At 45.4% G+C, this 142,617-nt stretch overlaps 3 protein-coding genes across 5 annotated transcripts in view; 2 read left to right on the top strand and 1 right to left on the bottom strand.

Annotated features, from left to right (window-relative positions):
• CBFA2T2 (CBFA2/RUNX1 partner transcriptional co-repressor 2) overlaps positions 1-9,576 on the bottom strand; it is a 153,889-nt gene extending 144,313 nt beyond the window's left edge. For both annotated transcript variants that reach the window (XM_036079487.2, XM_036079486.2), the window contains exon 1: positions 9,391-9,576. In XM_036079487.2, coding sequence (XP_035935380.1) covers positions 9,391-9,424 — 34 coding nt within the window. In that variant the 5' untranslated portion in view covers positions 9,425-9,576. The remainder of the gene's footprint in view (positions 1-9,390) is intronic.
• A 51,686-nt stretch (positions 9,577-61,262) lies between these two features.
• SNTA1 (syntrophin alpha 1) lies at positions 61,263-89,630 on the top strand. The gene is made up of 8 exons (XM_036079481.2): positions 61,263-61,697; positions 64,701-64,886; positions 81,119-81,323; positions 84,629-84,836; positions 84,980-85,110; positions 87,785-87,981; positions 88,735-88,922; positions 89,006-89,630. Exons 1-8 carry the CDS (start codon positions 61,388-61,390, stop codon positions 89,096-89,098), a joined length of 1,518 nt encoding a protein of 505 aa, XP_035935374.1. The 5' UTR covers positions 61,263-61,387; the 3' UTR covers positions 89,099-89,630.
• Positions 89,631-96,449: 6,819 nt separating this feature from the next.
• Positions 96,450-133,381, top strand: CDK5RAP1 (CDK5RAP1 mitochondrial tRNA methylthiotransferase). Of its 2 annotated transcripts, XM_078057089.1 has the most exons (15): positions 96,468-96,581; positions 97,354-97,426; positions 99,398-99,712; positions 103,459-103,562; positions 104,052-104,086; positions 105,066-105,166; positions 107,151-107,361; positions 108,751-108,871; positions 112,681-112,911; positions 114,693-114,790; positions 116,802-116,857; positions 118,859-118,989; positions 121,819-121,968; positions 127,818-127,958; positions 133,099-133,381. In XM_078057089.1, the coding sequence occupies exons 3-15, from the start codon at positions 99,421-99,423 to the stop codon at positions 133,177-133,179; spliced, it is 1,752 nt and encodes a 583-aa protein (XP_077913215.1). In that variant the 5' UTR covers positions 96,468-96,581; positions 97,354-97,426; positions 99,398-99,420; the 3' UTR covers positions 133,180-133,381. The 2 variants fall into 2 exon arrangements, with proteins under 2 accessions (XP_077913214.1, XP_077913215.1); XM_078057088.1 differs by lacking the exon at positions 97,354-97,426 and having other exon boundaries at positions 96,450-96,581.
• The last annotated feature ends 9,236 nt before the right edge of the window (positions 133,382-142,617 follow it).

Raw genomic sequence — 142,617 nt, 5'->3', positions numbered from 1 at the left:
ACCAAAAAACCTTGGCACATTTTTGGGGAGAAATGTTACTAGTATTTAAGATTTTATAGAGAGGGGACGCAAAGGGCAGGTAGTGGTAAGGATATAAACTAGCTAAAAAATACATGGGAGGGATGCCTGGGTGGCTCAGTCAGTTAAGCGTCTGTCTTTGGCTCAGGTCATGATCCCAGGGTTCTGGGATTGAGTCCCGCACCGGGCTCCTTGCTCAACAGGGAGCCTGCTTCTCCCTCTGCCTGCCACTCCCCCTGCTTGTGCTCGCTCGCTCTCTTGCTCGCACTCTATCTCTGGCAAATAAATAAAATCTTAAAAAAAAATAAAACTAGAAAATAAAAAAATACATGGGAGTTAGAGATAACTGTATGATTAGTGTAGATCTAGGGATATAAGGTAAAAATGAATAAATCTGTGCTGTTCAATGTCTGTTCTCATGTGGATTCAAAAAATTAAAAGCAGGCATGACCTCTGCATGGAGATGGCTAAGTTAACAAAGGAATAAGGGAAACATTTGTAAGAGAGGAAAAGGTCAAAGTAGTGTGTCAAGGGAGCTGTGCTATGTCTGGTATTAACATTTCACTAGAGCTGCTGAAGAGGTCAGATTACATATTTGTCACCATCAGCTAATTTAATTGAAAGGTCTAGCCAACTCCAAAGCTATAAATTCAGACAGAAAGATACCTAGCTCTGGGTTATTCTAAATTTTACTTTGATATCTGCATTTAATTATGGAATACAAAACAGAAAAGTAGAATCAAATCTTCAAGAGCCACATTCCAAACTAAAGGTTCACTTTGTAAGTCCATATACTATATTGGATGAACCATATTTGACAGCTCCTCACAGGGCCATGCAAAATATGGACATTTCCTGGGCTTTTGATGTTCACTGCCATCATCTGTTTCACTGCTAAGATCAGGAAACATATGGGATGAATTGGTAAAGGATGCTGAGAGTGGGGCGCCTGGGTGGCTCAGTCGTTAAGCGTCTGCCTTCGGCTCAGGTCATGATCCCAGGGTCCTGGGACTGAGCCCCGCATCGGGCTCCCTGCTCTACGGGAAGCCTGCTTCTCCCTCTCCCACTTCCCCTGCTTGTGTTCCCTCTCTCGCTGTGTCTCTCTCTGTCAAATAAATAAATAAAATCTTAAAAAAAAAAAAAAAAAAGGATGCTGAGAGTTTCTGTTGCCTTTTTTTTTTAATTCATCTCTAAGGCTAATTCAAGATACCTCTGAACAAGACGGGAACACTGGGGTCCAAGGAACACAGGTCTAAAAACCTCCAGTCCAGTCAGTAAAAAGAAGAAGCCATGTGATAGTAAAAAACAGTGGGTTTTGGACTTAGGTCTCAATGGAAAATGAATGAACTCAACACCAGGACTGAACTAAGTCTGAATAGTGCATCTGCTACTGATTAACTGTGTGACCTTGGGCAATTTAAGTGCTCTGAGCCTTACCTCCTCATCAAACAGAGATACTAACTCCCTCCAAGGTTGTTCCAAGAATTACATGAGATGACATACATGAAAAACGCCCAGCAGAAAACCTAGCGAAGAATTTTATTTTAAATAATTAAAGAATTCAACTGGACTTAAAATCTGATTCAGTTGACACATCTGCAATGGATTCATTTCACTAGTTTAATTTATGGTACCCCAGCCCCTATAATTTCAGATAGCCTCAAGGCCTTCAAGGGGCCAGAGACAGAAACCAGAGACAAGGCAAAAAGCTACTTAACCAGCCATAATACAACCCAGAGACAGGATCTGTCACATGTACATATACTAGCTCATATTGCACATGGGGTCAGTCAGTACAGCAAGAGTGTGGCCCCTCTTCTTGGTAATCTTACCAAAGCAGAAACAATAACCAGGAAGAGACTGTCCCTCATTAAACCTTCAAGCTTTCACAAATTTGAAGTAAATCTTTACAATTCAGTGACTGCTTTCTATAATATGAGGTTCAAAACAATACTCTAAAACTAAGGAGTGAGGATAAAACTGACAGGTGAGAAATCTTTTTTCCACATCTCTTTCCTCCCAGTTTTTCCTTATCCTAGAAGAGGTATGAACTTAGTGAATTAACTCATCTTGATCCTAGTGCTGTATTCATCTATTGTACACTATCTTTTAAATGATCTTTTCTCCCTAAAAGCGTTCACTAAATTCAAATAACTAACCATAAAGTCTAGATCTGCATGTTCCACAACAGGCTTAACACTCAAGAACAAGCTTAAAGTCAATTTATATATAGGAAAGCCATTGGGTTCCAAACCAGCACAAATGCATTCAACAGTCAAAGATGAAGACAAAAATCATTACAAGTATCCAAAATGTGATTCAATTTAGTAAGTCCCGAGTCAATAACCCTCAAAACAACTAAAATCAAAGGATAACTTTGTTTTTTAAAGTTTTTACTCATTCATTTGACAGAGAGAGAGAGAGCGAGAGAGGGAACACAAGCAGGGGGAGTGGGAGAGGGAAAAGCAGGCTTCCTGTGGAGCAGGGAGCCTGATGCGGGGCTCAATCCCAGGACCCCAGGATCATGACCTGAGCCGAAGGCAGACACCTAACAACTGAGCCACCCAGGTGCCCCTGTTTTGTTTTGTTTAAAGTGGGCTCCATGCCCAACGTGGGGCTTGAATTCAGGACCCTGCGATTAAGGGTCGCACACTCTAGTGACTAAGCCAGCCAGGTGTCCGGATAACTTTGTTACTAATAGGAAAACTTATACCCAATTCTACACAAGGACTCACTGAAGTATCAACTCTAAATTAACATGCAGATAGCAAGTGACTGAGTAGTTTTGTAGCAATATTGTTACTCTCAAAGCCCTCAGCTCACTTCACACTTCTCTGCCATGGAGTAGAGGTGGGAGATGAGGTGGGGTATATACAACATGAGGCAACAAAGGTTCTGAACATCTCCCTCTAAGAGGGGAGAAACAACCAGAAAAAGTTCTGTAGTGCAGTAATATTTAGATATCTGTAAGAACTGCTTCCCTTCCCTTATAAATGCTATATTCTGAGAACTTAGATGACCTTTCAAATATAGGAACTTCATAGTATTAGAGTATAGAAATGAGGGTTTGAGGGGCGCCTGGGTGGCTCAGTCGTTAAGCGTCTGCCTTCGGCTCAGGTCATGATTCCAGGTCCTGGGATCGAGCCCCGCATCGGGCTCCCTGCTCCGCGGGAAGCCTGCTTCTCCCTCTCCCACTCCCCCTGCTTGTGTTCCCTCTCTCACTGTGTCTCTCTCTCTGTCAAATAAATAAATAAATAAATAAATCTTTAAAAAAGAAATGAGGGTTTGATTTTCCCATTCATTGATGGTCAAAACATTTTTTTTAAAGATTTTATTTATTTGTCAGAGAGAGCGAGAGAGCACAAGCAGGGGGAGCGGCAGGCAGAGGGAGAAGCAGGTTCGCCGCCCAGCAAGGAGCCCGATGCAGGACTCAATCCCAGGACCCTGGGATCATGACCTGAGCCGAAGGCAGCCGCTTAACTGACTGAGCCACCCAGGCATCCCGGTCAACACTTTTTCAGGTAATCTCTCTGCCCAAAGGTCACCTTCTGCCCAAAGGTCACAATCTCTGAGGGTCACCTTCAGAACTCACTAACAAGGTAAATGGGAAGTCCTTAAACATGGAGAAATGTATATGCCAGTGGCCCTTCAAAGAATTCTGAACAGTTACAAGTAAAATGGTAAATGACCATACTTACTAGTGAACAGCTGGATTACAGATATGGTAGATAGGCCCTGTGCACTACTATTCAAAACGGGTGAGGATTGGGGTGCCTGGGTGGCTCAGTTGGTTAAGCGACTGCCTTTGGCTTGGGTCATGATCCCAGAGTCCTGGGATTGAGTCCCACATGGAGTCCCACATCAGGCGCCTGGCTCAGCGGGGAGCCTGCTGAGGTAATCTCAGGTAATCTCTATGCCCAAAGTGGAGCTCAAACTCAACACCCTGAGATCAAGTCACATGCTCTGCCAACTGAGCCAGCCAGGTGCCCCGAAGGTCAACATTTTTAAGATTTTTTTTTTAAGTAATCTCTATACCCAACATGGGGCTCAAACCTACAACCCTGAGATCAAGAGTCACATGCTCCACCAACCAAGCCAGCCAGGTGCCCCAGTCAACACATTTTAAATAACAGCTACCTCAATGTTAAAGAGCTCAGGCTCTGCTGTTAGAAAGATCTAGATTTTAATCTGGGCTTCGTCATTTATTAGTTCTATAACATCTGAGTCAATTTCATAATTTATAAAATCAGGATATATACCTACCTAAAAGACTGGAGGATTAAAAGGCAAAAGGTAAATGCATGATATCTAGCCCAAAATAAACATTCACTATTAGTTATTATTAGGCAGGAATTATCCTCATTTATAGATTAAACAAACTGAGTCTCAGAAGTTGAAAAACTTCCCAGAACTGGGCCTCAAACCCAAAGTCCACCTGCAAATTCTTTTTCCATTGTGATCAACAACCTGCCTCATAGGTATCTCTGCTGCCTTTTTAAATAGGCTATTAACTGCAATTTAACTGGCCTTGAATGTGTGGTCACAGATTATGGTGCTTCCCGGGGTTTTTTTTCTTATCCAATAGTCTGGGGGGAAATGACTAAATGCATCAGTATGGCATAGTAAGTAAGGACCAAAGAAAGGATGACACCCTGTCTCTCATTGTCAGTATGCTTACCTAGGGTAGCCTTCCTCCTCTCCATCTGATTTGCTTTTAAAATCTGCTTATGAGGGAGTGCCTGGCTGCCTCAGTCAGAAGTCATGAGTCTGAGACCCATGATGGATGTAGAGATTAAATAAATAAATAAACTTTAAAATCTGCTTATGAGCTGGGCTGAGACATGTATCTTTGAAGGATATACGGAACATGAGTGAGCTCTCAGGGAAAGTTTGAGGTGTTACCCTATTAACAGGGTATACAAGCTTCAATCATAGTCATGGACCTAGCAGGAAAGACAGCATACTCCAGAGTAAGGATAATTCAAGGAGGGTTTAATAATAGGACTATAAAGGTGATCATCACAAGGGAGAGTAGTATCCTGGGATTAGAGAGAACACTTCTAAGCTGGAGGAGCAAAGGAAATAAAAACTTTCCAAATCCAGGAGTGACTCGTACAGAGAACCTCCTTTAGAGGAATAGCAATCTTCAATCAAGGGAGACAACCAGCCAGAGGCAATACCCACAGGAAGGGAGCAGGGAAATTAAAATTCCCTAACCTTAGATGGGAAGGAAGCTCTTGATGTAGTTCATATAGGTAAGTCCGCCTCCCAGGGCAGAGAACAGGCAATAGATGGAGAGTAGACCTAGAGGAGCAAATGGAAGGTACCTAATTCAACCTCCAGGAAGTCTCTCTGGTACACATTCACATCTCTTCTTTCATGCTAATGGGCAAATGCCAGATAAGGAAAGAATTACTGAACATGACAATCCTCACCCCAGATTATATTTATTTGAGAGACAGAGAGAGTGAAAAACAGCATGAGAGGGGAGAGGGTCAGAGGGAGAAGCAGGCTCCCCGCTGAGCCAGGCGCCTGATGTGGGACTCCATGTGGGACTCGATCCCAGGACTCTGGGATCATGACCCAAGCCAAAGGCAGTCGCTTAACCAACTGGGCCACCCAGGCACCCCAATCCTCACCCGTTTTGAATAGTAGTGCACAGGGCCTATCTACCATATCTGTAATCCAGCTGTTCACTAGTAAGTATGGTCATTTACCATTTTACTTGTAACTGTTCAGAATTCTTTGAAGGGCCACTGGCATATACATTTCTCCATGTTTAAGGACTTCCCATTTACCTTGTTAGGCAAAGTAAGATCAAAACATGCAGATACTGTAACTCTTAAGGAGCTTACATTTAGGAGTTTTATATTCCTAGATAACTAAGAAGGCAGAATGAGGTAAGTGTCATCAAAGACAAAAGAGCTGCAGTGCTGTGAAACGTTCTGGAATAGGCTTCCTTGCCATCTGGCCCCTGCCAGGAACAACTCCAGCCAGAACTCACTAACAAGGTATACAAGCTTTAATCAGGTTCCCTGCAGGTCCAGATCTGGAGAACTACACACTAAGCCCTCAAGAGAATCCATGTATGTATCTGCTCGGTACCTAAAGAGGTCCACCATTCCTCCTCCTGGAAAAAGCCCCTCTCCCTCTTAGGTCTGGTTCAAATGTCACCTCCTTTCCTAAACCTTACTTGGACCTTCAAAGAACAATTAGTTATTCTTACCCTGTATTCCCAAAAGACTTTGCTTCCAGCACTTAAAGCACTTTATTATTATCTATGCAAGTGTGCAGGGCCCCTACTACACTGTGAGATCCTAGTCTTCCTTGTATTCTCCGGCACAAAATAGGGGGTCAAGCACGGTATAAGTACTCTACATATATTATCATATACATTACCATATACATATTATCAATCATCACAAAACTGTAAATGGGGCAGGAACTCTCATCAACTCAATTTTAACAGATGAGGAAAATAAAGTGCACAGAAAGGTTAAATAATGTGCCCAAAGTCTCAAAGTTAATAGGACTGGACCCCAAGATTTCAACCTAGGCACAACTCCAGAAGTGAATCTCAATAGACCTCGTGGGTTGAGAAGGTCCCACTAAAAGTAAATGGTCCTCACCCCCACGATGCAGTTATTATTCACACCAGGGTATGAAAAGACAATATTGGAACTTCTACTTATATTTGTTTTAGTTCATCCTTTGCAAAATGCCCATTTTTGCATGTGTTATAAAATGTACATAACATACTGCAGTTACCATTGTAATGGTAACTTAAAACATTCACATGTGTGCACACTCAACCCTATCTACTGTTCTTTCTAAAACACTAAAAACATTTGAAGCCAATGCTCTAGATGACTTCCCCCAAGGACTCTGAGCTCCTCCATTCTCTGCCCAGCACTTCAGTTAAACACATTAACCAATCAAGACTATAGGTAAGCTTCAAGAGGCAAGAATCTGCTTTATTCATCATTGTAAGCCCTACAATAGCACAGGGCCTGGTGCTTAGCAGATGGTCAATGCTGAATCTAACTGTATCGTGGAAACGTCACTGAAAAAAATCCTCTCAATATTTTAATGCAACTTACTACATATGCCTCCAGATTAAAAGAAAAAGTGTACTGAGCATGCTAAAAATGTAATATAGAATTCTATTAGGAACACCAAAATAAATAAATAAATAAATCTTCGTTACATAACAGAACCAAAAACTGTACTTTGGGGGTATATTTTAAACCAAAAATTGCATAAAACTGATTTGGACATAAAAAACTTGAGTTTAGGGCGCCTGGGTGGCTCAGTTGGTTAAGCAACTGCCTTCGGCTCAGGTCATGATCCTGGAGTCCTGGGATCTAGTCCCGCATCGGGCTCCCTGCTCAGCGGGGAGTCTGCTTCTCCCTCTGACCCTCCCCCCTCTCATTCTATCTCATTCTCTCTCACAAATAAATAAATAAAATCTTTAAAAAAAAAAAAAAAAAAACTTGAGTTTAAAAGTCCTTTCTTGGGGAGCCTGGGTGGCTCAGTCGTTAAGCGTCTGCCTTTGGCTCAGGTCATGATCCCGGGGTCCTGGGATCGAGCCCCCGCATCGGGCTCCCTGCTCCGCGGGAAGCCTGCTTCTCCCTCTCCCACTCCCCCTGCTTGTGTTCCCTCTCTTGCTGTGTCTCTGTCAAATAAGTAAATAAAATCTTTAAAAAATAAATAAAAAATAAATAAAAGTCCTTTCTTTTGGGGCGCCTGGGTGGCTCAGTCGTTTAGCGTCTGCCTTCTGCCCAGGTCATGATCCCAGGGTCCTGGGATCGAGCCCCGCATCGGGCTCCCCACTATGCGGGAAGCCTGCTTCTCCCTCTCCCACTCCTCCTGCCTGTGTTCCCTCTCTCGCTGTGTCTCTGTCAAATAAATAAATAAAATCTTTAAAAAAAAAAAAAAAATCCTTTCTTTTACAGAGATGGTGCATCGTAGACCTGAAGGGTTACCCCTGCCTCTCTTTTGTTATAAGCTCCAAGAGGAAAGGCTCAAACTATCAAAAGCAGCAACTGCAGGCTTGATATGAAGAGGCATTGTTGGATGCACCTACTTTGCATTTCTTCAATCCAACTTTTAATGAGTGTCAAAGAAGAGAGGCCATGTAAAGCCTCCCTTTTATATGAAGGACTGAGGGCTCTGAGGCTAGATCACATTGTTCCTCAGTTTCATCTGCTGCAAAATGGGCATATTCAAATACTTAACTCTTATGTACATATCACCAGGATTAAATGAAGAGAAAACAAGCAAAATGGTCTTATATTTCCTCATTTACCTTGTCTTCCCCCCCTCCCCAAACCAAACTCAAAAACTGAGTTTGGTCTATCCATTTTTTTGGCTATATCTCTAGGGCTGAGAATGGTACCTTTTACTTAACAAATGATTTAATAAATACTGAATGAATGGAATGCAAAATGCCTGCTGCTCAAAAAATGTTGACTATGACTGCTATTGTAACAAGAAACAATTAAAATTTTATTGTTGTTATTAAGAGGTACCACCCCTCCCCAAAGGATCTCAAAATTCTAGGAGGAACACTAGACAAATGCGGGAATAGAGAAATGGAGGTAAGAAAAACTGGATCATAAAGCAGGGCTAACCAAAGACAACATATTAAATACACAACCAGGGCCCAATTTCGGGCTTTTCCGAGGGAGGTTCACCCTGGATGAGGTTTATCAGCGACTCCAGTAATAACAGTTTTAACGCTTGTGTAGGTCCCAGGCTGTGCCAAGCATTCTACTGGCCCCACAAAACCCAAAAACCCTGGCCGGGGGTATGGGGGTGGAAATGCTCTTCACACCCCCATTTTACAGAAGGAGGAACTGAGGCTCGGAAAGACCCAAGGTCACATCCCCTAAGCGGGGGAGCCAGAATATGAACCCAGGCAGTCTGACCCCTAAGCCTGCACTCAACAGCCCCCTCAAAGAGGCCAACCTCGCCTCCGCCACCATCCACTACACACCCCTTTAAATTGGGCGTGTGTAATACTTCCCCAGGAGCCGGACTTAGTGACCCCAGCGCCGGGAGAACAAAACAATCCTTGTCCGCCGGTAAGTCGGATGGACGCCGGCCGGGCCTGGACTCCCAGGCCGCGGTCCCCACAGCTTCGCTCACATCGCTAGCCCCGAGCCTTCCGGGGGGCGCAGAAAGCGGCCGGACGGTCTCGAGAACCCGGGAAGGCCCGGCCCGCCGCGTGACCTTGGATCCGCCGCCCTGCTTCAGGCCTCAGTTTCCCCAACCCCGCCTCGCGCCGGGGGCCTCTCGGGAGCTCACGCCTGTGGAGCAGAAGGCCCCTCACACGCCCCCCTCAGCCTCCCGCCTTCCCGCCCTGCTTACCCTGGAAGGCGGCCGCTCCAGGGACGCCCACCATCGCCAAGCGCCTCCACCGTGCGCCTCCCGCCTCCACCCGCGTCCCCGGTTGCTCGCAGGCGCCGCCGCGGGACTTGAAGCCGCGACGCTCGACAGCCCCAATACCGCCGCTGCAGCCGCCGCCAACGCCGCCGTTAGGCCGCGCGCCGACCCGCCCCCCGGTTGGCTCCGCCCCGCCCGCCGGGCACGCCCCCGCCGCGCGCCCTCGCCCGCCGGACAAACGCACGCGGAAGCCCGGCCCCAAGGCCAGCTCCAGCTAAGCCCCGCCCCCTGACCTGCCCCGCCCCTTCCGCGCGAACCTGACGCCCTATCCCGGCGCATCCAGCTTCTCAGACCCGCCCCTCCTGTGTCACGCGCGCCCATCACGCGCCAGGCCCACGCGTCTGGCCCTGGGCTTCCGGATGTGGCCAGGGCAGAGACCCAGGCCTGGAGGAGGAGGTGAGGCCCTAGGGGGTGGAGCTTAGGAGGGGAGGGGACAGCGCCGCACCTGAGTTCTCCAGGTTAAGGCCTAGTCGCCCAAACCATGTCGTTGGGTAAGTCACTTCCCCCTTTTAGCCTACCCTGTGCCAAATGTCTAAAATGTCGTCATCATGGTATTAATAAGAGTTATCATTTCTATTACTGAGGTCTTTATCATCTTCAGGTGTTTCCATACACTCATCCATTTAATCCTCACAATGAGGGTGAGAGGTATTATGTTCCCTTTTTTACATGCAGAAAGAGTTTTCCCACCAACCAGCTTGCCCACTGCTTAATGTTAGCATGAAGCAGAGATGGGATTGGAACCTAGAAACTTCAGACTTCAGACCGAGTACTTTGAGCTACTGTGAACTATTCTGCCACCGGAAGACTCAAAAACAAGAATTAAAATTAAAACGAGATTAAGAATTACAAACTTCAGGGCATTTGGCTGGCTCAGTTGGTAGAGCATGCACCCTTGATCTCAGGGTGGTGAGTCCAAGCGCCATATTGGGCATGGAGCCTATTTTAAAAATAAATACATAAATAAAAATAAATTTTAAAAAAATTCCAAGCTCCGCTATATACAAAAACACAATAAACAAAGTTCTTTTAACTTTGCTTTCTTTTATAAGCAGAAGACAGGGATAAAATATCTGCAACATATTCAACAAAGGATCAATATTCACAATAAATGGGGCGCCTGGGTGGCTCAGTGGGTTGGGCGTCTGCCTTCGGCTGGGGTCATGATCCCGGGGTCCTGGGATGGAGCCCTGCATCGGGCTCCCTGCTCCAACGGGGAGCCTGCTTCTCCCTCTCCCTCTGTTACTCCTCCTGCTTCTTCTCTCTCTCTCTCTCTAATAAATAATAAAAATCTAAAAATATATATATTCAAAATAAATAAAGAACGCCTATAAACGAGTAAGAAAAAATAATTTAATGGAAAATGAATGGAGGGGGCGCCTGGGTGGCTCAGTTGGTTGAGCGACTGCCTTCAGCCCAGATCATGATCCCGGTTCCAGGATCCAGTCTGGCATCAGCTCTCTGCTCAGCGGGGAGTCTGCTTCTCCCTCTGACCCTCCCCCTTCTCATGCTCTCTTTCTCTCTGTCTCTCACTCTCTCTCTCTCTCTCAAATAAATAAAATCTTAAAAAAAAAGAAAGAAAGAAAGAAAATGAATGGGGGCACCTGGCTGGCTCAGTCAATACAGCATACAACTCTTGATCTCAGGATCGTGAGTTTGAACCCCACGTTGGGCATAGAGATTACTTAAAAATAAAATTAAAAAAGAAAAACGGACAGGGGCCCCTGGGTGGCTCAGTTGGTTAGGTGTCTGCTTTTGACTCAGGTCATGATCCCAGGGTCCTGGGATGGAGCCCCGTATCGGGCTCCCTGCTCAATGGGGAGCCTGCTTCTCCCCCTCCCTCTGCCTGCCACCCCCCTGCTTGTGCTCTCTCTCCCCCTAATAAAAAAATAAAAATCTTAAAAAAAAATAGACAAAGAGGATGAATAGACAATATACAGAAAAGAAAATCTGTATGGCTAATAAACATTAAAAATAGATGCTCAACCTGTCTCATAATCAAGAAAACAAGCAATGAGTTGCCATATTTCATGCATTCGATTGGAAATTCCACTTGTGGGTCTCCATCCCAAAGAAATACGTGCTCATGTGTACAAAAAGATGCATTGGAAGGAAGATTACATAAGAATCGTAAAAGAACAAAAATCAAAATTGGCTTGAATGCCCTACACGGAGAACTAGTGAAATAAACTGTAGAAAATAATATACAATTTTTGAAAAGTAGGTAGATCTACTTGTGTTAATAAGAAAAGGTTGCCAGGGGGGGCGCCTGGGTGGCTCAGTTGGTTAAGCGACTGCCTTCGGCTCAGGTCATGATCCTGGAGTCCCGGGATCGAGTCCCACATCGGGCTCCCTGCTCGGCAGGGAGTCTGCTTCTCCCTCTGACCCTCCTCCCTCTCCTCCCTCTCATGCTCTCTGTCTCTCATTCTCTCTCTCGCAAATAAATAAAATCTTAAAAAAAAAAAAAAAAAGAAAAGGTTGCCAGGGGCGCCTGGGTGGCTCAGTTGGTTAAGTGACTGCCTTCTGCTCAGGTCATGATCCCAGGGTCCTGGGATCGAGCCCTGCATCGGGCTCTCTGCTTCTCCCTCTCCCACTCCCCCTGCCTGTGTTCCCTCTCTCGTTGTCTTTCCCTCTGTCAAATAAATAAATAAAATCTTAAAAAAAAAAAAAAAGAGGGCACCTGGGTGGCTTAGTTAGTTAAGCGACTGCCTTCCGCTCAGGTCATGATCCTAGAGTCCTAGGATTGAGTCCCGCATCGGACTCCCTGCTCGGCGGGGAGTCCGCTTCTCCCTCTGACCATCCCCCTCTCATGCTCTGTCTCATTCTTTCTTTCTCAAATAAATAAAATCTTTAAAGAAAAAGAAAATGTTGCCAATACATATTGTGAACTGGAAAAGCAAATTGGAGTTCCATGAAGCTATTCTTTTGCTTTACTTCCAAGTTTTGGATAATTGGATATTTTTCAACACCTACATAATATGTACACTCTAAAATGGTGTTAAATCCAAGAGCCCACACACCAGAGCTAGACAGGCTGGATATACATCATGGCTTCACATTTACCAGCTATATAGTCTCAGACAAGTCATTTCATCTTTCTGAGGCTCAGCAAATGGCTCACGATAGGATCTAGCACACAAGATTGTTGCATGAAAAACACAGTACTGCTACATTTTTTTTAAAGGCTTAATTTACTGGGGTGCCTGGGTGGCTCAGTCGTTAAGCGTCTGCCTTTGGCTCCCGTCATGATCCCAGGGTCCTGGGATCGAGCCCTGCATCACGCTCCCTGCTCAGCGGGAAGCCTGCTTCTCCCTCTCCCACGCCCCCTGCTTGTGTTCCTTCTCTTGCTTTGTCTCTCTCTGTCAAATAAATAAATAAATTCTTTAAAAAAAAAATAATAAAGTCTTATTTATTTATTTGAGAGAGAGCATGGGATAGAGGGTGGGGGGAAAATCTCAAGCAGACTCCCTGCTAAATGCGAGTGGGAGCCCAAAATGTGGCTTGATCTCAAGACCCTGAGATCATGGCCTGAGCCAAAACCAAGAGTCAGATACTCAACCGACTCAGCCACCCAGGTGCCCCCCTGCTATGTTTTATAAATGTTGCAATTATTATTATATGCACTTCCTTTTGTTTTTCTAATTTCTATTCCTACTCACTATCCCCCCAGCCTCTACCCTTCCTGCCTAGAAGTTGCTAGTACATAGTAGGCGCTCAAAAAAATTCCATTGTTGGGGTGCCTGACTGACTTAGTCAGTAGAGCATGTGACTCTTAATCTTAGGGTCCTGAGTTCAAGCCCTACATTGTGTGTGGAGCCTACTTAAAAAAAAAAGGTTTTTTTTTCATTTATAAAATTCCATTGCATTTGAATCCTGCTCTATACTGCCTTGCTACTGGGATATAATACTGCAACATTTTATTTTTTTTTTTTTTAATATTTTATTTATTTATTAGAGAGAGAGAGCACCTGTGAGAGAGAGCGAGAGAAGGAGCAGGGACAGAGGCAGAGGGAGAAACCAACTCCCTGAAGATGCTTAACTGCTGAAGATGCTTAACTGCTTAACCGACTGAGCCACCCAGGTGCCCCAACTGCAACATTTTAAATATTTTTATGATACAGACATTTAAGAAATGCTTGCTGAGGAGAACCTGGCTGGCTTAGTCAGTGGAGCACGTGACTCTTGATCTTGGGGTCATGAGTTTGGGCCCCACGTTAGACGTAGAGATTACTTTAAAATAAAAAGTCTTGAAAAAAGCCGGGCTCAGTTGGTTAGGCATCCTACTCTTGATTTTGTCTCAGGTCCTGATCTTGGGGTTGTGAGTTTGAGTCCAGAGTCGGGCTCCACTCCCTGGAGGCTGGCTTGGGATTATCTCCCTCTCCCTCTGCCCCTCCCCCCCCAAAAGTCATGGGGCCCCTGGCTGGCTCAGTCATAACAACATGCAACTCTTGATGTCAGGATTGTGAGTTCAAGCCCCACGTTGAGTGTACAGATTACTTTTTAAAAAAGTAAATTTAAGGGGTGCCTGGATGGCTCAGGTGGTTAAGCGTCTAATTTTTGGTTTCAGCTCAGGTCATGATCTCAGGGTCCTGGGATTGAGACCCAAGTCGGGCTCTGAGCTTGGGTGCAGAGTTGGCTTGAGACTCTCTCTCTCTCTCTCCCCCTCCCCTCCCCCTTCCCTCTGCCCCTCCTCCTGCTTGGGCATGGTCGCTTGCTCACTCGCTTTCTCTAAAATAAATAAATAAAATCTTGGGACTCCTGGGTGGTTCAGTTGGTTAAGCGTCTGCCTTCAGCTCAGGTCATGATCCCAGGGTCCTGGGATCAAGTCCCACATGGGGCTCCTTGCTCAGCGGGAAGTCTGCTGCTCCCCCTGCTTTTGCTCTATCTCTCTCTCAATCTCTAACAAATAAATAAAATCTTTAAAAAGAAATAAATTTAAAAAGAATAATAATAAAAAAATTAAAAATCTAAAAAAGAGAGAGAAAGAAATGCTTGCTGATTTAAGTTTGGGAGAAAGCCAGGAAGAAGGGAAGATAATTAACTACCTGAGATCATATACTGTAAATTGGTTGCCCAGCCAAAGAGGCTGCACAAAAATGTTTTGCCACCATGTTCAGCCCAACAAGCATGAATTCATTCATCAAACACTTAGTGAGAAACTAGCCCCGAATTCAGTGGTTCTCAAAATCATTTGAAGCAAGAAACTGATTTAGAAACTCATACTTGGGCGCCTGAGTGGCTCAGTCGGTTAAGCTGTTAAGTGTCTGCCTTTGACTCAGGTCATAATCTCAGGGTCCTGGAATCAAGCCCCACATCCAGCTCTCTTCTCAGCGGGGAGCCTGCTTCTCCCTCTCCCTCTGCCTGTGCTCTGCCTGCTTTTGCACAGTCTCTCTCTCTCTGTCAAATGAATAAATAAAATCTTAAAAAAAAAAAAATAGAAACTAATACTCACAGACCCTGCTGATCAGGAACATCCCAGGCCTAGAACCACAAATGGGCTGCCCTCTGGAGGTGGAAGAAAAGAAAAATGCCTTCACTTATCCTACCTTGCCTAATCAGACCTGTCTTACTTCTGTGGCCACATCCCCCATCACCCTCATGCTGACCAGAGAGGCCTCTTGAGTCCCAATGTATGCCAGAGCTCTGGCCTCAACTGTGGGAGCCATGTTCTTCCTTCCACACAATCACCCCCCACTTCACTCCTATATACTCTTCAGGTATCAGCTCATCGGGTACTTCCTCAGGGAAGCCCTCTCCAACCCTCCAGACTTGTCAGAACTCCTTACATCCACTCCTATAATACCATGCACCTCTTCTTCATGGCATATAACCTATTTGTCATTTGGCATTTATTTTCCCCACTTCTGGATTACCATTCATCTTTCTCTGTAGGGCAGGAGCTCCAGAAAAGCTTTCTGGTTTTCACCATTGTATCTCCAGTGCCTGGGACAGAGTTGGTACTCCATAAACATCTGTTAAATAAGTAAGGGAAGTATTAAAGTAGAGGTAGACACAAGGGGCTATGGGAATGCAAATAACAGTCTTCATATATATATTTTTTTAATATCTGGGGATAGTATTTAGGCATCAGTTGTTTTTATTTTATTTTATTTATTTATTTGCAGAGAGAGAGCACAAGCAGGGGGAGCAGCAGAAGCTGAGCAGGGAGCCTGATGCAGGGCTCAATCCCAGGACCCTGGGATCATGACCTGAGCCAAAGGCAGACGCCCAACCAACTGAGCCACCCAGGCGCCCCAAATAACAGTCTTTCTAGTCTCCCCTTGACCCCTCCCATCACATTACCTGGGAGTTATAGAAGTATATTTAGGAAAGGAGAGAATTAATTCATTCATTGAACAAATATTTATTAAGCACCTATCTTGTGCCAACCCTTGTGCTAGGATAAAGTAGTCAGTAAGATAATGTTGCTACCCACATGTAGCTTAGTCTAAGGAAACAGACAAGTGGAAGTGTAACTTAATGTAAGAAACAGAATAAGGGAGGGAGAAATGGTTCAAGAGGTATGAGGATTATCATTTTACAGCGGTAGCCAGGAAGTCTGCTCTGAAATGATATATAAACTGAGACCATAGTGAAATGAGGTGTCAGACCATGGGAATATCTGAGGGGATTGTGTTCTAGGCAGGCAGAACAGCAAGTGCAAAGGCCCTGAGTAGGAAATAAACTTCCTGAACATAAGGCACAAGGCAATCAGTACGATTGGAGATTTGTGGTTAAGAGGAAGAATAGTACGAAATGAGGTCAGGAGGGGAGACAGAACCAGATATTGCGGGGCTCTGGTGCCCACTGAAAGTATGGGAATTTTATTGAAAACATTTTGAAAATATCCTTCTACCTACTGTGGGGAGAATAGATAATAGGGTTGGGAGGCTCAAGGTTAATATGCCCAGTTGTGGGTTTCCTGGCTGGCTCAGTCAGTAGAGCATACAACTCATTATCTCGGAGTCATAAATTTGAGCCCCAAGTTGTAAATTAGAGCCCCACACTGGGTGTAGAGATTACTTTAAAAAATAAAATCTTAAAAACAAACACAACACTGTTCCAATCTGCAGGCAGTATAATATGGACATCGTCATCCCTGGAACCTGTGAATAGGTTACCTTACAAAGCAAAAGGGACTTCACATACATGACTGAGTTAAGGACAATGAGATGGGAAGATTATCTTGGATTACCCATGTAGGCGCAGTATAATCACAAGAACCTTCAAAAGAGTCAGAGAGGGGCACCTTGGGTGGCTCAGCCGGTTAGGCTTGACTTCGGCTCAGGCCGTGATCTCAGGGTCGCAAGATTGAGCAATTTTGGCTCCACACTCAGCACAGAGTCAGCGTGTCCCTCTCCCTCTACTCCTGTCCGTGCTCCTACTCTCTCTCTCTTGCTCTCTCTCAAACAAACAAATAAATATATCCTTAAAAAAACTTATGTGAGCCACCCGCGGGAAGCCTGCTTCTCCCTCTCCCTCTGCTTGTGTTCCCTCTCTCGCTGTCTCTCTCTGTCAAATAAATAAATAAAATCTTTAAAAAACAAAAAAAACAGAAACGAGAAACTTATGTGATACAGCCAAAGCAATAGGGAAATTTATAACATTAAGTGCTTCTATTACACAAAAGGAAAGGTTTCAAATCAATGATTTCACCTTCTGTTTTAGAAAACTAGAAAAAGGGCACCTGGTGGCTCAGTCGGTTAAGTGTCTGCCTTCAGCTCAGGTCATGATCCCAGGCTCCTGGGATCGAGTCCCGCATCCGGCTCCTTGCAGCAGGGAGCCTGCTTCTCCCTCTGCCTCTCTCTCTCTCTGTCTCTCGTGAATAAATAAATAAAATCTTAAAAAAAAAAAAAAAGAAAACTAGAAAAAGAAAGCAAATGAAATCTAAGGCAAACCGCTGATAAATAATGATAGGGGCGCCTGGGTGGCTCAGTCCTTAAGCGTCCGCTTTCGGCTCAGGTCATGATCCCAGGGTCCTGGGATTGAGCCCTGCATCAGGCTCCCTGCTCAGTGGGAAGCCTGCTTCTCCCTCTCCCACTCCCCCTGCTGTGTTCCTGCTCTCGCTGTCTCTCTCTCTGTCAAATAAATAAATAAAATCTTTAAAAAAAAATAAAATCTCTTTAAAAAAATAATGATAAAAGCAGAACTCAATTGAAGTGAGAATAGAGAAAATAAATGAAACCAAAAGTTTCCAGTTTTTTTTCAAAAGTTGCTAGTTCTCTGAAAAGATTGATAAAATTGATAAACTTTTAACAAGACTAACAATAAAAAGAGAGGACACAATATATCAATATTAAGAATAAAAGAGGGAGGGATACCTGGGTGGCTCAGTCTGTTAAGCTCCTGGCTCTTTATTTTTTTTTTTTTAAAGATTTTACTTATTCATTTGACAGAGAGAGAGAGCACAAGTACGCAGAGTGGCGGGCAGAGGGAGAGGGAGAAGCAGGCTCTCTGCTGAGCAGGGAGTGGGACTCGGGACTTGATTCCAGGACCCCAGAATCATAACCTGAGCCGAAGGCAGCCTCTTAACTGACTGAGCCACCCAGACACCCCTGGTTTCCAGCTCTTGATTTCAGCTCAGGTCATGATCTCAGCGTCCTTAGATAGAGCCCAACGTTGGGCTCTGCACTCAGCGGGAAGTCAGCTGGAGATTCTCTCTCTCCCTCTCCCTTTCTATCCTGTCCTCACTCTCTCTCTCTCTCAAATAAATAAATAAAACTTAAAAAAAAGAATTCTTTTAGCCAAGAGAACCCCAGAGCCAAAAGGCTTCAATTGCTAGTTCTACCAAATATTTAAGAAGAAATAATATCAATTTCACAGTCTCTTACAGAAAATAAAAGAGGAGGAAACATTTCCAACTCATTTTTTTTTAAAGATTTTATTTATTTTTTTGACAGAGACAGACACAGCGAGAGAGGGAACATAAGCAGGGGGAGTGGGAGAGGGAGAAGCAGGCTTCCCGCTGAGCAGAGAGCCCAATGTGGGGCTTGATCCCAGGACCCTGGGATCAGGACCTGAGCCCAAGGCAGATGCTTAACGACTGAGCTACCCAGGTGCCCCTTCAACTCATTTTATGAAGCCAAGATCACCCTCATTGCAACACCACACTAGTTATTACAAGAAAAGAAGAGACCAATATGTCTGATGAAGACATACACAAGCAAAAATCTTCAATAAAATATTAACAAATTGAGGGGCGTCTGGGTGGCTCAGTCATTGGGCATCTGCCTTCAGCTCAGGTCATGATCCCGGGGTCCTGGGATCGAGCCCCGCATTGGACTCCCTGCTCTGCGGGAAGCCTGCTTCTCCCTCTCCCACTCCCCCTGCTTGTGTTCCCTCTCTCGCTGTGTCTCTCCCTCTGTCAAATAAATAAATAAAATCTTAAAAAAAAAAATTAACAAATTGAGTTAAACAATACATAAAAAATATAGTACATCATGGTCAAATTGGAATTATCCTGGGAATGCAAGGCTGGTTTAAAAACTTATGTTTGTTTGTTTTAAATATTTTATTTTTAAGTAATCTCTATCCCCAACATGCGGCTTGAATTTACAACTCTGAAATCAAGAGTTGCATGCTCCGGCGCCTGGGTGGCTCAGTCGTTAAGCGTCCGCCTTCAGCTCAGGTCATGATCCCAGGATCCTGGGATCGAGCCCCTCATTAGGCTCCCTGCTCTGCGGGAAGCCTGCTTCTCCCTCTCCCACTCCCTCTGCTTGTGTTCCCTCTCTCACTGTGTCTCTGTCAAATAAATAAATAAAATCTTTAAAAAAAAAGAGTTTCATGCTCTACCGACTGAATGAGCCAGGTGCCCCTAAAAATTTATGTTTACACGAAAACCTATATTGATTTTATAGCAGCTTTATTCAAAATTACCAAAAACTGGCAATAATCTAAATGTCCCTCAACTGATGAATGGATAAATAAACTGTGGTATGTTCATCATATAAATAAACAATGTTTAGCGATAAAAAGGAACAAATTTGGGGTGCCTAGGTGGCTCAGTCAGTCCATGATCCCGGAGTCCCGGGATTGAGCTCTGCCCACATTGGTCTCCCTGCTCAGCAGGGAGTCTGTTTCTCCCTGTGCTTCCCCTGCCCACCCCCAGCTCCTATTCTCTCTCTCTCTCTCACTCTTCTCTCTCAAATAAATAAATAAATTTCTAAAAAAAAAAAAAAAAGGGAACAAATTTCTTTCTTTTTTTTTAAGATTTATTTATTTTAGAGAGAGAGAGTGCATGCACACATGTGAGCAGGGGAGGCTGGGCAGGGGGAGAGGGAGAGAAGCAGACTTCCTGCTGAGCCAGACTTGGAGCTCAGATCTCATGACCCAAGCCGAAATCAAGGGCACCCCTAAGGAACAAATTTCTGATACTCAAAATAATATGGATGAATTTCAAAAAAGCCAGACCTGGGGCACCTGACTGGCTCAGTTGCTGGAACATGTGACTGTTGATCTTGGGGTTGTGAGTTCGAGCTCCATGTTGGGTTACTTTAGATTACTTAAAAAATTAAGATAAAATAAAATAAAACAAAGAAGCCAGGCTCAAAGGGTTACATATTCTATGATTCCATTTATGGGATTTTTTTTTAAAGATTCATTTAGGGGCACCTGGGTGGCTTGGTCATTAAGCGTCTGCCTTCGGCTCAGGTCATGATCCTAGGGTCCTGGGATCGAGCCCCACATTGGGCTTCTTGCTCAGAGGGAAGCCTGCTTCTCCCTCTCCCTCTGCCTGCCATTGCCCCTGCTTTTGCTCTCTCTGACAAGTAAATAAATAAAATCTTTAAAAAAAAAACAAAAATAAAAGAAGAAAAATAAATAAAGATTCTTTTATTGGGCTGCCTGGGTGGCTCAGTTGGTTAAGCTTCTGCCTTCAGCTCAGGTCATGATCCCAGGGTCCTGGGATCAAGCCCCATGTCAGGCTCTCTGCTGCATGAGGAGCCTGGTTCTCCCTCAACTGCTCCCCCTGCTTATACTCTCTCGCTTGTTTTCTCCCTTTCTCTCTCAAATAAATAAATAAAATCTTTTTTTATATAAATAAAATCCTAAGGAAAAATAAAGATTCATTTATTTCTTTCAGAGGGGGAGAGAGAGAAAGAGAGATAGAGCAGGGGGAGGGGCAGAGGAAGAGAGAATCTCAAGCAGACTCCCCACTGAGTGTGGAGCCGAACATTGGGCTCCATCTAATGACACAGGAGATCATGACCTGAGTCAAAATAAAGAATCAGACACTTGGGACCCCTGGGTGGCTCAGTTGGTTAGGTGTCTGCCTTTGGCTCAGGTCATGATCCCAGAGTCCTGGGATCAAGCCCCACATTGGGCTCCCAGCTCAGTGGGAAGTCTTCCTCTTCCTCTCCATCTGCCTTCCCTCACCTCCCTGCTCATGATCTCTCTCACTAGCTCTCTCTCTCTCTCAGATAAATAAAAATCTTAAAGAAAGAAAGAAAAGGAAGGAAGGAAGGAAGGGAGGAAGAAAAAAAAAGAAAAGAAAGAAAGACAAGGCAGGGTCCACTTGTCACCTGGGCTCCCTTGGCTGTGTCCCCTCTCATTTAAAAAAAAAAAAAGAGTGAGACACTTAACCAACTGAGCCACCCAGACACATGGGATTTTTTTTTAAAGACAAAATTACAGGAACAGAAAACAGATCTGTGTCATCGGATACTCATGGTAGGGGTAAAGTATGACTATAAAAGGGCACAGGGAATATAAAAGGCCACAGGGAAATTTAGGCTGACGGAAATGTTCTACATCTTGTTTATCAAGATGGTTATATGATTTTTTTTTTTAAGATTTTATTTACTGGGGCGCCTGGGTGGCTCAGTCGTTAAGCGTCTGCCTTCGGCTCAGGTCATGGTCCCAGGGTCCTGGGATCGAGCTGTCTCTCTGTTGCTGTCAAATAAATAAATAAAATCTTTAAAAAAAAGATTTTATTTATTTATTTGACAGAGAGAGACATGGCGAGAGAGGGAACACAAGCAGGGGGAGTGGGAGAGGGAGAAGCAGGCTTCCCGCGGAGCAGGGAGCCCGATGCAGGGCTCGATCCCAGGACCCTGGGACCATGACCTGAGCCGAAGGCAGACGCTTATCAACTGAGCCACCCAGGCTCCCGGTTATATGATTTTTTTTTTTTTTAAGATTATTTATTTATTTATTTGTCAGAGAGAGAAAGCACAAGCAGGGGGAGTGGCAGGCAGAGGGAAAAGCAGGCTCCCTGCTGAGCAAGGAGCCTGATGTGGGACTTGATCCCAGGGCCCTGGCATCATGACCTGAGCCAAAGGCAGAGGCTTAACCAACTAAGCCACTCAGGCATCCCATGATGGTTATATGATTGTATGCATTTGTCAAAACTCAAAGAACTGGACAATTTAAAAGTTCCAAGTTATTTTATGTAAATTTTTCTAAAGCAAATTCAAAGGTGAAAAATTGAGGGGTGCCTGGCTGACTTAGTAGAGTACACAACTCTTGATCTCTGGGTCATAAGTCTGAGCCCCACACTGGGGAAAGAGTTTATTTAAAAAAAATAAATAAAATCTTTAAAAATAAATAAACAAAAATTTAAAAAACAAAATTGAAAACTTGAAGTATAATGCGTATATATGGCAAGATGCACACATCTCACACATAGAGTTCAAAGAATTGTTTCAGGCTTAACACCTAAAACTACCACTTACATCATTTCACCACACTAGAAGGCTCCCTGATATCCCTTTCCAGTCAATACCCTATCCAAAGGTTACCTACTACTATTCTGACTTCTATCACTATACAGTTGGTTTTTGTTTAACAGCTTTATTGAGATATGACTCACATACCACACATTCGCCCATTTAAAGTGTACAATTCGGTGGTTTTTAGCATATTCACAGAGCTGTGCAACCAGCACCAGAATCTAACTTTAGAACATTTTTATCACCCCAAAAAGAACCCCCATGCTCATTGGCAGTAACTCTCCATTCTGTCCTTCCCCACCTGTTGTAATTGCTTTTTAATTTTTTCTAAGCTTATTTATTTATTTATTTTTAGTAATCCATACACTCAATGTGGGGCTCAAACTCACAACCCCCAGATCAAGAGTCCTACACTCTACCTATTGAATCAGCCAGGCGCGCGCATGCACACACACCCATGCACGCACACACACACCCCATTGCTTTTTTAAAAACTTTGTTGACACAGACCTGTACCCCTGAAACAAATAATACATTATATGTTAATAAAAAAAAAAAAACTTTATTGAGGGGCGCCTGGCTGGCTCAGTCCATAGAGCATGTGACTCATGATCTCAGGGTCGTGAATTCCAGCCTACTGGAATTGGTTGTAGAACCTACTTAAAAAAAGAAAAAGGGGCACCTGGGTGGCTCAGTCGTTGGGCGTCTGCCTTTGGCTCAGGTCATGATCCCAGGGTCCTGGGATCGAGCCCCACATCAGGCTCCGTGCTCAGCGGGAAGCCTGCTTCTCCCTCTCCCACTCCCCCTGCTTGTGTTCCCTCTCTCTCTGTCTCTCTGTCAAAAAATAAATAAAATCTTAGAAAAGAAAAAAGAAACTAAAAACTTTATTGAAGTGTACCATTTATGTACAAGGAGCCACAGTGATTTAAAGGGCTCAATTTGATGAAATTTGACGGTTGTCTATACCTGTGAAATCACCAGCTCTATTAAGATAAAGAACATTTCCATCACCCCTATAAGATTTCTCGTGTTCCTTTGTAATCCATCCTTCCATCCTCACCTGGACCCAGGGAACCACTGATCTCCTTTCTTTCTCTCTTTTTTTTTTTTTAGATTTTATTTGTTTATTTCAGAGAGAGCTAGAGAAAGACCATGAGCAGGGGGAGGGGAAGAGGGAGAGAAAGAATTTCAAGCAGACTCTGTTCTTTTTTTTTTTTTTTTTTTTTTTATTTGCGAGAGAGAGAATGAGAGACAGAGAGCATGAGAGGGAGGAGGGTCAGAGGGAGAAGCAGACTCCCCGCTGAGCAGGGAGCCCGATGTGGGACTCGATCCCGGGACTCCAGGATCATGACCTGAGCTGAAGGCAGTCGCTTAACCAACTGAGCCAGCCAGGCGCCCTGTTGTTTTTTTTTTTTAAGATTTTATTTATTTATTTGACAGAGAGATACACAGTGAGAGAGGGAACACAAGCAGGGGGAGTGGGAGAGGGAGAAGCAGGCTCCACGCGGAGCAGGGAGCCCGACGCGGGGCTCGATCCCAGGACCCTGGGACCATGACCTGAGCCGAAGGCAGACGCTTAATGACTGAGCCACCCAGGCGCCCCAAGCAGACTCTGTTTTGAGCCTGGAGCCTGTTTTGGGGCTTGATCTTAGGATCCTGAGATCATGACCTGAGTGGCAATCAAGAGTTGGACACTTAACCTACTGAGCCACCCAGGCACTCCTACTTTCTATCACTATGCATTGGTTTGCATTTTCTAGAATTGCATGTAAATGGACTCACACAGCATGCATTCTTCCTTTTTTTTTTAAGAAGTCATTTATTTATTTGACAGAGCCAGAGAGCACAAATGTGTGTGGGGGGGGTGCAGAATGGCAGAGGGAGAAGGAGAAGCAGGAACCCCACCAAGCAGGGAGCCCGATGTGGGGCTCGATCCCAGGACCCTGGGATCATGACCTGAGCTGAAGGCAGACACTTAACCGACTGAGCCACCAGGTGCCCTAGCATGTACTCTCTTACCTGGCTTCTTTCATCTGGCATAATGATTTTGAAATTCATCTGTGTTGTATCCATCAATAGTTTGCCTACCTTCCTTTTTATTGCCAGGTAGTATTCCATTGTTTGGATATACCACATTCCACTGTTTTTGAAAATAAATCTTTCTTCCTGAAGTCCTGGGCAGCCCTGGCTTCAACCCTGTAACTTTTTCAAGTTTGTTTGGTTTCAGATGTAGAGAAAATAAATTGGTCTCCACAGGTTCACTACCTTTTCTTTTCTTCATCATTCTTGCTTAAGAAATGGTGGTGGTGGTGGTGTGTGTGTGTTGAAGGTGGGGAAGAGAGGTCCTCTGAAAATAGATCAGCGCCATGGAGCATCAGCCTGTGGTTGATTGGTTTCCTAATGCCTAGAGGCTCAGGGACACTAACATTTAAGGGGCAGAGTCACGCCTGGGTGCCTTATAAACTTAATTTGATTTTACCTTTGCAGCAGCTCCATTTTCCAGCCAAAGGATCTGAGGCTCAAAGAAGTTAAGAGACTTACCAAAAAATTTGCCTGAGTCAGAAGCTGAGTCTCAGGTGACAAAATTGAATTCTGACATTCTCGGGGCACCTTGGCCGGCTCAGTTGGTGGAGTGTGCGAGTCTTGATCTCAGGGTTGTGAGTTTGAGCCCCACGTTAGGTGTAGAGATTAGTTTAAAAAAAAAAAAAAAAAGGCTAAAATTAAAAAATAAAAAAAGAGGGCATCTGGGTGGCTCAGTTGGTTAAGTGTCTGCGTTCTGCTCAGGTCATGATCCCGGGGTCCTGGAATTGAGCCCCACATTGGGCTCCTTGCTCAGCAGGGAGCCTGCTTCTCCCTTTGCCCCCTCCCCCTGCCCCTCGCACCCCCAGTGTGCTCCCACTATCTCAAATAAATAAATAAAATCTTTATTTTTAAAAAAGATTTTTTATTTATTTGAGAGACAAGGAGAGGGGGAACACAAGCAGGGGGAGTGGGATCCCAGGACCCTGGGATCATGACCTGAGCCGAAGGCAGATGCTTAATGACTGAGCCACCCAGGCGCCCCAGATAAAATCTTTAAAAAAAATAAAAAAGAATTCTAACATTCTCTTGCAACCTTTTATTATTTTTTAAAATATTTTATTTATTTATTTATTTATTTATTTATTTATTTATTTATTTGACAGAGAGAGAGAGAGAGAGGGAGAGAATAAGCAGGGGGAACGGCAGGCAGAGTGAGAGGGAGAAGTAGGAACCCCACTAAGCAGGGAACCTGATGTGGGGCTCAACATCCCAGGACCCTGGGATCATGACCTGAGCCAAAGGCAGATGCCCAACCAACTGAGCCACCCAAGCGTTCCTTGCAACCTTTGAAAGGAATTATAGACGTGTTAGACCTGAGAAAATTACTCGTGGCCCTGGCTGTTTCTTCTCCAAACCTAGTGATTGTTTTTCTTTAACTAGTGACTAAGAGGATAAAGATGGGTGGCAGGGAGAAATGCATGCTGCCTGCCATCTGCACTGACCAAGCCCCTTCTGCTAATGTATAATAAACACAAGGCCTGGCCAGATGACAGGCAGTGAGGGGAAGCGATTTAAAGGTGTATGATCCTTGTTGGATAAACAGGAGCCTGAAATGTCCATGGCACTTTAGAAAGCCTATCTGTGCACTGGAGAACTTTTTGGCATGGCTGAGGCTTTTTCTAGTAAGATGTTTTCTCCATAAGAGGCTGAAGAGTCCTAGAGCCCCCAGAGGGAAAAATGAATAAGCTGAGTTATATTAAAATGCAGTATTATTTATGATCACAGAGGAAGGTGAGGATACTCATGGTGAGGAGTTTGTGTGCTGTACAACAAGATTAGGAAGAAAATGAAAATCAGGGCTCAGTCAGTTAAGCATCTGTGTTCAGCTCAGGTCATGAGTCCTGAGGAGGGATCTCCAAGTCTGTGGGGCTGCCTGCTCAGCAGGAAACCTGCTTCTCTCTCTCTCTCTATGCCCCTCCCCCTGGCTCTTGCTCTCTCTCGCATGCTCTCTCTCGTCTTTAAGAGAGACAGAGATAGCGACAGAGATAGCAACAGAGATAGCGACAGAGAGCAGGAGCAGGGAGGAGAAGGAGAAGCAGGCTCCCGGATGAGCGGGAAGCCCAATACTGGACTCCATCCCAGGACCCTGGGATCATGACCTGAACCAAAGGCAAATGCTTAACTGACTGTGCCCCCCAGGTGCCTGGTTGGCTCAGTGGATTAAGTGCCTGCCTTTGGCTCAGGTCATGATCCCAGAGTCCCGGGATCGAGTCCCACATCAGTCCTGCATCAGGCTCCCAGCTCGGCGGGGAGTCTGCTTCTCCCTCTAACCCTCCCCCTCTTGTGCTTTCTCGCCCTCTCTCACTTAAATAAAATCTTTAAAAAAACATTTTAAAAAATTTTAAAAAAGAAAATGTAAATCACTCTTAGTTCTTAACACAGAAATGCTCTCATCATTTTACTAGATAGCCTCAATTTCTTTCTATTCATGAGTATTCGTATATAATTGACATCATGCTCTTAATGTATTTCTACATCCTGCCTTTTTTTGCTATTATATACACAGCGTTTCTCCTTGTCACTAAAAATTATTCATCAATGTCACATCACTTTAGTGGATAGTCACGTAATAGTCTACTTTCGGTAGAATCCAATTGGTATAATCATTAGCGCTGCTCCTTTTTAATTTTTTGTGTATCATAAATAATGCCTTGCTGAACACCACTGTGTATCAGTCTTTCCTATTTTTTTTTTTTAAAGATGTTATTTATTTATTTGACAAAGAGGGACACAGCGAGAGAGGGAACACAACCAGGGGGAGTGGCAGAGGGAAAAGCAGGCTTCCCGCCGAGCAGGGAGCCCGATGCGGGGCTCGATCCCAGGACCCTGGGATCATGGCCTGAGCCAAACGCAGACACTTAAGGACTGAGCCACCCAGGTGCCCCCCAAGGCAGACATTTTAGGACTGAGCCACCCAGGCATCCCTAAATAAAATCTTTACCAAAAAAAAAAAGGAAAAAAGTCCTGCCTAACTGTTGTCATGTTCCTCCACATCCATTCATTTCTTCAGGTACCACGGTCCTGCCAGACAATACAGGGTCCCGTGTACTAAACACAGACCCCATAAACTCCTCTGGAGCACAGTTTTAAACCCTCCATATAGGCTGTGAACGCTTTAGGGGCAGGGATCTTTTCTTGTTTATGTCTGGTCCTTGGGCCCCGGATGGTGTCTGATGAGAAAGTGCCAAGGACAGTGCCATCTAGTCCATAGATGTCGGACTAGGACTCACATTGTGTCACTCCCTACCTGAAACGCTCATGAACTCTCGTACTCTTGTGGCAGGAGTATAAGTGGTACAACCACTTAGGAAAACCTTATCTACGAAAGCTAAACACATGCCTGTCCTATCATGCAGCGTTTTCACTCGTAGGTAGATACCAGACAGGAATGCTTACGTGTGTACGTGAGAAGACACGTACACAATTATAGGAGCATTATTTACCAGAGCCCAAACAAAAAGTATCCAAGTGTTTGTCAACAGGAGGATAAATCAACTGTGATACATTCACGCAATGGAATACTACATAGCAATGACAGTGAATAAACTATTGCTATACAGACAACAGAAATGAATCTCACATAGTGTTGAGTTAAAGTAGCCAGACGCAAAAAAAGTATATACTGTATGATTCCATTTATATATAAAATTTCAAAAACAAGTAACACTAATTTGCACTGTTAGAAATCGGGACAGTGGTGACCCTTAGGACGGGGGAAGGATAGTGACTCGGCGGCACGTCAGGGGCTGGTGATAATTCTGATTCTTGATCTGGGTGCTCACCTTCATGGTGGTGTGTTCAGCTTGAGAAAATGCACACTTAAGATTTGTGTTCTATACGTTTTTCCTCAATCAAAAATCAAAACCAAAACCAAAAGAAAACACTTCCAAGACTCCTCAATGGCCTATATTGCCTGGCCCCTACCTATGTCTTAGACCTCCCCCAGCCCTCTCACGTCTTCTTGACCTGTCCCTGGCACAGAGCTTTCCAGACCCTCAGCCACACTACTCTTTCTTCTGGGCGGGGAGGCTGGGCTGCCACTTGGAGATCAGAGAAGATATGTCACAACCCGAGGCAAGGGAACGCATCTGAAAGATTTCAAGTACTCCTTAGAGGGCTCTGATTTGCTTTTTTTTTTTTCCTTTAAACAATTGGCCACAAGCCACACTGAAAGAGAAGAGAAATCCAGAGATTTAGAGTCTCCTCCGAGATTGTGTAAGAGACTCATCTATTGAGAGTCGCCCACTCATAGAGCAGAGGGTCTCAGACGTCATACTTATGCAACTGAACGCCCTGGGGCACTCAGAATTCAGTCGCTTCAGCTCCTTGACTGTCAATTCTGATTGTATGTGGGGGAGTGGTACAAGAGACAAGCTTTAAGTCTGTTACTAATTTGGGGCCAATCAGTGCTTCTGAGCCTCATTTCCCCATCTGCAAAGTCAGATAATAACAGTGCCTGCCTTGGGGGCTACGGGGATTCGAAGAGATAACCATATTAGGTGCTAAGTATGGTTTCTAGCACAAGGCTTGAGCTTCCTTCCTTTACTGAGCACCCACTATGTGCAGAGTACTGAGGATATAGCAGTGAACAAGATAGCCAAAATCCCTGCCCCGTGGAGCCGCCATTCTTGTGAGGGGACAGAGACAATGGGCTGACAGTGAGCAAGTAAATAAATACTAAGATAGGTGCCCTGAGGAGAAATAAAACAAGACAAAGGCCCGGGGGCCCAGCGAGTCTGTTTTATATAAGGTGGAAAAGAAAGCCTTCTCTGAAAAGGGTATTTCCATTCCTAAGACCTTAAGGTAAGAAGGAAAAAAAAAGAAAGTTGCTAGAAGCTGTGTGCGTTAAAGAGTGGCTCCTGGTGGAGGGTACAGGAGCAAAGGCCCTGAGGCAGGTGTGTGCATGGCACAGAAAGAACACCAGTATGTGGCTGGGCAAGGGGTCCAGGGCCAGATAAATGGGGCCCAGTAGGCTGCAGTAAGGAAAGTTCCGAGAGGGAGACAATGATGGCTCAGACCAAGGTGACAGCAGGCCCATGGTGAGCAGGGGTTGGATTCAAGATTGACTGATTGATTTTAAGATTAAAACAAATTTTTTAAAAAGATTTTATTTATTTATTTGAGAGAGACAGTGAGTGAGAAAGAGCACTAGCAGGGGGAGGAGCAGAGGAAGAGGGAGAAGCTGAGTCCCTTGCTGAGCAAGGAGCCGGCATGGGGCTCGATCCCTGGACCCCGAGATCATGACCTGAGCCAAAGGCAAACGCTTAACCGCCTGAGCCACCCAGGCCCCCACCCCCCAATTTTTAAAGTAATCCCTGCACCCAACATGGGGCTCAAATTCACACTCCTGAGATCAAGAGTTGCACGCTCCACCAATTGAGCCAGCCAGCCAGGCGCCTCTCAAGATATATTTTGAAGGTGGAGCCAATAGGATTTGCTGATGGCTCCTTTGTAGGGTATGGGAAAGAGAAGGGTAAGGGATATTCTAATATTTTGGGTCAGAGTACTGGAAGGATGGGGCAGCCATCCCCTGAGATGGAGACAGCTGTGGGCTGAACAGACACATCCTGGAGGCAAAAGCAAGGATTCTGGTTCCAGGATGTTAACTTTGGGATGCCAGTAGACAGTCACAAGGAGGTATACATGTCTTGCTGGGGTTGTTAAACTCCATTAGTGAGGTGGGACCACAGCGGATGCATATCGTTTGAAATAGCCTGAATGTGACCTATTTATTTATGTCTTTCAGCCTCTAGTGCAGCTGAGCCTTGGCATCGAGAGATTGCTAATCCTCTCCTTCCCTCCACTCTGGGCCTCCCATCTGGTGCACCTTCCCCAGGTGTCAGCTGTGCTGGAAACTGCTCATCCCAGGCTCAGACATGTTGTGTGACCTTACACCGCCTATGGGAGGCGGTGGGGACAGGGCTTGAAACTCCCAGTGCCTCCCCTCCCTCATCCGCATCCGGGCCCAAGGAGGCTCCTCATGGTGGCTAGGGCAGAATTGGGTGCAGCTGTTTGCTTTACAATGCGGATGATCGCGCCCACCCCCTCGGTGCTCCAGGGCACAGCTCCACACCTGTTCTCCACCCTCCTACTCAGGTGCAGAGAACAAAAGAACACCCACTCACCAAGGTCATTACCTTGAAGGGGGTGGGGAGAAAGACTGCAATAGGGAGAGCCCTCTTTGGGAAAGGGAGAAAAGCTCTGGGGAATGAGAAGCTTTGCATCAGCCCAGTTTAACACAACTTTCTTCGGTAATGAGAATGTTCTGTATCTGAGCCGCAAGGTATGACAGCCATCAGAAAACGTGGCTATAGGGGCGCCTGGGTGGCTCAGTCGTTAAGCGTCTGCCTTCGGCTCAGGTCATGATCCAGCATCCTAGGATCAAGCCCAGCATCGGGCTCCCCGCTCCAGCGGGAAGCCTGCTTCTCCCTCTCCCATTCCCCCCTGCTTGTGTTCGCTCTCTTGCTGTGTCTCTCTCTGTCAAATAAATAAATAAAATCTTAAAAAAGAGAGAGAATGTGGCTATAGAGGACTTGAAGTGTGGCAGGTGTGACTAGGATCTAAAGTTCCGATTTAATTTAAATTTAAATAGCGACTTGTGCCTAGTGATTGCCTTATTGGCCAGCACAGGTTTAACAGTTGGCTCTGGAGGACATAAGGATGATAATATGTCTAAGTAATAGCAAGTTAACATCTGTTGCGCACACACTTTGTGCCAGGTTCATTGCATACGTTCTCTTATTTACTCCCATCTGCTACTCTGTAGGAAAGCTCAGTTATTGTCCCCATTTTACAGATGAGGAAACTTGAGGATCAGAGTGGCAAAATCATTTGGTCAATTTTCCAGAATAAGGAAGTGGTGAAGGCTGAAAGGGAACACCCAAAATCCCATTTCCAAACCGGACTCAGATAAAATAAACCCAAAGACCCCTGCAGGCTTTGCAACTTCTAGCTCTCTACAAATGAATGGAGTGTGCAAATTGCTAAAGGGATGCAAATCAGCCTACAATTTGGGGGACAAAGCTCAGATCCTCTAGTCACACCCTGCATCTTTCTAAGCTGCAGGTGGGTGGGGGCGGAGGCTGAGTGACAAGGAGGGAGCTGGGAGGAAGGGAAATGCTGGGGGGTGGGGGGTGTGGGCAGCCAGCTGGTGCCGGAGACTCAGGACATCAGCTGGCTGGCGGGCTGGCGAGTTCAGACAATGGGCGGGGGACCTGGTCATAATCCTCCTCCCTCCACACCCGGTCCTATCCCCTACCCTGGCCAGCTGCCATGGGCACCTTCTCCTGTCTTGGGCAAGGCCTGGGGAGCAGGAGACCTGGGGGGCCGGTACAGGAGGCCGGGGAGGTCTATCTTGAATGACCTAGAGTGGAGTGAGCGGCGGGGGTGGGGGTGGAAAACAGGAAGTTGGGAGCTTCTTTGGAGGTCTCCTTAGTGCCAGACTTTTTGCCGGGGACTTTGCAAACATCCTTGCACTTGCTCCTCCCACAGTCCCCCTGGTTTTAATAATAATGATTATTATTAACATTAACAGAGTAACCCAGTGACTCAGCCCACCTGTCTGGAATGGAAGGTGTTATCTCAGTTAATCCTCAGGACCACCTAGGGAACCAAGGGCTTTTATTCTCTCCCTTTTCCAAAGAAGGAGCCTGAGGCCCAGAGTGGTTAAGTGACTTGCCCAGCACAGAAGACTTACAAAACGTCCCCTCTTCACCCTAGTCTCCCACCCTTACTTTCAAGTTTTATTTTGGGGTTTTGCAAATTATAGCTCTCCCCTGCCCCACTGTTTTGTACTGTTTATGAAGTGTTTACACGCTTTAACTATTGAGAAGAAGTAAGAATGTTGTTTGTGACATGATACTTACATTAAGTTCAAATTTTAGGTCTGTAAGTGAAGGTTTTTTTGAATGCAGCCGACTTTATCATTTACATACTGCTTATGACTAATTGCTACAACAGCAGGCAGACTATGTTTTACTATCTGTCCATTTATAGGGAAGGTTTGCCCACTCCTACCCTATCCCTGGCTCCAGAGGGAGGCTGGGGACCCAAACTCACAGCCCCCTCTGAGGGTCTTCCTCCTTCTGACATTCCCTGACCCTCGGCTACTATTGACCCTAGCTACTATCGACCCTCCCTTTCCATCCTGCCAGCAGGAGTGTGCTATGGTGTTCGTGCATTCATTCCGCAAACAGGTCTGGAGCACCTGCCACGTGCCAGGCACTGGTCTAGGCATAAGGGGCAAAGCAGATGTGGTCCTTATCTACGGATAGCAACCGTCACCCAGCACATCTCTAAATACAAACAGTGCAGAGTGCTGTGAGCAAGGTGTTTGGAAGTTGGAGGGCATTTGACAAGAGAGCCAAGTTAATCTGGCCATCAGGGAGAAATTCTTGAAAAAGGTAATGGTAACATTCAAGGTCTGAAAAATTAGGAGGGTTCCAAATTGTAGGTATCCCCTTTTAGACTCCCTTCCCCATTTCAATTCCTTTTTCTCTCCTCAGAGCCTAGATCTGGACTCAGATGAGACCTCAGACTTAGGGCATAGGGGCACAGCTAGAGAGAGGCGCTCCCCTCTCCTTCCTGAGTTGAAGTATTGAGTCCGGGCAGAAGGTAGGTGGATAAGTTGGCAGTCACTCTTTTAAAAATGATTGCATGGTACCTTTATGTAGTAAGTACAGCAGTTTATTCATTGTGTAACTGATTCATCTGTAAACACGGAGCAAATATTTATTTTTTATTTTTTTTTCTTTTTTGTAAACACGGAGCAAATATTTATTGAACATCTACGGTATGCCAGGCACTGTTCTAGACCTTGGGGATACAAGACAGAAAAAAAATTGCTGCCCTGGTGGAGCTTCTCACATTCTGGCACAGGAGGCAGTAAATAATGTATTGAGTATGTTAAGTGGTGACCACCATCATGGACAAAAATAAAACAGGAGCAGGTGGTGGACAGACCCTTTGAAATAGGGAGGTAAGAGAAGACCTCCCTGAGAAGGTAACAGTCTGGGGGCGCCTGGGGAGCTCAGTCCGTTAAGCACCTGCCTTCAGCTCCGGTCACGATCCCAGCATCCTGGGATCGAGTCCCGCATCGGGCTCCCTGTTCAGTGGGGAGCCTGCTTCTCCTTCTGCCTGTTTTTTCCCCTGTTTGTGCTCTCCCTCTCTCTCTGACAAATAAAAAAAATTAAAAAAAAAAAAGAATGTAACAGTTTGAGCAGAGAGCTGAGGATCTGTGTGGGTGTCTGGGGGGAAGCATGCATTGACGGAATGCTAAGACGCCATGAAATTCGAATCAATAGCATTCTCAAGTCATGAAACTCTTAAGTAATAGAATTCTGGGGCCATGGAATGCTAATCAATACTTCTCTGGGTGCCATAAAATTCTAATCAATAGAATTCTCTGGTTGTGAAATTCTAACTAATAAAACTCTGAAGCCATGAAATTCTAATCAATCAGGAAACCTCCCTGGGGCACCTGGCTAGCTCAGTCAGTAGAGCATGTGACTCATGGGCCCAGGGTGGTGAGTTCAAGCCCCACATTGGGTGCAGGGCTTACTCAAAAATCAATCAGTCAATCAGGAAACCTACATGTGAAAGCAGGTAGGGAGCAAAAATCTCAGTGATCAGTGGGAGTTAGCTAGGTGAAGGGAGGAATATTATGCCCAGGAGGAGAGTACAAATAGCATGTACAATGGTCCTGTGGCAGGAGGGCAGAGAGGTTGGGAGCTGGAACCTGCCCCCTACCCAGCCATTCAACTGGTAAGACAAACTGTTGCAGAAGGATCTGTTTCTCTGCCTTTGAGCCATGACACGAGTTTCAGCAGAAGAGAAGCTGATAAAAATGATGTGCCTGGGGGCACCTGGGTGGCTCAGTAGGTTAAGCGTCCCGATGACTCTTGATTTTGGCTCAGGTCATGATCTGGGGGTCCTGGGATCAAGCCCTGCATCGGGCTCCCTGCTCAGTGGGGAATCTGTTTGTTTCCCTCACCCCCTTGCTTCCCCCCATCCCCACTTGCTTGCTCTCTCTCTCTTTCTTTTGAATAGGTGAATACATCTTTAAAAAATAATAATAATATGCACAGAGGCACGTCGGGGCTAGTCAGGCCCCAATTCCAGGTCTGCTTCCAATCAGGCCTATAGCCTATGTAGCTCTCTTCCTACTGGGTGGAATGAGAGGACTCTGGAGTGACCGAATCTGGGCCTCAGTCCTACCTCTTGCACTTATGAATATTAGCTATAAGATGGTATTGCCCAAGACTGCTTCTCCCACCCCCCACATTTATTATTCATTGCTCCATCAATATCATTATTAAAAATAGCAATGGCTACTACTGACTGTGTCAACCATGAGACCAAGTGATCTATAATCATTGCTGCTCAGAGTATGGTTCCTGGATAGTGTTTGTTCCAAAATCATCACTGTAAAATATGTAAGAAATGAAGAGTGTTTAGAAACTTCTACGATAATTTGACATTGCCGGGACATCCAGGCACATGACTGCTTTTCCAACATTTCATTTTCCACGTATTGTACAAAAAGTATCAGTCCACAGTGGATTGGAAACAGTAAACTGGTCCCTTATCACAGATGGTAGAAGCTCACTTTATCCACGTTATCCCTTTAAAACTCACAACAAGCCTTGTGCAGCTGGTACTTTTTTTTTTAAGATTTTTATTTATTTATTGGTCATAGAGAGAAAGAGAGAGAGTACAATCAGGGGTAGCGGCAGGCAGAGGGAGAAGCAGACTCTCTGCCGAGCAAGGAGCCCGATGCGGTACTCGATCTCAGGACCCTGGGATCATGACCTGAGCCAAAGCCAGACGCTTAACCAACCGACTGAGCCACCCAGGCGTCCCTGCAGCTGGAACTTTTATTATTTCCACTTTCTGGTTGAAGGAACTGAAGCTCAGGGAAGTTGCATGAACATGTTGCCCAAAGCAAAGTGGCAAGGAGAGGCTTCTACGTCTCAGAAACAGGAGGCTGAACTCTTGGGCACACCTCCCTGCTCCCTCACCACCTCCACCTCTCGGCCCCCACCTGCCATCTGGGTTCCATAACCCGTTTACTTTAACTCGACAGGTGCCCACCTCTTCCTCCCCTGACTCCTAATGAGTGGTGGTTCCAGCCCAAATACCTGCCCTGCTCCTTTCCCTGCTGCTCCCACCCTTCAGTGTCTTCCCTTGCCGCCATCTAGATGAGCACTCTCCAACAGAAGTCTCTGAGACTATGGGGACATGCTGTATCTGCTTGTCTGGTATGGCAGGCATTGGTCGCATGTGGACATTGAGCCCTTGAAAGGTGGTTAATGTGACAGGGGAACAAATTGTTAAGTGTTGTTATAAATAACCACATGTGGCTGATGGCTATTGTATTGGATCGTGCAGATCTAGAGAAGAAAAAGTGCAAACCTCACACAGTACTCAGGGCCTTTGGTTTTGGATCAGGAACTTGCTGACTGACCTCTGGGATAATAGTCACAAAGAGAGGGCTTTGGAGTCTAATAGATCTGGATGCAAATTTGTGTCCGCAAGCTGTGTGGCACTGGGTAAGTTACTTAACCTCTCTGTGCCTTCAAGTCCTCATCTGTGAAATGGGACTAAGAATTCCTACCTCCTAGGCTTAATTAGATTTTACTTACAATCCTTAGGATACTGCTTCCACTGCATACCAAATTGTGCTGCTTATAGACAGCAAGATGGAGTCACTCATGTCAAGCAGTCACTCATGCCAAGGAGTGACGTAATGAATCAGGAAGGCAGCCAAGGGCGATGAGCTGAGAATAGATATCACTAGAACCAGAACACGCTGGTGGCCCTCAGAACTGATAACTAGCAAAGCCAAGAGGGTCTGGAAGAACCAAGAAGTGATAATCACTAGAACCAGAAGAGGTCTGGAAGGGCTAAATACTGATCAAATTCCTTTAAAAAGAGATGATTTCTGCAGCAAACTGTCACATTCTCCAGACACTGACTCTTCCACGTCGGATCCCATTAGAAAGGTAATTGCCCAAGGCCCGACTGATCTCTGAAAATAACAGAGATCCTCCACTGCCTGAACATAATGAGCAGTAAGTGCCGAGAGCTGACCCAGGACCAGATCCCCATCTCAGGCTCACAGACCGACTTCGGGTTTGGTTAGTTAACTTCTTACCCTTGTGGTATCTTGTTTGTTGCATGACTTTGTATTGTACTGTGTTTTGTGTGACGGGTATGAAGCCAAGTTAAATGTGATATCCTTGGGGCACCTGGGTGGCTCAGTTGGTTAAGCGACTGCCTTCGGCTCAGGTCATGATCCTGGAGTCCCTGGATCGAGTCCCGCATCGGGTTCCCTGCTCGGCAGGGAGTCTGTTTCTCCCTCTGACCCTCCCCCCTCTCTCTCGTTCTCTCTCTCTCAAATAAATAAGTAAAATCTTAAAAAAAAAAAAAAAAAAAGTGATATCCTTGACCTTGAAATCCCGAACCTGCTTTACAATTATGTTGATTTTGCTTTATGATTGAATAAAGCTGACATTGTGGAAAGACAGCTTGTGTCCTGGCCTCTGTAGCCTCAGCTCCATGCTTCTGGGCTCCTATTCTATCCTCTGTCTTTTCCTCCCCCTGCATCTGTGCAAACTGAGGCTCTGAAAGGGTTTAACTTTCCCAGAGTCCCTCAGGAAGCATCAGGCAGGGTAAGGTCTAGGTTACCAGGTCTCTCTTCATTCTTTAGGTTCTACCACCTGGCAGCTGTGTGACCTTGGGAAAATTCCTTAACCTCTCTGAGCTTGGTTTTCCCTTTTTCAAAATGGAAAGAAATCAGTCTTACCTCACAGCATTCTTAAGGGAATTCAATGATTAAAGGAGAAAATGTTTGTTGAGCATACTGATAAGCTCTCAAGGTCAGCAGTTGCTGTTGTTGCTCTCTTAGTACTATAATTAGTTGAACTGTAATAATAATTATTATTCATAATTATTCCAGCCCAGGCCTCTTTCCCCATTCTTTATTTATTTTCATTTTTTAAAGATTTATTCATTCATTCATTTATTTATTTATTTTTAAGTAGGCTCCACACCCAGTGTGGGGCTTGAGCTCACCACCCTGAGATCAAGAGTTTTGTGTGCTCTACCAACTGAGTCGGCCAGGTGCCCCTCCCTTGCCTTTAAAGAATGATTTGTGGCCTGAGGCCCGATTCTAAAACCTAAACAGGTTTCTATTCCCCTCTATGAAGGCCTGAAGTCTAAGCTGCTTACAGGAGCAAGTGCTGGGAATCTGGAGGTGAGGATGACCCAGGGCCACCCCTTTTTTTTTTTTCTTTCTTTTAAGATTTTATTTTATTTTATTTTTTTTATTTATTTATTTTTTTTTTTTAAGATTTTATTTATTCATTCATTAGAGACAGAGAGGGAGAAGCAGGCTCCCAAGGAGCAGGGAGCCCGATGCGGGACTCGATCCCAGGACCCTGAGATCATGACCCGAGCCGAAGGCAGACGCTCAACCATCTGAGCCACCCAGGCGCCCTATTTTTAAGGGGTGTCTGGGTGGTTCAGTCCGTTAAGCATCAGAGACTGAGCCCAGCATCGAGCTCCCTGCTTAGCAGGGAGTCTGCTTGTCCCCCTGGTCCCTCCCTACCCCACCCATGCTCCCTCTCTCTCTCTCAAATAAAAATAAATAAAATCTTAAAAAAAAAAAAAAAGAGGGCACCTGGGTGGCGCAGTCGTTAAGCATCTGCCTTCGGCTCAGGTCATATCCCAGGGTCCTGGGATCGAGGCCCACATCGGGCTCCCTGCTCAGCGGGAAGCCTGCTTCTCCCTCTCCCACTCCGCCTGTTTCTGTTCCCTCTCTCGCTGTCTCTCTCTGTCAAATTAAAAAAAATAAACAAAATCTTAAAAAAAAATTTTTTGTTTTTTTAAAGATTTTGTTTGTTTATATTTATTTGACAGAGAGAGAGAAACAGCATGAGAGGGGATAGGGTCAGAGGGAGAAGCAGGCTCCCCGCTGAGCCGGGAGCCCGATGTGGGACTCGATCCCAGGACTCCGGGATCATGACCTGAGCCGAAGGCAGTCGCTTAACCAACTGAGCCACCCAGGCGCCCGAAAAAAAAAAAGATTTTATTTTTAAGTAATATCTACACCCAACATGGGGCTTGAACTTATAACCCCGAGATCAAGAGTTACACGCTCTATGGACTGAGTCAGCCAGGTGCCCCCTCTTTTTTAAAAATTTTAAATCCAGTATAGTTAACATACAGTGTTACATTAGTTTCAAGTATACAATATAGTGTTTCAACAATTCTTTTTTTTTTTTAAGATTTTATTTGTTTATTTGACAGAGAGAGACACAGCGAGAGAGGGAACACAAGCAGGGGGAGTGGGAGAGGGAGAAGGAGGCTTCCCGCGGAGCAGGGAGCCCGATGCGGGGCTCGATCCCAGGACCCTGGGATCATGACCTGAGCCTAAGGCAGATGCTTAACGACTGAGCCACCCAGGCGCCCCTGTTTCAACAATTCTGTACATTACTCAGTGCTCATCATGATATGATACATGTACGTTTAATCCTCTTCACCAGTTTCACCCCCCCCACTCCCCTCCAGGGTCACCTCTTGATATGTATATATGTGTGGGCTGACTTGGCTCTTTTGGGGACCCACAGGCAAGTGTGAGTACCTGGTACCTGAGCCAGGGCCTACAAAAATGCCTTGGGGCTGGCTGGGCCTGGGAAGAGGCTTTGGGGACCCAGGAGACCAAGATGCAGATCACACAGCTGCGGAAGCATCAGCAGCCTGGGAAGAAGGTGCCACTGATCAAGTTCGGAGATGCTGTGGAAACTGCGACCCTGCAGGCTCCCACTCATGGTGCCCCGTGACCTGTGGCAGATCAGCCTCAAAGTTCCATGGGAAGTCACGTGGGCTGTGCCCACGACTGGGAGGGAGAGGGGTACACAAAGAGGGACAGCAGAAAAGTGGTCTGAGGAATTCCTTTATTCCCTGGGAGGCAGAGGGGGCCAAAAATGTGCACGGGTGTGGAGTCCTGGTGTGTTCTGGTTTCAAATTCTGTGTCCCCCATACACAGATTGGGAGTTCTGATTCTGTAGCCCCACAGACCAAACGGCAGTATTTGGCCAGCATTATTAGCTTCGTGACCTTGGGCAAAACTCCTGATTTATCTAAGACTCCATTTCCCGATCAGTGAGCAAGAAGTATACCTACTCACTGGGGTGTGAGGACCCCGAGTGTAGTGTGGTGCCTGGCACATGGCAAGTGCTCATTAAAGATTAGTTATTGTTGGGGCGCCTGGGTGGCTCAGTTGGTTAAGCGACTGCCTTCGGCTCAGGTCATGATCCTGGAGTCCCTGGATCGAGTCCCGCATCGGGCTCCCTGCTCGGCAGGGAGCCTGCTTCTCCCTCTGACCCTCCCCCCTCTCATGTGCTCTCTCTCTCATTCTGTCTCAAATAAATAAATAAAATCTAAAAAAAAAAAAAAAAAAAAAAGATTAGTTATTGTTACCATGGAGTTACTCGGACTTTCTGATCTGCAAGGCCCTAATCTATTGAACTGTTGAGATCAGGATAAGGTCACAGGCAAGGCAGTGAATTATAGAGGCTTAGAGTTTCAGCTCTGGGATCAGATCCCATCTCTGCCTGGTGTGCCTTTGGGCAGGTACCCTACCCTCTGAGCCTCCACTTCCTTTTTTGTATAATGGGGAGGGCTTTAAAGTTTGGAAATGCCTGGTCCTCATTAGAGGGTTAGTGGGTCTCCCATTTGCTTCACCTACCTTCTGCTTCCCAACTTTTTGTAGGCTGATGAATTGACCTTCCCCCCGCCCAGATTTTATTTAATTATTTGACAGAGAGAGAGAGAGAGAGCACAAGCAGGGGGAGCAGCAGAGGGATAGGGAGAAGCAGGCTCTCTTCTGAGCAGGGAGCCCGATGCAGGGCTCAATCCCACGACCCCAGGATCATGACCTGAGCCGAAGGCAGATGCTTAACCAACTGAGCCACCCAGGCACCCCTCTTTTTTTGTTTTTAAGTAATCTCTATGCCCAACATAAAGCTCAAACTCATGACCCCAAGCTCAAGAGTCACCAACTGAGCCAGCCAGGCACCCCTGAGTTCCTACTTTTAGTTCTTTTGGGTATATACCCCAAAGTGAAATTGCTGGATCATATGGGAATTCTATATTGAATTTTTCAAGAAATTGCCATACCATTTTCCATTCCCCTTAGTAGTGCTCAAGGGTTTCAATTCCACATCCTCACCAACTCTTGTTAGTCTCTGTTTTTTGGGGTAATAGCCAACCTAATGGGTCTGTGAAGTGGGCTTTTTTCTTTTTTTTAATTTCTTTGAGGGACGCCTGGGTGGCTCAGTCGGTTAAGCATCTGCCTTCAGCTCAGGTCATGAACCCAGGGTCCTGGGATGAGTCCCATATTGGGCTCCCTGCTCAGTGAGGAGCCTGCTTCTATCTCTGCCTGCCGCTTTCCCTGCTTGTGCTCGATCTTTCTCTGACAAATAAATAAATAAAATCTAAAAATAAAAAGATTTATTTATTTGAGAGAGAGAGAGAGGGCATGAGTTGGGGGGTAGGGCAGAGGAATAGAATCTCAAGCTGACTCCCTGCTGAGCGCAGGGCTGGCTCCCACAACCCATGAGATCACAGACCTGAACCCAAACCAAGAGTCAGAGGCTCAACTGACTAACCAAGTGGACTGAGCCACCTAGGCACCCCTGGGCTTTTTTTTTTTTAATGTAAATACCTTAATGCAAATTATCTTGTATGCTTTTCTGTGTTTAAAAAAAGAAAACATTCCCAGAGCTAAAGGAAGAAGGGCAGGTCAGACTCAACTCCATGACCCAGGAGTTAGGTCTGTGTGGCATTGGACAAGTCCCTTCACCTCTCTGAGCCCCTAATTTTGCCACTCAAACAAAGGGAGGAGTAACCCCATTCCCAGAATTAAGGAAGTAACAGTTATTCAGATGTGTGTGCAAAGAAAAAAATTTGTTCAGAAGGTCAATTGGTGGGGTGCTTGTGATCTCTCTCTCTGTCAAATAAATAAATATTTAAAAACAAACAAACAGGGTTCCTGGGTGGCCCAGTCGTTAAGCGTCTGCCTTCAGCTCAGGTCATGATCCCAGGGTCCTGGGATCGAGTCCCACATCGGGCTCCCACATCGGGCTCCCTCCTCAGGCTTCTCCCTCTCCCACTCCCGCTGCTTGTGTTCCTGCTCTCGCTATCTCTGTCTCTGTCAAATAAATAAATAAAATCTTTAAAAATAAATAAATAAACAAAAACAAAAAAAGGAAATTAAAAAAAAGATTTTAGGAAATTAAAAAAAAATCATCTGGGTACCTATTTCCCCAAATAATCAAATACTGTACTACCATTTTAATCATGTGACTTCAAATCTTTTTTGTTTTCCTTTTCAACAAAAGTGCTAAAACATTACAGCTTCAGGTGAAAGCCTTTGTTTACTCCACCCCACTGCTCTTCCTGCCACGACATCGGGGAGTTTGGTGGTTTCCATAAACGCCTCAGGTTTGGGGTTTCCACACATCACATGCGTGTTTTTATACCCAGACTTGTGTTTATACGAGCGTGCTTACTAAAATCGTACACAATGTTATTCGTGTGTTTTTAAAAATGTCATATATGTCCTCATATATGTCCACATCTTTCTGCAACTTGATTTTTCCACTTCACCTTATGTTTTCAAGATGCATCCATTTTGAATTCATTCCCTTTACATGCTGTAGAGTTTTCCACTGTATAAAGAGACCACATTTCGGGCGCCCGGGTGGCTCAGTTGGTTAAGCGACTGCCTTCAGCTCCGGTCATGATCCTGGAGTCCCGGGATCGAGTCCCGCATCGGGCTCTCTGCTCAGCGGGGGGGTCTGCTTCTCCCTCTGACCCTCTTCCCTCTCATGCTCTCTGTGTCTCATTCTCTCTCTCTCAAATAAATAAATAAAATCTTAAAAAAAAAAAGACCACATTTCATTTGTTTGTTGTCAGAGAGAGGTATTTGCCAAGGTGAGCAAACCGTTTGCCCAAACAAATTGGTCTGCAAGAATTTCCTGGGGCAAAGAGTGAAGTTACTTACTGGTTTCCAGTCCTATCTTTCCAGGCAAGAATTTCCTGGATCAGATAGTAGAGTCATGTTAACATCGGGGGCCTGGGGGCTCCCCACTCAGGCCCAGTAGTTGAGTAACACTGAGGACGGTTGTCTAGGTTCTTATGTTTATCCAGTCCCCTATTGGTGGGCATTTAGGTTATTGCCAGTATTTTGGTATCACACCCAATCCTGCAATGACACTTTGTGAGACTTCTCTGGGGTCCCCACACAGAAGTGCAATTGCTGGGTAGCAAGATGTGTGCATCTGCAATATTCCTAGAGCCCTGTGTTCTTTCCGGCCCACCTCCCTGACTCCCAGAAGAGGAAAACCTCCCTCCTCAGCCACCAGAACAGACGGCAGGAACTGCCAGGGCTTTGCCCACACCGGCTGCCTGCCCACCCGCCCGCCTTCCCTTGTTCTAGCAGATTAACGTGACCTGTGACCCTGACAGGCTGGCCACACTCCCGGCCAATTTCAGCCTGTTGAAAGGAGGCCTCGGGGGTGCTTAGGGTTTGGGGATGTGTTGGCCAGATGGGCCTGGGAGGTCTTGGGTTGGCTTATCCCAGGAGGCAGAGCAGGTGGGCAGCCCCCAGCACCCCCACCCCCACTTCCCCATCATGCATCACTGGGCTGGAGCTGGAGCCAGATGGTGGGGATGGGGCGGCCTTGCAGCTTCTGGCCTGACAAAGGATCCTCTGTACTGCTCCCCCACCCTGACTGGCGTGGCTGGCCTAGTCTGACTGCCAATCACTCTCAGCCCTGGCCTGCCTTGCCCTGGGCAGCCTTTCTGCCTAGAAGGTCCCTTCCCCCATCCCATTTATGGAGGAATTTCCCAAGCAATGTTCCCGGAGAGCCTTGGACTTGGAAACCCACTCATCATCCACCTGAGAGTGGTCAGGTATGACCAAGGCAGTGTTGCCTGGTGGTTATGACAGGTCACAGATCCAAATGCACTAATAAGATCAAGTGCAATGGGCCAGGTGGGGATTGTGGCAAACTGGTGCCTGGCACTCAGTGAGCCCTCGTCAATGGTCCCTGCGATTATTGTAACGGGGGAACTGAAGCCTAGAGAGGAGGGCACTGGCCCAAGAGTCTCAAGGTTAGAAGAATAGACTTGAGAGCCAGGACCATCTGAATTAATTCCAGATCTGCTACTGAGAGTGAGTTCTTGGGATCACCTAAGCTCTCATTCATTGCTCATCTGAAATGGAGCTAATTAAATCTTTATCACAGAAGACAGTCCTGAGGGAGAAGTAAGATAATGCCTGGAAAGCATCTGGTATGGAGCTAGCCCCCAGTACATATGAGCTACGTCTCATTATTATCCTGGGACCCAGAGGGAGGGTGCAGGCGCTGCTAGAGACAAGAAAGCCTCAGAGTGAGGAGAGGAGGATCCTAGGGCATCAGTAGTTGACTGGTTCAGGCCTGGGATCGACCCTGAGGACTTTCCAAGCTACAATGTGTAACCTTCTTCTTCTTCTTCTTCTTCTTCTTTTTTTTTTTTTTTTTTTAAGATTTTATTTATTTGACAGAGAGAGCACAAGCAGAGGGAGAGAGAGGGAGAAGCAGGCTCCCCGCTGAGCAAGGAGTCCGATGTGGGACTCAATCCCACGACCCCGGGATCATGACCTGGGCCCAAGGCAGCCGCTTAACCGACTGAGCCACACAGGCGCCCCTGTGTAACCTTCTTCTTGACCAGGACTCTGTTTCCTTATCTGTAAAATGGGTTAAACGACGGCAGTTACCTCATAGGAGGCTGTAAGGATTAAGTCATTTTTTTTTTAAGATTTTATTTTGTTTATTTATTTGACAGAGAGAGAGAACACCAGCAGGGCGAGAGGCAGAGGGAGAGGGAGAAGCAGGCTTCCTTCTGAACAAGGAGCCCGATGTGGGGCTCGATCCCAGGACCCTGGGATCATGACCTGAGCCGAAGGCAGAGGCTCAACCAACTGAGCCACCCAGATGCCCCCCATTTTTTTTTTTTTTGTAAGGACATAGAAGTTTATTGAATACACCACAAGGGAGTGACAGGCAGGACAGCAGAGAGGCTGTCTGCCAGGATTAAGTCAGTTTTCACCTCGAGAGCTTATGGACCATAGTCAATCAGTATTAGTTATTACTGGGAGGCAAGGAGTCATTTCTGACTCCCCTCACGCAGGCTAGGGTTTGGAGGGTCTCTGAGTCAGATCTGTCTTGGGGGCGTAGCGGAGGGGAGGAAGGGGGAAATGCCGCCCTGGGGGGCCAGGGGCCCTGGATACCCTTCTGGGTGCTGCCTCTGTTTGGCTGGGTGACTCGAGGCCTCTGGAGAGTGGATGATCCGACCTCCACTGTATCCCAGGAGTCTGGTTGCGGGATTCTCTGAGCTGCGCAGGGGCATGAGGGAGGGAAGGGGTTGGGGAAGGAGGCCACCAGGGCCTAGCCACAGAGTTGCAGCCAGGCCAGCCTTCATGCCGGGCTGCCTCCTTGAATCCCTCCGCACACACTGGGTCCAGGCATGTTCCAACTGACTCCTTGATGCCAAGTGAAGTCTATTAATATCAAAGTAATAAGGTAATTACTGTGATTTGGAAAAATTGCTAGTGAATGCTTTTGAGGGAATTTCAGAGCAGAGAGTAGGGTGAGTGAAACATCTGTGAGAAAGGATGAAGGATTGTTCTGGATGCAGCATGAGGGTGGTGGGCTCTGGGCCCAGGGGGAGCTCCCTCCACACTCCACAGCTTGGGACTCCTCCTGCAGTGACTAAGTGGAGGAGAGCACCCAATTCTGCCTTTGTGGGGGCAGGGAGGTGGGGGGTGCTTGTGTGTTGTGGGGGAGCTTGGGAAAGGAACAGAGAGGGGGGCATGTGGGATTTTTAGGCCCTAAAATTACTCTCACAGATAGCCTGTAACCTCTGACTCCACGAGTGAGTGACCTCCTGCCCCAAAGTCACCCCAGTTCCCAGCCCCTGCCTGGAGAAGGGTTAGATGGAAGACCCCTGAGTCAGAGAAGAGCTGGGAAGAGCTTAGAAGCAGAGGCTGTCAATGTGTGACTCTTGGACCAGAGCATCGTCACCACCTGGGAACTTGCAGACCCGCTTAATGGCAAGCTCCGGGATGGGGCCCGGTAATGTGTGTTTGAACAAGCCCAGAGTACAAGTGTGGGCTGATAGGCAGGGCCAGGCCTGGGAAATGGGGCGCAAAGATGGCTTTGAGAGGTTTTTAGGAGGTTGACTCCTTAGGAACAGTTGACAGGGTGGACATGGAAGATAGCATGGTAACAGTAGTCATAGAAATAAGCAGAAGAAGCAAATCTATGCTGTGTACTCATTCAGTGGGACATTGTGCCAAGCACTTTCTTGCTATGACTTTCATTTCACCTCATGAGAACCCTCACAGGTAGGGACGACTGTGGACACAATAGTTTGGATAGGAAACTGAAGAACAGAAAGGCTAGATGCCCAAGGTCCCACAGAGCCAATCTTCAGATACTGGGGTTTGGCTTCTTCTCTGATACCAGCCTGCTTTGGTATATCTGAGGAGGGTGGTTAGTGACCTGAATGAGCAATAAAGACTGCTCAGGGGAGAAATAACTTTAAGGGAGGCTAGCCCTGTTTTGATTTTAAATTTACCGAGTCCTTACTATGTGCATTTGCTTGTGCATTGTCACTTTAATTTTTTTTTTTTTTTTTGTCACTTTTAAATGTCATTCTGGAGGCACCTGGCTGGCTCAATCAGAAGAGCATGCAACTCGGGGCGCCTGGGTGGCTCAGTCATTAAGCGTCTGCCTTCGGCTCAGGTCATGATCCCAGGGTTCTGGGATCGAGCCCCACATCGGGCTCCCTGCTCCGCGGGAAGCCTGCTTCTCCCTCTCCCACTCCCCTTGCTTGTGTTCCCTCTCTCGCTGTGCTCTCTCTGTCAAATAAATAAATAAAATCTTTAAAAAAAAAAAAGAAGAGCATGCAACTCTTGATCTCTGGGTCGTGAGTTCAAGCCTCACATGGGACATAGAGATTACTTAAATAAATAAGACTTAAAAAAAAAGTCACTTGGATCCTCTAGGTACTTCAACTGTCCCCATTTTACAGATGATGCAATTGAGACTCAGAAATCAGGGTCAGGGGGCGCCTGGGTGGCTCAGTCAGTTAAGTGTCAGCCTTTGGCTCAGGTCATGATCACAGGGTCCCCTGCTCAGCGGGGAACCTGCTTCTCCCTCTTCCTGCCACTCCCCCTGCTTGTGCTCTCTCTCTGTCAAATAAATAAATAAAATCTTTTTTTTAAAAGATTTTATTTATTTATTTGACAGAGAGAGACACAGCGAGAGAGGGAACACAAGCAGGGGGAGTGGGAGAGGGAGAAGCAGGCTTCCCGCGGAGCAGGGAGCCCGATGCGGGGCTCGATCCCAGGACCTGGAATCATGACCTGAGCCGAAGGCAGACGCTCAACGACTGAGCCACCCAGGTGCCCCAATAAATAAAATCTTTAAAGAAAAAAAGAAAACAGGGTCAGCTTCTCAAGGTCACATAGTGAGTGGCACAAGAAAAATTTCAAGCAAGGCAACAGGAATTTGGAACCCTGGCTCTTAATCCAGATAGGCAGACCCTAGGTTTGGTGGGGACCCACCCTTACACAGAGCTGCTTTCCTGGTTCTTTCCATTTGGGATGCCCACCCTGTGTCCCCAAGCACCCAGGATAGGTGCAGACACAGAGTGAATGTCTGTTAAGTGACATTAATAACATTTGTCTAAATAGAACTGTCCATGGAAGCCAGAAGAAGGAATTAAAATGGAAGGAGGCTCTTCCATACAGGGCCATTTAATTCTCTTAGAGCTCTTCAGCCTTTTGTTATATTATCTCCATTTCACAGATGAGGAAAGGAGGACTCAGAGAAGAAGTGATGTGTTTGAGGTCACACAGTGTTGGTGGAAGAGCCAGGGTGTGAGGCCAAGTCTGCCTGACCCCCCAAAACTGTTTTTTTTCCATTGGCTGGGTCAGTGATAAGGTGGTAGGGATGCAGAGATGGGATGGGCTTAAAAAAGGGTGGCTGGTATAATAATGGTAACAATTATTATCATTATCACCATCTGTGAAATGGATGTATCATCCTTAGGCGAGGAAGGGAAGAAAGTGCCTCACGCATTCTAGACTCCTCCCCTCTTTCTTCTGCCCGGGCTGGATGGGCAGCCGGCTTGGGACCCTGCAGCTCCGGCTCTCTGCTGCCCTCTGCTGGCAGCAGTCAGAGGTGGCGCTAGGCTGTGGAAACCATGGGGCCCCAGCGTCATAAACTGGTCTCCAGCTCACTAACGGTGTCTTTTGCCAGTGACCAATACTGGGCTGGGGCGGAGACAGGGCTAGTGAGGCTCTCTAGGACGTCTGGTTCCTCTTTTGTGAAATGTTGGATTTGAGACTAAAGGCTCTTAGACCGTGACTCTGAATCGGTCTCTGCCAAGGCTGACACCTTCCTGGCTCCTCATTCTCTCTAGCAAGAAAGCCAAACCCATTGCCCTGCCTCCTGTCGCCTTACTTCTAGCCTCTGAAACCTTCTTGCTTCTTATCTGGGCATTATCAAAACCCAGTGTGAACCGGTAGCATCCGCCTCACAAGGTTTATTTTCTTGCCCAGGAGTTAGAATCAGAGCCCCAGGATGACTGGTTAAAAGAGAAAAACCGTCTCTTAATCCCCCCCACTCCACTCAACAAAACACACCCAAGAGCAAATGTCCTGCTTCCTGAGATGGTTGTTTAACCTTTCTCTCTCCTCTTTGGCTTGATTTTTACCCCGGGGCTCAATCCTTGGTTCATTTTTCTTCTTTCTCTGCACTCTTCCTAGGTTATTTTCGGTGGTCACACACTTTCAACATCTCCCAACTGCTGTTGACTCTTCCGAACCTTCTGCACCCAAGCCTTTGGCAAGTCTTATCCATCTTCCCTCCCCAATACCTGCTAATTATATTTACTCCTCTCCATCCCTGCTGCAGCCACTCCCTAGTCCCGGTTGCTGCCATCTGCCATATGGACAACTTCAATAGCCACTGTGCAGATTGTATTTTCCAGAGATGGCCATAACAATAGCTCCCATTCCATATGCTCTTCTGGGATCCTCTCATTCTTCCATCAAGAGGTGGAGTAACATTCTCCTCCTCTTGAATATGGGGGGACTTTTGTGACTGTCTTGACCCTCAGAGCCCAGTAGGAATGATGCTATGTGACTTCCCAGGCTAGATCATTAAGAACACCATGACCTTCCACCTTGCTTTCCTGGGGCATTTGATCTCGCACTCCAACCACCATGCTGTGGGGAAGCCCAGCAGCTCATGGACAGGAACAGAAGTCCCCAGTCCCCCGCCTCACCTGGGCTCCCAGCCAAGAGTCCATACCAATTTGCTAGGCAAATGAATGAGCTATCTTGAAAATAGATCTTCTATCCTCCAGTCAAGCCACTGCATTTGATGCTATGTGGGACAGAGATGCGCTGTCCCCACTGAGCCCTGCCCCGACTGCAGACAGTGAGTATATAATTGACTGTCACTGTTTTAAGCCTCTGAGTGGGGTTGTTTTTTTACGCAGTAATATATAAACTAAATACCCTTTTTAAGGGTCTCCCTGCTTCCAATCCAAACCCCCTCACATTGTCCATATTCTGTTTGGTGGCCAGAGAGATCTTTTAAAAACATAAATCAATGAACAATTTAGAGGATTAGATACTCTGAACAACTTTCTTGCTCAAAAAAAAAAAAAAAAATCCACAAGTGCTGGATAAAAATCTAAAAATACATTACTGCGCTGCTAAGAGTGAAATGGATATGGCAAAACCTATTTTGATACACAAGTATTTCTGCAACATCTGAATCATACAACTTATAATATGGAAATAAAGGAAATTATCAGTTCGTTAAGGCTTGCCACATGTGAGGGGCTCCTGGATGGCTCAGTCATTAAGTGTCTGCCTTTGGCTCAGGTCATGGTCCCAGGGTCCTGGGATTGAGCCCTGCCTCGGGCTCCCTGCTTAGCTGGAAGCCTGCTTCTCCCTCTCCCGCTCACCCTGCTTGTGTTCTCTCTCTTGCTGTGTCTCTCTCTGTCAAGTAAATAAATAAAATCTTAAAAAAAAAAAAAAGGCTTGCCACATGTGAATCTCAAACATGACTGGACAGGAATAGCTATCATCCATTCTAGATCTTCTCTCTCATATTTGGGGACATGAGTCCAGTATGACAGTGGTTCTGAAAATTGTAAATGTTTCTTTCATTGGAATAAGACTGGAATCACATAAGTACATTGTTGTATTGAGATATAATTTACATACCATAAAGTTTACTCATTTATTTTATTTTATTTTTTAAAAAAGATTTTGTTTATTTGAGAGAGCACATGAGCCAGGTGGTGGGTGGGGAGAGGTGGAGGGAGAGGGAGAAGCAGACTCCCCACTGAGCAGGGACCCCAACACGGGGCTAGATCCCAGGACCCTGGGATCATGACCTGAGCTGAAGGCAGATGCTTAACCGACTGAGACTCCCAGGCGCCCCAAAGTTTACTCATTTAAAGTGCACAGTGGAGGGGCGCCTGGGTGGCTCAGTCATTAGGCGTCTGCCTTCGGCTCAGGTCATGGTCCCGGGGTCCTGGGATCGAGCCCCACATCGGGCTCCCTGCTCCGTGGGAAGCCTGCTTCTCCCTCTCCCACTCCCCCTGCTTGTGTTCCCTCTCTCGCTGTGTCTCTCTCTGTCAAATAAGTGGGTAAAATCTTAAAAAAAAAAAATTAAAAAAATAAAGTGCACAATGGAGGGGCGCCTGGGTGGCTCAGTCGGTTAAGCGACTGCCTTTGGCTCAGGTCATGATAGCAGGGTTCTGGGATCGAGTCCCGCATCGGGCTCCCTGCTCAGCAGGGGAGTCTGCTTCTCCCTCTGACCCTCCTCCCTCTCATGCTCTCTGTCTCTCATTCTCTCTCTCTCAAATAAATAAATAAAATATTAAAAAAAAAAAATAAACTGCACAATGGTATATTTACAGAGTTGTGTGACCACCACCATAAACTAGTCAGATTTTCATTTTATATTTTCTTATTTATTTATTTATATTTTAAAATTTATTTATGAGAGAGAGAACGAAAGCAAGAGAGAATGATCGGAGGTGGGGGGGAGAGGTGGAGAGAGAGGGAGAAGCAGACTTCCCACTGAGCAGGGAGCCTGACGTGGGGCTTGATTCCAGGACCCCAAGATCATGACCTAAGCCAAACGCACTTAACCAACTGAGCCACCCAGGCACCCCTATTTCTTTTTTAAAAGATTTTATTTATTTTTTATTTTTTTGAAAGATTTTATTTATTTATTTGACAGAGAGAGACACAGCGAGAGAGGGAACACAAGCAGGGGGAGGGGGAGAGGGAGAAGCAGGCTTCCTGCCAAGCAGGGAGCCCGATGCGGGGCTCGATCCCAGGACCCTGGGATCATGACCTGAGCTGAAGGCAGACGCTTAACAACTGAGCCACCCCGGCGCCCTAAAAGATTTTATTTTTAAGTAATCTTTACACCCAACGTGGGGCTTCGCACACTCCACTGACCGGTGCCCTTCATTTTATATTTTCATCACCCCTAAAAGAAACCCTTTACCCCTTGGCAGTCTTTCTATCTTCCTCCTGCTGTAGCCATAGGCAACCACTGATCTATCTTCTGTCTCTATAGATTGGCTTATTCCATAAATTTGCCTATTCCTTTCATATAAATGGAATCATATAATATGTGGTCTTTTGTGATTGACTTTTCACTTAGCATGTTTCTGAGGTTCATCCATGTTGTAATATGACTCAGTACTTCATTCTTTCTTATTACTTAATAATCATCTATTGTATGGATAGACCACATTTTGGTTATCTATTCATCAGTTGATGGACATTTGGGTTGTTTCTACCTTTTGGCAATAGTAGTAATAATGTTGTGAATGCTTGTGTACAAATTTTTGTGTGGTCAATGTTTTCATTTCTCTCAGGTATATACCTAAGGGTAGAACTGCTGGGTCATATGATAACCTTATGTTTAGCATTTAAGGAACTGCCTAACTATAAAACTAGAACAATTTATTTAAAAAAAATTTTTAAGGATTTTATCTATTTATTTGAGAGAGAGTGAGAGAGAGAGCAGGGGGAGGAGCAGAGGGAGAGGGACGAACAGACTATGCACTGAGCACAGTGTCCGACATGGGGCTCGATCTCATGACCTTGAGATCACAACCTGAGCTGAAACCAAGAGTTGGATGCTTAACTGACTGAGCCACCCAGGCGCCCCCAAACAGTTTTAGATTTACCAAAAGATTGTGAGGATAGTACAGAAAGTTTCCATACATTCCACATCAAGTTTTCTTTTTTTTAAACAACTTTTTTTTTTTTAAGATTTTTATTTATTTATTTGTCAGAGAGAGAGAGAGAGAGCACAAGCAGGGGGAGCAGTAGAGGGAGAGGGAGACGCAGGCTCCTCACTGAGCAAGGAGCCCAATGCGGGACTCGATCCCAGGACCCTGGGGTTGTGACCTGAGGCGAAGGCAGATGCTTAATGACTGAGCCACCCAGGCGTCCCATCCACATCAAGTTTTCTTATTATTAATCTCTTACATTATTATGGTACATTTGTCACAATTAACCAATGTTGATACATTATTATTACCTGAAGTTCACACTTTATTCAGATTTCCTTAGATTTTGCCTAATGCCCTTTTTCTGTTCCGGTCATTCTCCAGGACACCACATTTCATTTATTTATTTTACGTAGGCTCCATGCCCAACATGGGGCTCGGACTCATGATCGAGAGTTGGTTGCTGTACTGACTGAGCCAGCCAGGCGCCCCCACATTTCATTTAGTTGTCATGTCTCCTTAGGCTCCTCTTGGCTGGGACAGTTTCTCCAAATTTCCTTATTTTTGATGACCTTGACAGTTTTGAGAACTGGTTGGGTATTTTGTAGAATGTCTCTCTATTGGGATTTGTCTGGTGTTTTTTCTCATGATTAGACTTGGGTTATAGGTTTTGTTTTTGTTTTTGTTTTTTTGTTTTTTTTTGTTTTTAAGATTTTATTTATTTATTTGACAGAGAGAGACACAGCGAGAGAGGGAACAGAAGCAGGGGGAGTGGGAGAGGGAGAGGGAGAAGCAGGCTTCCCGCCAAGCAGGGAGCCCGATGCGGGGCTCGATCCCAGGACCCTGGGATCATGACCTGAGCTGAAGGCAGACGCTTAACGACTGAGCCACCCAGGCGCCCCGGGTTATAGGTTTTTGAAAGAAAGACCAAAAGACAGATTATCTACAAAAGGTAGGAGTATTTGCGTGACAGCAAACTTGTCAATAGCTTCAGGAGAAGCCAGAAGACAGGGCTGAGGGAACATGCTGAGGGAAAACCTGCCAACCTAGAATTCCCACTCAGCGAGACTATCTTTCAAGAACAGCATACAATTAAAACATTTTACGATTAAAGAGAAACAGAGATTTTCGGGTCTTTGGCACTTTCCTTTCTTCTTCCCCTCAGGCTGTGCCTCATTCTGATGTCAGCTGGTCTGGGAACCGGGGTTTGCGCCTGTGTGTGGTTAGCAGGATCAGAGGGTATAGGATGGATCTTGGAGGAGGGCATCCCTGCTGGGCCTCCAAGAGAAGTCATGTAGACATCTACAGCCTTGGGTCTCTTGATCTCTAGGATTTACTGGTGGCAGAAAGCAGACTTCAAGTGGACCAGGAGTAGGAAGGTGTTGGTTGGGAGCCCTGTGAGCCACAGGGCAGTAAGTAGATTGACTGCAGCCTCATCTGCTTGGCTCAGTCTGTTCTGTAACAGGAGTCTCTCAACTGTGGAGTTGGAATACAAGGCTTCTGCTTCTTTTAAAAGATTTATCTATTTATGAGAGAGAGAGAGAGAGGAGAGGGGCAGAGGGAGAGGGAAGGGAGAGAATCCCCTACCAGAGTCTGCAATGAGTGTGGAGCCTGATGGGGTGGGGGTGGGGCTCCATCCCAGGAGATCATCACCGGAGCCAAAATCAAGAGTCAGTCGCTCAACTGACTGAACCACCCAGGTGTCCCTGGAGTACAGGGTTTCTTGAAAAGCACTGACCCTGTGCTTTCCCGAGAAAGGTTACTTAATAGTTCTGGTTGAATCAGTCTCACAAGGCTTTTGTGTAACCTGAGGACTGTCTAGAGGCCTGTGCCCCTTTGGAAGAATCAAAGATTATTGTTAATCTTTGGTAAAATTTCTAACTTGTATCCTCCTTCCTATCTGGAGAAAGAAAATAAAATTCTTTAAGTCAAAACAGAAAGAAAAACACAGTTTATCATTAGTGTACCCTCACTCACTATCGGAAATTCTAGAGGATATAATTCAAAGAAGGAAAACAATCCCAGAAGAAAGTTCTGAGATGCAAGAAACACCAAAGAGCAAAGAAAACATGTCGGTAACCCCGAGGGAACGTTCACAGTGTAGACAATGATGATATCTAATTTGTGGGATCCAGAAAAAAATGAGCACCAAAGTACTAGATAAATACAGCAAATAATTTGGGAGAGAGTAATTGAAGGTAATAGAGTTAATACAATTAGAGAGCATAACTTCCAAATAGTAGAAGGGAAGTGTCCATTGGCAGACTTTTTTTTTTTTTTCAAGATTTTATTTATTTACTTGAGAGAGACAGAGATAGTGAGAGAGATCACAAGTGGGGAGGAGAGGGAGAAGCAGGACCCCGGGATCATGACCTGAGCTGAAGGCACATGCTTAACGACTGAGCCACCCAGGCGCCCCTAGATGTTGTAATTATTTTAAGCATATAAATATTTAAAAACTTTTATGTATGTATGTATGTATGTGTGTATGTATGTATGTATTTAAATGTAGGCTCCAAGCCCAGTGCAGAGCCCAATTTGGGGCTTGAACTCCCCACCCTGAGATTGAGACCTGAACTGAAATCAAGAGTCAGACATTTAACTGACTGAGTGACCCAGGCGCCCCTTAAATATTTTTAATAGTTAATAAAAATTGAACATAACCCTATCAAACAAACCGTGTCAGTTCTCCACTGAAACCCTCCAGTATCCTCTAGCTTGGAATACAATCTGGGTGTATTTCCTTGTTTCAGAGGGTCTGCATTATCTGGCCCCTCTAACCTCTCTGTATCTTCTGCCTTAGTCATTAAACTAGAGCCGTCCAAAGAAGCCGAGGTCTTTCCCACCTCAACAGCTTTGCACAGACTCTTCCCTCCAGGCACAATTGGCTCCTTGTTAACTTTTAGGCCTTAGCTTGATACTTCCTTCCCTGACTACCCTCCAGAAGGTCCTCCTGCCCCTTGTTATCCTCTATCATTGTCCCCTGTTCATTTTTTTTTTTTTCAGGAACACACTAGGTTTGGTAATTATTTTAATTGTTTTTTTTTTTTTTTTGCTTGTTTAAGAGACTCCCCCATTAGGCTATAGATCCCAGTAGGGCAGGATTTCATTCATTCATTCATTCATTCATTCATTTTTAAGTAGGCTCCACACCCAACATGGGGCTTGAACTCATGACCCTGAAATCAAGAGTTGCATGTTCTACCGACTGAGCCAGCCAGGCGCCCCAGGACTGTATACATCTTGTCCATGGTCCATCCCTGGTACATACCACAGTGCCTGCCTCAGAGCTGGGACTTAATAAATATTTATGAATGAATAAATAAATGAATTGATGTCAGATAGATTGAGAGAGGAGGCCCAGGAAGGGTCTGTTTGATCAGAAAGGATGTGATTTTCCACATTTACCCTAGCCCCACTAAACAAAAGTTGTTGAATAAATTAAAATAAGAAGAAAAGAATTGTAGCTGTGGATGGCATCCTTTAAAATGGAAACCAGAACCCTTTTCTGCTATTCATCATTCATTCATCAAACATTACTGGACTTTTACTGTTTACCAGGTCTTGTTGTGGGGCTTTAATGGTGGGCAATACCGTGCCTGCCCTAACAGCGGGGGATCACTGGGTCCTGCCTGAAGGTATGAGGTGCTGGGCTCAGCCCCTCTCCTAGCCTTCTGCCTGGAAGACCATTTCCCTAGTTATCTTTCAGGGATCTTAGCTCCTATTGCTCTCCCTCAGCAAGCATTCATTCATTCATTCATCCATTCACTTATTCATTCATTCATTCATTCATTTAAGAGATATTTATAATGCCAGGCACTATGCTAGGTAGATAGAGTTCCTGCACTCAGGGGGTGTCCCGTCTAGTAGGGAGACAGGTGATAGGTAAATAAACATGTAAAGCATGAAGTACAAATTGTGATGAGTGCTGTGAAGGAAATGAATAGGATGGTCGTGGGAGAATTATATTTTTTTCTCAGCTTTAATTTGAACAAGCTTTTTTTTTTTCTTTAAAGATTTATTTATTTATTTTAGAGAGAGAGTGAGTGAGGGAGGGACAGAGGGAAAGGGAGAGAGAGAATCTCAAGCAGAGGGGCGCCTGGGTGGTTCAGTCGTTACGCGTCTGCCTTCGGCTGGGGACATGATCCTGGGGTGCTGGGATCAAGCCCCACATCGGGCTCCCTGCTCAGTGGGAGGACTGCTTCTCCCTCTTCTACTGCCCCTGCTTGTGTTCCGTCTCTCGCTGTCTCTCTCTGTCAAAAAATAAATAAAATCTTAAAAAATAAAATAAAATTTGAAAAAAAAAAAAAAAAAAAGAATCTCAAGCAACTCCCCGCTGAGCTCAGAGCCCAACATGGGGATTAATCTCACGACTCTGAGATCATGATCTGAGCTGAAATTGAGAGCCAGACGCGCAACTGACTGAGCCACCCAGGTGCCCCAATTTGTTTTTTTTTTTTTTAAAGATTTTATTTATTTATTTGACAGAGAGAGACACAGCGAGAGAGGGAACACCAGCAGGGGAGTGGGAGAGGGAGAAGCAGGCTCCCCGCAGAGCAGGGAGCCCGATGTGGGACTCGATCCCAGGACCCTGGGATCATGACCTGAGCCGAAGGCAGTCGCTTAACCGACTGAGCCACCCAGGCGCCCCAAGGTGCCCCAATTTGAACAAGCATTTTAAGGAGGCAGCCTGAGGGGCGCCTGGGTGGCTCAGTCGGTTAAGCATCTGCCTTTGGCTCAGGTCATGATCCTGGGATCTTGGGATGGAGCCCCACATGGGGGTCCTGGCTCAGCTGGGAGCCTGCTTCTCCCTCTGCTCCTCCCCCCTGGTCCTGCGTGCTCTCTTTCTCACTCTCTCTAACAAATAAATAAAAATCTTAAAAAACAGGGGCGCCTGGGTGGCTCAGTCGTTAAGCATCTGCCTTCGGCTCAGGTCATGATCCCAGGGTCCTGGGATCGAGCCCCGCATCGGGCTCTCTGCTCGGCCGGGAGCCTGCTTCTCCCTCTCCCACTCCCCCTGCTTGTGTTCCCTCTCTAGCCGTCTCTCTCTCTCTCTGTCAAATAAATAAAATAAGATCTTTAAAAAAAAAAAATCTTAAAAAACAAAAACAAAACAAAACAAAGGAGGCAGCCTGATCCCCGGCACCAAGACAGCAAGATTAAAAAGTGTGAGTGTGAATTCCCTCTCCCTGCCTTGGCTTAAGTGGCGGGGAGTAGCCTCTTAACTGAAATGGGCTGTCTTGTGGAGAGGTGAGGTCCCCGTTACTGGAGGCATCCAAGCTCAGGCTAGAGGGGGAGCTCTCAGGGATGCTATAAAGGGGTTTCTTGCTTGGGTTTGGGTGGGGAATTGGAGTTGGTGACATTTGGTGGGTCCTCTTTCTAACCACCAAGACTTTAGGATGCTGACATTCCTTTACTCTAAGTTCCACATGCCTACATGCTGTGAATCTGACTTTGACTAGGATCCTAGGGTAGTCTAGTAGAAAGGACCAAAACTTCGCAATCAGAAATAACTTGGTTCATATTCAGGCTCTGCTGTTTATTAGCTGTATGACTTTGGACAAATCCCTTTCCCTCTCTAAGCCTTGGTTTCTTCCTCTGCAAAATGGAGATGATAAAGCCTGCCTTAGCAGGCTGCAATGCAGATTAAAAGGTGCCCTATAAGGGACACATGGTTTGGTTTCGATCCCACAGGGCACCATGGACTCTTACACTTTGGAAGCCTCTCAACCTCCAGTAAGATCCAGGGACACCTGGGTGGCTCAGTCGGTTTAGTGTCTGCCTTCGGCTCAGGTCATGATTTCAGGCTTCTTGCTCAGCAGGGAGCCTGCTTCTCCCTCTGCCTGCCACTCCCCCTGCTTGTGCTCTCTCTCTCTCTCTGTCAGATAAATAAATCTTTTTTAAAAAATTTAAAAAAATGAAAAAAGCCTCCAGTAAGATCCAAATCTCTCCTGGGGTGCAGTATGATGTCACAGTGAGCCCTGGTGCCAGACTGACTGGGCTAATCACTTCAGGTCCCTGAGCCTCAGTTTCCACATCTGCCTCATGGGGATAATAACAAGGCCTACATCCTGGGTTGTCTTGAAGATTAAATAAGATGACCTCTGGAAAGCAGTTATGTTAAGCGGTGGATCGTGTAAACTCCCATTATTGCTGCCATCGTTGGGTCTGGGAGGCCAGGGATGTAGGAATCTCTGCTTCCTGCCTTGGAGCCCGTGCCTAGAGGCCTCCCCCTTTGACTAGGGGTCCCAACTCTAGGTCCAAGGGGTTGAGCCTGCAGGGCCTGCAGTGGGCATTTGAGACTAGTTCCCTGGGCCGGTCCCTTTCCTCTTTCCTTTGCCCTTCCCCCTTCTCATTCCTTGGGACTGAACTGGTTTCCTCTGGGAGCTGTGCCCTGGGGTTTGGTGGGGAGCCAGGCCTGTGTGTGTGTGTGTGTGTGTGTGTGTGTGTGTGTGTGTGTGTCTGGAAGGCCAATTCCTGAGCTACAGCAGAGAGGCATCAGCTGACCACAGTGGAGGGGTAGAGTATTCCTCCAGCTACAGGGTTCCTGGGGGTGGGCTGATGGGGGCACAGTGGATTGCCATTGCCCATACTGTGCGATCACCAACACACACACAGGCACATAAAATACACACACATACTCATATATACACACACATACGCATATACATATATACATGCATACATCACTCTTTTCTTTGCCTTTTCCTTTGCCCTTCTCTGCTAGCCTCCTCTTATTCTGTACACATCACCTCTCTCCTTCCTCCCTTCCCATTTAACCAAAGAAAACAGTCCCCCAGGGGAGGAATTCTGTATCAGGGCTCTTTCTCACCAAGTTTGTCTGGGGCTCATTAAGTCTTTTTTAAGCAGAGCAATACGTGGGAGGACTTTTAAGGATCTGGCTCCAGGCTTTGGTCCTGGGAAAGGAGTCTGGTCTCTTGCCCTCCCCTGCTTTCTTGCCTCCTGCTTGATCCCTCCTCCTCTCCCTCTCTACCTTTAGAGTGAAGCTTCCAAAAGCCAAGTAGAAGATAGTTTTCATTTATCACAAGTGTTTACCCTTACTTTTCTCAGGTTGCTCTACCATCTTTAGAGCATAAAACTCATACTTTTAAAATACCAATGCAGGGACGCCTGGGTGGCTCAGTCGTCAAGCATCTGCCTTCTGCTCAGGTCATGATCCCAGGGTCCTGGGCTTGAGCCCCGCATCGGGCTCCCTGCTCGGCGGGAAGCCTGCTTCTCCCTCTTCCACTCCCCCTGCTTGTGTTCCCTCTCTCGCTGTGTCTCTCTCTATCAAATAAATAAATAAATAATCTTAAAAAAAAAATCATTGCATAGGGGCGCCTGGCTGGCTCAGTCAGAAGAGCATGTCTCAATTTCCCCATCTCTAAAATGGGGATAATAGGCTGTGCAGGATGTGTGAGGTTTAAATGACAATGTCTATAAATCAGCCAGCTCGTGTGCCGATGTACAGCAAGTTGAATAAATGGCATCTGTGTATTATATGTACATGTGTATGTAACACATATGTATTATAATGTGGCCTCCGTGAATTTTCAGTGGTATAGAGCCATTTCCTTATAGTTGGATAGTTGGGCTGGTCTCTAGTTATTTGCAAACATAAGTTTGCTGTGGACAACTGGTATATGTACCTGTTTTCTTGTGAGTTTCCTTTTTCCCTTGATCATATCTACCTGAAGGTGCAGGGAGTCTACATAGTGATGTGGCCCTAACTATTTATTGCCTGACACCTCCCTGCGAGGTGTGGGAGCCAGAGACGAGGGGCAGATATGAAGGCTGGGTGAAGTGTGTGATTTGGTGGGATTTTTCTGGTAAGGATCCTACCTCACTTCTGTATTTGGCAGCTGTCTGGCAGTGGTTCAGTGCCTAGGCACTGTGTCAAACAAACCTCGGTTTGAGTCCCTGCTCTGTCCTACTCACAAATGTGTGATGGGCCAATTAGGCCTTCTAAATCCAAGTTTTCCCTTACTGTATAATGGGAGTGTTGTTAACTGCAGCTACTCCATGAGGCTACTGTAAAGTTGAGATAAAACAGGGACATGCTCAGATCTAGTTCTGGACAATAGTAAGCATTCAATAAATAAAAGCGACTAGGGGTGACTGGGTGGCTCAGGTCATGATCCCGGGGTCTTGGGATGGAGCCCCACGTGGGACTCCCTGCTCAGTGGGGAGCCTGCTTCTCCCTCTCCCTCTGCTGCTCCCCCTGCTTGTGCTCTCTCTCTCTGTGTCAAATAAATAAATAAAATCTGGGGCGCCTGGGTGGCTCAATTGTTTAGGCAACTGCCTTCAGCTCAGGTCATGAGCCCAGGGTCCTGGGATCGAGCCCCACATAGGGCTCCTTGCTCAGCAGGGAGCCTGCTTCTCCCTCTCCCTGCTACTCCGCCTGCTTGTGCTCTCTCTCTCTGTCAAATAAATAAATAAATAAAATCTTTTTTAAAAAATAAATCTTTAAAAAATAAATAAAAGCGACTATATATATATTTTAAAGATTATTTATTTATTTATTTGAGAGAGAGAGTGAGAGAGAGAGAGAGAGACGAGAGGGGGGAGCGGGAGAGGGAGAAGCAGACTCCCTGCTGAGCAGGGAGCCCGATGCGGAACTCGATCCCGGGACTCCAGGATCATGACCTGAGCCGAAGGCAGTCGCTTAACCAAATGAGCCACCAGGCGCCCAAAAGCGACTATATTGATTGCACAGGAGTCACAGTTTACAATGCATTTTCACATTGATTTAATCCTGACACAAACCCTGTGAGGTAGCATTTCTTGTGATCCCCATTTCATAGATAAGGAAATTGAAGCCTAGAAAAGTGAAGTGATGGGATCCAGGTCTACAAGGAGGTAACAGAGTGATGCCCAGACCTAGAGCCCCACCTTCCAGCCCTCTTTCCTTACACCAGGAGCTCTGGGCTCTCCTCCAGCCAGGTCTCTCTGAGAGTGTGGGTCTTCAGGCTTTTCTCTGTTCTACTGTTAACAGAACAGGTGGTTAATCTCTTAAACTCCCATCCAATTTCGAGGTGGGGACTGTGTTCATCCCCTCCCCAAGCCCTAAACAGCCAGCAACGTGCTCATTCCCGGTGGGCGGGACCTGTCCGCCTTAGAAACCACGCCCCAGCTAAGCCACGCCCACAGACCTAAGGCCCGGCCCCATATCGTAAACCCAACTCCTTCCAAACCCCGCCTGCGAAGTCCCTGGGGGCTCGGTGTCTCCACAAGTCCAGTCATGGCGGAGCAGCTCTCCGCCATACATAGCTCAGCCCCGCCGGCCAAAGCCTCGCACCAGGATCCATGGTTCCATCTCTTTCTCTTGGGCTCCTACCCCCGTGAGATACGGTCCCGGCCCTCGACGGCCTTGGGGAGCTCAGAGTTTCTGTCGCAGGATCCTGCTCCCGATACGAAGCCCGGCCCCCTTATGGCCCCGCCCAGGCCCGCACTTACCCGCTTCTCTCCTTACCTCTTGACCCCTACCCCCTGTCCCCTACGCCCGCAACCCCCAAGTAGTCCCACACTGCATCCTTCAAGACCTGGGCGCCGCCGCGTCCTAACCTGTTTGCCTGCGGCCCCGCCCCTCGCCGTAGCCACACCCCCTGGACAGCCCCGCCCCGAGGTTCCACCCCCCTCCCCCCCCAGCGGCCGGGGGTAGGGTAGCGGCTGGTCCAGTCGGGCACCCGCTGCCCTCTGCCCTGGGCGCTCGGTCGGAGCGGGCCGGGCACTGTGGGGCAGGGCGAGCGCGGCCGCCCGGGGGCTCGGAGGCGAAGATGGCGTCCGGCAGGCGCTCCCCGCGCACCGGGCTGCTGGAACTGCGCGCCGGGCCTGGCTCGGGGGCTGGCGGCGAGCGGTGGCAGCGGGTGCTGCTCAGTCTGGCGGAGGACGCTCTGACCGTGAGCCCCGCCGACGGCGAGCTCGGCCCGGAGCCCGGCGCCCCGCGGGAGCCGGAGCCCGCGCAGCTCAACGGCGCCGCCGAGCCTGGCGCGGCGCCCCCGCAGCTGCCCGAGGCTCTGCTGCTCCAGCGGCGCCGGGTGACGGTGCGCAAGGCCGACGCCGGCGGGCTGGGCATCAGCATCAAAGGTGGGCACGGGGGGCGCGGTGTCTGTGGGGCCGCCGAGGGCGCAGGGGTCGCGGAGGCTGGCAGTCTACGGAGGACGTGGAGTTGGAAGACTTCTGTCTGGGGGCAAGGAGGGTGTCTGAGGGGGCAGAGGGAACGAGGACACCGGGAGCACCAAGGTCGGAGGGGTTTCGGGAGTCGGAGGCCTCAGTCCGGAGGCACAGGTGGAGCGGGTTGGGGCGCACCAAGGACAGGTGGGTGGGGAGTTCTGTGTGGAGGCATAGAGATGTCGGGGTTGCATGGGCATCAAGGACAAGAGGGGCCTTAGGAGAGCAAAGGATGGAGAAAGGGGACTGAGGCCTGGGAAGCCAGGAGGAAGGAAGTCCCTGAGACACAACCAAGGTGGAGGGGAGGGGTAAGGCCTGGAGTTGGGAGTACAGGTTTGGAGACTTGGGTAGAGGCACAAGCCGGGCTCACAGACAGGGGTCCAGGAAGGACCTAGAAATCTGAGGACCCAGGACCCTGTGTGCCTAGGCAGAGAGTCCTGGGCTTGAGTTACCTGATCTGGCCATCATCACCTTAGGCAGAATTGAGAGGAGTGGACATAGAGTTGTTACTCTTCTCTGAGAAATTCTCCAATTACTGAGAGCTTTCTTTAGGATGCAGCCAGATTATGTTTGAGTCCTGGATCTGTGTGAACTTAGACAAGTCACTTCCCGTCTCTGAACTTCAGGTTCCTCACTCTATAATGAAGCTAATGATTGAGTTGTAACGTTTCTGTGAGAACAGGAGTCTGAAGTACTCACCCTGCAAGCACACAGTAGGTGCCTGGTTCATTACTGCCGTTAGGTGAGAGGAAAAATGGAGGCCAGGAGAGACTTCCAAAGCAACTAACCGTACTGCTTAAAATCCCAGTATACTCCCAGCAGCTGGGTTCACCGTTCCTACCCATCTGCTTCTCAGGGCGCTATCTGCCTTGGGAAAGGGTGTCAGCTCTTCTATCACCTTGGATATGCACTGTTCTCTCCGCTGGTGCTGGGTCTATTCATTGGTGTCTTCAGACCCTTTGGCCTGGGGGAGAGGGTGGGGATGGTGGTGACTCAGCTACCACTGTGTGCTGAATGCTGTGCCCGGTACTCTAGGCTTATGATGCATTTCATCCAGGCAACACGTGGTAAAAAGTGGGGAGCACAATCTCCACTTTGCAGGTAGGGAAACCGAGACTCAGAAAAGTAAAACAATTTTCCCAGGCTCAGACAGTGAAGGACAGTGCTGGGATTTGAACCTCAATTATCAGGCCTTAAGAGAGTGCCCAGGGGATATGTTTTTTCCTCAAGGAAGGGCACATTCCCAGGCAGCCGACCAAAGGAATTTAAAAGGGAAAAATGGGAAAGACAGAGAGTGGACACCAGTCTTGCTCCTAAACTCCAGAATGGGAGAGGGCAACAGATCAATCCAGAAATTGTACACTCAGTGTTTTAAAGCAGAAAGGAACTTAGAGTTAATATAGAGTTCCATTTTACATATGGACAAGCTGAGACTTGGAGAGGAGCACGGACTTTCCAAGGTCACATAAAGTTACTCCTTAGCTCCATACTTAAGAGTTGGGAGTGAAGGTACTTTTAGGAGGGGTCAGGGGAAGGACCAGCTCCATTCAGTTCTTCATGGATAGAGCCTGGGCTCTTATTGCCGTGGTGACCTCCCTCTGAGGGTCCAGCCCAGCCTGAGGCAGCCTGGAATGATCATAGCTTCAAACTGAACTGAAGTCCCAAGTTTCTGGTGGAGGAGAGCAGATATAAATAGAAACCCATTCCTTGGGGCACCTGGGTGGCTCAGTGGGTTAAGCATCTGCCTTCGGCTCAGGTCATGATCTCAGGGTCCCGGGATTGAGCCCTGCATCGGGCTCCCTGCTCAGGGGGGAGCCTGCTTCTCCTTCTCTCTCTGCCCCTCCCCCTGCTTGTGCTCTGTCTCTCTCCCTCTCTTGCTCTGTCAAATAAATAAATAAAATCTTAAAAAAAAAAAAAGAAAGAAACCCATTCTTTTCTAGGCTTCAAATCCTGTGCAGTGCAGTGAGCAAACTGTTGGGCCTGTGTGGGGTCCAGGAGAGGCGTTGCAGTCTGACCTTTGCCACCAATTTGTTGTGTGACCTTGAAATAATGACCTCTTTATGGACCACTAGTTCCTCATCTTCAGTATTCTGGGATAGACTGGTAATGTGATATCTGAGGGCCTGACTTACAGTCAACTATAGGGTTAAAAGTGTTGGTTCTGGAGCCAGGAGACCTAGGTTCAGATACTGTTGGATGACCTTGGGCCAGGGTCCGCACTTCATTTTTCCTGAGAGGAAACTGAGCATGCATGTGTGATTGGGATGTTGTGAAGATGCAGTGAGACAACATTGAAAGCATTTAGCTCGGTGCTTGGCACTTGGTATGTGAAACTAATGTGAACTATTATGACTATTTCATATTTTAAAAGGATATTCAAGAGCTTAGCAATAAAGCGATTCAGTAAGATGTATTAGCTTTTTTTTGTATCAGAGATGTAATTTGGATAGGCCTTTGAAATCTAGACTTTAAGGCCTTGGTTTTCAGCTGGGTCCCAGATTGTAAAACTTTCCAATTGCTGAAGAGATCCTTGGGGGACCATAGCAAATACTGACTTCTATCTTTATTCCAGATTAAGGGGTATCAGTGGGTTCCCCCATTGTGGGAAAATTGCTTAAGATACAAAATATTTAAGAAAAAGCTATTGAAGCACTTGTAAGTTACTCAAACACGGGCAAACACCCAAAGCATTTAGCCAAGGATCCAGTGACCAAACTCCTTTATGAATTTAGAACATGATTTATTAGTGTTCCAGACTTCTAAGACTCATTTCTGAGATCCTCTTTACTCTCTCATCCCCGCTTTCCTGGCACTGGGCTGGGCACTGAGGTAGGCCTTCAGAAATAATTTTGCCGTCATGTGACTCTTCAAGCATTGGAGTATCTGCCTCAGTTTCTTCCTCTTTCTGTGCCTGTGCAGGGGGCCGGGAGAACAAGATGCCTATTCTCATTTCCAAGATCTTCAAGGGCCTGGCAGCTGACCAGACCGAGTCCCTCTTCGTGGGGGATGCCATCTTGTCTGTGAATGGGGAGGACCTCTCCTCTGCTACCCATGATGAGGCGGTGCAGGTCCTGAAGAAGACAGGCAAAGACGTGGTGTTGGAGGGTAAGCACTGGGGACCCCAAGGGTGTTCAATTCTTTCCTGCTTCCCCCAGGCCTCAAGTGGCCCCAGCCCAGCAGTGGGGGTTGGGAGGTGGGCAGGGTTGAAAACAGAAACAGAATGTGGGGACCTGCCTTGACATAGTATGGGGTGGTGGTGGGAGAGCCAGCGCAGAGCCAGACAGACCTAGTTTTCATTTCCTTTCTCCCGTTCATGAGCTCTGTAGACTTGGACAAGTCATTTCATTTCCCTGAGCTTTTGTTTCCTCATCTGTAAAACAGGGATGTCACTTTTGTCTTGCTGGGTTGTGTGATCAGGACAAAAGGTACATGGCAGGATCTGCCACCCAGTGAGTGAATCAGGGAAAGAGAGGGGCAGCGAGGGACTGGGGAAGGGGCAGCTAATATTCTCTCTTGAGGAAACTGGAGAGCTCCCAGCTCCAGGGACCCTGAAACCCTAAGACCCATCCTCCTTGGGGAGAAGACTTGGCCTTTATGTTGCAGAACATCAGATCCTTCCAGCAAGGATCAGAGAGGAGTTTTGGAGGGGGACCTTGGTAGTTCCCCTCCACTATCCTCACATTGTGTGGTCTTGGATGAGACCTTTGTCTTCTCTGGGGCTTGGTTTCCCCATCGGTTGTGATAAGCTCCATGCTGTGGCTGTCCCATATCTGCCTTTTGCCATCTCTCTCAGGAGGTTTCTGCCTTGCTCAGCCCTTTCTTCAAACTCCCCTCAATTCCGGAAGCTGTGGGGGCCTGAGGAATGTGTGTTTGGCTCTTGGCCCAGAACAGGCACAGGGAGATGGCGGGGGCTGATGGAGAATGCCATAGCTAGTGAAGCTGCTGAGCTGAGCCCCAGGCCTGGATCCTGATAGATTGCCTTTATTTCCCCAAACAGGTCTCCAAGAGGCCACAGAAACAAACAGGCTCTGGGTGATCTTTGGCATGCTTGTGGCCTGACCTCGGTTCTCTCTCAGTTTTGTTTTATTTTTACATTTTCGGTGTATGTATTTAAGTACCACTGGTGCATTTTAAAAAAAATATATACTTTAAAAAAAGTCAACTTTGTGGTATTGGTCCTTGAAGCTTAAGTGTAACAGTCATATTTTAACAGCAAAGTTAAATCACAAGATCACTCATAAATGATATAGATATAAGGGACTCTCCCTACCCTATGCCTCATTACTTTGATATTATAGCCAGTAATGCAGTTGAAACTCATCAAAATGTCATGTTTTGGTTGACTTGAGAAGATCTTTTAGTTTCTGCTGTTTGAAAGTTTAATCTGGAGGTGGTGAGATTTCTACTGTAGACACATTTCTAACCCACACCAAGGTCCCCCTCACCCTCTCATATTTAGGTTGAGAATGTCTCTCCATCTGGGTTCTCAGCATGGGTCATTCTGAGAAGATAGCCTCTTTTTTTTTTTTTTAAAGATTTTTTTTTTATTATTTATTTGACAGACAGAGACACAGCGAGAGAGGGAACACAAGCAGGGGGAGTGGGAGAGGGAGAAGCAGGCTTCCCGCTGAGCAGGGAGCCAGATGCGAGGCTCGATCCCAGGGCCCTGGGATCATGACCTGAGCCGAAGGCAGACGCTTAACGACTGAGCCACCCAGGCGCCCCGAGAAGATAGCCTCTTTGAGTGTTGGAAGCTTAAGGCATCTCTTGGCTTCAGGAGCTAATACCCAAGCCTTCTGGTACTAGTAACCCAGCAAGACAAAAGACTGGTACAAGTATCAGTCTGGTACTCTATTCCTTCCTTACTAAGCCAAGAAGCATTTATAGACACCTACTATGTACCTGGTGTGCCGAGCATTGGGTCAGAAGCTAAATCAGGCCCAGGCCCTCTCCTGAAGGAGTTCCCCATCTGGTGGAGGGGACAAAGCATAAACACTGTCTCGTTCATACAAACTGTTTAAAAATCAATTTCTAAAATCTGTCTGCTCTGTGATGAATCTCTGGCCCTGGGTAAGACCCTTGCCTTCTCTGGCCCTCAGTTTCCCTATCGGTTGGGATTAGACTAGATCACAGATGACCAATGGCTTTCATTTTGAGTGTCATCTTCCCTGGTGGCTACCGGGAGGCTCGTATTTGGAAGGATTGGGAAGTCTTGTCTGGGCTCAGCAGAAAGGAGCTGGAAGTGATTAGCAACATCTATCATGGATACAGTAGGAAAGAGAAGTAACATACGTATTGTTCCAGGATTGAGGGTCTCTAGCTGTTACATTTTCTGAGACTTTTCCCAGGGTAAGATCTTTCCTTGGCAAACCTTGCCCCAGGTCTCTGGCTGGAACCTGGCCTGTCTCTTGCCCAAAATAGGATGTGGCACATTGTAGGCGCTCAGCAAACATTAGTAACTACCCTCCTCCCATCACATTTATTTAGAATTGGTATTATTTCCTCCTGAGATGTTTGGTAGCATTCTCCAAGGAAGCCATTTTTATTTTTATTTTATTTATTTATTTATTTATTTTTAAGATTTTATTTATTTATTTGACAGAGAGAGACACAGCGAGAGCGGGAACACAAGCAGGGGGGATGTGAGAGGGAGAAGCAGGCTTCCTGCAGAGCAGGGAGCCTGATGCGGGGCTCGATCCCAGGACCCTGGGATCATGACCTGAGCCGAAGGCAGATGCTTAACCAACTGAGCCACCCAGGCGCCCCATCCAAGGAAGCCATTTTTATAGAAAGGTTTTTAACTGCAGTTCTAGTGTTCTTAATAGGGCGGTTTTGATGATCTATTTTTTCTTGAATGAACTTCACTGGTTTATGTCTTTTAAAGAATTTGTCCATTTCATCTAAGTTGTCAGATTTACTGGCATAAAGTTGTTTATAATCTTCCCATAGTATTCCTCCCTTTTGGATGAGAGTGCTCTCTGCTTTCTTTTTCCTCCTCCCTTTATACTGCTCTACTCAGTGGTTTTGAGGGGAATCTCAGTCTAGTGGGGGGACAGCTGAGCAAAACTACCAGATTACGGATATGTCGTAGGTGCTGAGATGGGGTCTGCCCAGGGATCAGAGGAGGCGGTGGTTACATCTCTCTGGATAGTCAGGAAAGACTTCCTGGAGGCGGGGGTGCTGGCACTTTATGAACAGTAAGCAGATGTGGGTATGGGGTGGGGGAAGGGCATTCCAGTCAGGAGAGCTGTGTGAGCAAGACCTCAGGGGGGTGAAATGACTTGACTTAGCTGGAGAACTGCCTGGGGACTAATTAGCTTTATCTGAGCCAAGGGTGTGAGGGAGTGGAGAAAGAGGAGGCTGTCCGGACTGAGAGCCTTCAGGGCCTTGAATGCCAGGCTAAAGGCATTTGGACTTCCTCTGGAGGGAAACAGAGAGCCATTAAAGAGGGTTCAGCAGGAGCAGCACACGGGCACATCTGGGTTTTAGCAGCATCAGCCTGGTTTGGAGGGAGGCAGAAATAGAAGCAGAATGAGGGGCGCCTGGGTGGCTCAGTTTGTTGGGCGGCTGCCTTCGGCTCGGGTCATGATCCTGGACTCCCGGGATCGAGTCCCGCATCAGGCTCCCTGCTCGGTGGGGAGTCTGCTTCTCCCTCTGACTCTACCCCTTCTTGTGCTCTCTCTTTCACTCTCTCTCTCTCTCAAATAAAATAAAATTAAAAAAAAAAAAAAAAAAAAAGAAATAGATGCAGAATGGCAGTGAGGAAGCTGGGACCATGAATAGGAAGGAGATGGTGGTGGTTTGACCTAAGAAGGCTTGGATAGGAGGAAGAGTCTGGAGGTTGTGGCCTTGTTAGTTTTTTCCAGCGTTTTCTTAGTTGAAGTCTCTTTTGAGCTGCTCTCCTAGCCCAGCAGGCTTGTGAAAGGATAATTCCACCCAAAGCAGCAAAGGGGCAGGGGGCGGGGTGCAGGCTTTGGGGTCAAGAGTCTCTGAATTGCAGAAGTGACCTGAAAAGCCTGGAGGATTTGAGGGAGCTAGGATACTGGGATGTGGTTGGTCCTTGAGATATGGGGGACCTTGTGGAGAAGGTAAGGGTCTGGCAGCTTCACCCGTCTGGACTCAGGGCTCCTGAGACCCTCTCTGGGCCTAGGTTCTGCCTTGGAGCCCATTACTAGCCACATTGTTCAAAACTTCCCGTCCCCCATTTCACTCCTGAGGCCACCTCCAAGGGGCCATGGAAAGATGGCCTGTCCTTTGGATGTGAACCTGGCAGGGCAGCTGGGCATCTTTCCTGAGGCCTGGGGCTCAGTGGGTACAGAGTCCCCTGAGAGCATCCTAGAAGGACAGATGTCACTAGCTAGCTCTGGGTGCCAGCCCTACTTCCCTGGCCTAAGTCAGGGGTTCAGCTGGGCCTTGGTAACCCCAGCCTGCCTTCTAGGCCCTTTCCTCTCCTAGGTCAGGGGTTTGCACAAATGTTTTCAGCTTGTTCTCAGCCACAGGGATGTGTTTGTGATCAGAGTCTGGGCCCAAGCTGGCAGCCAACACGCCTCTGTCTGCTGCTTAGAGAGGCCCATTGTGTGCACAGACCTGGAGCCAGGCCTAACCGGGGCCCTTGGAGACCGGGCCTGGGGGAAAAGGGAGAGACGGCCAAATGCTATCCACCCCGTCCACCCCCTCCACTCCCATTGTGGCTGGCAAGACAGGGACAACAGAGAGCCTGTGATGCATTAAAAAATAATACTAAAGGGACAGGGGCATCTGGCTGGCTCCGTTGGTAGAGCATGCCACTCTTTTTTTTTTTAAGATTTTATTTATTTGAGAGAGAGAGAGAGAGTGCCAGTGAGTACAAGCCTAGGAGAGAGGCAGAGGGAGAGGGAGAGGCAGGCTCCCCACTAAGCAGGGAGCCGGATGTGGGGCTCTATCCCAGGACCTTGGGATCATGACCTGAGCCGAAGGCAGACACGTAACTGACTGAGCCCCCCAGGTGCCCCATCACTCTTTAAAAAAAAAAATGATTTATTTATTTGAGAGAGAGAGAGAGAGGAGGGGTGTGAGCAGGGGGAGGGGCAGGAGAGGGAGAGAGAGTCTTTTTTTTTTTTTTTTTTTAAGATTTTATTTATTTATTTGACAGAGAGAGACAGCAAGAGAGGGAACACAAGCAGGGGGAGTGGGAGAGGGAGAAGCAGCCTTCCTGCTGAGCAGGGAGCCCGATGCGGGGCTTGATCCCAGGACCCCGAGATCATGACCTGAGCGGAAGGCAGATGCTTAACAACGGAGCCACGCAGGTGCCCCAGGGAGAGAGTCTTAAGCAGGCTCCACACTGAGCACGGAGCCTGAGCTGGGGCTCAATCTCACACAGCTCTGAGATCATGACCTGAGCCCAAACCAAGAGTCTGATGCTTAACTGACTGAGCAACCAGGAGCCCCATGCATGTGACTCTTGATCTTGGAGTTGTGAGTTTGAGCCCCACGATGGGTGTAGAAATTACTTAAAAATAAAATTTTTAAAAATAATAATAATACTAAAGGATAGTAAAAATTAAAGTCAGTTTGTACTTTGTACTTTTTTGTACTTTGTACAAAATAGAGAAGGTACATCCCACATAAAGATCAAACTTCTTTTTTTTTTAAGGATTTTATTTACTTATTTGACAGAGAGAGACACGGTTTGAGAGGGAACACAAGCAGGGGGAGTGAGAGAGGGAGAAGCAGGCTTCCCGTGGAGCAGGGAGCCCGATGTGGGGCTCGATCCCAGGACCCTGGGATTATGACCTGAGCCAAAGGCAGACGCTTAACGACTGAGCCACCCAGGCGCCCCAAGATCAAACTTTTAAAAGATAACAGGCATAGAGTAGCATGTGCACAAATATTCATGATAAAAGGCAGTATAGTGTGGGGCGCCTGGGTGGCTTAGTCAGTTGAGTGACCGACTCTTGGTTTTGGCTCAGGTCATGATCTCAGGGTCCTGGGATCGAGCCCTGCGTCAGGCTCTGCACTCAGCTCAGTCGGCTTGTGGCTTCTCTCCTTTCCTCTTCTTCTGCCCCTCCCCTTGCTCTCTCCCTCTTTGTCTCTCCCTCTATCTCTAAAATAAATAAATAAATCTTAAAAAAAAAAAAAAGACAGCGTAGAGTGATAGCAGTTGCCGTAAGTCCCCATTTTACAGACGAGGTCACCAAGGTTTGTTGAGAATAAGTCCTTCAGATCATATGACTAATAAATTGACAGAATTCAAACTGAGGTCTGTCTGGTTGCCTAAGCCACTATTGCTTCAGCCTTGGGTAATACCTACCTCGCATGGTTATCTGCAAGATTAAAAACTAAAACATGCCAAGGCTGGTGCTCATAGTAGGTACTCGATTATTTAGTTTATTTGCTCTTTTTGAGGATGGGACAGTGCATTTGAAGTGCATAGCACAATGTCTTTCGCATGGAAGCGTTCAGTGAATGTCAGCCTCTCTCATCTTTATGTCCGCAGCAGGCCCTCACTGTTGTTTCCTCCAGTGAACTCGAAGGTCTTTCAGGGCAGGACTCGTGCAGTTTGTCTCAGAGGCCTACGCCTGGCACTGAGCCCAGCGGCACACATTCGCTCTTGGTCAGTAGGGATTTGTCCCTGGGGTCCATCTCTGACCCTTTCTACTTTGCCTGAACCTTGTCAATTGCGGTTAACTTTCCTAAATGTTTAAGATGGGGCTCAAGGCTCAACCAGGGCTTGACTAAGTCCTGAGAGTATCCATGATGAGTCCTTGGGACTCCTGCAGGCTCCTCCCCTGGGAGATGGGCACTGCCAGGTGTCCTGCCCAAAATCTGGCTTAATGTATCACTACGGTCAAAAGAGGGATGTAAGTCATGGATGCAGCAAATACGAAGTCACCCTGCTTGGCTTAGCCAAGTGATGCTGTGCCCCTGACGTACCTGAGGGGCCTCTGAATGGAGCCCCCATCCAGTCCTCCATGACCACAAAGACCTGTTGTTCTAATCATTGTTCTCAAGGAAGCATTTATTTGGCCACACACACACACACACACCCCCACCCCATACGCATGCACACATGGCTTTAGGCCACGTGACTGCCTGTAGATAAAACTTGACTTAATCTGGGCCTGGCCTGTTCCCTGGATCTTGATTAAAATGCCTGTGGGGGCTCTGGAGACAGGTTCTGGGCCTCAGTTTGCTGTGTGAGCCTGGCTGCTGATGGTGGTGGAGGAAATAATGAGATAATGATCGTGATGGTAGTGTCTGCTGTTTATTGAGCACCTACAATGTGCTAGGTGCCTTCCATATGTTTTCTCACTGAATCCTCAAAACCGCCTCTATGAATTAGATGTCCCATTGTGCAGATGAGAACACTGAAACTCAGAGAGGCGAGGCTGTTTTCCCAAGGTCACACTGTGGCAGAGATGGGATTTGAGCTCAGAGTTTTTTCATTTGCCAGATGAAAAAACTCTTAAATGTTTCTGATGCACTTCAAGTCATGTCACCCCTGGGAGACAGTTTATTCAATGTATTCAACTGTTACAGAAGGATCCTTCTCATTGAATTGTTGCAATTAGGTGAAGATGTGTTTGTGAGAGTCAAGCTTGGTGCTTGGTCTATGGTGGGCTCTCAGTAAGCGCCATTTCTCCCAGTACTAAGGTCCTGGAGCCCTTTGCTTATTGAGGTGACGAGCTCCATCTCTGGATCCTGTCTTACATGGTTTGGAAGGCACTGGTGTATATATATATATTTTTTAAATTTAAATTCAATTTAGTTAACACATAGTATATTATTAGTTTCAGAGGTAGGATTAGTGATTCATCAGTTGCATGTAACCCCATGCGGTGGTATATTTTTAAAAGTAAAGTAGATTTTAAAAATAATGTAAAAAGTAATATACGCTTACAAAAAACCCTAGGAGAATGTAAAGCAATTACCTTCTTCTTTTTTTTATTTTTTAAATTTTTTATTATTATTGTTATTTTTAAAGATTTTATTTATTTATTTGACAGGGAGAGACACAGCGAGAGAGGGAACACAAGCAGGGGGAGTGAGAGAGGGAGAAGCAGGCCTTCCGCCAAGCAGGGAGCCTGATGTGGGGCTCGATCCCAGGACCCTGGGACCATGACCCGAGCCGAAGGCAGACGCCTAACGACTGAGCCACCCTGGCACCCCACCTTCTTCTTTAAAAAAAAAAAAATTATCTATTTATTTATTTGAGCGAGAGAGAGAGTGTGTGCACAAGAGGGGTGGGGGGAAGGGCAGAGGGAAAGGGAGAAGCAGGCTCCCCGCTAAGCAGGGAGCCCAATATGGGGCTTCATCTCAGGATCCCGAGATCATGACCTGAGTCGAAGTCAGACAGTTAATTGACTGAGCTACCCAGGCGCCCAAGCAATTATCTTCTTGTAGAGATAACCACAGTTGATGTTTTCACACTTTCAGAAAGTTTCCAAATTTGTTTTATCATTACACAAGTTGAGGACATATTTCCAACTCAGTACATGTAGCTCTGTCTCATTCTTTTTAATGGTTGTATAGTATCCCATTATTGGGATTCATATATTCATTTAACAAGTATTTGCTCTGTGCCAGGACTTGATGTTGGCGCCATGGACAGAGCCATGAACAAGACTGAGTGGTCTGCCAGTCCAGAAGCTCACATCTTGTATTTAGCAGCCCCTACTCATGGACATTCAAGTGGTTCTTAGCCTTTTGCACCATAGACAATGGTGCTGTGAGCCCTCTGTGTACCTGTGAGCATTTATCTGAAGCGGGGTTCCTGCAAAGGGTGTTGTTAGGTCAAAGGGTTCACTTGCCTTTAGGAGCTTGAGAGATGGTGTCCCCTATACTGCACAAGGGTATGGTCAGGCGAGATTGCTATGCCCCAGAGTGTGGCAATGCAGGCCCTGTTGGTCAGGCCTGATGCAGGGCCTGCCAGGGGCTGGGATCTATTTATAACCCAGCCTTGCTAGACCAGCAGAACTGTAAAGGTCACCCCTTCCAGAGCCTGTTAGAATCCTGCGTCCTCTCCATACCATCCTTGGCGGGCAGGTGGGCAGCCTGGACTTGACTCTTCACAATACCTTACTAGAGAGCCGGCGCATCAGTGCCCATTGTATAGGCAAGGGAAATGAGGCTCATAGAGACCTTGGGACTCACCAGAGCCATATAGCAGGTGACAGGGCCTGGATTGAAATCTTTTCCCATCACTGCTTCCTGTGCCTCTCCCCTTAAACAGTCATACTGAGAACAGCAGCAGAAGTAATAACCATACTACAGTTTACTGAAGACAGTCTGTGCTGGGCAGGGCAAAGTGCTTTATAGGTATTGAGTCTCAGTACCCTGAGAAATGAATATATTTTGCTCCCATTATAAAGATGAAGAAATTGGGGCGCCTGGGTGGCTCAGTCGGTTAAGCAACTGACTCTCGATTTCAGCTCAGGTCATGATCTCAGGGTCATGGGATCAAGCCCCGTGTTGGGCTCTGCGCTCAGCATGGAGTCTGCTTGAGATTCTCTCTCTCCTCTCCCCCTCTGCCCCTTACCCCCTCCCCGCTTGCATGTGATCTCTCTCTCTCATTCTCTCTAAATAAATAAAATAAAATAAAATAAAATAAAATAAAATATCTTTAAAGAGGAAGAAATAAGAGGGTCACAGAAGTCAAGTCACTGTGTCCAAGGTCACAGAGCAAAGAAGTTATACCCAAACCTGCCTCACTCCAGAGCCCGCATTCAATGTTTTCTCTCTAGGATGAGAAGCCCCAGGCCTGTCTATCTTCATTCACTGAACAAATTTCATACTTATTGATTACCTGGTACTATATGTCAGGTACTATACTAGGTTCTGGGATATCCTAGTTAATAAGAAAACAAGTCCCTGCTCTCATGGAACTGACATTTTGGCTGGAGGACAGAAGAGGTTGCCTAGTAACAATTGGATAGACCATGTGATTTCGGGCAGGGGCAAGTAAGTGACCACCCACTGAACAGACAGGAACAGCTTGAGCTTAGAGGACAGGCTTCAGTCAAGACTCCAAGCCAGGACATTCAGTTACAAGCATTTATTGAGTACTGGGATAAGTGCTGGGGATACTGTGTTGAGCTAAAACAGATGTATCCCCTTCTCTCTGCAGCACGTATGTTCCCTCCCAGTTGTACTGGGCCAGGTGAATGGTCCTGCCCTGTCTCAGTTCCTTGTGTTTCTGGTGGAATCTATTTCTTGGATCCTTGGTGCCAGGGCTGGGTCCTGTCTCTTCTTGGCAGAGCTGTAGGGGAATGGGGGCCTCTGGAAGGGGCAGGGTGTCCTATGTTTGTGTGTCTTAGCTTCCCTGAGGAGGAATGATCCACGTGTCACTGCTTCGCCAGGCTCCTGGGGCAGGGGCTTGGCTGGGGAGGGTGTGGATACCAGCTAGGCTTATCTTTGGAGTCTCAAGAATGCTGACCACAGGGCCATCAGCCCTCAGGCCACTGCCTTTGGATAGCCCCACCCTGCCTGGTCGGGTGACTCAGACAGAAATCAGAGCAGCGAGGAGGCCTCAGAGTTGGGCTATTTATGGCCACACTCTGGGGCCTCCTGAACCCCACCCCCACTCTGGGACAAGCCAGTTGGTTTGTGAAACCCAAGCCCTGTTTTGGGCACCAGCTGGTGTGCTGTCCATTTATAGTATGTTTCTGTGGGAAAGGAGAAGGAGAACTCAGTTCTGGGACGTCCTGGGTGAGCAGGGGCTCTAAGTAGTTTCTCTGGCTTCAAAGTTGACAAATGTTCATTTGCTGAGCATGTAGCATAGGAGATCCCTGCTGGATTCCAGGGACACAGAGATGAATCCGATGAGGTCCCTGCCCTCACAGTGCTCCCAGCCTGGTGGGGGACACAGACTCCCACACAGACACATAGGGAAGTGGGGTCTAGGGGACCGCAGAAGTGATGGATGTAGTGGATCCAGAGTGGGCATCTGGGAAGGCTTCCTAGAGGGGGGATGGAACTGGGCTGGGCTGTGGCACCTTCTCCCTCCTGAATGAACCTGTTCTGCCCTCGCATTCATTTCTCCACTTACAGAGCACTGACTCTGGGTTCAAATCAAGTCCAGTTTCTGTCCTCTAGGAGCTCCCATTTTGGTGAGAGAGCCACAACACATGAAATCACAGCAGAGTTCTAAGAAGGGCAGGGGTGGCTGATAGGTAAGAAAGTCATATTTCTTTCTTTCTTTTTTTTTTTTTTTAAAGATTTTATTTATTTATTTGACAGACAGAGACACAGCGAGAGAGGGAACACAAGCAGGAGGAGTGGGAGAGGGAGAAGCAGGCTTCCCGCGGAGCAGGGAGCCCGATGCAGGGCTCGATCCCAGGACGCTGGGATCGTGACCTGAGCCGAAGGCAGACGCTTAACGACTGAGCCACCCAGGCGCCCCAGAAAGTCATATTTCTTGAGTATCTTACCTGTGCCACATGTTTTATATCATCTTATTTAATTCTAAAATCTCTCTGAGGTAGACATTGTTATTCCTCTTTTATCGACTTGCAGAACGAGGCCCAGACAGGTGAATTTCCTTGTCCATGGTCACAGAGCTAGACAGCGCTGGAGCTGGAATGCAAATCCAAGAGTGCCTGTCCCTAAATTATGTACTGAGGTGCCTGGGTGGCTCAGTCCATTGGGCGTCTGACTCTTGATTTCGGCTCAGGTCATGATCTCTCAGGGTTGTGAGATCGAGCCTTGTGTTAGTCTCCATGCTCAGCACAGAGTCTGCTTGAGATTCTCTCTCTTTCTCCCTCAGCCCCTCCCTGCTATCGAGCACACACACACTCTCTCTCAAATAAATAAATAGAAATCGTTAAAAAAATAAACTATATGCTAAGGGCATTCTGTGCAGAGGGAACTGCATTTTCAAAGGTATACAAGTTTGGAAACTCATACAGATCCTGAGAGCTCTGAAGAGGCCAGGATGATCAGACTAGAGGGTGAGATTAGGGATGTGGCAGGAGATGAAGCCAGAGAGGTAGGCAGGGCTCAGGTCCTGGAGAGCCTTGGATTTTGATGAAAGGTGCAGGGGAGCCAGAGCAGGACGTTGTTCATTCAGGGGTGTGGCTAGTGACAGTAGGGGGATGTATCAGTTGTATCCCCCCTCCCCATACAGGGTGAGGGGTGGGGAGGCCGTATTAATCAGGATGCTTTTGTCTGCAAGTAATAGGAACTCAGTTTAAAGGCGTTTAGACATGGAAGGAAATGAGTTTTTTCCCAGAATACCTAAAAGCAGCATGACTACAGGGTAGATTAGTTTAAGGCTTCACCATCCTCAGTGTGTGGACCCCAATCCTTGTGTTCAAAAAGTGACTATCGTTATCCTAGGACCAACTCCCCTCCCAGCAACTTATAAAGGCTAGAGAGAGGAGAGAAAGGGAAGGGAGTGTACTTTCCCTCACTTCTCATTGGCCAGAATTGTATCATCTGCCCCTTTCTGAACCAATCACAAGCAAGAGGGATGGAAAGATCAGGATTAGCCTTGACCAATCATGATTTTCTTCCTTGTTTGGGAAGAAGCCCAGCCAGTAGGGCTCAGGATTCTGTTAGCAAAGAGAAAAAGGGGCAATGGTTTGGCTATCATTTAGGCTGTGATGTGTCCCACCTCCATTGCCCCTTGAGACATAATCCAATAGTCAGTCCTGGGATAAGTCATTGCTGTAATGATGAGGATGAGTCATTGAGTCATTTTTGAGTCCTAGTTCCCAAACTTCAGACCTAGGCTTAATTCTTTTAAGAAAACCTGCTCTTGTTTTCAACTTAATTGCTCTTCCAACCCTAGTAGGGTTTATAACTCCCTCTTGCTTTCACTGCTGTTTGCCTTGTATCCTGTCTGAGCCTGAGAGACAGTCTCCTGTGATAGAAATAGCTTCTTATCTGGCTTTTCCAGGGAGCTGGGCCAGTAACTGCTTCCTCACCCCTTCCTGGCTGGTCTGCTCATAGGCAGAGCATACTGGCAAGGCTTTGACTCCAGAAGTCAGATGGTTAGCAAGCCAGATGGCCATGAGGGCATGGTAGTTAAGGGGAGAGAATGGGAGGCTGCCCAAGGATTAGCAGGCCTAGGCACCCCTTAGTAGAACAGCAGAGGGGACAACCTAGCTAGGGGAAGAGAGACCAGTACTTGGGCAAGTCTTTTAACCACTTTGATGTACACACTGTCTTCCCAGTAGCTGATTTTAGGGATGAGACTGCTGCTCATCAGAATTGGGAACAGTCCAGATGCCAGGGCAAATGTGGCAGACCCTGTTGGTTGCCTGCTTTCCAACTATTTCCCCTTCTTCGTTGCTAACAGAATCCTGATGTTATTGGGTGGAAATATGGTCTAAGTCATGACTATTCCCTTTTACTAATGATTGTGCTAGAAGTGGGCATGGAGCCCAGTCAGGCCAATGAGATATAAGTATTCCTGGAAATATTTACTTCTCTGATAAGGAGTTGTGAGGAGAAAGCCCTTTTTCTGCCTATCACCTCCCTGCTTTGGGTTTTGTCATGTAAGGAATGATTGGCTTGAGCTGTGGCAGCCATCTTGTGGTCATGAGGCGAAGGCCAAGAGAATGGCAGAGAGGCCTACCCTGAACTCAATGTCATTGAGTCACTGAACCAATCCTAAAATTGCCTTCCTCTAGACTGCTTTTTTATTTTTTATTATTTTTAAAAGATTTTATCTATTTATTTGAGAGAGAGAGAGAGAGAGAGAGAGAGCAAGCATGAGCAAGCATGAGCAGGAGGCAGGGGCAGAGGGAGAGGGAGAAGCAGACTCCTCACCAAACAGGGAGCCCGATGCGGGACTCAATCCCAGGACCCTGGGATCATGACCCGAGCAGAAGGCAGACACTTCACTGACTGAGCCACCCCAGGCACCCTAGACTGCTTTTTTAAATAGCATTTTATTATTTTATTTTATTTTTAAAAAATTTTTATAGGCTCCATGCCCAATGTGGGGCTCAAACTCATGACCCTGAGATCAAGAGTCGCATGCTCTACCAACTGAGCCAGCCAGGCACCTCTAATAAATATAGCAAGAATGACCAAAATTGGGGCACCTGGGTGGCTCAGTCGTTGAGCATCTGCCTTCGGCTCAGGTCATGATCCCCGGGTCCTGGGATCGAGCCCCGCATTGGGCTCCCTGCTCCGCGGGGAGCCTGCTTCTCCCTCTCCCACTCTCCCTGCTTGTGTTCCCTCACTTGCTGTGTCTCTCTCTGTCAAATAAATAAATAAAATCTTTAAAAAAAAAAAAAGAATGACCAAAATATTTTATTACCAGTCAGCCTTAATGGATGGGTAATGTCTCCCATAGAACACTATGATTGATTTATGATGTCTTCCATGAGCAAGGGATAAAGAAGTGGTAGCTCAAGTGCATACGTTTACCATCCCAGTCCTACTAAGGCCAGTCCAATACCTGGCACATAGTAGGTAGTCAAGAAAACTGACTTGTTTCTGAATCTCTACTCCTATCAGGCTCTTCTCAGATCAACCTTGTCATCATATTGCCTTTCACTTCTAGCTGCCTTTGTTAGTGAGATCTTCCTTTTCTAAAAAGGCATGGGTCAAGGCCCCACTCAAGACTGTTTTGGTTGCAAATATCATAACTCCCGTTGGGATGGTAGTTCGACTTTCTAAAGGACGAGTATCAGAAACTGGAGCATTAGCAGGTGATTGGCAGGGCCTTCCCTCTGTCTCTCAACATGGATCTCCACTAATTCTCTCTACAAACCAGCTTTCTCCTCTTCTCTGTCCCCATAGCAGAAGGTGGTTGCCCCCATAGCATTCATGTTTGTTCAAGACACCGTCTAGAATCTCTCCCAGTCTCAATTTGGGTAGCCTAGTGTGGGTCAGGTGTTCACCTTGGTCTAGCTAGCATAACCAGAAGGGCAGGATCACATATCAGAACATGAATTTATGGGTCAGTTGGGCAGAGAAGTAGATCTGGGCTGTTATTCTAGAACTCTGTTGTCTGGTGTGGTCACCACTAGCTCCAAGTGACTATTTGAATTTAATTTAAAAAAATTAATTAAGATGAAATAAAAATAAAAATTCAGTTCCTCATTTGTACTAGCTACATTTCAAGTGCTCAATAGCCACATGTGGTGAGTGGCTACTATATTGGCCAGCATATATATGGAACATTTACATAAGCACAGAAAACTCTGTTGGACAGTGCTATTCTAGAAGGTGTCCACTATACTTACTCAATGATGTTTGGTCAGAGCTAAGAGCACCTATATTGGTTAGGGTACAAGCTATGCTGCTGTAACAGGAGACCCATAAAATACTGTGACTTAAATATAATAGAAGTCCTGGGGCACCTGGGTGGCTCAGTTGGTTGAACATCTGACTTTTAGTTTTGGCTCAGGTCATGATCTCAGGGTCCTGGGATCGAGTCCCACATAGGGCTCTGCACTCAGAGCAGAGTCTGCTTGTTCCTCTCCCTTCTCCTCTGCTCCCCCTCCTACTTGCATGCTCTCTCTCTCTCTCTCAAATAAATACATAAAAATCTTTTATAAATATATAATAGAAATCCTTGCTTTCTTAGGTAACAGAACAAGTCTGACATGGCATCTCCAAAGTATCAGCATCCATTTATTTCTGTTTTGTTGGTCAGCCTTCCTTAGACTGTGGCTCATGTCCTCATGGTCAGGATGGTGCTTCACCAGTCTGTGTTCCAGCCAGCTCAACCGTGTCAGGGGAAAAGAGGAGGAAAGGAAGGGCATGCCTCTTTTTTTAATAGGCAGAACTTGGCAGCAGCATACATCCCTTCTGCTCTCATCCTATTGGCCAGACTTGGTCATGTAAGCACTTGGAAAAGGAAGTCTCAAGCTGGTGGGCTATCTCTATATTGGAGGACAATTGGCAGCTGGTCCCACAGGACTATCTCATTCCATGCCTCCTCTTTGCAGATGAGCAGGCTGGAGAAATAGAGGCAAACAATGGGCCAGTGGAAGAGCAGTCACACCTCCTGACTCCTGTCTCAGTGCCCTTTCATTGTCGTGTTGTGCCTGTTGTCCATTCCCTTTAAGCAGCCATCCCAGAGGCCCAAACACTTCTACTTACTTGATTAGAACTTAGTCATGTGGCCACACCTAGCTGCAAAGGAGGCTGGGAAGTGTGGTTTTTCTTCCAGGTGGCATGGACATGGGTTGGTCTATAAACCAGGGGCAACAGGAGAGCATGGATGTCGGCATGCATCCAGTATTTTCTACCACACTGCCCTGTCAGAGACTTTAACCTAGAGGAGGATAGTGATATGGGACATAAATTAAACTCTTATGAATTAGTGACAATTGTGGTGTGTGCTACATGGGAGCCCATGTCACAACAATGTAACTGCTGACCTGTCCTCTGACCAGTCAAGTATATGAAGGAGGTCTCACCGTATTTCAAGAACTCTGCCAGCGGGACCTCGGTTGGCTGGGATTTGCCTCCTGCTTCACCCCTTCAGCGACAGCCATCTTCCCCTGGCCCCCCTCCCCGGGACCTCAGTGATGCCAAACACATGTCCTTGAAGATGGCATATGTCTCGAGGAGGTGCACCCCCAGTGACCCAGAGCCCAGGTAAGTCTGGGGTGGGGGGCAACTCAGACAGATATACCTTGGTGGTAAGTGGTGGGGCCAAAGGAAAGATAGCCCAGTGTTGCGAGTGACCAGCACAATGTCTGAACATAGTAGGGCTTAAGAAATGTTTGTTGAATGGATGTAAGAGTGAAGAGGATGATGGTACGCTTGGCTTCTCTCTTTTTCCTCTGAGCAGTTCACATCTGAGGAGGAGTTTGGTCTGTGGAAGAGCCCTGGGTTCCAGTCCTGGTTCTCCTTGAACTAGTCCCTTCTCCTCCCTGACCTTTAGATTCCTCACTGGGAAATAAAGTTTCCAGACTCAGTGATCCCCTCAAGTCTCTTCTAACTCTGCTGAGGTTCTTAGATGTCTAGTAACATTCGTGTCAGGGCCATGGAAAATTACCATCCTTCACACATGAGCAGCTCTTAACAGTTCACTGATGATAAGATTGGTAACAGCTGACAGTATTGAGTGTTTACCAAGCACAATTTAATTTAACTCTCGCAGCGACCCTATGAGCAAAGTCCTATTATTTCACTCCCACTTTGTAGATGAGGACAGAGAGAGGAAGTAACCTGCCCAAGATCACACACCCAGGAAGGGATGGAACTTGCCTCATTCCAGGTAGCCCTCTCTGCTTTAGAAACTGTAGGTGCCTGAGTGAGGGTGGTGGTTGAATGGAGTATATGTGGATCAAGTGGGGTATGTGGTTATCTGGGGTGGTGTATACATAGTGTGAGCATAAAAGGCTTGTGCTGTGGGTCCTAGTTACAGCTGAGGTTCAATGCCAGGCGGATGCCCAATATTGGCCTGGAGGCTCAGCATCCAGATCTACTAACCGTAACCCTAGCCCTACTCAATGCCCCAGCCCCAGCCTGCCCCCATGAGGCAAGAACTGGTGATTCACAGGTCATTTAAGGTGTTCCACCAAAGGGCCCTTTTGTGTTGGGTGAAGGTAAGGTGGTATTAGTTCTTTCTGAGACTTATCGAACATTAGGTTAATCATGGTTCCCAGCCTGATCCCAGACAGCACCTGAAGCATGTGTGTACATGTATTTCTGTGTGTACACGTGGAATTGACATGTAAATTCAAGTGTTTGTGTGTATATGTGAGCATTTGCATGGGTGTGGGCATAGATTTGTGCATGTTTATGTTAATATTACATGTGTATATGCATGTCCACATGTGCTTGACCACATGCACATGTGTAACACAGGTAACTTGGATATAACTGTGGTTCCTTATCAGCACTAAATGTCCCAGTCAAAGGAACATAATCTGGTAACCAAAATATAATGAAAAATATTTCACACTTGCACTAAGTGTTAGGATTACATTGGGCTGCAAGTATCAGAAACGCCAATAAGCCATGGCTGAGATAGATGAGGGATTTATTTTTCCACATGTTTGAGAAATAGTTCAGGGTCAGCTACTTAGGCTTTTATCACTACTCAAGAATGCCCTTGATGAGTCAAGCTTCCAGCCTCTTCCTCTGCCATTTTTATTGTGTATTTTCTTTCTTTCTTTTTTTTAAGATTTTATTTATTTGATAGAGAGAGACACAGTGAGAGAGGGAACACAAGCAGGGGGAGTGGGAGAGGGAGAAGCAGGCTTCCTGCTGAGCAGGGAGCCCAACGCAGGGCTCGATCCCAGGACCCTGAGATCATGACCCGAGCTGAAGGCAGATGCTTAACGACTGAGCCACCCAGGCGCCCCTATTATGTATTTTCTTCTTGGAGGTAGAGTGGTGGCTGTGCCTTGAAGCCTGTGTCCATATTCCAGACAGGAAGAAGGCAAGAGGCAAAGGAACTTTTCTCCTGGTATTTTGTTCTTTTGTGCATAACAAACCATCCTAAAATTTAGTGGCTTGGAAGATGAGAGTTTATTATTTCTTACAATTCTGTGATCCGAGCTGGCTTGGCTGGCCAGTTCTTCTGCTTTATGTGGTATCTGCTGGGGCTGGAAGTATAAGATGGTTGCTTCGCCCCCATGGTGCTGCCTCAGCTGGAATGATTGGAACAGCCAGGGACCGGCTAAGCATTCCTCTGTCCATAAGGCCTTTCTATGTGCCTTGTTTGATTGGTCCCAGGGGACTTAGATTTCATGGTGGCTTGGGAATGCCAGAATGTCACTTCTGTCATATTTTATTTGTCAAACCAAGTTACAAGATCAAGGAGAAGAGAAATAAGCTTCACCTCTTGATGAGAAAAGTGGACTGTGTGGACAGGGAGGGATGGATTTGGTGGAGGCCATCTCTGGAGAGTAACCACCCCATCTAGGGAAGTTTTACCTTCATTTGGGAAGGGATGTCCTCCCCAGAGACTTCTGTCTATATCTCATGGTGGCCAGCCCTAGCTGCAAGGGAGGTGGGAATCCAAGTATTTTGCTTCCTAGTTCTGCAGTAGAGGGAGGCAGAGGAGAAGGGGGTTGGGATAGGTATTGTGTGAGCCATCCTCCACCTTCTGCCCCACTTCCTCCGTGACAGAAAGGGCAAAGAGGAGTGAATCTTTAATGGTCCACATAACGTTTTAAAATCCTTTCCCTGTCACTGCTCCTCTTGATACCTCCCTGAAACCCTTCCCCCACACTTGTCCACATGGCTTTTTCTCTCCCTCCCTTCCCCCTCCTCCAGCTCTTTTTTTTTTTTTTTAAAGATTTTATTTATTTATTTGACAGAGAGAGAGAGAGACAGTAAGAGAGTGAGCACAAGCAGGGGGAGTGGGAGAGGGAGAAGCAGGCTTCCTGCTGAGCAGGGAGCCTGATGTGGGGCTCGATCCCAGGACCCTGGGGACTCTGGGATCATGACTTGAGCCGAAGGCAGATGCTTAACGACTGAGCCACCCAGGCTTCCCCCTCCAGCTCTTTTTATGTAGACTGACTTGGCCTCTCAGTTTTTGTGCTCTCCGCCCGCCCCCATTAGTGTATCACGTGGGTTCTGTGCCACAAGGGAGAAGAGGGGAGCTGGCTCAGCAGGAGAATCCTTCTCCTTAGAAACCAGGAGAAAAAAAGCAAGATCATGAATCCTCACACAGTGATTTTGGCTCCTATCACACATGTGTGCGTATGTGTTTAATTTGTATGTATATGCCTATGTGTGTATATGTCATAGGCTCTTGTCTCTAGACCCCATGAAGCCCCAGTTGTGGCTGGAGCCCCAGCAGTGAGTGTCGCTCCTGATTGTCTCGTGGATACCCTGCGGTTTCTCCGGGTTTTGCAGAGAATGGGGTTTTGGGCCAGATTTCAAAGTTGGGCAGCTGCAGCCTAGTAGACCGGTCCTCCCCTCCACTCTGTTTGTGCCTGCAGGTATTTGGAGATCTGTTCAGCAGATGGCCAGGACACCCTCTTCCTGAGGGCCAAGGATGAGGCTAGTGCAAAGTCGTGGGCAGCTGCTGTCCAGGCCCAGGTCAACGCTCTGATGCCTCGGGTCAAGGACGAGCTGCAGGCCCTGCTGGCAGCCGCGGGCACAGCTGGGAGCCAGGACATCAAGCAGATGGGCTGGCTGACTGAGCAGGTGCCTGCTGGGCCAGGCCTCTGTCCCTCACCTCGACCCTTCCTCTGGAGCTAACCGCATTCCCATGCACCATCCCACTCCACCCTGGCCCTCTGACCCCCCGCCCCCTCTGCTCCACCTCACTGTTGCCTTGCCCCCTGCAGCTGCCCAGTGGGGGCACAGCACCCACCCTGGCCTTGCTGACCGAGAAGGAGCTGCTTCTCTACTGCCACCTACCCCAGACCCGTGAGGCTCTGAGCCAGCCAGCCCGTACTGTCCCCCTCATTGCCACCAGGTATCCACGGGCAGGCAGGGGTGTCTGTCTCACCCAGAGGTTGGGGGGTGATGCTCTCAATGGGTCTCAGAAGTGGGGGATTCCAGCCTCACTCTGCCCTGAGTTATTTCCCAGGTGACCTGAAGCAAGTCTCTATGTTGTCTGGGCCTCAGTTTCTTCATCTGTAAAATGGGGGCTTGCAAGAGAAGGGTGTGACGTCCCACTAGGCACTCATTGATTGACACCTACTCTGCCCAGATCTGTGCAGCATGGTTCAGGGGACAGGGAGCTGATCCCAACAGTCTTCCCTCAGGGAGCAGCCAGTCTGGTAGGGGAGGCTGACCTAGGAACAACCTTCATAGCGCAGAGTTATAGGAACCCCTTTACTCTGCCTGGCCTGGTGGGGAAGGCTTTAGCAGGAGGTGCTATTGAGCTGGACTTTGACGAATGAGTAGAAGTTTGCTATTTAAGTAAGAGTGGAAGAGCATCTTATATATAGAGAACAACATGGTCAAAGGTACAGAAGTATTAAGGGCTATAGGGTGTTCATAGAGCTCTGAGTGTGCTATAAGCAGGATGTAGACTCTATACAGGACATGGAGAGAAATGAGACAGGGAGTTGGCAGGGCCTGATCTTGCAGAACTTCTCCTGCCTGATTAAGGAATGCTAGTAGCCTTACCTTAAGAGTTGTGGCAGAGTGGAAGGGTTTTAGCCTGGGAGTAAGGTGACCTGTGTTGTGTATGTGTGTTTTTAAAAATTTTTTTTAAATTATTTTTAAAGCTTCTTTAAAAAAAGACTTATTTTAATTTTTAAAGATTTTATTTATTTATGAGAGAGTGCAAGAGAGAGCAGGAAGGGGAGAGGGGCAGAGGGAGAGGAAGAAGCAGGCCCTCCCCACACCCCGCTGAGCAGGGAGCCCTACACGGGGGCTCGATTCCAGGACCCGGAGATCATGACCTGAGTGGAAGGCAGATACTCAACTGACTGAGCCACCCAGGTGCCCCTTTATTTATTTATTTTAGAGAGAGAGAGCGAGAGCAAGCAGGGGGAGGGGCAGAAGAAGAGGGAGAAGGAAAGAGAGAATCCCAAGCAGACTCCCTGCTGAATGCGGAACCCGGAGAGGGGCTTGATCTCACAACCCTGAGATCATGACCTGAGCCAAAACCGAGAGTCGGATGCTTACCTGACTGAGCCACCCAGGCGCGCCAACTTGGGTTAAGTTTTAGAAGAATCCCTGTGGCTGCCACGTGGAAAATGCACTGGAGGGGGCAGAATGGAAGCTGGGAGGCTGGTACAGTCATGCAGGAGAGATGGTGGAGGTGGGTGGAGGCAGCAGATGGAGAAGAAAGGCCACATTTGCATTGGAAGACACATGGGTGGTAAAATTAACTGGGCTTAGTGCTTGCCAGATGGGGAGGGTGAGGGAGGTGTCCAGGATGAATGGATGAATGGGAGGTTTGGAGCTTGTGTCTGGGCGAGCAGTGGGACTAAGGGTGGGAGTGCAACACGGGGAGGCTGGAGCAAGATGCTGAGTTGAGTGCAAATTGTGTGGGGGATGGATAGGGAGCTTGGGTAGGAATCTTGGGGAATTGTGGGTTTATAGTTCTGGGCTGGAAAATGGGAAACTGGGTGTCAACAGCAGCTCTCGTGGGTAGCTGAAGTTATGAGACAGTGTGTGGAGTGAGGAGCAAAGAGGACTAAGGGCCAGAGCTCCGAGTCTGTTGCGCAGGGAGGGGGAGTAAGCTGCCCAAGGTTACATGCAAGTGGGAATCGAACTGAGTGCCTGGGCCCTTGCTGCTCATGTCTCTTCCTCTGGATGGGACTCTGGCCCGTGGGTCAGGAGCCAGCTGTCTACCAGGAATAAGCAGGTCATGGATTGCCACACTAATCAAGTGACTCATTAATTCAGGTCACAGATGTTTATTGAACACCTACTACATGCCAGGCATTGCTTTATTTATTTTTTTTAAAGATTTTATTTATTTATTTGACAGAGAGAGACATAGTGAGAGAGGGAACACAAGCAGGGGGAGTGGGAGAGGGAGAAGCAGGCTTCCCGCTGAGCAGGGAGCTCGATGTGGGACTCTTATCCCAGGACCCTGGGATCATGACCTGAGCCGAAGGCAGACGCCTAACGACTGAGCCACCCAGGCGCCCCCAGGCATTGCTTTAATTGCTGAGAATAGAGTGGTGAACAAATTAGACAAAAATTTATATCCTAGATGATATTTTGGTGAAAAAGACAATCAAAAACCAAGTGAAACAAATAAAGAATAAGTATAATTTCTGGTATCATGATGAAAAGTAAGGCTAGTGAGTGCCTATTTTAGACAGGGAAGGCTTCTCAGAGGAGACGTTTGAGCAAAATCTGAAGGAAGTGAGGGAGTGAGCCACGCAGGCCATCAGGGAAGAGCGCACTTGACAGAGGGAACAGCATGTACAGACGTGCTGAGGCAAGAATGTACCCGGTATGTTTGAAGACAGCAGTATGGCCGGAGCTGAGGGAGCAAGGGGGTAGGGTGGCAGGAGGTGGGCTCCTGTGAGGCTATCAGGGCACAGCTGGAAGTCCTGTTCGCTGATGAGGTAGTAAAGGAGTCACAGGGTCCCTTCCCAGGTCAGCACCCCCTTGGCCCTCTGTCTGAGACACTGTCTGAGACTTCACACTTAGCCCTCTCCCCCCTGCCCCGCCCCTAGGCTGGTGTACTCAGGCCCCTCCAAGGGTGCGGTGCCCTACGATGCAGAGCTCTCTTTTGCCCTGCGCACGGGCACACGTCATGGTGTGGACTCTCGCCTGTTCAGTGTGGAGTCGCCACAAGAGCTGGCCGCCTGGACCCGCCAACTGGTGGATGGCTGTCACCGGGCTGCTGAGGGTGTGCAGGAAGTGTCTACAGGTGGGCTGGCTGGGTCTGGGGGTGCCTCTGTGGTGATGAGCCTCTCACCCCCAGAGGCATTCAAACTTCCCTCTTCAGGGTGCTTCAGGAGGGGGCTATAAAGTGGGCTTTAGGGTCCCTAAGAACTCTCTCTTTTGGGTGTGCAGGTGCCCCAGCACGTAGTAAGTCCCTTTTCCCTGGGTTTACTTGCTCTGGCTTCGTGATTCCACTGCGGCGGGGGTGGGGGGGTGGGGGGTGGGGGCAGATGTGAGAGATGCCTTTTGGAGTACGGTTGCCAGATAAAATATAGGACACCCACTTAAATGTGGATTTCAGATAAACAAAGAATACTTTTTTAGTGTAAGTATGTCCAAATTATCCATTGCTTATCTGAAATTCACATTTAACTGGGCAATTCTACCGGTCTCTAAGGTCTCCAAGGGCCATGCTCGGTGGGTCTACTGATACCTTTATAGGGAGTGAGGGAGTGGGCCTTCTGAACATGGCAGAGTTTCAGCTTTCCCTTTCCACTTTTGGTGTTGCTGGAAGTGGGACTAGAAGTGGGGCATAGTTTCTCTGAGCGCCCGTTTTTCTGTATTTGAGGGTGGGGGCAACTCGATGCAGGGTGAATGTACAGATGGCACACCGGGCAGTGAGCTTCCCATCCCGAGTGGTATTCAAGCCCTCTTCGTGGAGTTGCTGGCGAGGGTCGGACACGGGGCTCGTGGTCTCTGAGGTGCCAGCCGTCCCTGTCCCCCTGCCCCGCCCCCGCAGCCTGCACGTGGAACGGCCGTCCCTGCAGCCTCTCCGTGCACATCGACAAGGGCTTCACGCTGTGGGCGGTGGAGCCCGGCGCCGCCCGAGCCGTGCTGCTTCGACAGCCCTTTGAGAAGCTGCAGATGTCCTCGGATGATGGTGCCAGCCTCCTCTTCCTGGACTTCGGGGGTGCTGAAGGAGAGATTGTGAGTGCAGGGGGTGGGGGGCCATGTTGTCCTGGAGGCCAGGCTGGATGGGGCTCCTGACCCTTCTCTCATCCACCCTGCAGGAGCTGGACCTGCATTCGTGCCCCAAAACCATGGTCTTCATCATCCACTCCTTCCTCTCGGCCAAAGTCACCCGCCTGGGGCTTTTGGCCTAGAGGTCACCGGGTGCACTCGCCCTGAAGAGAGGGTGTCTGCCACATGGCCCGACCTGGCCCTCCACTGACTGCCTGCTCACCACTGGGCTGAGGGAAGGGAGCGGAAAGGAATAAGAGTGCAGAGTCCCAGCCTTTAAGGGAGGCTGGGGATAGTCTTGGGACTGGGACCCAGACTTAGGACACAGTGGATCCTGCCTGTGATGGGGTAACCTCCCAGCTGCCCCACCATTCCCCCACCAGTGCCTTTTGCAGAGAGATATTTTGTGTACACAAAAGCCATTCTGAGCCTGGGACCTGCCCCTGTGGGGATCCTGACCCCAGACCACAACTGCCAGGCCTCCTGAAGGCCCCTAAGCCACCCTCAGAGGCCTCATCTGAAGCTGGAGTTCCCGGGGGTCCATGGCAAGAGAAAGAGGAGGAACCTTTCTGTTCATTTCTCCCCTCAGCTCCACCACCTGGGGCATCAGTTTTCCTCTTCATCCTCTCTCCTCCTTCCTCTTGGATAAATAAATGGCCTGTGAGCGCATAGGCAGCCTGGCCTAGTGTTGGTGGTTTGTGCCTTGGCCTCTGGATTCTTCGGTGGCCCCTGTAGTCCCAAGATGGACCAGACCCAGGACTGGGGCTCTTTTCCTGGAGAAGAGCAGACCTTTAACCACAGGGCCATAAAGAAAGTATATTTGTTATCTATTATTGTGTGACAAATTACCCCCAAATCTAACAGCTTAAACAACGAATGTTTATTATTTTTCAGGGTCTGTGGATCAGGAATATGTGAGAGGCTAAGCTGGGATGTTCTTGACTCAGGGTTTTTTATGAGGTTGCAATCAAGGTATTGGCTGGGGCTGCACTCATCTGAAAGCTTGACTGGGGCTAGAGGCTCTATTTCCAATATTGCTCACTCGTTTGGCTATTGGCAGGAAGCCCCAGTTCCCTACCCCATGGACCTAACCATAGGGCTGCTTGAGTGCGCTCGTGACAAGGCAGCTGGCTTCCCCCAGAGTGGGTGACACAGAAGAGAGAGCTGAGAGGAATCCACAATGCCTCTTATGAGCCAGTCTTGGATATCTCAGACTGTCAGTTCTGCTTTATTCTGTTCATTAGAAGGGAGTCACTAAGCTCAGCTGACACTCCAGGGGAGGGCAATTAGGCTCCATTTATTGAAGAAAGGAATGTCAGAGAATTTGTGGGCCTATTTAAAAAACATCATAGGGGCACCTGAGTGGCTCAGTCGTTAAGCGTCTGCCTTCGGCTCAAGTCATGATCCCAGGGTCCTGGGATCGAGCCCCGCATTGGGCTCCCTGCTCGGCGGGAAGCCCGCTTCTCTCTCTCCCACTCCCCCTGCTTGTGTTCCCTCTCTCACTGTGTCTCTCTGTGTCAAATAAATAAATAAAATCTTTAAAAAAAAATAAAAATAAAAAATAAAAAACATCATAGAGAGCCTCAGGCTCCTTTCCTGCAGGAGAGAGGACACTTGGAACATGCTTTGTGGAATGTTCTTTAGAAGCTGTAATGTGTTGGCTGGATGTGAGTATGCCACGTTTATAACTTTCTACTTGCTGGCGTTGTCCAGAAAATCAGTGACAACAGTAATGAGAGCTTATCATTGGAGAGTGCTTGCTGTCTGCCAGGTACTCTGCATACGTTTCTTCATTGAATCTTTTTTTTAAAGATTTTTATTTATTTATTTGAGAGAGAGAGAATAAGAGAGAGAGAGAGAATGAGAGAGAGAGAGAGAGAGCATGAGAGGGGTGAGGGTCAGAGGGAGAAGCAGACTCCCCGCCGAGCAGGGAGCCTGATGTGGGACTCGATCCCCGGACTCCAGGATCATGACCTGAGCTGAAGGCAGACGCTTAACCGACTGAGCCACCCAGGCGCCCTCTTCATTGGATCTTCACCACACACCTATGATCTCTATTTCACAGGTGCAGAAATTGGGGCTCAGAGAGGGAAAGTGACTTGCTCAAAGTCACACAGCTCTGAGGTGTCTGAGCTTGGATTCAAATAAGGTCTTTCTCACTTCCGAGCCATGTGCACCTTGGAGACATCCTGGCCCTGCACTATCCATTAGAAATGTAATGTGAACCACATGCGTAATTAAACATTTTCTAGTAGCCACATTTTATTATTATTATTTTTTTTTTTTTTTAAGATTTTATTTATTTGTGAGAGAGAGAATGAGAGACAGAGAGCATGAGAGGGAGGAGGGTCAGAGGGAGAAGCAGACTCCCTGCTGAGCAGGGAGCCTGATGTGGGACTCGATCCCGGGACTCCAGGATCATGACCTGAGCCGAAGGCAGTCGCTTAACCAACTGAGCCACCCAGGCGCCCCTAGTAGCCACATTTTAAAATGTAAAGAGGTGAGAATGATTTTATTTTTTAATGTTTATTTATTTTTAAAAATATTTATTTATTTGACAGAGGGAGAGAGAGCACAAGCAGGGGGAGCAGAAGTGGGAGAGGGAGAAGCAGGTTCCCTGCTAAGCAGGGAGCCCAATGCGGGGCTCCATCCCAGGACCCTGGGATCATGACCTGAGCCGAAGGCAGACACTTAATGACTGAGCCACCCAGGTGCCCCTTATTTTTTTAAAAGATTTTATTTATTTGAGAGACAGAGAGCGAGCTGGTGAGATAGAGAGTGAGTGGTAGGGAGAGGGAGAAGCAGACTCCCCGCCGAGCAGGGAGCCCAACGTAGGGCTGGATCCCAGGATCCTGGGATCATGACCTGAGTCCAAGGCAGACACTTAACCGACTGAGCCATCCAGGTGCCCTGAGAATACCTTTAATAATATATTTTATTTAACTCAATGTGTCAAAAATATCACTTCACATATTTAAAAAATCTATTGAGATGTTTTACTTTTTTTTAATACTGATTCTTTGAAATCTGGTGTGTATTTTATATCTACAGCACATCTCTATTTAGGTGCCAAATTTTCATTGGAAATTCTTTTTTTAAAAGATTTTATTTATTTATTTTTAGAGAGCGAGAGTGCACGCAGGGGGAGGAGCAGAGGGGGAGGGAGGAGAAGGGGAAAGAATCTCAGGTAGACTCCATGCTGAGCACATGGGGCTGGATCTCACAACCCTGAGATCATGACCTGAGCTGAAACCAAGAGTCAGGTGCTTAACGATTGAGCCACCCAGGCGTCCCAATTGGAAATTCTTGATTTATATTTATATTTCATATAATTTATAGTTGAAAAAAGTAGATTCACAGGCCCAAGTTGTTCCAAATGCACTACAATTTTCCAATAATTGAATTGTCAGTTTTTAAATTAAAATGAATTAAACTTAAATAAAATTTAGTTCCTCATTCACAGTAGCTGCATATCAAGTGCTCAGTAGCCACATGTGGCTGGTGGCTATTGTAGAACTAAGCAGTTCTAAGCAAGCCTTTGCATGAGGGAACTGAGGCCCTTGTTATGTGAAGTCACATAACAAGCCAGAGCCAGAGCTAGTTCTGGAAGCCTGGGGAGATGCAGGTGAGCAGAGATACTCCAGCCTTGCCTATGCGTCCATCCATCTGCCCATCCATCTGTCAATTCACTGTTCTAATATCTAGTGCATGCCTTCTCTGTGCTAGTTCTTGGGGCCAGGAGCTGATTTGCTGAGAACAAGACTGACAGGTCCCCATGCACAGGGAACTGAAATCCAGCAGATCTCCCACAATCATATGTGTGATACAGATTAAACAGACATGGAGATAGCAGAGGGCCCAGCGGGGACCTGACTTACTCTAGGGGTTTAGGGGAGGTTTCTCTCAGAAGGAGACATGGGAGCTAATATTCATCTAAAGGAGTATGCTAAAAATCAGCTCCTACTGCTGTAATGCTATGGGGGGGGGGCGCGGGAGCCCAACCCAACCCACAGCCACAAGCATTTATTTTCATGCTCCTGGGGCTGCATGTTGACTGCAGCTTGATCATTATAAGCTGGGCTTGGCTGGGTGGCTTTGCTGCAGGCTATGGGTTGGGCTCAAGTCTACTCTATGTTCTTTCTGGAGCCCAGGATGAAGGGACATCAGCTCTCAGGGCATGTTCTCTTCTCCTGACAAGTCACTGGAGTTCAAAGACAAGCAAATTGCACAAGCACAGTTACATCCTCTGTCTGCATTATGTCTTCTCTCATTCCATTGGCCAAAACAAGTCCTATAGCCGAGCCATTGGTGGAGAAAGGGCAGGGGAGGAATAATAGCTCAGTAACGGAACTATCACCAACCAGTAAGAGTTAGGTGGAAGGGGGAATGGCATCCCAGGTGAGAGAGCCTGGGGTGAGATGGATCAAAGGGGCTTCGAAACTCCTGGAATCTGAGGAGCGGGGTTTATTTTCATCATCTTCATTGTCCAAGACACATCACTGTTCAAGACTCTACAACATGGCAACTAAAAGTAGACCCTTGTGGTTGGAATGTGGTGAGATGTTATGGGGAGGGTGGTGGGAAATGGTCCCTGGTTCCCCATGTGGGCTGGTATGGGTGTGGGGCAGGATAGTAGGGGATGTTGGGCACAGCTGTTTGTGTGTGTGTGTGTTGGGGGTGCCAGCATAACAGAGAACATCCCTCATGCTGCCAGCTTCATTCTATGAGCAATCAGAATTGCAGCCTCCTGCCCTGCCCACAGAGGGGGAAGGTGACATCTCCCTATGGGGCTGCTAAGGGAAGGGCCAGATTTGAAAACCAGTTCTAAGAGCCCTAGAGACCTGGGTTCAAACCCTAACTTTTCCCTGACTCTCACATTGAAACCCTCTCACATTGGCTTCCTTTCAGCTCTAGAATTCCTCTCTCCTGTGACCCTAAGAGGACAAGACTGAGAGTAAAGAGGGAAGGGTCATGATGATACCATAAGCAGGACCTGAAATGGAGTTGGTATGCATGGAAGGACAGGGCCCGTGCTTGATGGTCACCAGGGAAGGAGAAGGGGCATTGTGACCCTTGGCAGTGTGGAAGGCATCCCCCTCCTCAACATAACTCATGTTGGTTGCAGGTGCTGCCACCATAGTGGGGCTCTGTGTGGCAGAGGTGCCCCCCCCCCATGGCCACATTAGGATAGGACATCTTCCCTTTGCAGTAAAAAACTTCACAGTAAACCTGAATATTTCTCCAACTGGAGTCTTTAGATCCCAGAGTGTCCAGGAACTTGTCTCTTGAGTTTAAGTGTTTTCCAGGAATTCTGAAATGTTGTACCCTCATGGTACTGATAATTACCCCAATTGATCAGATCACATTCTAGGTTATCTGGAAAAGCCACAGTAAAAATTAAGAACCATAATATAGTTTTTGGCCTTTGTATTTTTGACTGAATCGGCACCCAGCAGTTATCTAAGAAGAGAGTGTGAGCTTAATTCCAGTGTCTCAAACTCCTGAAATCCAGGTTTGTTTCCATCATCTTCACTGCCCCAAGACAGCACAACGGTCCTGGACTCAACGATCTTTGGGCAACTGCCACAGCCTCCTAAATGCTCTCCTTATTTGTCTCTGCATCCTCTTACCCCCAATGCAGTGCATTCTCCACACAGCAGCCACTTTATAGGCAAAGAAACTGGGAATCAGCAGGGGTGATTCACTTGGCCTTGGCTATCATGGTGTCAGAGCCTCAATGGGAACCCAGCCAGTCTGACTTTCACTTAGTCAGTCAGTGGTAAAAATAGCGCTGTGGGGTCAGACCAGCCTGTGGGTGGATCCCAGTTCTGCCATGCACTAGTGCCAGCTTCAGCATGTGACCACCTTTTGTATTTTCAGTTTTCTTGCCTTCAAGTGGGCCAATAATAACCTCATAGAGTTCTTTTTTTTTTTTTTTTTTTTTTAAAGATTTTATTTATTTATTTGACAGAGAGAGACACAGCGAGAGAGGGAACATAAGCAAGGGGAGTGAGAGAGGGAGAAGCAGGCTCCCCGCAGAGCAGGGAGCCCGATGCGGGGCTCGATCCCAGGTCCCTGGGACCATGACCTGAGCCGAAGGCAGACGCTTAACGACTGAGCCACCCAGGCGCCCCAACCTCATAGAGTTCTAATGAGGAGTCAAAGAAGTCATTGCAGCAGGGCCCCCAGAGTCTTACTGACTCAGAGTGCTGGGGCCAGTGTCCACATCTTACTGACACACGGGCTTTCTTCCAAACCACAGACCTCCGTGCACAGACAGAGCAGAAGTGCTGAGGAACTAATACACATAGGAGCGTCTTTCCACCCTGACTGCTAACATAGAACTACTCTAGCTTCCTCTCCTCTTGGATGAAATAATTCTGGGGTGTGTGTACTACACTGTTTCCTGGAACTCCCCAACAGAATTAAGACCCAGATGCCCACCATGGTAACATTTTTTTTTTTTTTAAGATTATTTATTTGAGAGAGAGGGAGAGAGAGAGCATGAGTGCGGGGAGGCAGAGGGAGAAGGAGAAGCAGACAGCCCGCTGAGCAGGGAGCCCAACGTAGGGCTCCATCCCAGGACCCTGAGATCATGACCCGAGCAGAAGTCAGAGGCTTGACCGACTGAGCCACCCAAGGGTCCCAAACAAATTCTCTTAGGCTCCCTATGGGAAATAGTCTGTAGGAGACAAGGGGGGCAGAAACAAGGAAACCACTTCGCGGGCTATCGCAGTAGTGTCGGATGAGATGAAGGTGGCCTGGGCCAGAGTTATAGCACGGGAAGTGGATAAATTTGAGACATTTTGGAGTTAGAGCTGACAGGACTTGCTGACAGGTTGTAGAGTTTGAGGGAGAGGAAAAAAAAAAAAAGACTCCTCCATTTCTCCTAGTGTTGGGAGGATGGTTGGGTCATTTACTGAGATGGTCTAGACTGGGAAGGAACAGGTTTTGGGTGAGGATGTGAGCATGGAAATGAAGAGTTCTGTATTAAGTTAGGGTCAGTCATTAGATACCCAAGAGGAGGTGCCCCTTATGCAACCGAACCATGGGTCTGTAACTCCCACCCCGGGGGCTGCGGGGTCCAGGCTGGAACAGGGAATGGGAAGTCTTTAAGCTACAGCTCAGCACTGTCCAGTAGAAAGAGGACGTGAGTCACGTATGCCATTTAAAATTTCCCAGTAGCCGCATTAAAAAAGTAAAAAGAAACAGGTGAAACCAATTTAAATTATATTCATTTAACCCAGTATATCCTCAATATTGTTTCAACACGTAATCAATATAAACATGATTGATGAGCTATTCCGCACTCTTTCTTCGACATCCGGTGTGTATTTTACGTGTAAAGCACATCAGTTCGCACTCACTCCTTTCCAAGCACTCGGTTGCCACAGGACCGCTAGCGGCGACCACTCAGGTCAGCGTAGCAGCGGTTTCACAAAGCCGGGAACCGGTACCCACCCGGACCGTACTGGGGGAAGCACTTCCGCTGGGACGTCCCGGACGGAAGCCGTGGCGGAACGGAAGTCGCTCGTGTGCCCGCGCGGCGGCGGAACGCTGAGGCGGCATCCCGGCTGGCTGAGGCGAGCTTCCGTTGCCGGATGCTGGGCGCTCGGGCTGCGGGAGGTAAGCGGCGCGGCGGGCGGAGGCGATCCGTGCCTGGGGCCGGAGGGCGGCGGAGCCCCGCAAGTGCTTGGAGGGGAGGATGTCGCGGGCCCTGGAGTCGTTCTGCCGGGGTTCGCGCCCCAGCCCCGCTGCCTACTCGCCTATGACCTTGGGCACGTCACCCCCCTTGTCGCCCCGAGCCTTAGCCTCGTCACCCGTCAAGTGGGGGTGATAGAACCTGCTTGACGATGTTGCCGTGAGGATTAAATACCGTAATCCATGGGAAGCGCTAAGCATCGCGCCTGAAGCATTGTAGCCACCCCAACAAAATGTTTGGGATGTTTTATCGCTTAGGTTTACTTCTGTTGAGATGAGGCTGCTGTCTCGTCGGTATTACGGACTACCAAGTTTTGAGGCACGCCCCCCCCCCCCCCCCGTGGCTCCTACGTTGTGTAATGCAAACATTTTATTTGCATTATCACATTTGATCCTCACAGCAGACACAGAGATAGGTACTATCCCCATTTTACTTATGGAGAAATGGAAGCTCCCCGAATTTAAGAAGTTCCCCAGGTGCCCAGTGTTACCGGGCTAGGCAGCAGTTGGGGCCGACTGTGATTCCAGAGTCCATGTTCTTAACAGGAGTGCTCTATGTCTCCCGTGAAAAGAGAGTGCGGGCTGCAAGTGTGCCGTTACTGAAGACTTAGTGTACGCCGGGTTGGGTTTTTAATATCTTCTTTAATTCTCACACTGCCTCTGGGACATAGGTACTACCTTTATCTTTATTTTACAGATGTGGAATTGGCAGCTCAGAGATAGGAATTTGACTTGCCCAAGGTCACACAGCAAGCAAGGAGCAGAAAAGGGTGACTTTATTCATTCATTCATTCATTTATTTATTTATGGTTCTATTTATTTATTTATTTGACAGAGAGAGGCACAGCTAGAGAGGGAACACAAGCAGGGGGAGTGGGAGAGGGAGAAGCAGGCTTCCCGCCGAGCAGGGAGCCCGATGCGGGGCTCGATCCCAGGATCCTGGGACCATGACCCGAGCCGAAGGCAGACGCTCAATGACTGAGCCACCCAGGCGCCCGGAAGAGGGTGACTTTAAAGCTCACATTTAAAGGTCTGCTGTTCTCTGATACTTGAATGTAGGTTAGCATTGCTCCTGCCTAAAGTGCTGGTAGCATATACAGCAGGTGATCGAGTTAGAGGGGTAAAAGGCTACATGTGCTCATTTTACATGTACAGCACCTACCATGAGCCAGTCACTGAATGAGAGATGCTGAAGATGTAGAAATGGATGAGATTTATTCCCTGCTTTTAGGGACCTCCCAGCCTGTAAGGGATGGCAGAAGTGTAAGTAGTAATTAACAGCCAAGTGTGATGAGTCTTGAGATGGGGATTAGAAGGAGGCTTTGGGAACCTACAGGAGGACCCCAGCCTAGACTTTGAGAATGGTGGCCAGGACAGGCTTCTAGGAGGAAGCAGAGACCTAAAAGCATAGGAGTTGGCTGAGTCAGAGAGAAGATACACCGGCCAGAGGGAACAGAGTGTATAAAAGCCTAGAAGCTAGTGAAGATCAGTACAAAAATGGTATGACTAGAATGGGGCAGTCAGGCTGGAGATCCTGAGGTCCGTTAAGGATGTGTGGTGGGAAGTGTGTCTCCATCGCTTGTACTTTGAGTCACCTAGGTTCCTTCCTGGGAGGCAACCACTGTTTCTTACGCATTCTAGAGATACTGTGTTCATTTACAAGTATGTACGTTAATATTCCTGTGCTCCTTCCCCTGCAGATTAAAGTGTAGCATACTATAGATAGTATTGGGCACTTTGCTTTCTTGTTTTTGTCATGTATGGATACAGCCTTACTTTCTAACAGTTGCATTTTATCCCATTGCATGGATGTACCACGACTTATTTAACTAGTCCCCTTGTGATGACATTTAAATCTTTTCCATTCCTTTGCTGTTAGAAACACTGTGGCATTGAGTAGCGTTACACATGGGTCATTTTGTACATGTAAGACTGTCTGGAAGATAAATATCTTAGGAATGGAACGGCTTGGTGAAAGGGTTTGTGTGTTTGTAATTTTGATGGAAAGTGGCAAATTGCCCTCTATAAAGGTTGTGCTCTTTTCCATCCCCCAGCTACGTGTGACAGGGTCTGGGTAGAAAGTTTGAAGACAGTAATTCGAGATTCTTGGAGGGTAGGAGTCACTGCTCAGACATATGGTGCCCCATGTTAGATACTTTCCATTTGAAGGAACTCAAAGGAAGATGCTCTCAGATAGTAAGTGGTTTCCATAGTAGTGGGAGGCAACGTAGCAAGGCGGCTAGGAACATGGGCTTTATGGTCATATAGACCTTCATTTGAGTCCTGACTCTGTTGCTTAGGTGGGAGCTTAGGTAAGTTCCTCAGCCTCTCTCTGTCTATTTCCTCATCTCTGAGTGGGGGTAATAGTACTGTCTGTTGTCTTTTTGCTGAGGATTGCTGTAAAGATTTAATGCTCTTGAAACTGTTGCTGGCACAAGGTGCTTCTTTGTTACTTTGTCACACCATCTCATCTCATCTCTACCACCCCTTTGTTTTGAAAACTACCTGGATTTGTATCTTACCTCTGGCACTCCTTGGTGTGATCTTGGGCAAGTTGCCACAGTTTTTGTTTTTGTTTTTGTTTTTTTGTGTTTTTTTTTTTTTACTTGTAAAATAGGGATAATATTATCTTCTTCATGGGTTTTTGTGTATTAAATGTATTAATACACTGGAAGTACTTATAGCATTGCCCTGTATGTGGTGTTCAATAAATGTTGGTGATACCTGTTATTCTTTTGCAGACTTTGGGCTTTGATTTAGTGCCATGCATCCTTTGCAGTGTGTCCTGCAAACACAGAGGTGGGGGCCCTTGGCTTCTGTGTCCTGGCTGCTGCTCAGGACCTGCAGGGCACATAGTAGTGTCCCCAGCACTGCATGTCCCAGTTCAGAGAGGCAGCAGGAAGATGGAGTTCAGAAGGATTTCAGCTCTAGGCTGGCCAGTGGGCCGACTTTTCAGCATTTTTTAAGAAGTGCTTCAGCTCCTCAAGAGAAGCCAGACATGGAGGACCCACCCCCCTATCTTACAGTGGATGAACTTTTAGGGAGGCAAAGAAAAGGTTGGTTTTACTTTTCTTCTTTTTTCAGACTTCCTGCTTTGTTCCTTTCCAGCATCCACAGCCTGATTCATAATTATTATTTTATTGCAGACCCAGCTTTGGAAGGCTAATAGTGTGGGAAGCCTGCTAGGTTATGGAATTGTCAGACTTCATCAAGTAACATTAATATAAAGAAACTTGTGGGTGCCTGGCTGGCTCAGTCTGTGGAGTGTGCAACTCTTGATCTCAGGGTTGTGAGTTCGAGCCCCATGTTGGGTATAGAGATTACTTAAAAATAAAATATTAAAAAAAAAAAAAGAAACTTGGGGTGCCTGGGTGGCTCAGGCAGTTAAGTGTCTGACTTTGGCTCAGTTCATGATCTCAGGGTCCTGGGATCAAGCCCGGCGTCAGGCTCTTTTTTTTAAGATTTTATTTATTTGTCAGAGAGAGAGAGACAGAGCACAAGCAGGGGGAGAGGCAGGAAGAGGCAGAGGGAGAAGCAGGCTCCCCGCTGAGCAAGGAGCCCGATGTGGGACTTGATCCCAGGATCCCGGGACCATGACCTGAGCTGAAGGCAGCCGCTTAACTGACTGAGCCACCCAGGTGTCCCCTGGCGTCAGGCTCTTTGCTCAGCGGGGAGTTTGCTTCTCCCTCTCCCTCTGCCCCTTCCCCACTTGTGCATGCTTGTATCCTCTCTCTCAAACAAGTAAATAAAATCTTAAAAAAAAGAAACTTATACTTTTGGTCCATGTGACTAGGGTGGGTAGAAGTCCTGGGGAGTCTTCTCTTTGGTTATCTTTGGAAACCCTATAATCTCTGTTCTAATTTTTAGATCATCTTAAATCATAAGACAGCTTTCACAATTGGTGATGTAGAAATTCATTCTTTATGCTTTTTTTTTTTTTTAAAGATTTTATTTATTTGAGAGAGAGAGAATGAGAGAGAGAAAGCACACGAGAGGGGGGAGGGTCAGAGGGAGAAGCAGACTCCCTGCCCAGCAGGGAGCCCGACGCGGGACTCGATCCAGGGACTCCAGGATCATGACCTGAGCCAAAGGCAGTCGCTTAACCAACTGAACCACCCAGGTGCCCCTCATTCTTTATGCTTAAACAGATTTTTTTCCTCCTTTTTCTTTTTTTAAATTTTTTTTTAAAGATTTTATTTATTTGTCAGAGAGAGAGAGTGAGAGCGAGCGAGCACAAGCAGGGGGGAGTGGCAGGCAGAAGTGAGGGGGGAGAGGGGCAGAGGGAGAGGGAGAAGCAGACTCCCCACTGAGCAGGGAGTCCGATGTGGGGCTCCATCCCAGGCTCCATTCCAGGACCCCGAGACTATGACCCGCGTGGAAGGTGGACACTTAACTGACTGAGGCACCCAGGTGCCCCCCTTTTTTTTTTAAAGGTTTATTTATTTATTAGAGAGAGCATATGCATGCGCATGTGAGCTGGTGGAGGGGCAGAGGGAGAGAATCTTTAAGCAGACTCCCTGCTGAGTGTAGAGCCCCTTGCAGGGCTCCATTTCATGACCCTGAAATCATGACCTGAGCCCAAATGAAGAGTTGGGTCGCTTAACCTGCTGAGCCACCCAGGTGCCCCTTTGTAATTAAATTTTTATTTTTTTTTATTTTTTAATTTATTTTATTTTTTTTTAAGATTTTATTTATTTGTCAGAAAGAAAGAGAGAGCACAAGCAGGGGGAACAGTAGGCAGAGGGAGAAACAGGCTCCTTACTGAGCAGGGAGCCCAATGTGGGACTTGATCCCAGGACCCTGGGATCATGACCTGAGCGAAGGCAGCCGCTTAATCAACTGAGCCACCCAGGCGTCCCTGTAATTAAATTTTTAAAAATTGGTATAAAATACTGCATTGTGCTGTACTATGAGGTACATGTCCCCTATAGTTGGACATTAAATTGTTTCAAAAGTTTTATAAGTAATGCTATAATACGTATCTTCACATATACACACACGCATATACATAACCACTGAGCCACCCAGGCGCCCCTTGTTTTTATTTTTAGACAAGGAAAGTGAGCCAAGGAAGGTTTAAGAATACCCTGATGTTTCTTTTATAAATTACTGCTGTTTTATGTTGGTTTTCATATGATTTTTTGTCATTAAATTTTAACTTCATTTGGACTTTATTTGGGTCTGTTGATTAAAATGTGTTGGAGAGGAGTTGATGTAGGAATTTAGTTTCAAAGGGCTTGCCAGAGTATGAAATTGATGTTCTTAAAACTTCATGCAGATGTGTTTTACATCATAATACAGCCATGCTTTCTTTCTTTTTTTTTAAAGATTGTATTTATTTATTTAATTGATAGAGACACACACAGCGAGAGAGGGAACACAAGCAGGGGGAGTGGGAGAGGGAGAAGCAGGCTTCCCGCGGAGCAGGGAGCCCGATGCGGGGCTCGATCCCAGGACCCTGGGATCATGACCTGAGCCGAAGGCAGTCGCTTAACCGACTGAGCCACCCAGGCGCCCCTCTTTCTTTTTTTTTAAGATTTTTTTTTTTTTTTAAGATTTTATTTTTAGGGGCACCTGGGTGGCTCAGTCGGTTAAGCGTCTGCCTTCAGCTCAGGTCATGATCCCACGGTCCTGGGATCGAGCTCCACGTTGGGCTCTCTGCTCATGGGGAGTCTGCCTCTCCCTCTCCCTCTGCCTGCCTCTCTGCCTACTTGTGCTCTCTTTCTCTGTCAAATAAATAAATAAAATCTTAAAAAAAAAAAAAATTATTTTTAAGTAATCTCTGCGCCCAGCATGGGGCTTGAACTTAAAATCTGGAGATCAAGAGTTGCATGCTCTACCAACTGAGCCAGCTAGGCCCCCCAGTGCTTGCTTTCATTTAATATGTTTGTTTGAAGTTACTGTAGGAAGTTACCTCATTTTTATTTTATGGCTTTGTGTACCCTCTGGCCACTGCTGCTCCCTTCAGAGGTTGGAGAACCTCTTTGTGAGAAGGAGGGGTGCAATGTGTGGATTTAAATTTTCCCCCCAAGTTGATAATCAACACTATCAGCTAGTCCTCCCTTTTCTTCTTCTTTTTTTTTTTTTTTTAAAGATTTTATTTATTTATTTGAGACAGAGAGAATGAGAGAGAGCGAGTACATGAGAGGGGGGAGGGTGAGAGGGAGAAGCAGACTCCCTGCCGAGCAGGGAGCCCGATGCGGGACTCGATCCAGGGACTCCAGGATCATGACCTGAGCCGAAGGCAGTCGCTTAACCAACTGAGCCACCCAGGCGCCCTAGTCCTCCCTTTTCTAATTGTTTTTATAACACATCGCGTTCTCAGGTGCATGTTTCTCCTGTATTTTATTCTATTTGTTTTTTTAAAAGATTTTATTTATTTATTTGACAGAGAGAGACACAGCGAGAGAGGGAACACAAGCAGGGGGAGTGGGAGAGGGAGAAGCAGGTTTCCCTCGGAGCAGGGAACCCGATGCGGGGCTCGATCCCAGGACCCTGTGATCACGACCTGAGCCGAAGGCAAACGCTTAATGACTGAGCCACCCAAGCGCCCCTCTCCTGTTTTTTAAATGATATGGCCTATAATTATGTATGTGTATAATGTGGCATTTCTTTTGTTCTGAAAGGCTGTCATTAATTTGGGGGTAGACCTGGAACTTAATGGTGTCTTAGAATTGAGGCAACAGGGGATTTAGTGGATAACCAGTTGCCTCAGATGTTTCTAGGGCATTTGGGAAGGAGACCTTTTGAGACATGTGGCCCCTTTTAGTCTGCCTACTGTGGAATCCCCCTCTCATTGCAGTCTATCTGGAGACCTACGGCTGCCAGATGAATGTGAATGACACAGAGATAGCCTGGTCTATCTTACAGAAGAGTGGCTACTTGCGGACCAGGAACCTCCAAGAGGTACATGCATTTTCTCCTTCTATTGTTTTTTGGGCCTGGGTGAGACTCTGCATTTGTGCCAGTTTTTAGATGCAGCTTCAGAAATAGGGTATGGCCTGGTGAGAGTGAGTTCCCTTGAGTAAAGTGTGTAGCATGGAACTAAGGTGTATTTTTGTTCCAGTTATTTTTGAAACTTTTATGGTGGTGCTCACTTTTAGGCAAGGAACTAAGTTAAAAATGGGCTGGGAGGTGGAGGGGAATGGGGAGCTAGTGTTTAATGGGTACAGAGTTTTAGTTGGGGAACATGAAATGGTTCTGGAGCTTGAGGGTGGTGATGGTTGCACAACAATGTGAATGTACTTAATGCTACTGAACTGTACACTTAAAAATGGTTAAAATGGTAAGTTTTATGTTATGTATGTTTTACCAGAGTAATAAAAAAAGGGCAATGGATAGTGATTCTACAAGGCAGATTTCAAAGATCATAATTTTCCCTTGCTTTCCACTCAGGCTGATGTGATCCTCCTTGTCACATGTTCTATCAGGTGAGAGTTTGTTCTTTACCTAGAGAGTGAATATATTTAATGCCAGAGTTAACAGTGCCAAGCTGGCGGACCTGTGGAGATGAGTCAGTGGACTTGTGATTTTTACAACAGTGGAGATAGCAATGATAGAACTCGGTTGATGTTTGCTGAGCATGTACTGTGTATCAGGTCCTGTGCTGAGCACTACATATGCACTAACTAATTTAATTCTCACAACAACCGTATGAGATAGGTGCTATTATCAAACCTGTTTTATAGATGAGGAAACCGAGGGTATGCTGAGGCACCCAACTTTTCCCAAGGTTTCTCTTGCAGGTAATGGCACGTTTATGATGTAATTCACATCATAAGGGTTAGGATGCAGTCAGTGCAGAGATGGTGGCATCCATCAGAAGTGAACATACTATTTCTTACTTTGTTTCTGTGTACAAGGCATGTTAGTGTTAATGTTTTCCTTAGTGTTAATATAATCCAACATTTTTGTTTGGAGTGTTTCTGCTATAAGACACTGAACTACATGGCTTTGGAACATTCAGAAATGAATCCTCCTTGGAGCGTGGCTTTAAGGAGCTTGGTCTGATACGGGAACTAAGGCAGACACACAAATAGCTCTAACATCTGGCAGAAAGCACTATGTAAAAAATCAAACAATAAAAGAGAAGTTGCTAACTACAGGGAAAAGTATAGTTAAAGTGATAGGGAAGTTAAAGGGTGGACAAACTCTCTACGAGGCTTTGTGAAGTAGATTGTTTCTGAGTTTGACTTAAAGGCTTGTCAGGTTTGGACGTATGCAGGAAGGGTGAATTACAGCAAGTGGTGCTTCTTCAGTTGGCTCCCTGCCTATCTTCCCTTAACCTAAAAGATAGATATTCATTTAAAGGGTTGAAGTTTGTTTTTATTTTATTTCCATTGTCCTACTCTTTTAGCTTGTGCTCCAGTTTATTTTCAGGTTCAGTTCTACCTCTTTTGATCTTTATAGGGAGAAGGCTGAGCAGACCATCTGGAATCGTTTACATCAGCTTAAAGCCCTGAAGACGAAACGGCTCCGCTCCCAAGTACCTCTGAGGATTGGGATTCTAGGTATCTGGTAGTTTGCAGGTTTTGTGTTTTCACACTTGGGAAACCCTTAGAGGCTGGATTCCCAGTGTTTGAAGAATTGTTATACACCTCATGTAACTCTTGTATTTGATGTCAGAGGCTGTAAGACTAAATGAGATAAAGCTAATAAAAGGGCTTTTCATAGTGCCTTGTAGTAATAGGTACTCAGAAAGTGGCCTATCCTTTCTAGAGTCTAATGTGGCTTATGGCAGCATAGAGTTATGGATAGGAGAGAGTTTGGAGTCTGAAAGAACAGCATGAATTTATAGCATAGGCACTTTTCATCTTGACTGCTAATGTATGCCCAAGTGAAGATCTAGATCTGCACTGACCAGTATGGTAGCCACTAGTCACATGTGTTTATTTAAATTTAACTAAAATTAGGGACCCCTGGTTGGCTCAGTCGGTGGAGCATGCAACTCTTGATCTCGGGATTGTGAGTTACAGTCTCATGTTGGGTGTAGAGATTACTTAAAAAGAAAAAAAAAATCTTAAAAAAATAAATTTAAGGGGCACCTGGGTGGCTTGGTCGGTTAAGCGTCTGCCTTCGGCTCAGGTCATGATCCTGGAGTCCTGGGATCGAGCCCTGCATTGGGCTCCCTGCTTAGCAGGGAGTCTGCTTCTCCCTCTGCCCCTCACTCCACTCATGCTCTCTCAGTCTGTCTCTCTCTAAAATAAATAAATAAAATCTTAAAAAAAAATATTTAAGTAAAATTAAATAATATTAAAAATTCCCTTCTTCATTCTCACTAGCCACCTATTGACTGCTCACTAGCCACACTTGACTAGTGGCTATTAGTTTGGACAGCACAGATAAAGAACATTTCCATTATCTTAGAAAGTTCTGTTGGACAGCTCTGATCTAGATAGCTGGGAAACATGTTTCAAAAATGAATATTCTGTACCCTTTTGGTCCCAGAATTTAGTTAATGTATTTAATTTAATTTAATTTAATTTTTTTAAAGATTTTATTTATTTATTTGACAGAGAGAGACACAGCGAGAGAGGGAACACAAGCAGGGGGAGTGGGAGAGGGAGAAGCAGGCTTCCTGCGGAGCAGGGAGCCCGATGTGGGGCTTGATCTCAGGACCCTGGGATCATGACCTGAGCTGAAGGCAGACGCTTAACGACTGAGCCACCCAGGCGCCCCAATGTACTTAATTTTAAAACAGACTGTCCATTGTGGAATAATTAAATTAATTTCTCTTGATGAAGGGTTCAAACATATTTGGAGCATATCCTGTTATACAGATTAATGTACTAAGTGATGTAGGAGGTTGCAAGGATTAGCTGAAATCTTTCACATCAGTTCCTTCATTATAGAAGCCCCTGGCTATATCTTTGTTAGGAATTTCAGAAATTCCCCCAATACTTTGTTTTTTATTGTGGTAAAATATATGTAACATAAAACTTACCATTTGAATCCTTTTTTTTTCTTTAAAGATTTTATTTATTTATTTGAGAGAGAGAGAGAGACCATGAGTGGTCGAGGAGGAGAGGGAGAAGCAGACTCCCTGCTGAGTGTGGGGCTCGATCCCAGGGTGCTGAGATCATGACCTGAGCCAATGTCAGATGCTTAACCAACTGAGCCACCCTGGCGCCCCTAGACTTTGAAACTCTATAGCCAGTTCCTGAAAAAAAATTTTTTATTTGGAGTACCAAGTAAATTTCAATTGAAAAAAGAGATGGTTCATGTCTAGAAATGTTTCTGGGTGGTGGCTTAATTTTTTCTGGGCATTTAATTGAATTTCTTTAGTTGCTTGCTTCCTGTGGTTTTCTTATATAGGAAGATGCAGGTTCTAGTGCTATGGAAGTATTGGGCAAATTTGAGGAGCGATGAAGCTAAACTCTTAGCGAGGTTTCTGTGCCCTTGTCTCTGACCTTAGCTAGAGGTAATGTATACTGAGAAGTAGCCATGAGACCAGATGAATTTGGGAACAGGTGCTTTTTTTTTTTCCCCTCCCAGGCTGCATGGCTGAGAGATTAAAGGAGGAGATTCTCAACAGGGAGAAAATGGTGGATATTTTGGCCGGTCCAGATGCCTATCGGGACCTTCCTCGACTGCTGGCTGTTGCTGAGTCAGGCCAACAAGCTGCCAACGTGCTGCTCTCTCTGGATGAGACCTATGCTGACGTCATGCCAGTCCAGACAAGCCCCAGTGCTACTTCTGCCTTCGTGTGAGACACCGCCCAAGAGACAAGGAGTGAATTTCTCCTTTCTCACTTTTATTTATTTATATTGGGGGGAGCTGTAGAGAGAGAGAGTGCGCACATGCATGAGCTGGGGGTGGGTGGGGGCTGGGGGTGGAGAGGGACGGGGAGAGAGTCTCAAGCAGACTCCGGGCTGAGCCCGATAAGGGCTTGATGTCACAACCCTGAGATCACAACCTGAGCCAAAACCAAGAATTGGATGCCCAACAGACTGTGCCATCCAGGCGCTCATTCTTTCTCACTTTTAAAATCATGTTAAGGGCAGGGACACCTGGGTGGCCCAGTCAGTTAAGCGTCTGCCTTCGGGTCAGGTCATGATCCCAGGACTCTGAAGGCAGACGCTTAACCAGCTGGGCCACCCAGGCGCCCCTACTTTTTTTAGAGAGGGAGAGAGAGAACACCAGGGAGGAGTGGAGGGAGACGGGAGAGAGAATCCCAAGCAGACTCCACGTGGAGCTCAGAGCCTGACTGGGGCTTGATCCCAGGACCCTGAGATCACAACCTGGGCTGAAACCAAGAGTCAGACACCTGACTATGCCACCCAGGCTTCCCAATTTATCTGGTTTTATGACCTTATTTTAAATGGTGAACATTTCTTAGGTTATTAAATTTTCAATAACAGAGGTTGGCAAATTGGCAAAAAAAAGTTAGAGCATGTTTTTTGTAAATAAAGTTCTGTTGAAATATAGCCATGCCCATTTGTTTATATATAATCTGTGGCTGCATTTGGTACTACAATAGCAAAATTGAGTAGTTGTGACAGGGACTGTATGGTCTGCAAAGCCTAAAATATTTTCTATCTGGTTTTTTATAGAAAGTTTGCCAACCTGTCATTTTAATGGCTATCCCATACTCCGTTGATAATTTGAGGCTTTCATATACAGGATGCAAATGGAAGAGAGTGATTTCACTTAGATACCATAATAATTGGATCAGGAATGAGTGAGAAATATGGAACCTTCTGTCTTAAACTTGAGGTTTCTATTCATTATACACATTTTATGATATTTATTTTTTTTCTGGTTTAGATATAAAACATTCAAACAAAATATTTATATTTTATATATATGGCGTATATATAAAGGCACCCCATTCCCTCGCCAGTTTGCTCCCTCAGGGTAACTGCTATATCCACCAATTACAATGTGGTTTCTATCCTGTGATTAAATACTAGTTTTTAAAAATAAAAAATGTTTGCCTTAAAAATGTCTCAGATTGGTCCAGTGTGAGTATGGTGCCAAGAGGATTCAGAGCCAAAGGATAATGCTGAGGGAGCTATGACCTCCTCCTTGGGTGGGAGCAAGGCATCCTACTCCTGTTAGTCCTGTTACTAAGTTTTGGTGCTTTTCTCCCCAGGTCTATCATGCGAGGCTGTGACAACATGTGCAGCTACTGCATTGTTCCTTTCACACGTGGCCGGGAGAGGAGTCGCCCTGTTGCTTCCATTCTAGAGGAAGTGAGGAAGCTTTCAGAGCAGGTGAAAAGTTCTCCAGGCCTTTGTCTTCTAAGCGTGGTTTTAGGAGGATGAGGAGAACCTTTCTTGTTTTGCTGCCTGTGCTATCTCTGAGCTGTATAAGTTTAGAACCCATACCTGGCCAGAAAAAAATACCTGGGTGAATATCTTTGATTTGCTGCTTATAAATTATAGGCAGATCCATGTGAAGTTTGCTTAGGAGGCAGCACAGTGGAATGGAGAGAGCATGAGTTTAGAATCAGATGATTAAGTATGAATTCTGGCTGCAGCATTCTCTGGTTTGGTGCCCTGGTCACTTAACTATCATCTTTGAAACAGTTTCCCAATCTATGAAAAGAAGATAAAATAGTAACTTCCTTGATGGGTTACTGGAAAGATTGTTGTAGTTTAAATGTTTTTCTTTCGGGGCGCCTGGGTGGCTCAGTTGGTTAAGCGACTGCCTTCGGCTCAGGTCATGATCCTGGAGTCCCAGGATCAAGTCCCGCATCGGGCTCCCTGCTCGGCAGGGAGTCTGCTTCTCCATCTGACCCTCCCCCTTCTCATGTGCTCTCTCTCATTCTCTCTCTCTCAAATAAATAAATAAAATCTTAAAAAAAAAAAAAAAAAAAATGTTTTTCTTTCTTTTTTTTTTTTAAGAAATCTCCACACCCATTGTGGGGCTTGAACTCACAACCCTGAGATCAAGTCACATGCTCTACCAACTGAGTTGGCCAGGTGCCCATGTAGTTTAAGTTTATTTTTTCCTAAAGATTTATTTATTTTTAGAGAGAGCGCATTCGTGAAGAGGGGGAGGAACAGAGGGAGAGGGAGAAAGAGTCACAAGCAGGCTCTGTGCTAAGCACAGAGTCTGACGTGGGGCTCGATCTCACAACCCTGAGATCATGACCTGAGCTGAAACCAAGAGTCAGACACTCAACCGACTGAGCCACCAAGGTGCCCCTAAATTTTTTTTTGAAGATTTATTTATTTATTGGGGCGCCTGGGTGGCTCAATCGTTAAGCATCTGCCTTCGGCTCAGGTCATGATCCCAGGGTCCTGGGATTGAGCCCTGCATCGGGCTCCCTGCTTTGCGGGAAGCCTGCTTCTCCCTCCCGCACTCCCTCTGCTTGTGTTCCCTCTCTCACTGTGTCTCTTTCTGTCAAATAAATAAAATCTTAAAAAAAAAAAAAGATTTATTTATTTATTTGAGAGAGAGAGAGTTGGGGAGGAAGGGGGCAGAGGAAGAGGGGAAGGGAGAGAATCTCAAGCAGACTCCCCACAGAGTGTGGAGCCCACCGGAGGACTTGATCTCAAGACCCTGAAATCATGACCTAAGCCAAAATCAGGAGTAGGCCCCTGAACTGATTGAGCCACCCAGATGCCCTGCCCCTAAATGTTTTTTTTTTTTTTTTAAAGATTTTATTTATTTATTTGACAGAGAGAGACACAGCGAGAGAGGGAACACAAGCAGGGGGAGTGGGAAGGGGAGAAGCAGGCTTCCCGCTGAGCAGGGAGCCCGATGTGGGGCTCGATCCCAGGACCCTGAGGTCATGACCTGAGCCGAAGGCAGTCGCTTAACCAACTGAGCCACCCAGGCGCCCCTGCCCCTAAATGTTTTTTTTTTTTTTTTTTTTTTTAGAGTTTTTTTTTTTTTTTTTTTTAAGATTTTTTTATTTATTTATCTGAGAGAGAGAATGGGAGACAGAGAGCATGAGAGGGGGAGGATCAGAGGGAGAAGCAGACTCCCCACTGAGCAGGGAGTCCGATGCGGGACTCGATCCCGGGACTCCAGGATCATGACCTGAGCCGAAGGCAGTTGCTTAACCAACTGAGCCACCCAGGCGCCCCTGCCCCTAAATGTTTTTAAACTACCTGGCACATAGTAAATTTTCAGAGAATGATTTATTTGTCCATTATAGGGAAACTTCCCAAATATCTTCCTCATTTTTATTACAGAGCCAGCTTACTAGTTGAGGGACAGAGAAGAGATGAGGGTAGTGAATCCCATCAGAGGCCAGAGGGGAGATAACTGTTTTCTTCCTTTTGGGAGCTGGTCCCCGCTAACTCTAGGCCTGGATCTTCTAGCCCTGAAGAGGAGGACTGTAGATGGGAAAATGGAGCTTTTCTTCCACTAGAGTCTCCCTGTTGCCTTACTTGCTTGGCTCAGGAACTGTGGGAGCTAGCCCCTGCTCTAGTTTTCAGTCAGCAGTTTGTCTCTGTTCTTACACTCTGGCAGTGCTCTCTTTCATCTCCCATTCCCCAATTCTCAGTTCCCTGATTTGGTCTCTGGCTGCTCACAGGCACTGTGAGGTATTCTCCATACCCTACCTCTCCAAGTGCTTCCTGGTCTCAGGTTGTCTCCTTCTTCCCTTCCAACTCCCTCATAGTACCAGAACTTACTCTTCAGGATAGAGACATTCTGTTTGTTTGTTTGTTTGTTTGTTTGTTTGTTTATTTTAAAGATTTTATTTAGTTATTTGACAGAGAGAGAGAGAGGGAGCACAAGCAGGGGGAGCAATAGGCAGAGGGAGATGGAGAAGCAGACTCCCCACTGAGCAGGGAGCCCAACTTGGGGCTCAATCCCAGGACCCTGGGATCATGACCTGAGCTGAAGGCAGATGCTTAACCAACTGAGCCACCCAGGTGCTCCCAAATGTCTTTTTTTTTTTTTAATTTATTTATTTTTAAGTAATCTCTACACCCAACATGTGGCTCGATCTCACGATCCAAGAGTCCCAGGCTCTACCAACTGAGCCAGCTAGGTGCTCCTCAAAATTTCTTCGTTGTCCAAAATACCTTTTTTTTTTTTTAAAGATTTTATTTATTTATTTGAGAGAGAGAGAGAGAGAAAGAAAACGGGGAGGAGCAGAGGGAGAGGGAGAAGCAGACTCCCCACTGAGCATGGAGATCTACATGGGGCTCAATCCTGGGACTTCAGGATCATGACCTGAGCTGAAGGCAGATGCTTAACTGACTGAACCACCCAGGCGCCCCTGTCCAAAAATACTGTATTGCTTTTTTTATTTTCAAACCAAGGTTCAATCAAGATTTGTGGTTTTGGGGCGCCTCGGTGGCTCAGTCGTTAAGCGTCTGCCTTCGGCTCAGGTCATGATCCAGGGTCCTGGGATTGAGCCCCACATTGGGCTCCCTGCTCCGCGGGAAGCCTGCTTCTCCCTCTCCCACTCCCCCTGCTTGTGTTCCCTCTCTCGCTATGTCTCTCTCTATCAAATAAATAAATCTTTAAAAAAAAAAAAAGATTGTGGTTTTACTTGGTTTTTATATTTCTTCAATCCCTCTTAATTTAAAACAGCCCTTTCACTTTTTTATTGTTTGCTTTAAATGACACATTAAGTTTTTGAAGAGATCAGATATGTCTGGATTTGTCTGATTGCTTCTTCATGTTGTCATATAAAATATTCCTCTGAATTCTGGTAAACTGGAAGTTAGGTGTAAAAGCTTGATTCAAATTAGGCTAAATATTTTGGGAAGAATATTTCATAGGCAATGATTATATAATATTCAATTGACAGAATGCTGTCATAATTTGATTTATGGTGTTATAAATTAACCGTTATTATTGAACATTGAATTTATGTCCAGGTTTTTGCTACTTTAAAAATGCTTTGAAGATAATTTTTATTTAAGGTTTTAAAAATTCTGAAGTTCAGTTCTTCAGACAGGATGACCAAATGTGAAATTATTGGTTAAAAACAGAATAGAATACATTTATGGATGGCTCTTGGTAGGTTCAACTAATTTCAGTTAGTGATTTGGCATGAAACTACCAAAAAAACTTTGATTTGCTTCCGATGTATTTATTTTCCCTTTCTTAGGGGCTGAAAGAAGTGACACTTCTTGGTCAGAATGTTAATAGTTTTCGGGACAGTTCAGAAGTCCAGTTCAACAATGCAGCGTCTACTAACCTGAGCCGTGGCTTTTCTACCAACTATAAACCCAAGCAAGGGGGCCTTCGTTTTGCTCACCTTCTGGATCAGGTCTCCAGAGTAGATCCTGAAATGAGGATCCGTTTCACCTCTCCCCACCCCAAAGACTTTCCTGATGAGGTGAGTATCGACAGTGAACTGTGCCAGGCTGTTACCAGTATCCTTAAGTATGCCAAAGGCTGGACCCAGTGGGAGGCAGCAGTCCTTGAATCTTGTTCAGGGGATCTTGTGTATTGCTGTATTGCCCTTTAATTCCACCAAAGATTTAAAGTCTACCAAGGTGGGGCAAAGATGGGACTGATATATTTAAAAAAATTTTGTCTTCAAGGGCATCAAGGTCAGATTGTCATCTTCATCTGTAAAAAGGGATTAATAATAACCTCCTGCTTTAGGTTGTTGGGAAATAGGTATAATGTATGGAAGGTACTTATCAAAGTGCCTTAGCAATGCATGGAATGTATAGCCCACATGTGAAACCTTTTTTTTTGAGTTTTTTGTTTTGGTGAAATAGCTGTCTTTTGGCCCCACCCCTACCTTTTTGCCACTGGATTATATTCTTATTGAGTTGTAAAAGTTCTTTATGTATTCTTGATATAAATCCTTTGTCAGTATATTTTTTCAAATATTTTTTCTTAGTTCTAGTTTCTTTATTTTAAATATTTTATTTATTTTTTAAAGATTTATTTATTTTAGAGTGTGCAAGTGAGGGGCAGGGGGAGGGATAGAGGGAGAGGGAGAGAGAGACTCTCAGGCAGACTCCCTGATGAGTGCAGGGCTTGATTCCAGGACCCTGAGACCATGACCTGAGCCAAAATCAAGAGTTGGGCACTTAACTGACTGAGCCACCCAGGTGCCCCTTAAGGATTTTATTTTATTTTATTTTATTTATTTATTTATTTTTAAAAGATTTTATTTATTTATTTGAGAGAGAGAGAGCACAAGAGGGGGGAGCGGGAGAGGGAGAAGCAGACTCCCTGCTGAGCAGGGAGCCCGATGCGGGACTTGATCCCGGGACTCCAAGATCATGACCTGAGCTGAAGGCAGTCGCTTAACCAACTCAGCCACCCAGGCGCCCAAGGATTTTATTTTTAAGTAATCTCCACACCCAGTGTGGGGCTCCAACACAACCCTGAGATCTGGAGTTGCACACTCCACCAGCTGGGCCAGCCAGGTGCCCCACCTAGTTCCAGTTTCTTGATGGTGTCTTTTATTTTTTAATTTTTAATAAGATTTTATTTATTTGAGAGAGAGATAGCAAGAGAGAGGGAGAAGCAGGATCCCTGCTCAGCAGGGAGCCAGACATGGGGCTTGATCCCAGGATCTTGGGATCATGACCTGAGCCGAAGGCAGATACTTAACCGACTGAGCCACCCAGGCACCCCTTGATGGTGTCTTTTATTATTTATTTATTTATTTATTTTTAAAGATTTTATTTATTAATTTGAGAGAGCGTGAGGGGGGGAGGGTCAGAAGGAGAAGCAGACTCCCTGCCAAGCAGGGAGCCCGATGTGGAACTCGATCCCGGGACTCCAGGATCATGACCTGAGCTGAAGGCAGTCGCTTAACCAACTGAGCCACCCAGGCGCCCCGTGATGGTGTCTTTTAAAGTGGCTAATTTGGAAGTTAGATGAAACAAATACCATTTTTCCTTTTTTGTTTGTGTCAGCGCATGGCTTGAATTTGACCTCTGCTTGCTTTTTTCACTTTTTGAAAGCAGAGATGCCAGCAGGTGAAATGTCTGGGACAGATAACATGGCTTGAGTAAAAGTAAAGGATTTGGGTAATCAGCCTGTTAATTACTTGAAAATTAACCTTGGTAGAGAAACAGTGGGGGTGGTATTCCTTTCTGCAGGATTCTTTGGTGAGACTTTGATGACCTTTAATGTGTTCTATCTGATCAGGTTCTACAGCTGATTCATGAGAGAGACAACATCTGTAAACAGATCCACCTACCAGCCCAGAGTGGAAGCAGCCGTGTATTGGAGGCTATGCGGAGGGGGTCAGACTTGCTTGGGGAGGGGGCATCATGCACCTTTCCATGTTTTCTTAAGGACCACACAATGTCTAAGAACCTAGTATAGTGTGTGGCACATAGGAGCTGCTCAATAAATTTGTTACATGAGTAAACTCATGGACATGATAACTTGCTTCTGTTTACTCCAGAAGTGTAGACTAAGGACTGAATCACTCATGTCATTTGTTTAGCATTTCTTTTTAAGATTTATTTATTTTAGAGAGAGAGAGAGAGAGAGGGCACGTGTGGAGGGGGCAGAGAGTCTTAAGTAGAGCCCGATGTGGGGCTTGATCTCATGACCCTGAGATCACAGCCTGAGCCAAAACCAAGTCAGATGCTCAACTGACTAAGCCACCCAGGCCCCCTAGCATGTTTTTTATTAAGCACCTACTGTGTGGCACACTCTTTTTAAAATTGGAATCCTGTAGCTTTTAACATTAAAGCTTTTTAAGTCTTGGAATTTAAACATACCTCTGTGTGCTCACTTACTTTGGGAGTAATATGTATTGCAGAGGTAAGACTGAAAGGGTAAAGTGACAAATGGCAAGCTGTATGGAACTAGTGCCTTGCCTTGTTTTCCACATTGGCAATTTTATTTTATTTTTATTTTATTTTATTTTTTTTAAGAAAGAGCTTTCCTTTATTTATTTATTTATTTAAAAGATTTTATTTATTTATTTGACAGAGAGAGAGACAGCGAGAGAGGGAACACAAGCAGGGGGAGTGGGAAAGGGAGAAGCAGGCTTCCTGCCGAGCCGGGAGCCCGATGTGGGACTCGATCCCGGGACTCCAGGATCATGACCTGAGCCGAAGGCAGTTGCTTAACCAACTGAGCCACCCAGGCGCCCCAACACATTGGCAATTTTAGAGATCCTCCTAAGTGTTTAAACTGTCCTCACTTATGAAATAAAAAGGCTATTTACTTACTATTTTTTTTTTAAATATTTTATTTATTTATTTAAGAGAGAGAATGAGAGAGAGCGAGTACATGAGAGGGGGGAGGGTCAGAGGGAGAAGCAGACTCCCCGCCGAGCAGGGAGCCTGATGCGGGACTTGATCCAGGGACTCCAGGATCATGACCTGAGCCGAAGGCAGTCGCTTAACCAACTGAGCCAGCACCCAGGCGCCCTTTACTTACTATTTTTTTAAGATTTATTTATTTGAGAGAGAGAGAGAGCACGAATGGGAGGGGCAGAGGGAGAGGGAGAGAGAATCTCAAGCAGACTCCTTCTTGAGCGTGGAGCCTGACACGGGGCTCGATCTCATGACACAGATCAGGACCTGAGCTATCTGTCACTTAACCTACTGTGCCACTCAGGTGCCCCCTACTTATTTTTTAAAAAGGCTATTTAAGGGGCACCTGGGTGGCTCAGTCGTTAAGCGTCTGCCTTCAGCTTAGGTCGTGATCCCGGGGTCCTGGGATCGAGCCCCGCATCGGGCTCCCTGCTCCGCAGGAAGCCTGCTTCTCCCTCTCCCACTCCCCCTGCTTGTGTTCCCTCTCTCGCTGTGTCTCTCTCTGTCAAATAAATAAAGAAAATCTTTAAAAAAAAATAAAATAAAAAATTATTATTTTTTTTAATAAAGATTTTCTTTATTTATTTGACAGAGAGAGACACAGCGAGAGAGGGAACACAAGCAGGGGGAGTGGGAGAGGGAGAAGCAGGCTTCGCGGGGAGCCCGATGTGGGGCTCGACCCCAGGACCCCGGGATCACGACCCGAGCCGAAGGCAGACGCCCAACGACTGAGCCACCCAGGCGCCCCTAAAAAGGCTATTTAAAATAATGTATGTTCTTGAACTAAAGATTCATGGGCTGTAGATTAGGTTACCCTACAGGATTTGGATCAAAAGGGCTCTTTTGGGTACTTTAACCTACTTTTGTACTGTCCTGTGTGGATGAGAAGTGGTTATTGGTAATTCATAGTGTTATCTTTTTGTAGCATTCATTTAAAGAAGATTGGTTCATCTGAGCCTTTTCTTCTTGTTCTTTATTGCAGATATTCAAGAGAAGCTTATGTGGAGTTAATTCATCATATCAGAGAATCTATCCCAGGTACGTTTAAGAAATATTCTGTTGAGCACATCACTCTACCAGTGACCACACCATTTTTGTCAGATGCAGGCAACACCTATGACACTATCTTATGACACCCTTCATGCTGCTTTTGCTCCTTTTCATTTTTCTCTTTCTCTCATTTTTGGTTTTGTAATGTCTTGGTCTTGCTAGATATACACAAAGATAGGCATCAGCTTGTGACCTCAGGGTGAAAGAGATTTGTTTTCTATAGTCTTTGTGTTTCTGAACATATGGGACAGACCTTTTTCTTTCTTACTAGCTGGCAAAGTTAGTTTGGTCTAAATTAGTTCTGATTTGGGGGCAATTGATATCTTTAAAAATGTGTACTTAGAGGTAATTCCTTTCCTATTATCTTTTTTTTTTTTTTTTAATTTTTTTTTTTTAAGATTTTACTTGTTTATTTGACAGAGATAGACAAAGCGAGAGAAGGAACACAAGCAGGGAGAGTGGGAGAGGGAGAAGCAGGCTTCCCGCTGAGCAGGGAGCCCGATGTGGGGCTCGATCCCAGGACCCTGGGATCATGACCCGAGCCGAAGGCAGATGCTTAACGACTGAGCCACCCAGGCGCCCCTCCTTTCCTATTATCTTAACTCTTACTCCTTTTTCTCTTTTCTCTTCCTCCTAATAAAATTCCTTTGTAGTCTTTTAATTTAGATTTGGTTGACAATGTCTACATTTGTTTCCAAATTTCTAATTATTGTAACTTGCATTATGCATAAAAAGGTTCATTTTGGATTGGCAGGATAGTGTGGAAGTTTTCTGGGCTGCAGTTTCCTCATTTATAAAATAGAGTTAATAAGGGGTGCTTGGCTGGCTCAGTCAGTAGAGCATGGGACTCTTGATCTCAGGATCGTGAGTTCAGGCCCCATGTGTGGCATAGAGTTTACTTTAAAAAAAAATATATATGTATATATAAAATAGAGTTGGTAGTACCTCATTGGATTGTTGGGATAATTACATAGATTAAATTAAATAGATGGGAAAGCATAGCATTTAGTATTTAGTGACCAATAGTTATTTTTCCTATAGTCTTAAACATTATGTGAAATTGGCTTCAAAAGTATGTTTTTTTAGGGGCTTCTGGGTGGCTCAGTCGTTAAGCGTCTGCCTTTGGCTCGGGTCATGATCCCAGGGTCCTGGGATCGAGCCCCGCATTGGGCTCCCTGCTCCGCGGGAAGCCTGCTTCTCCCTCTCCCACTCCCCCTGCTTGTGTTCCCTCTCTCGCTGTGTCTCTCTCTGTCAAATAAATAAAGAAAATCTTAAAAAAAAAAAAAGTTTTTTTAAAGATTTTATTTAAAAAATTTTATAAAAGATTTATTTATTTATTTAAGGCAGGGTGTGCATGCATACGAGGAGAGGAACCAGAGGGAGAGAAGCAGACTCTGTGCTGAGCGTGGAGCCCCACATGGGGCTCGATATCATGATCCTGAGATCATGACCTAAGCCGAAACCAAGAGTTGGACGCTTAACCAACTGAGCCACTCAGGCACCCCAAAGTATGAGAACTGGCATGGGAATATTCTGGATAAGCAAGCCTATCCCATCTTGCTCTATAATGACTATTTTGGGGCGCCTGGGTGGCTCAGTCATTAAGTGTCTGCCTTCAGCTCAGGTCATGATCCCAGAGTCCTGGGATCGAGCCCCACATCAGGCTCCCTGCTCCGCGGGAAGCCTGCTTCTCCCTCTCCCACTCCCCCTGCTTGTGTTCCCTCTCTGGCTGTCTTTCTCTCTGTCAAATAAATAAAACCTTTAAAAAAAAAAAAAAAAAACTTATAATGACTATTTTGTTTCACTTGCACATGAGCTGAACAGCTCCAGGAAAGGTTTACAATTGCTACTCTGGGCTCCGTAGCTCAGGGGTTAGAGCACTGGTCTCGTACAATTGCTGCTCTGCCCTCTGTATGTAGCCCACATGTGCCAAAGGCCTCTCTTGAAGGTAAGCAGCAGTGACACGCTGTCCTTTGTCATGCGTTGCAGGAGTGAGCCTCAGCAGCGATTTCATTGCTGGCTTTTGTGGTGAGACGGAGGAAGATCACCTCCAGACAGTGTCTTTGCTTCGGGAAGTTCAGTACAACATGGGCTTTCTTTTTGCTTACAGTATGAGACGGGTAAGCCCTGGGATGGAGGAAAAGCTACTTCTGTGCTGACACTGACAGAATTCCTGACTGGTTTCTGGTTGTAGACAACTGGCAAGAAAAGAAAGTGGCAGCAGGGCAGTCTTTGAGAAGCCACGGGGATCTTACCACTCATTTCTTTATTTTTATTTTAATCAACCTGTCTACTATTTTATACAATTCACTGATTTGAGATGAAAATGGATTGCTTGTGACAATATTTATTTTCATTAAAATATTTTAAATTATCTTTAGATCGTTTAGAATTTGAATGTGGAGGTAAGGATGCTACTCTCCTTATAAGAAAGCTAAAATCATGCAGGACTTTTTTGACCTACAGATGTGAATTGTTTCACAGATGCACCTTGTCCTCCTAGCTATCCTGAGCTATTTTAGTTTTCATTTTTTTAGGCCAACTGAATCTACTCATAGCCACTATAGAGTTTCTCCTGTACACAGATTCCCAGGAAAATAAAGCAGAAGGAGATGAGAAAGGAAAGGGAGAGTAGTGTGTATTTCCTGCAGAGAGGGGATAGTTCTGCTATTTTCTCGATGGTAAGGATGAATTTGCACTGGTCATTTCTCATCTCTCCAGTCACCTCAGTGGGGGCCTTACTTGTGTTTGGGCTGGAGGCTGAAGAGGCTCTGTGGCCAGGAGGCTCGGGAAAGCTGTTTAATGAATGAAGGATCCCATGACCTTAGCCACCACCATCACTCAGCTGCCGTCAACGAAGCTAATTCATGTCTTTTAGAGCCCACTGTCTAGTGTTCTGTAGGCAGTGTAAGTGGGCCATTGTGTATGTTTATGTCTGTTACAGAATTATTTCAGGAATGAAGCTTCAGAGTAGATTTGAGTTCCAAATCTACTGCTTCTTTTCCACATCACAAATACGCAAGAGAAATTCTTTATAATGCTAGAATTGGGAAATGGGTTTACAGTGTGTGGTGGCAGCATCATGGGCATTGAGTATGAGTGTTCACTTAGGGATCTAATTTCTAGGTTAGGATTAAGGTTATAGAGACTTAAGTAGTCTAGTGGATGAGAACAAGCATTCAAATTCTGCCATTCTTACTAACTATGTGATCTTGAGAAAGGTCCTTGGTCTCTCCACCTTTGAAATGAGAATAGTGCTTGGTAATGGTAAACACAATAGAGACAAGTTTTTGTTAATAAGAAGACAAAATAGAGTAAACCCATTCGCCATTTGGTAGTTCTCTCAAAGGCCGATTGGAATGACCACACTTTGGTATATAGGTTTTCCTGTTATTCCGTACTTATATCTAGCTCAGTGGTTCTTCAACTGTGTTATAAGCTTGTATATAGAAAACTTAAAAAAAATGTGTTGGGTGCCTGGGTGGCTCAGTCGGTTGGGTGTCTACCTTTGGCTCAGATCATGATCCTGGGGTCCTGGGATTGAGTCCCGTATCCGGCTCCCTGCTCAGCAGGGAGTCTGCTTCTCCCTCTGCCCTTCCCCCTGCTCGTGCTCGCTCTTCCTCTTTCTCTCGCAAAAATAAATAAATAAAATCTTTTAAAAAATGTGTTTATATACACACAACACGTACATGTATGCACCCTGTCCATAGTTTTGAACAATTTAAAAGGCTTTTCAAGGATAAATTTTCTTTAAAAAATTTTTTTGGACTGGGTAATATGAGCTTATTATATAAAATTCAGAAGTTCAAAATAGTGTGCAATGAGAAGTACTTGTTCTTCCTTCTTCCCAGGTTGCCTGGTTTTTCAGTTCCTTCCTTGAAGGTAATCACTCTTAGGAGTTTCTTCTGTAAACTTCCAGAGATATTTCATGTATTTATAAACCTATTTTTATTTATTCTTTTTACACCAAAATTGTTGTACATGTTGATCTATATCTTATTTCTGTTAAGAGTATGTTTTGGAGAGCAATCATATCAATCATATCAGTACATATCAGTACATATCATGTACATATCAGTACATTCTTTTTTCACTGGTGTAATATTCTGTTGTATAGATAAAGCATAATTTGTTTTACTGATAACCTATTGATAAACATTTAGGCTGCTTTGCATTTTGTGTCTTATAAATAGTGCTGCTAATGAGTTAATTTAGTGTGTTACATTTGTATAAAGGTTACATTTGTATCCTATAAATATATCAACAATTTTGAGTCGATTTTCATGTGCTAAATTTAGAATTTAACCCTTGTAAAAATGTGACTTGACTGTATAGTTACCTTTTTCTTTTAGAATGCTCCTAGAGCTAGAGAACCCTTCTGTCATGGCTTGGGTTCCTGTACGTATGTCTGTAACTTGGAGGTGGAATGAACCTAGTCCCTGTCTGTACCTTAAGAATGGATTCTATGGGGTGGGGGCACCTGGGTGGCTTAGGCAGTTGAGCATCCAACTCTTGATTTCGGCTCAGGTCATGATCTCAGGATCCTGGGATCCAGCCCCTTGTCAGGCTCCCTGCTCAGAGGGGAGTCTGCTTGAGGATTCTCTATCCCCATCTTCCTCTGCCCATTCCCTAATTTGTTAGCATGCGGCGCATGCGTACTCTCTCTCCCCCCTCTAAAATGAATAAATCTTTTTTTTTTATTTTAAAGATTTTATTTATTTGACAGAGAGAGAGAACACAAGCAGGGGGAGCAGCAGAGGGAGAGGGAGAAGCAGCCCTGACATGGGCCTCAGTCCCAGGACCCTGGGATCATGACCCGAGCTGAAGGCAGACTACCTAACTGACTGAGCCACCCAGGTGCCCCTAAAATAAATAAATCTAAAAAAAAAGGAGGGAAGGGGGTTCTATGAGTCTTTGGTGACCTCTGTCTCTTTTTTTTTTTTTTATAGAAGACCCGGGCATATCACAGGCTGAAAGATGATGTCCCAGAAGAGGTAAAATTAAGGCGTTTGGAGGAACTTATTACTGTCTTTCGAGAAGAAGCAACAAAAGCCAACATGGCCTCTGTGGGTTGTACCCAGCTAGTGCTGGTGGAGGGGGTAAGGTCATATGTATATATGTTTTTTGTTTGTTTTTTGGAACACAATATGTCTCCCTTTTATTTAGATCATCTTTGATTTATCAGAGTTTTTGTGTTAAGGATCTTATATGTATTTTGTTAGATTTACACCTTAGTATCTTTTTTTTTAAGCTGTTGTAGTTGCTATTGTATGTTTTAGTTCAGGTGTTTCATGTGTTCACTATATTGTACAGAAATAATTAAATTTTTTATGTTTATCTTGTACTCTGTGACCTTGCTGAAATCAGTAGTTCTAGGAGTTTTTTTGGCATTTTCCTTGGGATTTTCTGCATAGGTAATCATGTCATTATGTTTTTTCCTTCCTTCCTAATGTTCCAAACTTCCTTCTTTTATCTTTTCCTTTATTTTTAGAGAACTTCCTTTAGACACTCTGGCAGTAGATTCTCTTCCTTCATCTTAGAATGTCTGGATTTCTTCTTCATTCCTGAAAGATATTTTTGTACTTAGCAGCAGAAGGATTAGGAAGAAGTATGTCTGCTCCATCTTTCTGGAAGCAGTATGTATGTTTTTAGAATTAATTTTACTGTCTGTCTGCAATCCTTTTCAATTTTTATTATTTTTCAATTTTTCTGAAGATTTTATTTTTTAAAGTAATCTCCACATCCAATGTGGAGCTCACCCACAACCCTGAGATCAAGAGTTGCATGCTCTACCAACTGAGCCAGCCAGGCGCTCCTTCGATTCTTTTTAAAATCACATTTTCTTAGAAATGTACTGCATTTTAGGAAGTTTGGGGTTCCTATAGGCTTCTGTGGTCAAGCCTGGGAACCTAGCTATTAGAGCACTAAACAGATGGAATAAGGGGTGAGTTTGGGAGCCTGAAGCTATATGTTGCGGCCATTGGGAAGAGGAGGGGAAAGAGAGATGGGGCCCTTTCTGTGACTCCTCCTAAGTCCTGGATTGAGAAAGGAGAGTCCTGTTCTATGCCTTAGGATATGGTAGCATCAGAGCCACTAATTGCCTGGTATTTGTGTTTGTTAGGACTCTTTGGTGAGTAACAATGAGAAATTTCTTCACGCCATTCAGCCTAAGCCAGAACGAATTCTTTTTTGTACTTCAGGGTTGTCTTGTGGAGCCCAAGGGCAGGAAGGACTGTGCCTAGTGTGGGAAGCCCTTTAAGGCTCGTACTTTCTCGTCTCCTTAGACCAGCTTTTCCGGCTGCTTCATCTTTGTTGCAGAGCACAGCAGCCCTGTAGTTCCTGTGTTTACATATTATAGTTCTAGCTATTCACAGACCAAAACCGTGTCTCTCAGCCCCATCTCCAGCTTCCAGGAGGGGTACTTGATCAGCTCATCTGGATTAGGGGATCTTCCTGTGTTCTAGACTGGCAGTTGGCTGATGGATGGTGATGCTCAGCTAGTGTGATACCCCAAAAGGTGTTTGCCTCATTAAGTGCTTTGTAATTTAGGGTATCAGCTGTGATTCTGGAGATCTGTACATGTACATGTCTATTAGCAGTCTACATTTTATCCAGTAAGAGTTAGGTCTTATTGTATTCCCAGCTCTCCTCACAGAGTCAGGCACAGAATAGTGTACTTGTCTTTTGAATGAATGAATAAGTACTCAAAGTTTACTAATCTGTGTCCCTGACTTCATCAGCCTTACAGAGAACCTATGGTAATTAAATAAACCAAAGAAAGATTATTTCTTATGCATATAACATAAGCCAATACTCACTTGGGGCTAGAGAATAAATGGATTTTTCAGGGCTAGCCATTGGGAGTCTTTACTTTCTTTTAGAGGAGACTTTCTTTCCTTTAATCCTGGCCAGTTTAAAACTTGAGTTGCTATATCCAGAGTGGCAGAGAAGATGATTATAACTCATGTATACTGAGCATTTACTGTCTGCCAGGAACTGTGCACTTTTTTTTTTTCTTAAGAAACTGCGCACTTATGGTCATTGGCACATTGAGTCCCACTACAGTTTTTGGAGGTAGTGCTATTTTTTATTTTTATTTTTATTTTTTTTTAAGATTTTATTTATTTGCGAGAGAACGAGAGACAGAGAGCATGAGAGGGAGGAGGGTCAGAGGGAGAAGCAGACTCCCTGCTGAACAGGGAGCCCGATGCGGGACTCGATCCCAGGACTCCAGGATCATGACCTGAGCCGAAGGCAGTCACCCAACCAACTGAGCCACCCAGGCACCCGGAGGTGGTGCTATTATTAGCGCTTTTATTGAGATGAAACAGAGATTCAGAGAAGTAGAATAACTTCCCGAAGGCCATACAGCTAGTGTGGCAGAGCCAGAATTCGACTCGGGTCTATCTCATTCTAGAGCCTCTAAACAATATTCCTTCCCTATGCCCCACCTTTTTTTTAATTATGGGGAATTAAAAAAATACATAGATATAGAGAGAGCAGTATAATGAATGCCCATGTACCCATTAACAAACTTCAACAGCTGTCAGTACAGTGTTAATCATGGCTAATTTTGTTTTCATCTTTACTGCCCCCATTGGATTGTTTTGAAGCAAGTACCTTATACATCATATTATATATATTATACTTAACACATCATAGTATTTTGTCAGTAAACATTTCAGTATATATATATTTTTAAAAGAATAAGGACTCTATTTTTATTTTTTAAAAGATTTTATTTATTTGAAAGACAGAGAGAGAGCACAAGCAGGGGGAGCAGCAGGCAGAGGGAGAGGAAGAGGCAGGCTCCCTGCTGAGCAAGGAGCCTGATGTGGGACTCGATCCCAGGACCCATGACCTGAGCCGAAGGCAGCCGCTTAACTGACTGAACCACGCAGGACTCTTTTTTTAAAAAAGATTTATTTATTTATTTTAGAGAGGAGACAGAGGGGCAGAGGGGGAGGGAGAGAGAGACTTAAGCAGACTCCGAGCTCAGCACAGAGCCTGACGCAGGGCTTGATCTCACAACCCTGAGATCAGGACCTGAGCCAAAACACAGATTTGGACACTTAACTGACTGTGCCACCCACGTTCCCTAAGATAAGGACTCTTTTAAGAAAAAACCCCAACATAATGCTATTATCATATTTGAAATAATTGACAGTTGTTTGTTAATATTATCAAATATTTAGTCAGTGTTCTAATTTCTCTGTCTCATAAGTATTCTTTTATGGTTGGTTTGTTCAAATCATAGAATCTGAACACTATCTTTTTAAAAATTTATTGTAAGACAATCATAAACTTACAGAAAAGTTGCAACGCAGTACCAAGAACTTTTTTTCTTTGACTCATTTGAGAGTTAGTTGCTGACCTGATGCCCTCAACCCCTTCAGATACTGTAGTATATATCTCATATAAACATGGACATTCTCCTACATAACTACAGTACAACCATCAAAATCAGGAAATTAACCTTGTTAGATTTCTGCACTCCAATCCTCCAACCCCATTTAAGTTTCTCCACTTGTCTCAGAACTTCCTTTATAGGAAAAAGATTCAGGTCAGTGTCATATGTTGCATTAATTGTCATGTCTGTCTGGTCTCCTTCAGTCTAGAATAATTCCTCAGTCTTTCTTTGACTTTCATAATCTTGACACTTGATGGTTATAGGCCTGTTATTTTGTAGAACGTTCCTTAATTTGAGTTTTTCTGACGAGTTTCCTTGTGATAAGATTCAGGTTATGTAATTTTTAGGCAGGCATATTAGAGAAATGGTATTGTGTCCTTCTTAATTGTATCTTTTGGGGTGGCATATAGTTGTGATTGCTTCATTACTGGTGATGTTAATTTTGAACATTTCATTAAGGTGGTGTCAACTAGGCTTGTTGACTGAAAAGTTACTCTTTTTCCTTTTGTAACTAGTAAGTGTTTTATAAGGAGACAGTGGGGAATCTTTTAAAATCTTACCTGACTGCTGTTTCCCTAAAGTAGTATTAGTTTAAGAGCTAAAATACCTTTTTTCTCTGGCTGCTTTTTAAAGATATTTGCTTTATCACTGTTTTTAGAAATTTGATGTGTCTTGGCATGGCTTTCTTTGTTTTTATCCCTTGTGTTTTCTTTGGGATGTGTTGAGGCTTCTTAGTTTGTGGGTTTATAATTTTCATCAAATTTGGAAAATTTTCATCAATTATTCTTCAGATATTTTTCCTGCACTCCTCCTGCTTCCTGCCACTCACTCCTTCTGTTTCTATTCTCTTTCCGTGACTCCAATTACTTATATATCCAACCACTTGATGATGTTATATAGGTCATTGAAATTGTTCATTTTTTTTCTGCCTTTTATATCTTTGTGCTTCATTTTGGACAGTTTCTTTTGCCCAGTTTTCAGGTTCACTATTTTTTCCTTTGGCAGTGTATAATCTGCTACTACCTATTGAATTTTTAATCTTCTATATTATATTTCCATCTGTATAAATTACATTTGGTTTTTAATACCTTCTCTTTTGTATTCTTGTTTTCCTTTGAAACTTAGTTTCCTTTGAATTTAATTATAAAAACTGGTTTGTTATTTTTGTGATAATTCCATCATTGCTATTATTTCTTGGTCTGTTTTTGTTGATTGACTTTTCTCCTGATTCTGGGTCACATTTTTCTGCTTCTGGGCATATCTAGTGATTTTTGATGGGGTATTTGACATTGTGATGTTCATTTTTGAGGTCTGGATTTTGTGTTGGGCTTTGTTCTGATAGGCAGTTATGTTATTTGCTGTTCAGTTTAATCCTTTCAAGGCTCATTTTTAAGCTTTGTTAGAAAAGTTAAAAAAAAAAAAAAAGAAAACGTTTTTATCCCAAGGATAGTTTAGCGTCATTACTAAGGTGTGGCTTTTCTGGAGTCACTACTGCATGTTCCAAGGAATCAGTGAGGACTGTCCAGTGGTAGGTCTGATGATTCCCAGCCCTGCATGAGCTCTGGGAGCCCATCTGCTGACAGTTCCCAGGTTACTCTCTTTGCCTGACTTAATGGAGTTTCACTCTATACAAGCAGGTGTTAGTGTTTAGCAAGGACTCAGAGGATCCCTGTGCATATTTCTACAGCTCTTTTTCTGCTTTACTCCCTCTTCTCTAAAACTTGCTCTACTATTTCTAGCTACTGTAGGCTCCCTGAACTCTGATCTCTTTTTCCTAAATCCAGAGAGAACCACCATGCTGCCTCGAGAATCTTCCTCCCTGCTTTGCATGCTCTGATCTGATACAAGCCTTCTGGCAGAATGCAGGGGTCTTTGGAGGGCTCATCTCATTTGTTTCCCTTCTCTTGGGTTCACAGTCTTGTACAGTCTGTAGTTCAGTATCTGAAAATAGTGATTTCATATATTTTGTCCAGTTTCCTGGTTTAGGCCAGAGGATAAATTTGGTTCTTGTCACTTCATAATGGCTGGAAGAGAAAAACTTGTATATTCTAGAAGTTAATTCCATTACACTGGTTTTATTCTCCTGACCCTGTCTTCTGTATGTTGTGATGGAGACTCTGGCTTCATGTCTGCCTGTTCATTACGGTTACAATAACCCAGGCCAGACAACCCCAGAACATTCCTGAGTGATTACTGTGAGACCGGATATAGTGAAAATCATTTTGCCAAGTGCATCACCCATATGTCCTTGCCTTCAGGACTGTTGGAGGTCCATTCCTGAGGAACATAATTCTGTAGTCAAAGACTGATTGAGTCATTTATTAATACATAGTCAATAAAACTTTATTGAGTTTCTGTAGTGTGCCATGATTGTCTTTGTTGGTGAAGCAGCAGTAAACATGTAGTCTTTAGTGATTCCTTGATTAAGGAATGCTCTATAAGTAAGACCCTTAGGGATCTGAGACAGAGAAGGCATAATTTTTGCCTTCCCAGAACTGATGACTGTGACAGATTCATAACTCTCTGTTCTTTCTGCAGCACAGTAAACGCTCTGCTACTGATCTGTGTGGCCGGAATGATGGAAACCTTAAAGTGATCTTCCCTGATGTAGAAATGGAGGACGTTAATAACTCTGAGGTCAAGGTCAGAGCTCAGCCTGGGGACTATGTGCTGGTGAAGGTAAGGTGTCCTTTTGGGCTTTTGGCTTGCATTGTGTAATGGATGTTGGATTGGGTAATTTTGGGGGGAATGAAATTTCTTCCAGGAGAAATTCTTTAGTTAAATAAAAATCTCTTCTCAGCCTGAACAATGAGAGGGCACCTTGAACTGAATTTTGAACTGCTCCTAACTAATGCCTTCTTGCATTTCTTTGCCTTTCTTCTGTCTTAGAAGGGTTCCTTTTGGGAATTTGGTGAGATTGGAGTACACAGTAGCATACAGTTCCCTGTTGCGGAGAGGCTAGGAAGTGTAAGTGATTCTGAGTGAGTTGATCATCTCTCTGTCAGAGATGAGCATGCCCTTTGAGGTTTCTGATGCCCTAGGTATCTCTCACTTCTCCTGGACTAGCAGATCCAGATGAATGGCTGTGGGGTTTCCCCTTCATTCTTTTCCCCCCTTTCTTCCCTCCTTCATGTACTTTCTTCCTACCTCTTTTTCTTATCACACTATACAGGTCTGTTACTGCCATCTTTTCTTCTGGTCCACTTTATCCTAGGACCGTAGCCTGACAGGACACATACTGATGAGGTAGGCAGGAACAAAGCTTCTTCTCCCACACTGAGCTCTGAAGAATCTGCAGAAGAGAGAAATGGAGAGAGGGTGCTTCTTTTTTCTGCTGATGCTGATCAGTATTACATCCTTTGCCCTGTTCCCTCATGCCTCACCCTCTACTTTCTGTCCTTGCTCTTATTGTCATATCTGCCTTGTCATGGGGGCCATAGTCCATGGCTTGCAGCTGAAGAAGACATGTAACTTCTTTGGATTGGCCTGAAAATTTTACCACCACTGAGATGTTCTGTTCTGTCCATCTGACAAAAACTTAAAACATGGTCAGTTTGCTGGTTGGGGACTTTATGTGATCCTACTCCCTTCTGGCTTTGTTTCAACCGGGCTTTGTCTTACTTTAAGAATTTACTAAGTGGAATAATTCCTACTAGACAGCAATGTGATTGATTTGGAAATAATCCCTCATAGGCTTCTCCATTTGTTTTTTTTTTGGGGGACACTGTCTTGTTTGCTTATTTCTCTGTCTTTTGAATGTTCGCTTTTTTTGGTTTTTAGTTGCTTTCCCACCCCTCCTACTTTCTTTTCACTGCAGGTAAGGGTTATTTGAAAAAGGGAATGAGGTTGGTGTGCTGGGTTGTATTGTTAGTATGATATTCTTCTTTTTTTTTTTAATATTATTTATTTATTTATTTATTAGAGAGCGAGCGAGAGAGAAACAGCATGAGAGGGGGGAGGGTCAGAGGGAGAAGCAGGCTCCCCGCCGAGCCGGGAGCCCGATGTGGGGCTCGATCCCAGGACTCCGGGATCATGACCTGAGCCGAAGGCAGTCGCTCAACCGACTGAGCCACCCAGGCGCCCCTAGTATGATATTCTTCTATGTAATAGAAAAATTCCATCTGTCAAGAGAGGTAGAAAGGTGATGCTGTATTACTTACTACTCCTTTTTTGTTCCCAAGTGACATAAACCCCACAGGTAGATTTAGTGGAAGGATCAAAATGAAGAAGGAGCTGTGGAACTGGGGTTCTGTTGGCTCTCTCTATTGTTCCTCTTTGCTGTTCTCATTTCTCTTCACATGGAGTTTCTGGGCTGCACTAGAACCACTCTCTCATATATTTCATTTTTTTTTTTTTTAAGTAATCTCTACACCCAACGTGGGGCTTGAACCTACAACCCTGAGGTCAAGAGTTGCATGCTCCACTGACTGAGCCAGCCAGGTGCCCCAAATTTCACTTTCTTGTCTCCCTTTTTTGTCTGGTGCTTATTTGGCTAAACCCAACCCTGGTGAAAGTGATTATCTTCTTCTGCGTCTATACCCTAGCAGCTGAACATCAATAGGGAAAAGCATGCGGATAATCTGTATTACATAGATTAGGTCAGGTGATGGTGATTGAAAACTCAAAATACAGTGGCTTAAATATGGTAGTTCTCTTTTACATAAAAATCTAGATGTGGAAGGTCCAGAACTGGTGATTTTGATGGTTTCATGATCATCAGGGGTCCAGGCTCCTATCTTCTGATCTGCTGCTGTGTGGTTTCCATCCTTAAGGTTACTCCATGATCCTAGATGGTTGCTCCAGCCACCATATCCATATTCTAACTAGCAGGAAGGAGGAAGAGAGGGAAAGGGGATGCTCTTTTCCTTTCAGGGCAGTTTATAGGAGTTCCACACACAATTTATAACATATTATACCAGGCTGCAAAGAAGCTGGGAAGATCTTCATTCTGAATGATCAGATGCCCAGCTATAATTGGGAGTTCTGTTAGGAAGAGAGAAGCGTTGGGAGACAAGTAACAGTCTCCACCACATGAACCCAGCTGCATTCAGTTCAAATTCATAACCATAAAACTCACATGAGCACTCAGCATGGCCCTGAAATCCTGATCCTACTCTATTTCCCTAGTAAACTGACTTTCCTACTCTTTCTCCTTAAATCTTTACTCACCTATCCAAACCCTAGTCTCAGCTGATGTCTTTGCCTCATATTTCATGGAGAAAAGCGATACAATCAGATGAGACCTCATTGTCTCATTATTATTTCCACTAGCTCACTCACATCCCTACCCATATGTGCTATTTGCTCAGATGGGACTGTATAGGAAACATCTTCATGTTCTGTTACACTGTCCCTTATGTTTTCCTTTCCATACCTTCTCGTCAAGAGATTTACATTTATATCCTTTCTCTCTTGCATCTTAAACTTAATATGGCCAAAATAGAATGAATTCTTCATTGCGATTTTCTTCTTTTTTTTTTTTTTTTTTTTTTTAAAGATTTTATTTATTTCTTTGACAGAGAGAGACACAGCGAGAGAGGGAACACAAGCAGGGGGAGTGGAAGAGGGAGAAGCAGGCTTCCCGCTGAGCAGGGAGCCCGATGCGGGGCTCGATCCCAGGACCCTGGGATCATGACCTGAGCCGAAGGCAGACGCTTAATGACTGAGCCACCCAGGCGCCCCGATTTTCTTCTTTTCAAACCCTCCCCATCTCAGTAAATGGCACACTCAGTTGCTCAAGCCAAAAATTTAGAACTCATCCTAGATACTCACTTTCCTGTATTCTATCAGCAGTCCATCTGTTTTAGCTTACTTATGGAATGTATCGTGAATGTGCCTGTTTCTTTCTATCTCCAAGCTACCATCATTTCTTGGTTGGGAGATTTCAGCAGCCTTCTTATGATTTTCTGCTTCTGTATTTTAAAGATGAATTATTTTATTGAAGCATATCATAAATATAGAAAATTGCCCATATTATAAGTATACTACTTGATGAATTATCACAAAGTGACCCTGCCACTTGGATCAAGAAATAGAATATTTTCAAAACCTCAGACTTTCATGTTCCTACTAGTTACTCTTCTTCCCTACATCCTAATTTCTTCTTCTTTTTTTTTTTTTTGAGAGAGCGCCTAGAGAGAGTGCGGGAAGGGCAGAGGGAGAGGGAGAGAGAGAATCCCAAGCAGGCTCAGCGTTCAGCATGGAGCCCAATGTGGGGCTTGATCCCTCAACCAATTTTGAGCCAAAATCAAGAGTTGGACGCTCAACCAACTAAGCCACCCAGGTGCTCCTACATCCTAATTTCGAATGCCATTGTTTAGTTTTGTCTATTTTTGTGATAAAATTGAATCATACAACATGTATTTTTGGTGCTTGTCTTCTTTTCCTCAGTCTTATGTTATGCAGTTCATCAGTGATTATATTTATCCATGTTATATGCATATACTACAATATATTGTGCTATTGATGGCCATTTTGGTTGTTTCCATTTTGGAGCTGTTACGATGGGATTGCTATGACTATTCCTGTACATGTGTTTTAGTGCACATATGTATTCATTTCTGTTGGATAAATGGCTTAGAATTGCTGGGTCATAGAGTGTATATAACAGAACTAGCCAAAGTAATTATCATATTGCCCTCCCACCAGCAGTGCATGAGAATTCCAAAAGCTTCAGATTCTCCACTTCCATTCTTGCCCTCCTCTAGTCTGTCTGCCCCACAGTAGTCGCTGTGGTCTTTCTAAATCAGATCACTGACTCCTCTGCTTAAGCCCTCCAGTGGTTTCTCATTGGAGCCAGCATGAAATGCACAGTGTCTGAGGCCTTATATGATCTGTCCCAGCTACCTTTCCAACCTCATGTTCCCTCTACTCTTCTTACGCTCCCTCCTCCAGTCTTGGTGGCCTCCCTTTTGCCCCTCAGACCTAGTTCTAGTGTCAAGGACTTTGCACGTGTTTTGTTCTTGGGAGGCTCTTGATTTTTATTTGATGCCATCTTTTTAACCTTCAGTTTCTCTCTGAAATGTCACCTCCTTGAGATGCCTTCTCTTTTTTTTTTTTTATAGATTTTTTAAAATTTATTTATTTGACAGAGAGATAGCACAAGTAGGCAGAGTGGCAGGCAGAGGGAAAGGGAGAAGCAGGCTCTCTGCTGAGCAGGGAGCCCGATGCGGGGCTCGATCCTAGGAGCCTGGGATCATGACCTGAGCCGAAGGCAGCCGCTTAAAAGACTGAGCCACCCAGGGGCCCCGAGATGCCTTCTCTTTAGGGAAGCTAAAGCAGCTTCCCTTTATCACATCAGCCCATTTTATCTTCGTAACACTTTTCAGTGCCTGAAGTCATCTTTGTTTACATATTTTTGCCTGTCTTCTCCTGAAAGCTCCTTTGGAGTCACATGCTTTCAGATCTCAATTAGAGAGAAAAGAGAGCTTTTCTCACCAAATTTTGGCCATAAATATCCTAAGGAAAGATGTGACTGGTAAGCCTAGATCACAGCTTACCCCTGGGGTTAGGAGGGCAGGGTCTGTGATGGGCAGCTCACACCAGAAACTTATGGTTAGTGCTGGAGAAGAGCCATCTGTCAAGAGAAAGGGGGGAAATGGTAGTTTGGGACTAAACTATTTTAGATTTCTTAAACTATATATATTACCATTGTATCAGATGTCTCTTCTTCCTAGGATGGGGGGCACATGGGAACCATGCAGTCTCTGCTAGCCTGTCACCACCTCCGTTAGCTCCCTGTTGGTGGCCTCTCCTCTGGAGGCTCCACATTAAGTGCAGTCCTGGTTACCTCACTTTCTTCTGACTGGTTTTCTTTCAGATCACGTCTACCAGCTCTCAGACACTTAAAGGACATGTTCTCTGCAGGACCACCCTGAAGGACTCCTCAGCATATTGCTGACCTGGGTAGATGGCCTTAGAATTGACAAGGGCTGTCCTTGCCGAGAGGAAGGGAGCTATGACTGGTCACTAATGAAAGAGATAACGAAGCTCTGGAGACAAACTGCAAGTGTTGAAGCAGCTTTATGTCAAATGGAAAATGTATCTCTTTCCTGCTATGTGAACAGCTTTTATAGTCATTAAATTTACCGAAAGTAAAGCAGTCCCTTTGTCTCTCTACTTTTACTTCATTTTTGCCTTGGTTAGTGTTTCTGGGATTTTCCCTACAGTCTGTGTTAAGTGTTTTCCAACCCAGTTTTTGCTGTGGACACTGCTAACTTGTCTATTTTCAACTCTGGACCCTATGAGTTAGAGACTAAAGGAGGGGAAGGTGGAGAGAACCATTTGCTTGGGAAAACTGCCCTACATTTTCTAATATTTTGGTTTAATGACATTGACTTAGCTGCCTGTCTCCTTACTTTATTCTCATATTTTACCTGAGGATTTCCTTCCTGGGACTCTTTTTTTAGCCTGTCAGGTCATTCGTTGCCCTTAGGTCTGATAGCACTTGGAGGGTTTTTTTTTCCTCCCCTGATTTTATGTTTTTATTGGTTTTTGTTTTTATTTTATGTTTTTATTTTAATTCCAGTTAGTTAACTGTTATTATAGTTGTATATAACTAATATATTAGTTCCAGGTGTATAATATAGTGAATCAGTACTTCCATACATCACCCTGTGCTCATCATAACAAGTGTACTCCTTAATCCCCATCACCTATTTCAGCCATCCCCCCACTCCTCCCTGCTGGTAACCATAAGTTCTCTATAATTAAGAGTCTGTTTCTTTTTTTTTTTTAAGATTTTATTTATTTGTCAGAGAGATTGAGACAGAGGCAGGCAGAGGGAGAAGCAGGCTCCTTGTTGAGCAAGGAGCCCGATGTGGGACTCGATCCTAGGACCCTGGGATTACGACCCGAGCCAAAGGCAGACGCTCAACCAACTGAGTCACACAGGTGTCCTAAGTCTGTTTCTTGATATGCCTCTCTCTCTCTCATTTTTTCCCCTTTGCTTGTTTTGTTTCTTAAATTCCACATAGGAGTGAAATCATGGTATTTGTCTTTTTCTGATGGACTTATTTCACTTAGTTTAGCTTTATACTTTCTAGCTCCATCCATGTCATTGCAGATGGCAAGATTTCATTCTTTTTTAGGGCTGAGTAATATTCCATTGTATATACACACCACATCTTTATCCATTTATCAGCGATGGATACTTGGACTGCTTCCTTCTCTTGGCTACTGAAAATAATGCTGCTATAAACGTAGTGGTGCATGTATCCCTTTGAATTAGTGTTCTTGTATTCTTTGGGTAAATACCTAGTAGTGTGATTAACTTTTTGAGGAACCTCCATCCTGTTTTCCACAGTGGCTGCCCCAGTTTGCATTCCTACCAACTGTGCACAAGGGTTCCTTTTTCTCCACAGCCTTGCCAACACCTGTTGTTTCTTGTGTTGTTGATTTTAGCCATTCTGATAGGTGTGAGGTGATATCTCACTGTGGTTTTGATTTGTATTTCCCTCATGGTAAGTGATAAAGAGCATCTTTTCATGTGTCTGTTTGCCATCTGTATGTCTTCTTTGGAGAAATGTCTGTCATGTCCTCTGCCCATTTTTTATTTGGTTTATTTGGTTTTGGGTTTTTTTTTTTTTTGTACATGAAATTGCTAAGCCTCAGATACTAAGTCTAACTAATTAATTGCTAAATCTGACTGTCACAAGTAAATTAGAGTAGAGAATTTGAGTTTAGGCACTCAACGCTATGTTTATAAGAGACTCTGACTGTTTATTGGCTATTCATTTTTTTTTAAGACTTTATTTATTTATTTGAGAGAGAGAGAGAGAACATGAGCAGGGGCAGGGGAGAGGGAGAAGCAGGCTCCCTGCTGAGAAGGGAGCCCGATGCGGGGCTCGATCCCAGGACCCTGGGATCATGACCTGAGCCAAAAGCAGATGCTTAATCGACTGAGCCACCCAGATGCCCCATGGGTGTTGAGTTTTATAAGTTCTTTATATATTTTGGATACTAACACTTTATCAGATACGTCATTTGCAAATATCTTCTCCCATTTCATAGGTTGCCTTTTAGTTTTGTTGATTGTTTCCTTCACTGTGTAGAAGGTTTTTATTTTGATGTAGTCCAAATAGTTTAGTTTTGCATTTATTTCCCTTGCCTCAGGAGAGAAAGTAGTTGTTACAGCTGATGTCAAATAAGTTACTGCCTGTGTTCTTTTCTAGGATTTTTATGGTTTCAGGCCTCACATTTTAGGTCTTTAATCCATTGTGAATTTATTTTTGTGTATGGTGTAAGAAAGTGGTCCAGTTTCATTCTTTTGCATGTTGCTGTCCAATTTTCCCAACGCCATTTGTTGAAGAGACTGTCTTTTTCCCATTGGATATTCTTTCCTGCTTTGTCGAAGGTTAATAGACCATATAATTGTGGGTTAATTTCTGGATTTTCTATTCTGTTCTATTGATCTATGTGTCTATTTTTATGACAGTACCATACTGTTTTGATCTGATTACAGCTTTGTAATATAACTTGAAGTCCAGAATTGTGATGCCTCTAGCTTTGTTTCTCTTTTTCAAGGTTCTTTTGGCTATTTAGGGTCTTTTGTGGTTCCATACAAATTTTAGGATTGTTTGTTCTAGCTCTGTGAAAAATGATGTTGGTATTTTGATAGGGATTGCATTAAATCTGTAGATTTCTTGGGTAGTGTGGACATTTTAACAATAGTTGTTCTTCCAATCCATGAGCATGGAATGTCTTTCCATTTCTTTGTGTCACCTTCAGTTTTTCATCAGTGTTTTATAGATTTTAGAGTACAGGTCTTTCACCTCTGGTTTACGTTTATTCCTAGGTATCTTATTATTTTTGGTGCATTTGTAAATGGGATTGATTCCTTAATTTTTCTTTCTGCTGCTTCATTATTGGTATATAGAAATGCAACAGATTTCTGTATGTTGATTTTTGTGTCTTGTGACTTTACTGAATTTGTTTATCAGTTCTACCAGTTTTTTGATGGAGTCTAGGGTTTTCTGTAGAGAGTATCAGTATAGAGTTTCTGTATAGACTATCTTCTGCAAATAGTGAAAGTTTTACTTCTTACCAATTTAGATGCCTTTTATTTCTTTTTGTTGTCTGCTGTGGCTAGGACTTCCAGTACTGTGTTGAATAAAAGTGGTGAGAGTGGACATCCTGACCTGAGGGAAAAAGCTCTCAGTTTTTCCCTATTAAGGATGATATTAGCTGAGGGTTTTTCATATGTGGCCTTTATTATGTTGAGGTATGTTCCCTCTAAACCTACTTTGTTGAGGGTTTTTATCATGAATGGATGTTGTACTTTCTCAAATGCTTCTTCTGCATCTATTAAAATGATCATATGATTCTTATCCTTTCTTTTATTGATGTGATGTATCATGTTGATTGATTTGCAAATATGGAACCACTCTGGCAACCTAGGAATAAATCTCACTTGATCATGGTGGATGATTTTTTAGTGCTTGTTGAATTCAGTGTGCTAGTATTTTGTTGAGAATTTTTACATCTGTGTTCATCAGGGATATTGGCCTGCAGTTCTCTTTTTTAATGGTGTCTTTATCTGTTTTTGGTATCAGGGTAATAATACTGGCCTCATGGAATGAATTTGGAAGTTTTCCTTCCTTTTCTGTTTTTTGGAATAGTATGAGAAAAATAGGTATTAACACTTATTTATTTTTATTTTTTAAAAAAGATTTATTTGAGAGAAAGTGAGCAAGTGAGAGAGAGAGAGAGAGAGAAGGAGCAGGGGGAGGGGAAGAGGGAGAGTGAGAAGCAGACTCCCTGCTGAGCAGAGAGCCCAACGTGGGGCTTGATTCCAGGACCCTGGGATCATGACCTGAGCTGAAGGCAGATGCTTAACTGACTGAGCCACCGAGGCGCCCCTTAACTTTTCTTTAAATGTTTGGTAGGATTCACCTGTGAAGCCATCTGGTCCTGGGCTTTTGTTTGTTGGGAGTTTTATGATTACTGATTCAGTTAGCACTTGGAGTTTTTGAAATGTCATTACTTACTAGTAGGCTCTGAGCAGTCATTCTTGGACCATTCACTACCAACATTATGTCATTCTGTGGGTATCATAAAAAAAATTTAAAAGATGGTAACATAGAATATTTGGAATCAGTCAAAGTAACTTGAGTAATTATTTTATTCTTCTGTGTCTTAGTTTTCTCATGTGACATAAGGATAATAATAAAATGCTTATCTCATATGAAGTTCAGTGAGATTATAGCTTGTAAAGAGTGTAGCACAATGAAATAGGAAGTACTTATTAGATGGGAGCGATCATTAAAAGATTTTGCTTCTAAAACAGACTGTGTATATTAGGGTATGCTGAGCCTTTATTGTGTGTCTGGTCATGATCTCCTTTAGACCCTTTCCACTGACCTTCATGGCAGTCTTTGGGAACTCTTCCTCAGATGCTGGTTTGGCCTGGGAAGATTGGTTTCTGCTCTCAATGTCCATCTGCTGAGGAAAATATTTGTTATGGCTCTTCACCTCAGTTCTTTATTCAAAAGGCATTTTAAAAATGTTAAAATTTGAAATGTGAAGTATGAAGAAGTAAGACATACATATGGTAAATAATTCAAACAATACAATAGGTGTCTATAATTGGTCAGTTTCCCTACTCTCACTTTCTCCTAATTCAGTTCCTTTTTATGAAGGCCAGCACTTTCAGAAGGTGGAGGAGGGACAGTAAAGTATCTCCCAAACTGAGTAGGCACTTTGAGACTGGAAAATGAGGCAGGTGACTCTACAGTTTACCCAGAGTTTTATTCAGTGTAACTGACGGGATTGGGTGGGTGACAGGTGCTGCACAGCTATTCTGTTTGCCTGGACTTTACTCCACAGATTTTATAAGAACAAGGGGATGTGCAGAGGGCCTCATGGTGAGGCCCAAAGGTCTGACATTTAACAGACCTTGTGGCACCACCCGTGTGCCAGAAGGTTGGGGGGAAAGAAACTATATTATGTCTACTAGTTATCTAAATAAATTTAGGAAAGACCAGAACAAGCCTTCCTGCGTCCTGGTCAGGGCATACTTTAACCTTCAAGGGGCCTGGGAACATGTAGCCTAGAGGGAGGTCATCACATAGACATGAAAGAGATGGAGGGCCAAAGATGGAGTCAGTATTGTCAGCACTCCTACAAGCACTTTTTTCATTTTCTAATAAGTCTTTTCAGAGATAGTCTCTGTATATACATTGATTAGTGTCTCTATTTTACACAATGGTTACACATCATACACGCTATTAATAGCTTTATTGAGGTATGTGTAACTAACATACAACTGATATGCACATATTTAAAGTGTACAACTTGATAAGTTTTAACATCTATACACCCATGAAACCATCCCTAAATCAAGAGAGTGAGTAAACCCATCACCTCCGAAATTTTTCTCATGTTTCTTTGTAGTCCCTCTCTCCTCTGATGCCCCATTCCCAAGCTACCATGGATTTTTCTGCCACACATTTTGACATGTTGTATTTTTATTTTCTTAATTTCAAAATACTTTCCAATTTCCCTTTTGATTTCTTTTTTGACCCATGCGTTATTTAGAATGAGGTTAATTTCCACATATTTGGGGATTTTCCTGAGACCTTTATGTGTACTGATTTCTAGTTTAATTCCATTGTGGCCAGAGAACATAATTGGTATGACTTTAATCATTTGAATTTATTGAGACTTGTTTAGCCGCTCAATATATCTGTCTTGGTAAATGTTCATTGTACACTGGCGAAGAATATGTATTCTGTTGTTGGGTGTAGAGTTCTATAAATGTCAGTCAATTCAGGTTGTTGTTCAAGTCTATATATCCTTGCTTACTTACCAAGTTCTTCTATCAACTATTGAGAGGGAGGTATCGAAATTTTTAAAAATAATTATGGATTTGGGCACCTGGGTGGCTCAGTTGGTTGAGCGACTGCCTTCGGCTCAGGTCATGATCCTGGAGTCCCTGGATCGAGTCCCACATCGGGCTCCCTGCTCGGCAGGGAGTCTGCTTCTCCCTCTGACCCTCCCCCTCTCATGTGCTCTCTCTCATTCTCTCTCTCTCAAATAAATAAATAAAATCTTTAAAAAAAAAAAAAAAATTATGGATTTGTCTCTTTTCCCCTTGCAATTTTATCATGTTTTGCCTCATATATTTTGAAGCTCTGTTAATAGGTGAATAAACATTTAGGATTTTTATGTTCCCTTGATTAATTGATTTCTTTATCATTATGAAATGACTTCATTTATCCTTGGTAATTTTTTTTCAAGATTTTATTTTTTATTTATTTTAAAAGATTTTATTTATTTATTTGACACAGAGAGAGCACAAGCAGGGGGAGCGGCAGGCAGAGGGAGGGAGAAGCAGGCTCCCCACTGAGCAGGGAGCCTGTCATGGGGCTTGATCCCAGGACCCCGAGATCACGACCTGAGCTAAAGTCAGACACAACTGGCTGAGCCACCCAGGTGCCCCTGTCTTCTCATTTTCTCAACTGCATCTTTTACAGAGTTTTTAATTTTAATGAAGTCCAACTTTCTTTTTTAAATATTTTATTTATTTATTTGAGAGAGAGAGTGTGAGCATGAGCAGGGTGGGGGGCAGAGGGAGAGGAAGAAGCAGGCTTCCCACTGAGCAGGGAGCCTGATGCAGGGCTCGATCCCATGACCCATGACCTGAGCCAAAGGCAGATGCTTAACCGACTGAGCCACCCAGGTGCCCCTAATGAAGTCCAACTTACCAGTTTTCTTTTTCTTGGATTGTGCTTTGATGGTGTACCTGAAAAGTCATTGGCAAACCCAAGGTTGTCTAGATTTTCTCCTATGTTATATTATAGGATTTTTATAGTTTTGCATTTTATGTTTTATCTTTGATCCATTTTGAGTTAAATTTTGTGATGAATGTAAGATCTATTTCTAGATTTGCTTTTTTTGGCATGTGGATGTCCAGTTCCAGTACCATTTGTTGAAAAGATTATCTTTTCTCCATTGTCTTGCTTTTGCTCCTTTGTCAAAGATGAGTTAATTATATTTGTGTGGGTCTATTTTTGGGCTGTCTATTCTGTTCCATTGATCTATTTGACCTTTTTCCAATACCACACTTTATTGATTATTGTAGCTTTATATTAAATCTACAAGTTGATTAGGGTCAGTCTTTGTTGTTTTCCTTCAATACGTATTGGCTATTCTGGGTCTTTTGTCTTTCTGTATAAACTTCAGAATCAGTTTGTCAGTATCCACAAAATAACTTGCTGGGACTCTGTAGATCAGGTTGGGAAGGACTGACATGTTGACAATATTGAGTCTTCCAGCCGTGAACATGGAATCTCTCTTCATTTATTTACTTCTTTGATTTCCTTCATCAAGAGTTTTATAGTTTTGCTCATGTAGATCTTTTATATATTTCATTAGATTTGTATACTTAAATATTTCATTTTTGGGGATGCCTGTGTGAATTTGTTTTTAATTTCAAATTCCAATTGTTAATTGCCAGTATATAGGAAAGCAATTGACTTTTACATATTAAACTTGTATCCTGCAATCCTGCTGTAATTGCTTATTATGTCTGAGGTTTTTTGTTGGTTCTTTCACATAATCTACATAGACAGTCATGTTATGTATGAATAAAGACAGTTTTATTTCTTTCTTCCCAATCTGTGTACCTTTTACTTATTTACTTACTTATTGCATAGCCAGGGCTTCTAATATGATGTTGGAAAGGAAGGGTGAGAGGCAAATCTTTGCCTTGTTTCTAATTTTAGCAAGAAAGCTTCTAGTTTCTTACTGTTAAGTATGATGTTAACTGTACCTTCTTTGTAGATGTCGCTATCAAGGTGAGGAAGTCCTCCTCTGTTGCTTGCTGAGTTTTTATCATGAATGATGTTGGTTTTGTGAAATACTTTTTCAGCATCTATTGTTTGATCATGTGATGTGATGGATTACGTTAATTGATTTTCAAATGTTGAACCAGCCTTGCATATTAGAATAAATCCCACGTGATCTTGGTGTATAATTATTTTTATACAATGTTGGATTTGATTTGCTAATATTTTGTTAAGGATTTTTGCATCTATGTTCATCAGAGATATTGGTCTGTATATTCTTTTCTTGTAATGTTTTTGTCTGATTTTGGCATTAGGATAATAATGCCGGTCTCACAGTATGAGTTAGGAAGCATTCCCTCTTCTGCAGTCTTATGGAAGAGATTAGTATACTTTCTTCCTTTTTTTTTTTTTTAAGATTTTATTTATTTATTTGACAGAGAGAGAGACAGTGTGAGAGGGAACACAAGCAGGGGGAGTGGGAGAGGGAGAAGCAGGTTTCCTGCGGAGCAGGGAGCGCAATGTGGGGCTCGATCCCAGGACCCTGGGATCATGACCTGAGCTGAAGGCAGACGCTTAATGACTGAGCCACCCAGACGCCCCAAAGGGCGTCTTGCCTCCCCGTCGGGGAATCAAACCCCGGTCTCCCACGTGACAGGCGGGGATACTCACCACTATACTAACAAAGAAGAGGACGGCTCTTCCTTTTTTTTTTAAAGATTTTATTTTTAAGCAGTCCCTACACCCAACAGGGGGCTCAGATTCACAAGCCTGAGATCAAGAGTCTCATACTCTACCGACTGACCCAGCCAGCCGCCCCAATATAATTTCTTCCTTAAATGTTTGGTAAAATTAACCAATGAAGCCATTGGGCCTAGTGCTCTCTTATTTGGAAGGTTATTAATTATTGATTCAATTTCTTGAATTGTTATAGGCCTATTCAAATTATGTATTTCTTCTTGTGTAAGTTCTGACAGATTGTGTTTTTTTAAGGAATTGGTCCCTTTTATCTAGGTTATCAAATTTGTGGGCATAAAGTTGTTCATAATATTTATTATCCTTTTAATGTCCATGGGATCTGTGCTGGTATCCCCTGTTTAATTTTTAATTTATTTTTTAAATAAAAAAATTTTTTTTTGTTTATTTTAAATAATCTCTATGCTCAACATGGGGCTTGAACTCACTAACCTGAGCTCAAGGGTCACACACTCTACCAACTGAGCCAGCCAGGCATGCCCTGTGGTGGTTTTTTTTTAACCCCGTTTAATTTTTGATATTAGTAATTTGTCTCTTTTCTTTTTTTGTTAGTTAACCTGGATGGAGGCTTATAAATTTTATTGATCTTTTAAATTTATTGATGTTTTCAGGCTTTTGGTTTTATTTCTTAGTTGATTTCCTGTTTTCAGTTTCATTGATTTCTGTTCCAATTTTTATTAATTGTTTTCTTTTTGGAAAAAAAAAGTTTGGATTATTTTGGCATAATTTGCTCTTTTTTTTCTAGTTTCCTAAGATTTCCTTAGATTATTGGTTCTACGTCTTTCTTCTTTTCTAAT

The sequence above is a fragment of the Halichoerus grypus genome, chromosome 10 (assembly GCF_964656455.1).
Source record: "Halichoerus grypus chromosome 10, mHalGry1.hap1.1, whole genome shotgun sequence".
Lineage (NCBI taxonomy): Eukaryota > Metazoa > Chordata > Mammalia > Carnivora > Phocidae > Halichoerus > Halichoerus grypus.
The sequence above is the reverse complement of the archived record's forward strand: the minus strand, read 5'-3'. Positions and strand labels throughout refer to the sequence as shown.

Bases quoted from the DNA above. Each gene is read 5' to 3' on its own strand.
- SNTA1 (XM_036079481.2), top strand. From the start codon at position 61,388: ATGGCGTCCGGCAGGCGCTCCCCGCGCACCGGGCTGCTGGAACTGCGC. The intron at 64,887-81,118 runs GTAAGCACTGGG...TCCTCTGACCAG, and splicing joins CAAAGACGTGGTGTTGGAGG to TCAAGTATATGAAGGAGGTC. The intron at 81,324-84,628 runs GTAAGTCTGGGG...TTGTGCCTGCAG, and splicing joins CCCAGTGACCCAGAGCCCAG to GTATTTGGAGATCTGTTCAG.
- CDK5RAP1 (XM_078057088.1), top strand. From the start codon at position 99,421: ATGCATCCTTTGCAGTGTGTCCTGCAAACACAGAGGTGGGGGCCCTTG. The intron at 107,362-108,750 runs GTGAGACACCGC...TTTTCTCCCCAG, and splicing joins AGTGCTACTTCTGCCTTCGT to GTCTATCATGCGAGGCTGTG. The intron at 127,959-133,098 runs GTAAGGTGTCCT...GTTTTCTTTCAG, and splicing joins GGGACTATGTGCTGGTGAAG to ATCACGTCTACCAGCTCTCA.